Source organism: Sander lucioperca, chromosome 1 (assembly GCF_008315115.2).
Source record: "Sander lucioperca isolate FBNREF2018 chromosome 1, SLUC_FBN_1.2, whole genome shotgun sequence".
NCBI classification, from domain to species: domain Eukaryota; kingdom Metazoa; phylum Chordata; class Actinopteri; order Perciformes; family Percidae; genus Sander; species Sander lucioperca.
Window position 1 is genome coordinate 9,257,018 of NC_050173.1, and position 143,342 is coordinate 9,400,359.

Sequence of the window (143,342 nt, forward strand, 5' to 3'; positions counted from 1 at the left end):
ACATGTACTCTGTATTTAAAAAACCCATTGGATTATGTGAATTGTCACACAGCTAAACATTTAGGTTTTCTTACCTTAGAAAAGTTGACACTTTTAGAGATACATATACATGTTTCTTTACAGGACAGCATCACTATCTTATTTAAATACTCAAATTTGTGGTCAAATCTAATTTAAAATGCCTTACTGAATATTTGTTCAAAATAAATATTTCCAAATGTAATACATTATGATAAACAAAGGAAAATTGTAAAATGTAAGTATCCTCTAGCAGAGGAGTATTCAGAGAGTACAGGGTGTAGAGGAGACCTTGATATATAAAAGAAACACATGACAGAAGGAAGTCTGTTTTTTCTTGTTTCCCCACCATAAAGCAGGCTCTTAATATGTCAATATTGTTGACACATCTTTTAATCTCCACAGCTGTTTTTCTTTCTGGATGGACGTGGTGTTCTTCATTAAATTCTCCTTAAGGTCACAGTAACACTTATCTTCTAACAGAAGAGATCCTTCAACTGTCTTTCAAAACACGTTCATTAAAAGAGATATTGAGAAATGACCTAACACATGCAGTTCAGCTATTTCTGTTATATTGTTGGATACTCGTTTTCACCACCATGAACTGTGAGCTGCAGGTGTAATTGGCAATTAGACATTTGCGTACAACATGGCCTGTGATGCACAGTGATTCATGAATATTTGATAATAAAATGCTTTATCGCAATTTACATTCACCATGAGCACCTGCTCTGCACATGCTTCAGTCAACTTCACTGACACTAATTTGTCCTTGGTCCGGTCAGACTGTACCACACTCCAGTTTATATACGTTAACCAAGGGTTTAATGCACTGGCCTGTTTGAGGAGGGTTATGATGTCATTGTGGTGTAAAACATGTGGAATTCAAAATGTGAGGAGAAAATTCAGTTCTTGAACTTATTATTTATTGCATTTAATACTTTTTCACCCAGTAGAGATGGAAGACCTCAGGCCAGACTGCAACACACTGAGTTCAGAAAGTAAACGTATTTCTTGTTTTTAGAAAACAGACAACCAGACATTCGGGTATTGTCTGCAGCCTGTTTGCAATGTTACTGTATCATTCTCTGTTCATGTCTGTGACAACAGATTATGATGAATTCCTTAAATTACCTGTTGCTGTGGCAGATGGCATGCTTTGTCATTAACGGCAACAGTGAGAATTCCCTGGCATCCCGATGAAATATTAATCGTGAATCTTCATGACCAATAGTGGTGTAATTAATTTCTTCTTGCACACTGTGAGTGCCAATTGAGCACCTAAAAGTACGTATTTACATTTTACATCAACACATATTCAAGTGATGTATTAAAATATAATGAGGACATCATTATTGCTGTACCCCTCTGAATATCTCTGACTGCATGGGGCATGTCTGGGGACTGACCAAGGGTGGTATAGAAATCTAATTGGCCATTCTTGGTGCGGACTCCTAAATCCTGAGTTATGATTGGCTGATGGCTATGTTGGAGGCAGGAAACATGCCTTCCAACAGCCCTGCAAAGAGAGGACTAAAACTAGGCATCCCCTGAGAAAACAAAAACAAAAAGTCTCACCAAACCTGTCTGTGTTGCACCTCAGTCCTTCGGTCAAAATGTTTTAGAGACATGACGATTCAAGTGGACATTGATAGCTGCGTTTTACTATACTAGATATGATATAAAATGTTGCATCCATGAATATTTTTAACTTTAAAGAAAATCTAAACAATTATAATCAACAATGTTGATCCACAGCAGATGTGTATATAATAGATCACCAGCTAGTCTCTAACTGTATCTGTCTGCCATTTGGTGCTGAGCAGGTAGTGTACGGTGGGCTTTGAAAACTTTTCCACTGAAAACAGCTGCCTGCAGCGGCCGATAACATGGCTATTAGAGCGTGAAAGTGAGAGTGAACCAAAACAGTACAGCTGCGAGTCAGAAAACCAAAAGAAGGGATTAAAGGACACCGAAACACTCGAGCTGCAAAGTCGGGTGATCATTATCTGTGAGTTTGTCACTATGAGCGACCCCTTCCACATTAGTCATTTGATCCGTTGTCCATTGTTGTATATTATATAATAAACATTCTTTATAGCATTTTAAAGAAGCAAACATTTTACCATGTGCAACGTTTAGTTCTTTGGTTCATACTTTCCTAATAAAAAATGCCATTCTGATAATATGTTTACCATTGATGGCTTGTCTGAAAGAAGTTACAATACACTGACCAGACTGGATTCCATTTTTCTTAAAATAATAACTACAATTGGTTTATGTACTGCATGCTGAAATGCAGTTAACATTTCAAGTCTTTAAATGTTTTTATGGATGGTTCTACATTTCAACATACAAGATGTCTGTCATGGTGGATCACATTCTGACATTGTTGTTTGAATCTGCTTGTTCTGTCCAATCAACATGTTGCCTTAGATCAGTTTAGTGGCAAGTAGAAATAAATAAGTCACCAGACGTGATTAAATGAACCACACATCAACTGACACACCTGCCATCATGTTGTCTAGAGGACAGTGACGATTTTATCTCTAGCCTTCTATCTTTACCCCGTCCATTTAATCCAACAATCAGGAGAACATGATGGCTTCCACCCAAGCAGACACAAAAACATCCTGACAGGAGGAAAACAGCGTTAAGGGTATCTTCATGTTCAGTAGCAAGACCCTGGTGGAGGAAAGGGCTCTTGGGAACATGCAGGGAGAATACTTGGAGAAAGAAAATCTCTCGCTTGCTTTTTTATTATATTGATTTTATTTGTATTTTATCCTTTTCCCCAGCCATGTACAAACTGGCAATCAGCAAACAGCTATCCAGTATCAAATAAAACCAGCCATCCAGTTGTTCACCTCATTTCCCACTTGGTTGTCGTCCACACATTGAACTATTTATTTCACATTTGATGTGATGGAAATGTGAGTGCACTGCTGTACATGCCTAATGAAATAGTTTCCTTTTCTTTTTAATTACAATATCCAATTACAGTTTCTCCTCTGTAGCTCTGGGACAGATACAGGGCTTACCCAATGAGGATTAAAGATTTTAGCTAATTTTACAGATGATAGAAGACAGATTTCTCTGGTAAACCTTTCAGCACATTTTCCACTTTTAAAGTGCAACAGTCAGACTGAAACATTACTTTAGTGTGTAAACTGACTCTTCTTTTATTGTGGACTGCTACTAAAGCATAATGTCTTTGTCCCACACAGCAAATCATTGCGCAGATTATTACATCAACAACCATTTTAATACAAGGACTAAATTGTTGGACTTTGAGTGCATTTGGAGTCCACCTTCATAACCCACTGCATCTAGCAATGAAACATCAGCAGTTAATGACCTTCACCAAAAATAAGCATCACACATGCAACACATACAAAGCTTTATGGCTTTCACTTAACATAAATACATAAATAAATACATGATTCCCCCTGATAGATAATTGTGCCACAGTCTGATCCCCGTATAAAATGCCAGGATACACATTGCTGCTAGAAAAAGTTTTACTCAAACTATAAAGTGTAAATAATCATTTTCTTTGCAGTTATGGATAATAGAAAGAATGTATGCATATCTAGATAAATACCATCAGTAGCATGCACCATGTCTTGCAATAACCATATTAAGTGATTTACCCATTTCAATCAGAAAAACAAATACATTTATTCATCACGTAACACAATATTGAAATGGTGATTAGACTCCATCGCTATGTAAATATTTTTTATAAGGGGTAGAGAAGCCAAGAGTAGGCATATCCCCCGATGGAGTCTAGACACTGGTGGTGGTGAAGGAGCCTGAAGACTGGATGGAAGTACAGGAGCGGTCTTCCAGAGGAGGACCCAGGGTGCTGTGGATGACGATGACCGGAGGTGAATGGGGTGGAGGAGGGTTGCACGATTTGCCTGAAATGACAACTGACAGCAGCAGAGAGAAGAACAGATTTAAAACAGGGATGCTATGATATGATTGGCTTATGGATTTCATGGCCAATTCTGGTTGGTTTAACTGAAGAGTGAACGCCCTGAATCAGCTGATCAGTTTAGGAAAGAGAGAGGTGAATGAAAGCTTAGAAGTCTTCCTTAAAGAATTTACGCTGAGCTTCATTTGTTTGCATATACTATCTGTGAGTGTGTTCAAAGTGCATTAGTCGTGATGGTAGGCTCAGACAACTTTTGCTTTCAGTTCAGTCATGGAAGCCCTCGAGCAGGCCATTAACCACGGATAGTGACACAGTGGTTGGATGGCTTGCTGTTCGCTATACACCAGGGGGTGACCATCAATCATGGTAAGAGGCACAGCCGACTGACAGATGCTTGATGGGTGATGACACTAAATATGCTGTCATTTGGCCAGAGACTGAAGCCAGGCTCAGTCAGTGAGCCCTGTTAAATTCCAGAAGTGGCGGTTGGAATCATTGCATGGCAGGAAGGTGTATGTATGTATTCTGCATTTCACACATTGTTTCTCATGAATCTCTCAAAAAAATCGCTCAGTAGTCTTGTAAAGATTAATTGAGCTCCTTGGAATAACATATTACGATGCAGGAGAAGCTCTTGAATTGTCTTTGGAGGTCAGGATTCCATTAAATGGGATCCATAGTTGTGAGATGTAAAGAACCACACTTTTTCATACATGCAAGGTCAAGGAAAATGGATCTCTTTGTGCATTTTACTCCTTTGTTCACCTATTGTTGACACACAGCTCCTCATACTTATGTTGCGTTCTGCCCCAAACCGTGACCTTGAGGCTAAACTGCTAGTCCTTGGGAATCTTGTCTTGCACTAAAGTCAATTATGTTGCGGTAATGCATTATGTTAGGTAGCATTCCCTAGACAATCAGTCATTGTCTGCACAAGCTGGTTGCCCTGGCTTATCTCCTCGTCTCCCATTCCATTAAAGCGCAGCCCAGGTGGAGATCTGTGTAAGGACCATTCCTGTTTCCCACAAGGTCACCCTGTACTGTAAATGGGCAGTCGCATGTATATGTACCATTGCATAACTCAGGATCAATTATGGAAACCTTTCATCTTTGTAGAGAAATCTCCATCACTGACTCTTCAGTAGGGCGTTTTCCTCAAGGTTTCTATTAATAAACTACCTTAAAACTAATACATTTTTTTTAATCATATACAGAGTTTGAAGATGACTTTTACTCTTGCAAATTACACTACTAATGAAATCTCTGCCATTCAATCTAGAGTCAACTATAGCTTCTTTCTCACACTTTGTATAATTATATCACATGTATTTGGTAGATTGGGGGAAAGACGGAGCAGAAAGGGAGCATTTACAAAAGGAGCATTACGAGTCTAGTCACAACAGTGCTTTGAAAAGCCAAATCAATACCATTTCTGTGACCAATTTTACAGTTCTCTGGGTCGGTTGCCTCTGGAGTAATAAAGCTGTTTTCTCCACACATACTTCAGTCTTTGCTGTAAAGTGAGTGGTGGCAATATATTACAGCAGTACGTTTGATCATCCCCTGGGCATGTCAGTGTTTTCTGGTCTGCATTTGATCAACTTGACCGTGATGCCTTTAAGAAAACGTGCGCAGAAAATTCAACAAGAATCGCAAGTTACATTTTTGGCTCACAGATTCTGGCTTTGACTAATACTGTGGCTGAGACTTTTGTTATCCGCTGTTAGAAGAAATTAATTATCTCACAATTGCAGTTACAAGACAAATCAAATCTTAAGGAGACTTTCAAATTAGCTGATTGGGCCAGCTACCACCTCTTGATTTTAATCTTGATGAATCAGCGTCTCAAAGGTAAGGTTTCTGAACAGATGGTTAGTTTATGCAGGGGTCAGTGGTGTTCCTTCCTGTCCTCCCCTTTGCCCTCACATCATGCAGTATTCAGTTGACAGCCAATCATCAGCCTAAGAGAGCACAAAACATGCTGGAGTTTGTCCTTGGAAAGACAGAGAAGGTGAACCAGACTGTGATCCAAGATGTGACAATACTTATTGTGATTTCGTGAAATAAAACCAGGATGTAAACATTTTTGACCACTAGTTGTGCTATGGAGCAATGATTCATGAGAAGGGCCCTGTGCATGTTTGTTTTACCAGCACATGTACAGTACAAGGAAGGATGCACATGCACAGCACAAGCATGGGGAGTGATGTACTATTGTCAGTTGGAGGGGGGTGTTGTAAAAAAGGTAGCATTGCGCCAATAAAAGAAGATAAGAAAACCACAAGCTGATGTCAAAAATGAAGAGGTTTACAAAAAGGCTTTATGAGGTTTGAAAATGCATTAAAAATGTTTGTTAGGCCTTAAGGATACACAAAATGTGTTTTGTTAAGAAACACTAAATATAAAAAAAACTGTCTTTGTTTACAATTAAAGCTTCACAGTCTTCACAGTCTGTTGATTCTTCATTTTCAGAGAACAACGTCCTCTGGCTGGATTTCTTAATGAAGCAGCAGATGCTTTCATTGCGGTTCTAGCAACCCTTAAAACTGGATAACTGCCATCTTCCTGTCAGGATGTATAAAACTGACAATTGCTGGGGTGCCATTCAGTTAGAAGAGTGTGCTAAGGCTTTCCAGAATGATGAGTTTGATTGCGAAAAAAACAAACAAACAAACAAACTATTACCCAAACAGCTCCATAATGCTTTGTTCACGATTAATTAGTTTACGCCTGGGCCACATTTCAGAGAAGAAAGTGTCAGTATGAATATCACAGGAAGGATGGGGACTGATTTAAGGCAAGTAAGGACAGGAAACAAAAAGGGTCAGGTTGGAAGTTTCTTACTAAGTCGTCCCCCCCCCCCCCAACCTCCCATTTCAGTACATACCCTTACTCATCCCTTCCCCACACACAAGATGGACTAAAAGCAAAAGTTTTTTAATGTGGCATACAAGTCAGCACTACTACACTTTCCAAATGACAAATACAAGCTGTAATTGATTTTTTTCAGTGATGTAAGCACTTTGGGAAACTTCCTTCTTGCTGCACATTCTCACCAACAGGATGGTGATCTCATTTTTCTGACATTGGCAGTTTTGCAACTGTCTCATGTTCCTCTTTTCTATCTTTCCATCTATGGGACCAATATAAGCTAATGCTGTGTTTCTCAAGCACATCTACATTGCCAGGTATGAAGACTCTCAGTATGTCTTAGGTCAACAGCTTTCTTTTGATATTCTTACACCATCCTTACTAAAATCTTTCCTGCAGGAACAGTGAGGTTTGTGTTATCCCCAATGTTCAGCACAAAGAAATTACTTGGGGTGTCTGTAACATTTAGAAAGCATCCAAACTAAGGCCAACATGCAGGCAGGATAGAGAACATGGCTGGAACACCTGGGCAAAAAGGCCCAATAGACGATCCAGCAAAATTCTGCTGCTGGAGGCCAGGTACAGGATTTATTCTTGGGGAGCTAACAAAGGGGAATGAGGAGCAGGTGTGCAGATGGGTGTGACGATCAGGTGAGGATGAATGGCGGGAACGAACTGGTGGACAAGGGGTCAGACACAACTGAAAGGGTTAATGACAGTCTGTAAACAGAAAAAAGGTTGCAGAAAAACTATTAGCTGGCTGCCTTCATGACAGTAACAGTGCAGCCCAAATCTAGGGGGGTTCAGGGGCATGCTTCATTTACAACTGCTATGTGCACTATTTCTAAGCCATTTCATGATAGAATGCCTAAAAATCTGTACCACTACCAAGTACCAAGTATCACTTGGGAAAAACATGATACTTGCCAAGGAAAGGATCATCCTGTAGAATATATATCCTGTTTTGTATCTAATTGTTCTCCAACTGTCTTCATCATTCTGAAACCAGAACACAATAAATTGAGGATGACTCATTTTCACTCCTGCCACCTAGAAAGGGTCAAACATTGTCTGATGCTGCTATTTAATAATGTACAGTGGTTAGGGTAGGAATTTGTCGTAAACAGCATGACTCATCTTGAAACCCTTTTTAGTAGAGTTAAAGGTCCTATGACATGCTGCTTTTTGGATGCTTTTATATAGGCCTTAGTGGTCCCCTAATACTGTATCTGAAGTCTCTTTCCTGAAATTCAGCCTTGGTGCCCGCAATGAGCTTTACTAAGGATGTGCCATTTCTGTGTCTGTAGCTTTAAATGCTATTGAGGAGGAGAGAGGGGGGCAAGGTGGAGGATGGGGGTGTGGCCTTGACCAACTCCCACTTTGCTTGTTTTCAAGCCATGATGTCTCTCTCTTTCTCATGGGCGGGCCAAATTCTCTGGGCGGGCAAAGCAGTGAAAGGGGAGGTAACCTTCCTCCTTATAGAGCTTAGATCGGCCCAAAAAAATCAAGCCCGAACCTGCCCGAGCCCGAGCACGTTGCGTCCGAGCCCGGCCCGGCCCGACACATTAACTGTAATTATGAGCCCGAGCCCGATTTAAACCCGACAATTTTTTAATACGTGGGCCGTTATAACTGACGTTCAAAACTACAATTCAGAGTTGTTTGAACTACAGAAATCTGTTTAGAATAATACAACAAGGACGAAGCATGTAAACTGCGCTGTTTGTTTAGAATGGAACGGATCGCAAATGGATCCGAATGAAGAAACGTAAAAAAAAAAAGAAACAATGATGAACAACATATTGTTGTCACTGCCCACGACTTGTTTAAACTGCTTCCATACCTCCGACTTTCCTCCACACTTGCTCAAAGTTAATTCTCCTGTTTTTCTTTTTTTCTTTACATCTTCAAGCTCCATGTTGCACTTAAGATACACAATACAGCACAGCAGGCCCGGTGTGATGCGTGCGAGAGGAGGAGACTCCGCGCATGAAGTGCTGCATTTTGTAACTGCAGCCTAACTTTTGTACACATTTGTTACTTTTATATAGCCTATATATATATTTATTATATTTCTGATTATGGCATAGCTATCTCCCCACCCAAATAGGATAATAAAGTAATGGATAAAAAAAAAAAAAAAAATTGCTTGATCAAGGGTCCGGCCCAGGCGCGGTCCGGCCCGGGCCCGGCCCGAGGATGTGGCGGAAAATAATGGCTCGGGCTTGGGCCGAGAATCTAAACTCTACCTCCTTATGACGTCATAAAGAGGAGATTCCAGATCGGCCCATCTGAGCTTTCATTTTCTCAAATGCAGAGCAGGATACCCAGGGCTTGCTTTACATCTATCGCCATTTCTAGCCACTGGGGGACCATAGGCAGGCTGGGGGAACTCACATTCATGTTAAAAAACCTCATAAAGTGAAATTTTCATGCCATGGGATCTTTAACAGAATGAATGGTGATATTTCCCCAGTAACAGAACTTTTGCTCCATTGATTTGCCGGTTTAGTCACAGATACTGAGGGGAAATTGAATTTATTTTAAAACCCTCAAAGAGTCCCAGAAACCACCCTTCCGCTCCGCCCCTGGCCATAGCATTAAATAAATGTGGATAAATGATAAGAGTTTTAGAACTTACAAAGTCTTGATGACACCCAAACCAACTAATGTATTTAACGGCCTTCACAGCCTTGAGACATTACTGTGTTGGAGAGATGTGTTGTCTGCAGGGAGAAGAACAGCAGTGTTGGTCAACCGTACCAGACATTCCCACTCTGGAGAGGAAGGAGATGTGCAGGAAGTAGGTTGCAAATAGACATATAGTTGAGCTCATTTCTACACATAAGGTGCTGAACTGTAACAAAGCTGCTGGAAGGGGAATGAACTCAAGGTTAAAGGATTACTGTTAGAGGAGCTGGATGGACTATAACACATTTTGTTCCCTCCGATATGTTTGTGTTTTTAGTGCAAAATATTAGACAAATCACCAAACACACTGTCCTAAATTCATGCTACATACCAATTGCATCTTTATAGAATACTGTTTTTGCAGTAAGTCTATAAGAAATCAGGAAATAATACAATACATGCTCTGTCAAACGTCAATCAAACTGTGACTTTAGAATGCCACTGCTAATTTGTAATTAACCTGACAAAGAGACACAATTTCCCCCCAAAAAACATTAGTTAGCGTTTGTTTTTTTTAGAGCCGTTTCACCACCATCCAATTAGTTTTTTTTTTTTTTTTTCTAGTTCTAAGCTGCTTCTCCATTTTATTTTGTGCATTGTGGACACAGTAACTGACATGAATTAATTGTAGTAGGAAGAGCACAGGTGCAACTAATCTAATTAACAATGGCTCTGTTCTATTCAGGCCCTGTTTACACGATGACGCTCGCGGGTGAAAACGAAAAAATATTTTTTGGGGCTTAAAAACGCAAAAAAGTGAAACCACCCTCCAGAATGGAAATCTTAAAAACGCTCCACCATCACGTTCCCGTCTAAAGGGTACAAACGCAAAAGTCTGAAGACAACGGTGTGGAGAGAGACGTGAAAAAGGCGTCTAGGTAGTCTGTTGTTACGGAGTAGGCTACAGAAATTATAGGCTCCTGTTATCTAAAAGATTTTCAATGTAATGGCTCAATATTTAAGTGATTTTGACAATGTGGATAAGGTTGTTATAGTTCGATGACCATATGTAGGCTATTCATTTGAGCCACAGTAGGCTACAACGTTACAGATGAAGAGAGAGAGAGAGAGAGAGAGAGAGTGTGTGGCAACGGCCAGAGGAGGGTCTGCTTCAGCCTCCTCTGCCCTGCTGCCTCTCGCTCTCAAGCAGCGGGTGAAGGGCTGCGAGGCTCAGGATATTGGTAGTGCTCCCGTGGGTGCTGTGCTGTGGCTTATCACGGTCGACTGTGCCGGTCAGCATCAGACAAACATGCAACGCCACCTCCTCGTCTTTTCCAGACAAGCTTTTGTTGTTTTGGTTTAGCGCTACTAATGAGAGAAGTAGAAGGAAGGTTCTACGCAGGCGCGCGGCCTTGGTGGTGTTGTGTGGCAGTGCCACCTAGCCGCCTGGTGTGCATACTACATCGAATTTCACACACTTTTGCGTCACCATATGCACGCAGATCTCCCCCCCAAAACTCTCGTCTAAACGCGGAATAAAAAGTGAGAACGCAACGCCACTTTTGCGTTTTCTCTTCAGATCGTTTCCGTCTAAACATAGCCTCAGTAAGCCATGACAGTGTGACAGTGAGCCAGTATGCACAACACCAGGACCTTGAAACTGGAGCAGCTAAATGGAATTCAGCAGAGAGAAGTTAGTGGTTTGTACTTTTCTTTTTAAACTTTAAAGGCAATTTGAAATCTTGTCATGTGTATGTACTGTATGTACATAATTAGTCTCACATTGCCAGACCTTCCTCCACAGCGTTGACTCTGGCTAGTCCACACAGCATTCCGGGATGGGAGAAAAACGGATTCTGGTTTATTGGCATTTCTTTAAACCAATCACAATCGTCTTTGGCGGCACTAAGCGCTAGACGGAGCAACGGTGCCGCTGCAAAATAGCCTCGGGAAGGAACTTGTTTTGGTGAAAATATGTGTACGTTCAAAAGTTGTTTTAGTCGTGCGAGAGAAGACTCAGATTGGACAGATAGTCTAGCTAGCTGTCTGGATTTACCCTGCAGAGATCTGAGGAGCAGTTAGCCATAGTCCTCATAAATCAACCAGAGTTTAGAATGCCAACACAAAGAAAGCGGAAGGTGAGGGACATCCGGCCGAAATGAGGGACACGCGCTGGAACAATCCTGGAAATGAAACGTCGTTGATATAGACTAGTACATTACACTAGTATTCCATACTCATTTTAAGCAGGCTTTGAGTATGTGGTGTTTTTGCACAAAACAAATTATTATCCTTAAATGACAAAATTGATTATTATCAAAAAAATTAACATGCATAAAAAAAATTGTGTGTTGTTATTACATCTTTGGAAGCACATTATGGTTATAGCAGTGGCTTTCAAAGGTTGCAGTTAGACATTCAGTGGCAGACATTTTGCATTGATCTATTGTATACTAACTGCAAAAACAATAGGTTATATGAAACTACTATTATGGAGTTTGTACATTTTTACAGTTTATTTTGAATTTGAATGACACCTCCCTGGAAAAAACAATTCAAAACACTGGTGTAATTGAACAAGTGTTGGCCAGTGGCTCAAACATTGTCTCGTGTTGACATCAACTTAAAACCTTTCTGACTCAGCATATTAAATCTCCTTGCCAATATTACATCTCCTTGCCAAACAACTAAAAGAACCAAAGACAGCTGTAGGATATGTTCAATGTACATCTTTGAATTATTGCCTTTAAATGATCATCTGAAAATAATCGTCTTCTCAGAGCTGAGTCATAAAACATTATGAATGCCTTTCACATTGCAATTAGCCCTTCAGCTATTAGAACCATGGTTTGCTTGGCTGCTTTGGCCAGACACGGACAGTCCCCATATTTTAGTGTCTCTTATCATAGTCCGTAATCATGTCCACTGGATGCATATCTCATTAAAAGACAAAAGAGTGAAAATTCTCTTGAAAGACACTGACTTAAAAATTTTACCCATCTGCTGTAAAAGAAAGTGGAAGAAACCAGGCTGTGAAAATTGATATAAAGAAGTCTCTATATGGAAAGAAAAAAACACCTATACTTAATTGTGGCCTTTGGATTAAAGTGCCCATATTATGAAAAAATCTATTTTTCTGGGATTTGGGGTGTTATTTTGTGTCTCTGGTGCATACAAACTTGGGAAAAAAACATCCATGCTGTTTTGAGTGAGATACGGGTTTCTGAATGTGTCCTACCTTCAGTCTCCGGGTGAGCTGTTCAAAATCGGCAGGGCTACACAAAGTTGGAAGTGTGCCCTCATTTAGAAGAAGTCTCCCGGCTAATCCTGCCTTGTACTACTGAAGTTGTAGAAACAAACAGCTAGCTAGATTAGGTGATCTTACCTAGCTACTGAGCATGTGCGACTGCCAACAAAGATGTTACAGCAGTGAGAGGTCTCACTCTGTAGCTAAAACCGAGACCTGAACACAGGGTGAAAATAGGATCTGCAGCAATGTGCAGTACAACAAAAATATGGTGTTTTTGAAAATTAAACCATGTAAACCTATTCTGGTACAACCTCAAAATACAATTAGGAACCTGAAAATGAGCATAAAATGGCCACTTTAAGCTGCATCTCCGAACCCTCTTCCTCTTTTATTTTTCCTCTGACTGATGTTAGCAGAAACACCTGTGTCTCCTCTGTCCTGGTTTCTCTCAAATACATGTCTGAGGAAGAGAACATCTAGAGAGAGAGAGAGAGAAAGCTTTGTCATGGCGTTGGAGTTACAGATGACCTTTCAAATGAACTGTTTCCATTAATTTTCTTTAACTAGCTGTGTAATTGCTTACTTCGGGTTTCTTTTATCTCGCTTTTCTAAAGCTGTCTTTCTGTTTCAACATCCCCTGTCTTTGTCAAAGAGATTTAATTGAAAAATGAAACATTGTTTAGTTTCAAACACTAGAGATTCTCCACAATGACATTATTGTGCGCTACCATTTGATTAACCTCTTCTTTCTGTTTTAGTGGAGCTCGTTCTCCTTCAACTGTAGCTCTGTTTTCAATATCGTTCCACCATCTTCTGTACTCTCTTGCCCTTCAAGCAAGACCAATTCATCTTTCCATCCTGTTAATCTTCTGTCATCTCTTTCATCATCAGCGATTTCTGTCCCCTCCAACAGAATTTGCCCCTTTCCTTTTCTACAGCTTTAACCTCTGACTTGATCGAGCTTACTGAGAACCAGCGAAGAGTAGAGTCCAAAATGCCAACCAGATTCTTAAAGTGCCCATATTGTGAAAAAAATGACTTTTTCTGGGATTTGGGGTGTTATTTTGTGTCTCTGGTGCTTCCACACACATACAAACTTTGAAAAAAATCCATCCATGCTGTTTTGAGTGAGATACAGTTTCTGAATGTGTCCTGCCTTCAGTCTCTGGGTGAGCTGTTCAAAATCGGCACGGCTTGTGACGTCACAAGCCGAAACGAGCAGGCTAACCGCAACCATTAGCTCGTAGCGTTAGCATGCTACCTCGTTCTCAATAGCAAAGCACTGCTACAACACACACAAGTTCACCATAATCTACAAAAGAACTACTTACATGTGCGCCCTCATTTAGAAGTCTCCCAGCTAATCCTGCCTTGTAACTGACCGAAGTTGTAGAAACAGCCTTTCTTTTACTGTCTATGGAGCTAGCTAGCTGACATGATCTACATCTGAGCTACTGGGCATGTACAGTGCAATCAAAGATAGTACAGAAGAAGAAGAAGAAAAGAGGTCTCACTCTGTAGCTAAAACAGAGACCAGCTGAAAAGAGGATATGCAGCAGTGAGAGAGAGCACTGCAGTACAACACAAATATGGTGTTTTTTGAAAATTAAACCATGTAAACCTATTCTGGTACAACCTTAAAATACAATTATGAACCTGAAAATGAGCATAATATGGCTGCTTTAAAGTGCTCGTATTATGGTCATTTTCAGGTTCATAATTGTATTTAGAGGTTGTACCTGCATAGGTTTACATGGTTTAATTTTCAAAAAACACCATATTTTTGTTGTACTGCACATTGCTGCAGCTCCTCTTTTCACCCTGTGTGTTGAGCTCTCTGTTTTAGCTGCCGAGTGAGGCATTCACTTCTGTTCCATCTTTGTTAGGAGTTAAAAGTATCAGTTATTCCACACTGCTATGTCAGGAGCAGATCCTACAATTAAAATGTAGAGCATAGACATGAAGTTTTAATAATCCGTTTCAAAACGGACCAGGCAGGAAATGCCACACACTTAGTCATCTGCTCTTTTGCTTGTTTATGTTTCTTAGCATCAGCCTGTTCATTCAGCTTGCACTAGCATCTGTCAGTTTGTAACGTCTTTTTCAGTCTGAACTGACTGAACTGTTAAATTTACTACAAGACAACAAAGCCAGCTGGGCACCTGAAATGGGGAGACACATGGATTCACGACAGTCTGTAAACTATGGCAGGCGCGCCATAGTTAAATATAATGTAACTATTCCATTCACGCTGTGTAGTTTTTATGAGACAACTATAGTAACATTTTGACTAAAAGTAATCTTTTTGTGCTTGTTATAATTCGATTTTACGATGTAGACATCTTACACATCAAGCAAACACAAAAAAACTATTTAATAAATTTGATGTATCACCCAGCTCTACTTTGGACAGAGCCAGCTAAGTTGCCCTGTTTTCAGTCTTTATGCTAAGCTAAGCTAATTGTCGGCTTGCTTCATATTTAGCGTACATCAGACTTGTATCAGTTTTCAAATCTACCTCTCAGCAAGAAAGCAAATTTCCCACAAAGTCAAACTATTCCTTTAAGGCTATTGATTGATCGTATCAGTAGCAGCACATAAGGAAACCTAATACAGAGCACTGTCAAGGAACAGATGCTAAACATAGATCACAAGGGACTTTAAAGAGGAATATTTCAGTAACGTGTCATGGCAAAATGTCACAGTGAAACTTTTGTCACACTGAAATTATTTGTTTGAGTTAAGAGAAGGGCACAGACTGTATTTAGGCTAGACAAGAGGATGCTTTAAAATTGGATAGAACAGAGCCAGAGGTAAGGGAACTTTAGGATGCAATAGAGCAAACTACATTTGTGACCTCTTTGATCAGTTTTGTGGTGAGAGTATCTCAGGGAAATAAATGGGAATTCATGTACGAGGTCATTTCATGTGAGAAATGATTTCTGTGAGAATGTCTTCTCATACAGGAACACATGGGTTCATATCAGCCTCTGGATCACAGATATTACAGACACACAGTTTGGTGTGATCTGAGTATCATTAATTTTCTTTGTTTAAAATGAAAGGAATAAGTCAGTGAAATAGCAGGGAATGGATGGAGTATGAACAACAACAAAACATATATGTAGTCAGAACAAACTATCTATTTACTTCAGCACTTTGGCAGGACTGACCCATAAAGTGCTGACCTACATTCATAGATCTGTCATGTAAGCACTCAATTGTGTATTTGGAAAATTAGGTCACAAGATACTGCTGGCTCGTCCAGAAAACATCAGAGGATGATCCATCTGAGTAGAATAAGAAGTTACATCATTTTGACTCTGATCCCATATCATATTGCTGTATTAAGCATTTCAGCGACCACTAAATCTGTAAGCAAGCCACTGAGGGCGTTTGCAAAACCATTAAGATGTACAAAAAGTAAAATAAATAATAATAATGAAATAAATAATAATGATAATAAAACTCCACAAAAAGCCTGGCTATGATGCTATAAAAACAGACAATATTAAGGTATTTAAATATTTATTTCCCTGATAAGCTATTGATTTGAAAGATTATGGAAGGTAATGTCACTTAATGGTAGAAAAAAATAAGAGAGAAGGTTGACACATCAATAATTTGCATGGTTATTTCCCACGTGGGATGTCCTCCTGAGTCAGAATCCTATTGGACTGATTCGTGTATTCCATGTATCCAAGTCCCCCTCTAATATACACCCAATTTCATGGAAATTAAAAGGATTGCTGCCTTTTGAAATGTAAATTGGGTATGCAGATTTAGGATGAATCAAAATCTGCCTCCCTAGTTGACACAGAGTGAAATAAGCTTTTCATGACCCATTACGTCTGTGCCAGTTGTCAACTCCAGACTCATTAAGGATCGGACACAAACTCCAGGACAATTTTATCGGAGAGGAAGCAGCATCATAATCATTACTTACCGAAACAAGTCATAGGCTTCAAATGTAAGTCTTTGGTCACAGCTGACAGCTAATGTCTGGAAGAAAAAAAAAAATCACACATCTCTGTGTTGAACGTAGCTATAAACTCAACATTTTCCCCTAATAAGACAGAAAGTTATATAACAATGAATCATACCCTAAGCCTGCATACACCTGAAAGTTTCTGTCACATACAAAGCTCTCTCTCCCCACAAAGAGAGATAAATTGTCAAGCTCCCTCACATAAACCAAAAATCCTTAAGAACAACAAATAAAATCTTGAATGCTACAATCTCAGTGCATATTCTCTCAATAATGAGTGTCTCAGTTGTAGTTTAACACCATGTTGTGAAATTTCAACAACTTCCCTTAACTAGTGCGGACAGACAACAGTTTCATTTCAGAGATAATTTAATTAAGTTGTGACATACCAAAGACAAAATCATTATCAAGAATAAAATGTTTATAAACGTATGTATACAAACACAAGGTTGTTGTCAATTGGTTTGTTCCTCTGTGCAGGTAAACAATAACTCCTTATCTTTTTACATATTTAACAGGTTATTTACAATGAATACCCTGTTATTATTTTCATAAGGTGTATTGTACATCCGGCAATAGTAATGATGATTGCCATCTGTGCGACACTTGTTATTCAACTCATGCCTGCCTGCTTCCTTCCAGTGGTCAGTCAGCTCAAAGCGACAAGATTTCCAAACTAGACAATTCCATGCACTCGACTGCATAAATCTATCAGCAGGGAGATCTTTAAAAGATCTGCATCTGTCTGTCTCAGCTTGGCAGCTCTGAGTTTTCTAACTGCATCCTCATATGATGTTTTTGTAGCATTAACAAACAAAACTGTTTCGTGAATTAATCACGTTTGCATTATGGGAGATTTTGGAGGCTTTGGGCAAAAAGCATTAATTTGTTGTTTAAAAGAGAAATACTTAAGATTGATCACTAACCGTACTGACCTTATACTTGCAGACCTCTAAGATTCAAGGTTTCGAAAAGACCCAGAGATGCTCTCTATGGATTCATATGCCATAGCAATAAATGAATCACCCATCTTCTTTATGTCAAAACAGGAGTTGGGATGTCAAAAAAACCTCTCCTGTAGCACTCAGGGTATTCTGAAAATGGGTCAGGTAAAATCTCTCTCTTTACTAATGAAGTCCCTGTGTACTGGGCCTCACACCTGCACACTTTCAATTACCACAGTGAAACAGGACGGGAAATCCCGACAGTATACGTGAAGCAGATGCAGCAGTGTAACGTTGCTACCTACATTACGAACGGGAGAGAAATGATTACGCTTTGAATGAGCTGAGTTGAGGTTGAACATTTATTTTTATGAAGATTACTGTAGGAAGTTTCTATTTAATTCATTGCAAGACAATTTATGCATTTATGTATTTATGCATGAATAGTTTTTTGTGTTAATATCCAAGCCGAGGGTTTATTTACTGTTTTTGCTTATAAATATTTTTGTGAGGCCCACTCTGGATTGAAATGTTGCTCTTGTACATGTTGTGTCTTTTACACTCATCGCGAGTAGACATGCATTCCTCTGCAGTGCTTTATTGGTTTAACTACTAAATAAACAGTTCCTTTTTGTTTGCCAATCCTTAATGCGTACAGGACTTTTGTTAATTAAATCAATTACTTAATTAATTAATAAGATCAAAGCAGAGGCACGTGTGTTGACGTCACTGAGGAATTTCTTGCACAGAGGAGCAGTGTTGACAAGGTGTCAGTCTGAGAGACACATTTATACAGGATACTATTCAGAATGAAATATATTAAGCTCTTGTTAAGGTATTGAATGATTCGTTTATGTACAGTTTAAGATTTTTCTGCATGTGTAATAAGCTTTACTCTGAGATGCAGCGTTTGCTCAGAAAATTCAATATTATTGAGTTCAATGTTTATTCAGCTCCTCCCAGACCTTTCATCTACTTAATGTCCCTGCTCTCCAGCGGGTCTGTTATCTCTGGAAAATGCCTCTGGACAAGGACTGTTCCTGATAGGACACCAGCCATCGGTGCCTCAGGGAGGGTCAGAGGCTTTGCCAGAACTCGCAGTCAGCGAAGATTATCTGGTTGTGTTTGAGCTTTACAGACTCAGTCTTATAATTCTTCTGGATTGTACACACACAGATCTGTCCTATCAAAAGAAGCAAAATCACGTTTGATTGATACTGAGATTTATTTCTGAGAGGCAGGTTTACAGTGTAGTGAGGTAGGTGTGCAGAAATGCAGGAATACCAATCTCAAACTTCCTTTCCTACAGTGAATACAAGTCTGGCTAACATTAACTTTTTTTTTTTTTAGCACTTTTTCAATGCATGTCTGTTAATGTGCACATCAATATATATATATATATATATATATATATATATATAATTATTCAGTCTTTGCTTGTTGCTGCAGGATGCAAGTTTGCAGTGACAGTCATTTATCAAGTAGGATTGTGTATTAAAGATGCATTAAGTAAGAATTCATTATTAGAGGATTCTGGTAGAACCCGATTTGGTTCCGCCAGTGATAACAGTGTTTTTATGTCAAGGGGAACTGTGTGAAGAAAGGGATTAAGGTGTCCTGGCAGCTCACTGGCCTGAGGAACAAACCATGAAACCGGAACATGGGTTTGAACCGGGCCCAGATTTGTTGCACCAATTTCATTTTCATCCTCTTTCTCCACTTTAAGTTCTCAAATAATGCCAAAATGCAATTTAAAAAAAGAATATACAGCTTATGCAAAAAATTTAAATGTGGCAAAGTTTCAATTGAATAAAAATGTTACTTGTGTGATGTTCACTCCCCCTCTTTGTAATATAACTAAATATGTCTTTATACCATCCAGCTCCTTGCCAGGCTGTGCCAATGCTGCTTTTTTTCTTGTAATCATGCCAGTTCTCATTGCATTGTCATTGAATTAAGTGGCAATTTCAGGCCACAAGAATGTTATGCGAGTGAGAAACCTCTCCTAATCCAAGCATGCCATTCTATGAATAACAATGGCGAAACTCCATTCTGGATAAGCTATTACATCTGTCTCTCTGGCTCTAATTTTCTCTTTATTTTCCTTTTTAGTTTCCATGTCTTTTCTCCAACAGCCTCCCATCTGCTCCCATACATGTCCTTCCCTTATCTCCATGTGTATCATATCTTTAAATCTCTAAACTGTTCACTCAGTCACATCTCAGGGATGCAAACAATGTGTGGTTTTTATTATGCAACCTGCAGGTGATTATATTCTGCCTGTAGTGCCCTGCCAATTAAGACATGGCATTGTTCAATCGAAGTAGGAAGATTTATGTGCGGACAGCAGCTGTCTGATTTAGATATATCAGCGCGATTAAAACACTTCTCATGAATAGCCTGGTCTTTCAATGCATTTGCCATATTAATCTCATCCGTGCACATGAGCTCTGATCAGTTTCCAAGAGTGGACTGCTCCTGCAATCATGTAGATTGCATGTGTGTAGTGGGACTCATTTTGTATTGTGTTTCTGAAGCAGGACACCCAGATGCTACTGCTACTTGAGGTCAATTTTTTTAATTTGTGAAAGTGATATAAAACATAGATGCTGAAGGTTCAAGAGAGGCTGTCCAAAAGGAGAGCATTGTCTTTTTTTAAGCAATATAAATAAAGTCATTTTGAGCCTCCAGATACCTATCCTCCCCCCAAAGTCAAGTGCTTTAGACTCATACATAAGGCCATTGATGATAAAGCAATCTAAAATGAAATAATGAAAGGCTGTCATCTACAAATAATATTGTCAGAAAGAAATATGCATGAATTGTCTTTGAAATGTTTTATTTCCTTTTCTAGTGAGGGCTGTATAGCAGATGACATTGCTGACTTTTTCAGATATTAGAGTTCAGTTTTGAAAGAAACCACTAGAATGTTTTCCAAATAAATGGATTCATCAAAATTTGTTTAGCCAATTAAATGTGTCATCACTGGGCGTCATCAGAGTATGACAAAAACAAGGAAGATTAAAATGGAAAGTCTGTTAGGATGAGCAAAGTAGCCAGTGTGTCTATACCTCCACCCTGTCCACTAATTTAATTTGAATTCTGTGTGTCAAAATTTCTGTTTTCTGTCACATCTGTGTCGTTTCCCTCCAAACAATCAAGGGGGTCACTGCCTTCTCCTCTCAGTCCATCTGTCATGTTTACAGCTAGGATTTGCTGCCACCATAGCCTAGTTACACACTTTATTATTATGGAATACCCCGCTCTGGCTGGTTTACATTTGTCATCTAACAGGGGTACAAAATTGGGAGAATTTTAAGAAGCTGAAAAAGAAGGACATTTAAAAGGAGAATTCCGGCCAATTTTTACGTTAATCTTGATCACTATAAATATGCGTGTATTTTCGATTGAAAAAACCCCGACCTGAATCGGTGCAGGCAACACGGAGTAGCTGCAGCTAAGTGTATGAACTTCCACTGAACTAAATCGGCAGTTGTCGGGGCAAGTTTTAGAGTGCCTTTGTGCCTCTTAACAGCCATAAAATGCAATTAAAATGTCTGTGCAACATGAACAAGGCCCTTAGAGAGAAGACACACCAGCCCGATAATCGGCCGTCGGACAGTCTGGCGAGGTCAGTGACTCGAGTCTGTTCAGTGTGTCCCGTGCCGTCGGCCGTCCGAGGAGCTGTCGGCCTTCATTTGGGCCGACCCGACATGTTCAGTCGAGGACAGGGCAGTCGGGACTCACCCGGAAATGGCGAGCGGATGAGCCTCTCAAAATCTGACGAAAATCTTTTAAACTGACCTTTGTCGATCTGAAATGAAGACAGATTCAGAAACTGCATGGCCTATTTCTCGCTTAAAATGTTTTCAGAAACACTTTTCGGTGAACTATTTTAGTACAATATGAGATCGTATTCTGAACAAGCCGCCATGACAGTCTGGCTGTGAATTTCCGGAGAAAAAAGAACCACGTGACGCGTTCGTCCAATCAGCTGCCGGTTTTCATTTTCTGGTAAATAATCAGACTGTTAATGGAAACAATACAGAGCAGCGGCGCCTGCTGCTATGGAGACGTATTACGTTTCGCACACGCGCAGAGCGTACGCTCAAGTCGGCGTCGCCTCAGTGTGTTCTGAGGCATTTTTTGGACCTCGGTCAGTCAGCCAGTCAGACTGATCAGTCCGACTGGCTTTTCTGCCGACGGTCGGCCCGTCTGGTTGGTGTGTCAGGGCCCTTACATGACAACAAGATGCGTTTTCAACTCAGACATCGTTTAAATTCACCTACCCTGGTCCCTGTCTCGATCCTGCCGGTAGATGGTAGCTGGTAGCTGTTAGCTGCCGTCCGGTGAGTGTGTTCAGCCAGGCTTCTGTGATAATCATCCCGACAACAATCCACGGAGCGGCGGTGATGTGGCTATGTCCTCCAGAGGACAGGTCATGTCACGTCTTGAAGTTTATTCCCCCCTAGGCTGGCTGAACACACTCACCGGACTGCAGCTAGCAGCAAGCAGCTAGCAGCTACTACCGCACTACTGTTTTTTGGGGGGGGAATAAACTTCAAGACGTGACATGACCCTTGAATTCTCCTTTAAGTCCTTGTGGTTGGGATGGTTAAAATCACTGTAGGCAAGAAGGCAGATTATTTGTCAACCTGCACATTGTTTCAGTCTGTCTGTCTGCCTAGCCGCAGACAGACACTTTTCACATAAATCATACTTTTCAGTAATTATTTTGTGAGTGTATATTGCAGCTCCACATAGAAAGGGTTGTGCCACAATCACATATTGATTGACTACTTTATTCTACATGGGATCCCATCAAGTTCCTATTGCTTTTAGAAAATGGCATGCTGTGATGGTGCTCAAGATTTAAAGGCAAGACCAGTCTCATCTTTGTGGAGCTATGGTCCAGAAAATACCACTAGGTCCAAAATCCCAAATGCATGTCTCTTTACTTTTTATTGTACTAAACAAAGATACATAAAAATGACCAATACTAGCATTAGAAATTGATACAGTAATAAAATATGTGCAGACAAAACTAGTTTTATAACCATAAATAATATATCAAAAAGGTGTTTCCCTACAGCTTTCTGTATTTACAACACACACGTTTTGGCATGTTGACAAAACCGTTTGACATAATAAGATCAAGTTTACACTTGCTATTAGGAACTTGAATGCAGGCTTTTATATTATAACTATTTTTTTCATTTGACTAAATACACGCCCACAAATGTCTCAGACAAACATGTATTCTGTTCCAAGCCCTCATTCTTTGCTTTTCACTAATTGGGGAAAACAAGAACTTGACCTTGTTCTTGGCATCAGCTGTTGGCTATTTAGTTAATTAACCAACAGGAATGAGGTAAACAGGGAGGAACTATCTGCATTGGCTGAATGAAACTTTCAGCTTTTCTCACAGGGTTTGTCAATGTATAATTCTGGTTGATATAGACTTCAACGATGTTTCACTATAAACCATATTCTACATTTAAATGCAGTATGCAAACAGTGACATAACCAATCCTTAGTTGTGTGTGTGTCCTTATTGTGAAAAATGTTATCCTAACTGATTTCATGATAAGGAAATCTAAAAACTAAATTTGGCCAACAAAGCATTTCTAATTCTCATGACTAGGAAGTTTCTTATTTTTCCCCCTCACACATAGTTAACTGAAATAATTCTTCACCTTGAGAAAAACACAAAAAGATCTATTTTATTCAGCAGGGGGTGCTAATCCAGACTGAAACCTGACGTATAAAAGCAACCTGCTGTGACTCAGCCTATGCACACATAGCAGTTTCTCTAGCTGCACACTTAAAGGGCCATTTTCTTAGCTTTTCTTGAAAAGCTAAAAATAAAGGAAACGGTTTGGAGAGCATGCCTGTCACTACGGAGAAATCCTTCTCTGTCACCTGTTTGACTGAGCAGTAAACACAGCAGAACGTGTCTACTCAATAACCCGCCAGCTGTGATTTCCCTTTATTTACTTCCTTTTGAAGTGACAGATTATCACAGAGAACTTTGAAGCTGTTGCCTACAGATAACAGACATTAGGTTGTGGTATGCACCATGCAGTTGTGTGATCTTTTGCAGCTGAATATCATATAAATTGGGCTTAAACATATCACAAAAAACTACAACTACTACTTGTTCTGTCAATACAGACATGCAGTTGTCTCGCTTATTTTACCTGATTAGACCTTCTCAGATCTATGGCTTTGTCTGCAATTATTTATTATACAGGAAATTCTATATAGAGAACTAAATAATGGTTTAGCTGGAAAGATTGAAACGATGTCAGACACTACTTAGGTCACTCCTCTCATGCGGCAGCCATCGGAAATCATTAAACATTTGGACAACATACTATCTAGAAGACTACATAATCAGTTATTTTAGTGTGTGTACAGACACTGAGTGATCCCTTTGTTCCCATGTTCACTTTCCCATTTACTTACACCTGTTTGGAAGAAAATCCTGGTTTCTAAATATGCAATCCTTTTAGATTAAAAGCGCAGTTTGTCTTTAACACTAGAAGTGCCAGAATTCCATAACTACTAGAACTGCCGTGAGCGGTCATTTTGACCGCCAGATTCCAAACTCTATAATCTCTCATGATAAATACCTACTTGAGATATTGTATTATGTATTGTGTTAGGATATCTTTAGAAAAGCGTAATTACACCGAAATGTACATTTTAACGAGTTTAATTATACATTTGAGTAGTAATATGTGTTACAATAATTCATATCATGGCATAGTAAACCATAATTATTTCATACATTCATATCCCGAAAAATATGGTGTGGAAATTCATTCAACTTAACAGCCAAATAACAATTAAAAGTATCTTATTTGAACATTTAGCTATAACCTAACCTGGCACAGCCTCCGTTTTGGCGTCTGCTGCGGTGCGCAGCGCTACTCGGACCGTGCGCCGCTGCCCTTTTTTCCTCCATAAACTCCGCTCTCAGCTCCTCTGCCGGTTACTGCATGAACTTCCTCCGGACAATTTTACTGCTGGTGCACTCCTTGGAGAGGATGTGTGCAATGATTCCAGCCAGTTCAAGGATGTATAAAGTTATATGAACATGTAAACAGCCACCGGCCATCTACGTGTTTCGCGCCTTTCACAGAGCGAGCGCCTGGTGTTTGCCTTCTGATTCAGAACTGAGTCCATCTACGCCGTAGTAGCCTACATTACCGACTCTGGCTTTGCCTTCGGCCCATCGGTGATGCCCACACTTGTTTACTCGAGACCGCTAGTTACGTTTCTCTGAGAGAGACTATGGTAGTTACTAAGCAACCGAGATGCATCTTCAACCGCGCGAAAAATTAAAAACAATACCGCGAAAATCCAAGCGGTCAATATGACCGTGTATGGCCGAAATAGGTAAAAGTGATTGTATTTTCTTTGCCTTTTGTGCAATGTATATAAAAAATATTTAAAATTAAAATACAGACCGTTTAGGAAAAGTCAGGCAGCAGCAGGAATGTATTTTTTTATTCAGCAAAGTTATTACACATATAAATTTCAAAACGGTCAAAATGACCGTCATGGCCGTTCTAGTGTTAAGACAAAACAGGCAAAACATTTTATAATTCAGTCACTTTCAATCAATGAAGCTTCCTGATATAAAATTGAAGCTTTGTAACGTATTTGCTCATGTAGGAATCAAATGGTATGGGCATGCAAACATATCAGAAAAATCTATGTTAAACCTTCCACTGTTCAGACCTTTTTGGAGAGTGAGATGGTGCATAAAAGTTGTCCTCTTGATCAGCTGAATGTTCCTGCTGCCTAAATCTGATTGAACTAATGTAATATTGTATGAAGGAGGGCTGTGATTTGGAGATCACTGCATATTTCTCCTTGAAGCTTCTTCCTGAAACTAATTTGGAAAAGCTTCAAAGCACGACAGAGCTGTGTATATGGCTGACGCGTTTTGGATTTTAGATGCCACGTGTCAAGTGTTGCTGTCGACACTGTGATTGATTACCCTACTGCTCCTCTATTATGGATCTACTGCCGGCGTCACACACTGTGACTGAATAATAATGACCCTGAAAAACAATTAAAATCTCTATTTGCAGCAAGAACACAACAGATGCCAGACAGCAATGACAGCAAAGGTTAGCCTGGGTCTATCAACACAGGTAAAGCTCTTTAAAGGGACTCAATACATTTGACCCTCTTCTTCATGTTTTTGCATCCAACAGCTTGTGTGTACATGTCCAGCCAACCAGACGAGCCCGGTAGATATGTTGTTGGTTTAGCATTACAATGTGTTTTTAATTCATACTTCCTGCCCTAACCGATCTCTACAGGCTTATGTGGTGAAGCCCAATAATGACAAGAGAAGAAGACTCATGGGAGCTCATCATCACTGCATCAACACTTCCTGTCAAGCCTAATTGACTAAGGAGAATTACTTACAGTATACCGACCACTAAATCCCTATCCATCTTAGCCTGTAGTTCAAAAAGGTGGTGGGTGAAATAGCAGACACAAGCTGGTCTGTGTCTGTAATAAACATTCAACAGCTCTTCCCTCACACAGGTCTCAATGGATGCCCATAAATTGGGCTACAGCCAATCCACTGACCTTGACTGCAATGCAGCAGGTAAATATTACAGCTGATCACCCCCGCGCCACAGAGCACAGCGTGACAGGCCGGTATCTCCACACAACAGGTCTTTTCTGAGCGCTGAGCAGGGACCTGGGGAGAGGCTGAGCTTTGGATAACATAATATAGCTGCTCAAGAGCCCATCCTTCCTGCTAAAGCACTGCACGTCAAGCCTTTCACACAGTGTGGGAAAGTGAATAAAAGGATAGAGGAGGAGACACAGGTCACAAACAATATCGCACTGATGCAGAGACCACAGCACAGAGCAGGACGGATGGGGGATTCTTCTCAACTTTTAAATAAGAGTCAGCAGCTTTTGGATGCACCAATTCCATGACTAAACCAATTCCAAGAATTTCTTCAAGGTGAGCATAAAAACAATATTTGTTCCATCCAGTACCTGCATTAACTGGACACAGATCCAGAGTGGTTCTTTCATTTTTTAGGCACCAGGAAAGAGCTATTTGTCTGTCTTTTACTAGAACCACACACACTGCCCTTTCAGAAAGCATCTGAATTTCTACAGGTTACTTTTATAGTTACTAAACCCATTCATAAGTCAGTATATTACCCATAAAAATACATTCTCTTCAGATTATTTTTTCTTAGATTTAAATATTAACCACTGTCTATTCAATCTACAAAGCTGACATCTCTGTGGAATGCTTCCTGTCCTTCCTGCTTCCTGAGCAACAGGAAGACAAGGATAAAACCGGTTGAAACTCCCTTGATGACCAAAACTCTTTTGAAGCTCCCCCTGACTGCCTATAGGAAGCTGCAAACCAGACACGGGAATTGTTCAGGATGAAGAAATACAATGATTCGTTGACATCTCTGATTCTTTGACATCAGTGTGAACCAACACTTATATCACAGTGATGATTCATAGTTTGGTACGATAATCTTTTTGTTGTTTAAAAAAAGCATTCCAGATATCAAAAAACATTTTTTTAATTCTGCATTCCTATAGTGTATATTTCCTGGCAGGTATGGCTGAGGAACTGTGTGTTTACTAACACAGCACTGACCTTGGCTCATGACAATGCATTTTTATGTCAGCTTACATGAGTGTGTTGTACTTTCTGAGGTCAAATACAAAGAATTGCTATGTACTCAGACCAGGAGGAATTGTTTTTCAAGATATGTTATTAAAATGGGATATTGCATTGCTTACACAAATACAGTCTTAACATTCAGTAGTGAAATTGAAATGCATTGAATGGAATGCTGTGTTGTATGATGTGCCTTTTTAACCAAATAGATAAAGGGTAATTTACTGTGACTTACTTTACCAACACCATTACCTTTCCATACTCCTATATAGTGGTTGACACCTATATATATATATATATATATATATTAGAAACATACAAGTACAGTAAATTTCATTAGGGCCTCATATCTGGACACTGGACAAATGCTTTGTACTTTGAATATCAAAGTTAATAACAATCTGCCAACTACATGATAACACAGCTTGGATAAAAAAGGGAATTTGACCCAGTGCAAAAGAAAGGTCGGGGGGTCTCATCAACATCATTAGATTTCATCTGCTGGGGACAGGCACCATATGTCATGGAAAACATTTTCATTATGCTACTGATCCAGCACAACAAAAAAGAGTGGACTGGAAAACGGATTTGATTAGTCGTTTTGTCAGGTTTCTCACCTTGGTATAACAGCTAACAGTAGTTCTCAGTCAGGTATCCTGACACAGTTCAGCAGTGACTAATAACAAATGACAGTACCAAACAAACAAACTTCGCCGTCACAGCTAGCCAATTACACGTGCTAATAAACGTGTCTATAAACTCTATAAACTGAGAGTTTATCAACTCAAAGAAATGTCCATCCTCACTCCTCAGTCTTAACAACATCACAAGAACATGTAATTTACTGATCAGACATTCACGCAGACAGGAAAGGCGAGAACACGTCAGGCAATCCAAGAAAAGTCTGCTATGGATGGCATAAACACACAGCGGCGAAGGCGAGCGCTCGCATCATAGTCCATCATAGCGTGGTGCGCGAGTACGCGGGTGCGCGCATGCACGCGCCACCAACGGTAAAGTCCGTGTCGCTTGAAATCTGTTCTTTATTACAGGCTATTTGATTAATTGCAAATTTGTTTCGAAGTTTTAACCACTAAGGTACAATATCAACTAAAGTGGGCCCTGCTTTATTTGACTATTTTAAGGCTCTCTGTTTTATGAGGGCCCTGTGTCAAAATGTAGTTTTAGAGCTCAATTATTTTTCTTTTTATTGTACTTATGTGATGCATATGTGGCCTGGTCAAGAATGATGAGACCGAACACAAATATAATTATTTTTGTTGTGGGTTTTTATTCCCCGACTGAGCTTAATAAAGAACAGCGTTAATACGGATTTTTTTTTTAAGTTTGAGAATTTAGGGCAATTATATTACAATCAAACAGAATAAATTTTCCCTACTTCCTTGTCTGACAAAACCGTCAGCTTTATATTGCTCAACTTCATTAAACTGAACCTCAGACGTTAGCTAACTCTAGACAACAGTAGTGGCACCTCTCTAAATAAAGAAAATAAAAAAAAAACATTTGTTAAGCACATTTGTAAAGCCACACAACTCATAGTCACTTCCAAATAAAATACTTCGATTCCATAAGAAATATAAAAATACATTCTTACAATTCAGAAACAATTTTCAGAAGAATATAATTAACTCACTTTTACTCCAGTGTGCAGCCTATGCTCCAAGACACACACACCTGGATTTCAACACACATATATCTCCCCTCTAGATTAAGCAGAAAACATACAAATGGACGTAGCTTATTTTAACAGTCAGCATACATTGTTATGAGATAATTCTGCTTATACATGTACTTTAGCATTACTCACGCTAACCCCACTGTTCAGTGTTGCCCTCAGCGTGGCGGAGATACGTACACAAAACTCATTTACAGATCTACAGAAATCGTCAGGAATACAAAATCATCATCCATCAACCTTAAATCTTCTAAATTAACCATTATCTCATCTGCTAACACTTATAACCATTTTCATATTTTACCGAACTTTATATGGATATTTACCTTACACGTAAACAGAAATCCACACCACGGCAGTCAGTCACTTACTGGTACCGCCACTTCCCTGTTTTTGGTGTTTTCGCAAAAGTAGGCGCTAACGCGAGATTTGCCTTGCCCGCTACTCATAGTATAGCTATGCCCCCTTGAGGGAAAAAGAGCGCTACTACAGTACTAACCCAACAAACAAACTACCTAACACTTCTTAAGGAGGAAACCCTTGTTCACCTGGCTACATTCTCCCCTGCTGCAAGTCAACGTCCTCGGTGACTTCTTAAATATCTATCACTCCTTTAAGTTTTGAAGTGTAGAGAACCACACCCGCTAGCACTTGGGAGAATACATCTGGGCTAAGAGAAACAGCATTGCACGCTGACGTGGGCAAGTGAAATGGGTTTTTGTTTATCCCTGCTGTTGCTCTCTGACTTCTGCGTGGAGGGGGAATAGGTACGTCTGTCCCAACTTTTCCCTCCTTTCTCTTCCTTGGAGCAGGCACAGGCCTCAGCTCTGGTTCGACAGCTGGTAGATCAACACTCTCTGATGTGGGATGTGGACCCAGCACTGGCTCTTCCTCCAGGTCATCATCGTCACTTACATCCTGTTCGAGTGCTTCCTCAGTTTTTTTCACACCCTCAACTACCAGACCAAGATGGGCCCCTGACTTGTCAGTCATCGGATCCAAACTCTCGGATTCCAGATTTACTGCAGTTTCAGCCGTTGGACCCCTGACTTCTTCCACCAACACAAATTCTGGATCGGTGAACTCATTCTCTGGTTCCAGATTCAAAGTAGGCTTGTCTGTGGCAGAGGCTGTATGGTGACGTCGCCTCAGCACTGGTACTGATCCCCCACATGGCCGCAGGTTTGATCTATGCACCCTCTTTACCGGCCCCCCCTCCCGTGGCACCACTGCATACGTAGTCCCCTGCACCTCTACAACTTGGTATACAGTAGCCGCCCAGGCGTCTTGGATCTTATTCCTTCCTGGTGGTCGATGGCAGAGGTACACCAATTGACCCACATCCACAGGCGGACAGTAAACCTTCCTCCGTTGTTGGGCTACTCTTTCTGCAGCCTTCCGCTCAGCACACTCCCTTGCTCTTGCATGTGCATGCTGGAGACGCTCCTGGTGCACAGCCAACCAGTCAGGCATGTCATCTTTCCCTTTCTCCTGACCTAACAGTGCGTCAATAGGGAGGTGGGGTTGGATTCCAAAGAGTAAGTAGTAGGGTGAATAGCCTGTGGTTGAGTGTGGCGTGACATTATACGCATACACAAGCTCTGACAGGTGTTCATCTCTGTCTCACTAGACCCAGGGTCCGCTCTATACCCTGATGCCCCATCCGGTCATGCACGCTTTTGAGCACTTGTTCTTTGAGGCAGGCTGGCAACAACAGTTGGTGACACTCCCCGAGATGAACATCCTCCATCACACGGTAAAAGAGTCCATCTTTTTCTCTAATCCGCGGCCACTGTCTCAACAAGGAGCGCACTGGTTTAGGAAGAACTGCTTTCTCCTGGTAGGTAGGTTTCTTTTGTTGGCTCCAAAACTCTATTAACACCCTAATTGCTGGGTCAGCTGCTTGAAAGCTCTGTAGTTCTGCTTTTGAATATCCAGGCAGAGTGGGTGTGTTATCCTGAACTGCCTCACTTATCACTGTCTCACCTGCCTCAGATGCACGTAGCTGCCTGATCTTACAGTGCTCCACTCCAGCAGTTACTAAGTCCAAGCCTAGATTTGCGCCTGTCCTAAGGGCATTACATATCGCTACGCACCCGTCGTACTCTGCATCCTCACTGACAGGTTCAGGTCCATCAACTGCTGGTTGCCGGGAGAGAGCATCAGCTGCAGTATTACATCGGCCAGGACGATACTTCACATTGAAATCAAACACAGCTAGCTGAGCGACCCATCGCTGTTGAATGGCTCCTAAATTGGCAGTGGAGAGGTGACAAAGGGGGTTGTTATCTGTTAAGACAGTAAACTTAGAGCCTAGTAGGTAGCTCCTAAATTTTTCTGTGACTGCCCACTTCAGTGCAAGGAGTTCCAGCTTCATGCTGCTGTAGTTTTGGTCATTTCTCTCAGCCCCTCTAAGCCTCCGACTTGCATAGGCTATAACTTTCTTCCTACCCTCCTGCTCTTGGTAGAGAACAGCACCCAAACCTAAGCTGCTAGCATCTGTCTCTAGTAAAAAAGGCTGGGTAAAGTCTGCGTAGCCTAGTGTGGGGGCGCTAGTTAGCTTTTCTTTCAGTAGCTCAAAGGCTAGTTGACTCTGTGGCGTCCAGGCCGACCTGAACTTCTGATTGACCTTAGCCTGACTACACTCTTTGATGCAAGCATTTACCACATCATGAAGGGGCCCTGCAATTTGAGAAAAACCCTCAATAAACCTCCGGTAGTAACCGCAAAAGCCCAAAAATGACCTAAGCTCTTTTACAGTGCTAGGGGTGGGCCACAACTTCACTGCACTTATTTTATCAGGATCGGTGCCTAAACCTTGGGATGAGACTTGGTGACCAAGAAACCTGACCTCCGACTGAAGGAAGTGACACTTCTCCACTTTTACTTTTAGCCCTGTCTCTCTCAGCCTCTTAAGGACAGTCTCTAGTCTAACTAGGTGATCCTGAAATGTTGGCGAGAACACCAGCAAATCATCCAAATAGATTAACACAATCTGTAACACTAGATCACTCATTGTAGCTTGCATTAGGCGCTGAAATGTAGCGGGCGCATTACACAACCCGAAGGGCATCCTCAGATACTCATAGAGGCCAAATGGTGTAGTGAACGCTGTTTTGTTCCTGTCTTTCTCATGTACTGCAACCTGGTGGTACCCGCTGGCGAGATCAATTGTTGAGAAGAATTTGGCCCCACTCAGAGCATCCAGGCTTTCATCAATGCGTGGGAGTGGAAACGCATCACGCCTGGTCTTTGCATTCAGCCGTCTGTAGTCTACGCATAGCCTTAGAGTCCCATCCGTCTTGTGCACCAAAACGATAGGTGAAGCATAAGAGCTTGAACTCTCTTGAATCACTCCCTTTCTCAGCAGTTCAGAAATGTGCTCCCTGACCTCTTGGTATTGATTAGGGGGTATGCGCCGGTAGGGTTGGGAGACAGGTGTCTCATCCACCACAGGGATTTCATGCCTCACCTGATCAGTATATCCTAGGTCCTCGTCTTGAGCTGCAAACACATCTGCATATCTCATCAAGAGCGCTCCTAGCTCTGCCTGTTGCTCTGGTGTACCCCCTAGATGTAGTCGGTCCAGTAAGCTCTGCATGCCACTGTCACGTTCTTTATTATCCTTTCGGTTGACTGTCACCTCCTCATGGTTAGAGGAAATACGTTGAAACTTCACCTCATAGGGGTCACCCTCCACACACTGACACTGGCTAAGAATACCTAGTCTAGTCTTAGGGGGCAACCAGACATCCTCCTGGGAAAAGTTGATGACTTGGACTGGAAACACATGACTGTTGGGTGAGACCACAGTAGGGACAACTATCAACCCACCAGGCAGGGGAGTGTTCCCTGGCTCAAGAAGTATGTTGGAGTCTCCATCAGACTGTCTCCTAAGTCCCCTTGTAGGGATGGTGACAACAGACAAGGCTGGTATATGCACTTTGTGTCTGCCTGCTACACGAGCTGTGGACGCCTTTTCAACAAGCTCCGCCTCCTGTACTCGCTGGAAGGCCTCTCTCCAAACAGAATTTAACCCTGCACCTAGAGCTGTGTCAAACTCTGAGAGTACTAACTGTCTGCACCGCTTGGCAATGTTCATTCCAATAATGCCAGGTGGAGAGGAATCTTGTCCTTGGGTCCCATCATCTTTGATTACTAGGAAACCACACTCGGGGATGGTGAGCCCCATTACTTGCATGTCCAGCTCAACATAGCCTAAGTAGGGTAGTGGTAACTTGTTGGCTGCTGTTATTTTAAGCCACTTAGCTGTAAAGTGCATATCTTCATCTTCTCCATGGAGATGGCCTCTGAAGAAGCTTTCCGTCAAGGTGCTTACATTACTCCCTGTGTCCAACAAACATCTAAGGTGGACACCACCTATCTGGACATCTACTTCGGGGCACTGGCCCACAGCCCGTTCCAGGAAGTGTTCTTTGGTTAGAATGTTCTTTGAGCCCTCTGACTTGCCTCGCATTGCCCGGCTCATAGCAATGGAGGGCCCCTGTTTCCCTGCACCGCAGGACTAGGCATAGCGGGACACTGACTTCCCGGCTTGCGCGATGCAGTGCACTGTCTTGCCATGTGCCCCACCCCTTCACACCGGAGACAGATTGGCTGACCGTCATTAGTGTACTTGGGCTGGATTTTAGGTCGACCACCCCTACTACCCCCTTCTGAACTGGCATTCTGTATAGTGAGTTCTTTGACAGCATCGGTTAGTTCACCAATAGCTTTTCCCTGTTGTGCAATTATCTTTACTACTTCTTGCAAAGTCACAGTCAGGTCAGTCTGTATGCTACTGGTCAAGTTAGTCTGTTCTGAAATCTCATCAGTGCGGCCGCCCACTAGGTTTCGGTTTCTTGCCACATTAGTGTTCCGTGGACGGTCTTCGAGAGTCCACATCATGGCCTCTTCCCGTACATCAAACAGATTAGAGTCGGGCTTCTCTCTAACAAGCCTACGCAGCTCGCGGCGAAGAGTGGAGTCGCGTACCCCTTCAATGAACTGATCTCTAAGTGCTAACTGTGCATCAGCTACTGCATTAGGAGACTGTTGGAGAGCAGAATTGAGCAGCTGTGAGAGAGTATGTGAATAATCGCGCACGTCTTCCCCATCTACTTGTCTGCGAGCATAGAAAGCATGTAACAGTTGTGGAGTAGTGCGCTTCTCTCTAAAGGCTCCCCTCAAGTACGAGAACAGATCACTGGGTTGCTTAGCCTGTCCTCCCATACATAGTTTCACCTCCTCTAGGGCTGAACCTTGTAGCAATGAGAGAATAAAGTCTACTTGTTCCTCTCCACGCAGATTCCTTGCTCTCATCACCCTCTCCATCTCCTCTATAAACTCGTCTACAGTGTGAACATCTTTCCCTGGTTCACCACTAAAAGGTACAATCTGTTTTTCTCTTGGAATGTAAACGATAGACCTTGTTTGAACATTACCCAAATTAGTAATACTTGACATTACTGCATCATGTTTTTTACTCAGTTCCAAAATCTGTGACTGCAGCTGCGCCAAGGGATTACCTCCATCAACATGTAAAGAAGCAGCTGGATTATCTTCATCCTGGCTGGTTCCTGGCCTAGGAGCAGCTGCCCCCTCGTCTTCCTCCGACATTCTGAAGGGTCTCTTACACTGTCTTTATTGCAGCAAAATAACAGTCACAACTGGTTCGACGGTCCTCTGTCCCACACTGTCGCAGAATGTGGCGTCGGGCAGTCCTCTCTTCCAGCCGCCTGCAGACACCTCTCGTCCTGGCCCACCAGCCACAGGTCGCAGACAGCCACTCCAGAACACCACACGGCCGACGTCACCCCCTTGGTTACCGGATCTGGACTGTCCTTCACCACTACTGTTGTCGAGATGCTCACTGTCCCTATCCAAACTAAATCCTCAAACTCTAACAGGGGATCCCACTTCTGACACCAAAATGTGTGGCCTGGTCAAGAATGATGAGACCGAACACAAATATAATTATTTTTGTTGTGGGTTTTTATTCCCCGACTGAGCTTAATAAAGAACAGCGTTAATACTGATTTTTTTTTTTAAGTTTGAGAATTTAGGGCAATTATATTACAATCAAACAGAATACATTTTCCCTACTTCCTTGTCTGACAAAACCGTCAGCTTTATATTGCTCAACTTCATTAAACTGAACCTCAGACGTTAGCTAACTCTAGACAACAGTAGTGGCACCTCTCTAAATAAAGAAAATAAAAAAAAAACATTTGTTAAGCACATTTGTAAAGCCACACAACTCATAGTCACTTCCAAATAAAATACTTCGATTCCATAAGAAATATAAAAATACATTCTTACAATTCAGAAACAATTTTCAGAAGAATATAATTAACTCACTTTTACTCCAGTGTGCAGCCTATGCTCCAAGACACACACACCTGGATTTCAACACACATATATCTCCCCTCTAGATTAAGCAGAAAACATACAAATGGACGTAGCTTATTTTAACAGTCAGCATACATTGTTATGAGATAATTCTGCTTATACATGTACTTTAGCATTACTCACGCTAACCCCACTGTTCAGTGTTGCCCTCAGCGTGGCGGAGATACGTACACAAAACTCATTTACAGATCTACAGAAATCGTCAGGAATACAAAATCATCATCCATCAACCTTAAATCTTCTAAATTAACCATTATCTCATCTGCTAACACTTATAATCATTTTCATATTTTACCGAACTTTATATGGATATTTACCTTACACGTAAACAGAAATCCACACCACGGCAGTCAGTCACTTACTGGTACCGCCACTTCCCTGTTTTTGGTGTTTTCGCAAAAGTAGGCGCTAACGCGAGATTTGCCTTGCCCGCTACTCATAGTATAGCTATGCCCCCTTGAGGGAAAAAGAGCGCTACTACAGTACTAACCCAACAAACAAACTACCTAACACTTCTTAAGGAGGAAACCCTTGTTCACCTGGCTACACATATTTCTAATAAAGTTGTTTTTTTAGTCAGACTAGCGGCGTGGCCCTATGGATAGAGAAAGTCAGTCTGTCGGTGAGCCCACCACTTCTAAATTACTGTATTATCACTGTTGGATACAGACATTGATGGTCCCAAGAGGATGAAATCTACTGAGTTTGGTGATCTAGTACCCTAGCAGGTCAAACTTTTCAATTATTCAGTGAAATATCTGACATCTATTAGATGGATTGGCACAAACTTCTAAACAGACAATCAGGGTTCCTGGACGACGAATCACAATTACACTGGTGATCCCCTGACTTTTCTTCTAGTGCCACCATGAGGTTAATATTTGTTGTTTTGAGTTAGATGTATTGACAACTGTTGGATGGATTGACCCAATATTGCCCCATATTGACTCTTAGTCTTGTTAATGAAATTACCAGACTCTAACACCATTGGTATTAATTCCAGCACAGCAGTAGTCATCATTGCACTGGTGTTAATGGGAACAGCAGTTTTTCAAAAGCTTTTTTAGGAAACTGATTTAAGGGTTTTCAAATTGGCTTGGGGGTCACTTCACATCTGACGAACATGTTGCATATAAGTATGTCTATTGAACAAATGTAAAACACAACAAAACAGGTTTCATTTAAAATCAGTAATCAAATCACGGCACTAGAGACAGAACCTGGCCCAGATGTGTCGACTGTAATTCATAATCACAGGTTTTCTTTGCTCTGTCCAATCATCACATATTCATCTGCCATATACAGTCTACCACCTCTGTGACACCCCTCATCAACTCAATATTCTCTCTCTTAAGGTTTGAACACCTGTCCTTGTTTTTGATAGAAAAACATTTGCATATCACGGACTGTATATACTGAGGGGAATTTTGAAGGTGTAATTTTCTTTAGCTGTACTTCCAATGGAAATTTTTGCATGTATTATCATCAGTTTACGCATATTTCCCTGTAATTTAGTGTAACATATTTTGCATCATTGGAATTTATATTTAGGCTCAATACACTTGCATAAAGTTCATGATTTAGATTTCAAATAATGAACCCACCAAAGGGTCTCTGAGGGAAAATAGGTTAAAGCATCACTTAATCCTAAATTAAGATCTAAGCAAGACATTACTGTAGTAAAAGTTAAAGCTGAGCATAACTTCCACACACTGGCTATAAGCTGCCTATAAGGCCAGCATGCCCTTATCCAGTAAACATTTTATTTTAGACAGTGGCCAATAAGGTAATCCATCCTAAGGGCATGCTGTAAGCACTTTTCCACAGCCGAATAGCATACTTATTTTTTAAGGATTTCCTAGGAGGGTCAGGAAAACGACAAATTGTATACAGTTGGTAGCAGAATAAAACCAGCTCAGTTTCTTCTGGCTTACTGTAACCTCAGGGAAATGTAACAAGGAGATACATACAATAGTACTTTAGCAGCCTTAAGTTAAGGTAATTTGACATGATGGCAGGTCTGTTACACTTTTAATGTCTCAGTGTGCAAGAAGCTGTAGCGAGATACTCTGCATTTTAAGAAAATGGACTGTGTCTGTTTTTTAGCCTTTCCAAAAACAAAACACAAAAACACAAAAACAAAAGTGTAAGGAATGGATTAACCAGTGTTTATCTGCTCTAATGTAAGGTACCAACGTTAGCATGCCCTGCAAACTAGCTACAGTGGGAACAGAGCATTACTTCCAAGACCATGAAGCACATAATTAATTGACGAGGGTACCTGAGTTTTTGCTGTTACAAAGAAAGCTGTGTTACAGACTAACACATCCACCATGAAGTATTTCCTCACTGAGTGAAAGCCATCAGAGTTCAGCCAAACGTTAGAGGCTCTGCCCTGCTCTTTATTAGATTTGTATAAGTTTACAGTACACTTCTTCAACCCCAGCCAACATTACCCAAGTTACATTTGCCAAACACATTAATTAGTCCTCATCAGGGGTTAAATTGGGACGGGCTGTTGCTTGATGACATCATGCAGTTAAATATCCCTGATGTTATTATAAGTAACTATTTACATTCATAAAAAAATTTAAAAATCAAAGTTTAAAAATAAAGTCAAGACAAACTTAATTGACTCTAACTAGCTTTATCATTAGCTTTTACTATTTTTAAACTGTTATCACATCTGTATGCATCTAAATCTACATCTAATGTAAAAAAAATCTAATGTAAAAAATCTAATCTTTTTTATGAAGGCTGTTGTACAGACTCTGGAACTGAAGTGTAAAATATAGAGATGATTCAGACACTGGAATAAAGTCATTGTTGTATTTTAAGAGAAAAAAGAAAGAAAACTTAAATATTCAACTTAAAGTGCCCATATAATGACTATGTTTCAACAAGTTAAAATAGGTCTTTGAGTTCGAGAAAACATGTTTCTGAAGTTGTTTGCTGGAAATAGCTTGTAGGAAAAGATTCTTACCTACCTCTATTACCCTCTGTTTCAGTCCCTTTCAGAGTGTGCTGTTTCTGCTGCTCATTACATATTTATGAGCTGCTGCTCATTTGCCCATGTCCCACTCATTAACTGTTACAATGGTATCGGGGAGAGTGTAGACTGTCGGTACCCAATTTGTGCTGCCTGCACGATCCATCATGCGCATGCGCAAGATGTTTGCGCATGCGCAAGATGTTCGCGCATGCGCAGATGATAACACCGGGAAGCTAATGTTATTTTAGCTAACAGCTAATTCGGCTAACCGCTAGCTGAGACAGCATGTAATAACTTTAAAAGACCCTCAAAATAAAACCTGAAAAAAACCGTTAAAATATATAACAGCTGTTACGTCAGTTCTACTTTACTTGTGCTCATTTAAAATACAATCAATCAATACTTGTCTTTATTGTTATTACTGTAAAGTCTTAATTTAGCTGTAGCCTGCTTGTCCCAGTATTTAGTTTGAGTTAACGTTATTTTTAGACTGAATTTGAATGAAACTGTTTAATATATACACACCCAAAAACTTAGACACAGACAAACGTTAGTTAATTTAATGCATTTATTTTTTGAATGCCAATCTCTAATATAGCAAATAATCTATTCAACATCTCTCTTTGTTGCTGCTGTGGCTTTTGCATCCTCAGTGACCGCCTCCGTTTGTTCCTTAGTCCCTGTTAAAACATAGCAAACACAAGAAAAAGATGTTTACCGTTATGAATGCTATAACGTGACGTTACGAAATGTTATACTTTTTACATGGGAAACTACTCATACATTTTAGCTTTCATTTAACGTTGCTAGTGAAGTTAACAAGGTGCAGCTTTACCTCCCATCCTGCAGCTACAACTGATAAACACACCAATTTCTAAATCTCTGCTAACGTTACACATATACAGTAACGGCATATAAAAAGAGATGAAAATGCCACCGGACATTAAACTTTACAAACACAAATGGCACAAAAGACAGCCTAATGTTAAATGATAGGTTCAGTTAGCCTAACGTTAGCTCGGGGTGTATCTACCTAATTATTATAGCAATTTGTACCAGCATTAAAGCGTTAAGCTTTACATTGATGTAACACATTAACGGTGATAACAAATGTACGGCAAAGATTAAAGATACTTACATTTAAATGATTATTGCGCCGTCAGCGATCCCGCTCCAACTCCTGCTTAGGTCCGCCATTGTTTTTTTTTTTAACGAGCCGGCAAAGCCGCGCGCATAGGATTGTGGGTGATTTGAAAGCGTGCAGGATACGTATGTTCTGATGGGAGGGGGTGGGTGAAATATTCAAATGTTTCGGCCAATGACATAGACAGCCCTGCCAATTTTGAACAGCTCACCCGGAGACTGAAGGCAGGTTACATTCAGAAACCCGTATCTCACTCAAAACAGCATGGATGGGTTTTTTTCTAAGTTTGTATGCGTGTGGAAGCACCAGAGACACAAAATAACACCCCAAATCCCGGAAAAAAGTGATTTTTTCATAATATGGGCACTTTAATCATTTAGAATAAAAACAAAGGAGAATGAATTCCTCAGACAAACAATTGGAATCAGTGATTGGTATCAGGTACACACATTCACAGCTCATTCATGTTTCTGTCTGGCTGATGAGGTCGACTGAATGTGCTGCTGGTCAAAAAGTTGCTATTGTATATCTGCCCCTGTGATTCAGATCCATTCCAAAATGTAATGGGTTTTTCTCTGGCCCATGCTTCACCATTTCACCAAGTTTCATGAAAACATAGGCCAGTAGTTTTTTCGAAATCCTGCTGACAAACAAACAAACCGAACGGAAAACATAACCTCGTTGGCGGAGGTAATAATAATGTTGAGAACAAGTAGAATTGAATGCAAATGCAAATATGGGACACTTGACATTTGGTGACACCCTGGTGGCATTTCTGCTTTTGGCGGATGATTCTCTCCTTATGGCTTTAAAGGATTGTGACCTTTGATGTTCAGTGGAGAGTTTTAAAGCTGAATGTGATGCAGAAAATGGTGGATTAGTCAATCTGGGTGAGGGAGCAGCTGCCACAAGTGGAGGAGTTCAGTTGTGATGTTTTGTGAGATTGATCATCAGTTAGGGGCATTGGCTGGCAGGCCTAGTATGAGCATGTGGCAGTGAAGTGAGAGTAAAGTCTCAATTGATCAGTCAGTCCTCATTCAAATCCTCAAACACTGACAGAAATAATGAGATTGCAGATACAATGAGGATTCTCCGCTGGGTGGCTTGTCTCCCTCTATGTTAAAGAGAGCGCAATGATTTTGGAAAGCATCGACATTGAACAACTGCTTCTTTGTGCTGTGAGGACGCAGCCAGCTTAAGTGGATCGGGCATCTCATCAAAATGCCAGGCTCTGTTTGGAGGTGTCCTCGGGCATGACCAACTGGGAAGACACCCCAGAACAGACCTAGGACACACTTGAAGGATTAAATCTCCCATCAGGCCTGAGAGATAAGGAGTTGTTGGGGAAAAGGCCATTTAGTCATCACTTGAAACTGGACAGTATAGTTTGTATGAATTTTTAAAAATCTTAATTTAGTCTTCTTGATCACGATATAACTACTTTTACATTTCTAAAACTTCACTGACCTTTCTACAACCTTACTGTTTTACACTGTAACTTAACTTCGTCTTTGGCTGTCTCGAAACTGCTTGTACTCAGAAATTGATTTCTTTCTGTCTGGAGATCAGAGCATGCCCTGTTCACGCCTCTGCAATCCCTTCTCCATTTTTATATTGACAAACCAAGGGCAAAAAGAAACACCTTTCTGTCCTTTTATGTGCTATCAATTCAAAAGCAAACTGAAAAAGCTGTGAAATCACTTTCCTGATTTATTGCAGTAGAATGAGTATAAAAAGATTAAGATGACATTGTCATTCCTACTTACAGTTGGACACAAAATCTTGGTTTGTAATATATTACATTTTCTTTTAAGCCACATAGACAGAAGGTTGTTTTTCTGCTAGTATCCTTCTCATGAGGTACAGTAATTATTTCATACTAAATTCTTAGCATCCTGTCTGGATGTTTTGATTTTAGAACTGGGTCACCTCTAAAGTTGTGAAAGTAATAATAACAGTACCCAAACAAACGCTGGCTTCTGATTTTATTTTAAATCCATTTATATTAATGTATAACATGCATATAAATGAGGGGTGACCATTAATACATTTGGCATGCACTTATTTTGTTTTAATTAATTTGTATTAAATGTGAAATTAAAGGTTCTCTGATGTTTTGCTATGAGACCTACAGTATTTTGCATTAATAAGCAGTATACAAACATTTAATGAATGGTTTATAACACACTATATTGTAGTTGTATGCAGCTGTAAGGATGTATTTTATTGCTTATTAATGTTTTGCCAGCAATTATAACTTCTCCTATGAGGACATATTTTATATTATACTGTGTTTTACTGTGTTGCAATACATTATATGTTTATACACCAGCCTCTTCTTATGGGTGTTGACAAATACATCAATTCATATCTGCTTACAATTACATTGTAGTGTGATATAAACCATTTAAACCATTTAATAAATGTTTATATACTGCTAATGCATGCTAAATATGGGGATAGTTGCTAAAGATTCTTTATTTAATGAGCTTTTGTGTTGAAAAAGAAAAGATTTCATCGTTCTTAAATTATGTGATGGTATTGTGTGATATAAAGGCATCACTCTCACACAAGACGTGGTGACAATAGAAATACAAATGTTGCAGTAACCAAAGTAACCAAATTACACTGATGCAAATATAAATAAAAAAAATGTTTTTGATGTTAATACAGTATATTGGCTCATCTACTTGAATTTCTGTCATCAGCGGCTCGGAAAACAGTAGAGTAAGAATATTTCATTTCCATGTAACTGCTGATAATTATTCGTCATAAACATCTTTCCAAGTAAGTAGAACAAATAACAGATCCCATCAAATATCCAGCTTTACCTGGTTTATTTTGGGTGTTTTGTTTGAGCACAGGCAGCCTGCCAATTTCTTATGAATCCCATGCCTCGGTGTCTCTGTGTGTGTGTGTGTGTGTGTGTGTGTGTGTGTGTGTGTGTTTCATTGAGAAAGAGATGTGTGTGAATGTGGAGAAGGCAGTGTATTGCACATGTGTCTAGCATGTCTGTTCGGTGAAAATAAGAGGCAGACAGGTGAAAAGAAAGATGGAGAAAGAGCGAGACATGTCGCAGCACCCTCAGGACGTCTCCTCTTTCTGAGCAGCTGTTGTCTGAGAGCTGGAGGCAGCACTGCGGCGCCCTGTCAACTCCTTCTCCCACAGAAGCCCCTGTGCATGCAAAACAGGCTCAAGCTGCCCTCTCTCCTTGGCCACACTTTTCCGCCCCTTTTTGTCTCTGTGTCAGACACCTCCTCATTTCTCCCCCTCTCTCTGAAGCGGAGTCTTTATTCAAATCAATTTCAAGCCATCAAATGTAGTACGCTCAGTAATAGTTACAAAGCACACAAACATAACATGCTGCAAGTGAGACAATTTTATGGGAAAGAACATTTCAAGGGCAGAGACAGATAAAGAAAAGAAAATGTATTGGGGTTTTTTTCAGGCCCAATTGATTGTGTACTACTAGGTGCATCAATTACTCTGCACAGAGAAAATATTTGAACATGTTGTGATTTGGTCGACCTCTTTCTACCATGAACATCTTCCTTTACTCTCAGATATCAGAGCCCAATGGCTTACAGATATGTAAAGCATTTTAAAACTGAAATGAAAAGCATCACTACTTTTCATTTACAGGTTGCTCATATTCTAAATAGCATTGTGCAAAACATACCCAATCTAAATCTACAATATATATGTCATAAAGAACGTGGACTTTGACCTTGTGCATTCCCCTGTTTTTGAACTGTATTCAAAGATACAATCTACGGTATAGTTATTTGTTTTACTGCACTGCACAAAGCAGACAAATGTTATGACACAGTTTGCATTTGATCACAGACACACAATACTGGCACAGAGAGCATAAAGAGCTCTCACACGCAGATGATTAAATCTTTAGGGCGGACTCTAATTAATGAAGTTGTATCGCAACAAGTATAAAGAGCACTAGTAACCTCCCGATATAGTGCTCTTCTATTACTGCACCTTCATTTACTTGATAATTGATGGGGACTTCAGATTTCCTAATAGAGGTGACAAAACCTGTTGAGCTCTTAAGTTTAAAAAGTGACAATTTCTTGACAATCCTCAGGTGTGAACACAGTATTGTGCAGGAATGTTATACAGTACATACATCTGACATTAAGAGACATGTAAAGAAATGGAGATTAGTAAGATAAAATAGTATGAATTGTGTTGCTATTATTCTTACAAGGCCCTGTTGATTCACTATTAGCAATGACAGCTAATTGCTCATGACTGAAGGATGCAACGGTTATAGACGGTGGGGCTCGACAGCTTTGGAAACAGCTGTGAATTTTGAAAATTTATGGTATATATTGTTTTGATACTGAAGACTGAAAATTGGTATTTAACAATACCTTTAATTCAATTAATGTAAACACAATGACATAATATGGAAACACAAATGCTACCCTCAAGTGACTGGGATGAAACACTACGAAATAATGGCACTTTAATGCCGACAGACAGACAGACAGACACTACTGTATATTTTACCCCTGCTCTGATAAAAACAAATTGGATTCAGGGATAACTATTCTCTACTGCTGGTACATACATTACATAGTTGACAAAACGCTACCACCATGTGGTGTATTTTAGTACTAATAACAACAAAAATAAAAAATACATTTGAAAAACATTGGAGCTCATCTAAAATTCCTAATGCAGGGCATGTGGTTAATTAGACTCCCTACATGGTTTGAAGAAGCATTCAAACTTGTCAATCTTCCTGTCGATTTCTATGACAAGTGTCAAATTCCACCTGTTGATGAAGATCATGGGATATCATCTAAAGTTCCAGTGACTTTATATCTATTAAAATACATGTTTTTATTATCTACCGATCAAAATAGAAATATTGTATTTCTCAGTAATTCAGCTTGACATGTTTGATAATTTTGGAAGAAACCTTGAAACAGAATTGTACGAAGAACAATTGTCCAGAATTTAAAATACGTTTTTATGAGTGAAAAAAAAAAAGGTGGGTGCACCTGTGGAACTGGCAGAGTTAAATGAATTGTAGCCTGGTCATAATTCATGATGAGACGAATAAAAATTATCAAAAGAGTTCCGTTTGAAATATTACATAGACTATATAATATTTCAGTCGTGTATGAGAACTACCTTCTTACTCTCCATCTTCCCTGGCTGGTAGCCTACAGTATAAACAAACACAGTCAATGGTCGCAGCCTCTGAATAAATGAAAAAAGTCTAGATGAATAATTCAAACTGCAGCCTGTGGTTCCTAAATGTGTGTCGTCACCAGCACGGTAGTCGCGGAAGTAGCCTGCGTAGTTTGCTGAGAGATGAGACCTGCCTGGCGACAGCAAACGGAAAACAAGTCTGGCGTACAAACACTCAGGTGGCGATGGATGATTCTGAGACATGACCCTCTGAGATCCGTTTCAGTTCCAACAGTTTTGGCTAATTTCTGACCTGTCTCTGGTCCCGTTAAAACCGGACTGGTGGAAGATCTTTTCCGAGGTATGGGTGCGCTACAGTCCTTACCGGGTAAACCAGAATACGTTGATCTGGCGGAGAAGACGGGCTGTGAGTAGTCATCATTATTATTGTTTGCTTTGGCGTTAAGCACCTCCTTTTTAAACACAGCAGTCAGACATGTAGGATGTGTGAAAAACAAAACCTGAGCTCACTACACCGGAACTATTATTTGAATTCAGTCTCATTTTAATCCAGTCGTGTGTTAAAGGGGAATCTGACCATTTCAACGCCATAAGTAAAGATATGATCATTATTTGCCTTTAATTACTCATGTCCAGCATCTCTAAGGAAAACCAGTAGTGTGGTGCAGTAATAATGAATAATTTACATTTACAATTACATTTACATTAAGTGTAACTTTACCCAGTCTACAGAGGGAAGTACAGTTAATAATAGATCAGACACTGTATTGAAAGCTTTGACAAAACAATTTAACCCTTTAACACCTAGTGCTCATTCAGGCCGCCTGGACTTTTTTGCTTTTTTGACTGTAAAATTGTCAAACAATGTGCAATCAGTGAGTGCTCTTGCCCCCTTTTCCAGGACTACCTAAACTTTCAATATCTGGCATTTATTTTATATTAGGCTACTACTATGTCGTATGACTGTGTTACAACCATTTAAGAGGATAGGCTATATCTATCGGATACGTGCCTGCAAGTTATGACTTTTTACATGCATCAATAGCTACTTTAATTCATCTGTAGCCTCTTATGATAGAGGTGAGTTTGGTAGCTGCAGGTGACAGACAACCACAAACCAAAGTGTTTACATTAAATATGAATATTCAAATCTGCATGCCTTGAAAGCCTCTAGTAAAACTTCTGAAGGAATAAAGAGCTGTTACCATCAGATTCTCAACAAAGTTACTTATTTAAATGTAAAAATGATTAATGTTTAATAGCTTTAAAGAGTTTTATGTTTACTTTGTGTCTCACTGTTTTGGCCGCATTTAGGCTATTTATGCATGCACACTTAAAGGTGCAATATGTAATACTAACAGCTAGTGTTTAAAATAGTTACTGCAGTACAAATTCAAAATACTGCAGAGAGTCGTTTCCCCCACCCCCTCCTACCCAGACTCAAAGTTCATGGAGGTTGCCAGGCTGAGACCGCAGCATCCACAACAATGTTGCTAGACGCTTGTTTCACATAGCCAGACATTACTCCACAGCACAGCGGAGTAGCTAACGTTAGATGCTAGCTATATTTACAGTCATAAAAGGCCATGCTCACGCGGAGCTCTGTACCCAACTGACAGACACACTTTTTCGGCTTAGAATTACAGTAGGAACCGCTAAAAATCCCACAACCTCGCTGTCCTGTTCATCACATCCCCAACCGGCACCGTCAGACACCGCCTACCAAGACCCTGGGTCTGCCGAGGTTTCTTCCGAAAAGGGAGTTTTTCCTCGCCACTGTCGCATTAGCCACTGCTAATGCTTGCTCTTGGGGGAATTACTGGAATTGTTGGGGCTTTGTAAATTATAGTGTGTGGTCTAGACCTACTCTATCTGTAAAGTGTCTTGAGATAACTCTTGTTAGGGCCCGAGCGCCGACAGCGGCAAAGGCCCTATTGAAACTGAAGGAATTATTATTACGGCAAATGAATTGGCTTTTTGAGGGGCTTAACATATTCAAAAACTCACCAAAATTGGTAGTCGCATCAAGGCTGGTGAAAATCTACGTATTTGAAGGGTTTCGGGAAGAGGCGCACAAAAATGGCTCGCCCCCTACAAAGTTAAATAAATTGAGCCCCTGCAGTGCGTTTAACGTAGACTCACGAAACTTGGTGCACATATGTAGCATGTCAAGATGTACAAAGAATGTCATTGGAGCCATACCCTAAACCCAACAGGAAGTCCGCCATTTTGATTTCAAAGTTAGTCAAAATTAGTGCGATTTTGGCCATTTCCACATGTCGTACTTTAACGAACTCCTCCTAGAGATTTCATCCGATCAACTTCAACTTCGGTCTGTACCATCTTAAGACATTATAGATGAAAAGTTGTTAAAAGAAAAACTTTTCGTCATAGGGCGTGGCGGGGCGGCCATTTTGTGCGTTTCGCCATCAAAACAGGAAGTGGGTGTAACTTGAGTGTACATTGTCCAATTAGCTCGAAACTTTTCAGGATTCATAAGAGTCCAACCCTGAGGACAAATAAAGGCTGATATTTATTTAAAGTCCTAGCGCCCCCTAGTGGCAACAGGAATTAGGCCTAAAAGTCAAGGTGCTATACTTTAACGAACTCCTCCTAGAGATTTCATCCGGCGGACTTCAAATTTGGTCTGTACCATCTCAACACCTTAAAGATGAAAAGTTATTAAAAGAAAAACTTTTCGTCAAATCATGTGGACGTGGCAGCCATTTTGAGTGTTTAGCGATGACCAAAGAAATTGTTGTAACTTGAGTGTACGTTGTCTTATCTGCCCAAAATTTCTCACGATTGACAAGGGTCCAGGTCTGAGGACATCTACAGGCCAATATTTACTTTTGGTCATAGCGCCCCCCGCTGGCAACAGGAAATGCGCCTTATATGACAAACATCTGATTTACATGAAACTTATGTGTGGTCGACATGTGATACTGAGCCGCCCCTTATACTTTAACCACACCCACTTACTCAGGCCACACCCCCTTTCATAACATTTGAACCGTTTGAGGTAGAGTCTTGTGTGAGGTGTCATTGAACTCAGCAGAGTTCCTTCTTCATTGGTGATGGTTTGGCCCGCCCCCTATGCTTAAGCCACACCCCCTTTGAAAACTGAATTGAATTGTCCTCTCCACACGCCAGACAGACACACTTCCTCGGTTTAGAATTACGATAGGAACCACTAGAACTACCACTAACTTGCCGTCCTTTTCCACCCGACTGAAATACATACTTTATTGGCTTAGAATTACGGCAACAATCTCTAAACACACTGCAAACTCAAGGTCCTCTCTTCCCGATTTACAGCCCCCCCCCTCTCTTGGCTTCAAATAACTCACCGTTGTCGGCTACGGCCGCTGAACAGGCTACACGTTGTAAAACAGCCGTGGCCTGCTTGCCTGGTCCTCCGGTAACGTTAGCAGTTAGCAGGGTTAGCATGGCGGCGTTAGCCAGGACCAGTCAGGATCACTTTACTGGCTGTGTCTCAATTGTTTTTGTGAGTAACCAACTTGGGTACTCTAGCTATATAATTCAATGTGAGTAGCTACACGAATGTTGAAATGACAAAATGTCCCGTGTAGCCGGGATAAATTAGCCTGAAGCTAATGCACCTGTTCAGGAGGAAATTACCCAACTCTGCATCCTTTTGGGCTCTAAGCCGTCTCCATCTTTCAAATACATCTCCAATATTTACCCGGGGTTTGTAACATCTCTGGTCACACAACTGTTAGAAACATGCCGTTTTTTAATGTCGCGTAGAATCTATCTCCGTTGATCCCATTCGTTTGTTTGCTGCTTACATGGCTATACTAACGTTACAGCTGTAGCGCACTGGGTTTACGTTTTTACAGGTATATCTGGCAACCCGACCTGGCTGTCAAACTGGGCAGTTGATAACACACAGGCCAACACAAACAGAAATTCCGTCACGAGGGGCAGCCTCTAGCTCACCCAGGAGGAGCGTTCGCCCCATGTTGGCTGAGTCCTGCAGCGGCGCGGGTTTGAATCCGACCTGCTGCCCTTTGCTGCGTATCATCCCCCATCTCTCTCTCTCCTCCTTTCATGTCTATCCACCGTCACTTCATAATAAAAGGGAAAAGCCCCCAAAAAATAATCGTTAAAAAAAGAAATTCCGTCACGGAACGGAAATTTCAAAAAGGAGAAAATACTGGCATTAGCATTGTTGTCAGAAAAGATAGTATTTCAACTTAGCAGGTTTCCTTAATATCTGATGACGCGTTGGGGTAATTTTTGGATTTATTACAGTAAATATATTACATATTGGACCTTTAACAAAATAACTTTTCTGTTTTCAGTTTCATTTGAGCAGATTGGAATCCTACATAACAGGTTCAAGCAGTTGAGCCACAATGAAGAAACCCTGCTGTAAGTTAAGATTTTTAAGTATTGTGTGTACAAGTGCAATATGAATTTTTCAGTGACACCTACAGGTTTGTTATCATTTTAATTTAATTATTTAACCCAATCGGCATGGCAGCTCACCAATCTTCTTCGCAAGTTGAAACCCGCCTAACAGGCTTTATGTTTGCACATACAGCTTGCAACCTGTGGCCACAATTACATATTACAGTGTGTGACACCATATGCCACACCTCAAAATCCTCTTTACACCCACAGGAGAGATCACTTCAATGACATCCCAGATCTAGCATGCAATCCTATCCGTTTGCAGATCATAGAGGCCTTCTTTGACAGAAGGTACAGTGACAATGGTTAAAAAGTTGCCTGAACTTGTAATGTGGAGCAAGATAAGATTCAAGAATTTGCTTCATGTTATTGTCAGAACTGCACGATCTGTACACTCATTTCTATATTTCTTTAGAAACTTTCGGCAGAATGGTGAGGGTACAGTTGAGGAGATCGGCTTTAAGGAGTTTCTGGTGGTTATGTCCCATTTCAAGCCCCCGTCACTGCACATGACACAGGAACAGCGTGAGAGCATCAGGAGGGACAAACTGAGATGTGTGTCTTCAAATCACATGATCACATGCCTGACATTATCTGTGGCTGACACACAGCTGTTGAACTGATAGCTATGTTTATTATATGTATTTGTATTATTATTCTCTGCAGTTTTATTCAACATGCATGATGCAGACAACGACGGGACGATAACCCTTGAGGAATACAGACATGTAAGCCTCTGCTTACTTCTGTTGATAAAAACTCATGAAGTTTTAAACCTTTTAAATGAACTTAGGTCATCCTATAACCAGTGAAGATTACAACAATCTCTACTCAGTCTGAAGAAATCATCTAGGTTTATTATGTGGGCTTTACTGTTATCCGTGTCTGTTTTATGAGCATCATTGAAACATTTTAAGCGGTTAAGCTGAATTTTAAAAAGGTAGGGCTGGGTGATATGATGAACTATATTGTCAAAGCAATATAAAAATGTCTATCATATATACTTTTCTATATTGTTTCCATCGCAATGTTAAACATCATGGCAATATTTAGCCATCTGGGACGACTGATCCTTGTGTGTTATGTTCATTTTACACTAAAGTTCTTAATAAAATGAGAAAATACTCAGTTCTTTTCATTTGTCAAGTATTTAATTCACACAGGAGTATACAAAAATAGGCTTTACCATATGGTTGTTTTATATTTAGTTATTGAATTACCAGAAAAAAATGCTCTACGGCGATATACATCTTTATTGAGATATGAAATGACCTATATCTTGTTGTTCACATCTGTCCAGGTGGTGGAGGAGCTGTTATCTTTCAGCGAGGCACTGGAGAAGGACACAGCCAAAAGCATTGCTGATGCAGCCATGTTGGAGGTGGCCAGCATTTCAATGGGCCACATGGTACGTGAGCTGTACTATAGCTCAAGATAACTTTAAGTTTGATTCAATGTTTGTCTGTAACTTCACTTTTCTCATGCAGGAACCTGATGAATTCTATGAGGGAATCACATTTGAACATTTCCTTAAGGTTGGTACACAGAATACATACTATAATAAATATGTTTGTTACTTTCTTAGTTATTTACGATACTTTTAAAAGTGCATTGAAAGGTGTGAATATATTTGAAATTGATCATATTAAATGACATGGTTTAGAATTTTTGGTTTTTCCAATTAAAATCAGCTACGAGGAACTTTCAGTTTGTTTTGATTCTTGCGGCCCCTTTGGACTAAAGCTGTAGTGTTTTTCACACCTGCTGTCGTAAAGTTTTTTTTCTAGCTGTCACAAGCCAAAGCATTAGCAAGAGTTTGTTGTAGCATCTAAGGTAATTACAAGAACTGCTAGCAGTTATCAGTCCCTCCAGGATTTTGCTGCCTTTTTTTAGATTATTGCGGCCCAAAATGCCTGATTTTGCTTGAGCTTTTGTATTTTTGTTGCAATGAAGTTGCAAGAGACAGTGAAAATTGCAAAAAAAAGTGATTTTTTTTTGGTATAATTCTTTAAAAATAAAAAGGTAACTTATTTTGGGGAGAATAAAACTACTCTGGGCTGACTTTTCCTAGTAAACTTACCAAAAAGGCTCAGGATGCTGCAAATGTTGGCTGGTGGACAAAAAACAATTTATTGAATGAATCAAATTTGACCATATCTGTCAGTGGCTTGTTGATCTTTACATTGTTAATTTCCTATTCTGGCCTGGGACATACCTTCATACGGTTTGATAAAGTAACGTTACTTATTGGACTTTAACTTATCATTGCACTTACAATAATGAGCGTAGCTGTCCTCAATTTAGGTCATCCTGTACGACTCATCTCCGTTTTTTCGTGCATCCACCGTGTGGGTTTGTGTGTGAGCGTGCGTCAGTCGCGGGGGGGAACTGAGCAGCCGCAGATAGCCGACAGAATGAAAACAGCAGCAGCTTTCAGCAACTTTAGAGTGAAAAATCGTTGCAGCGTACATTGATGTTAAAATATACAGGTTGGCAGGATGGTCTGAAATGTTTTGCATGGTCTTTCGCTGTACGTTGTTGGTAAATGTGAGATGTTTGAGTTACACACGTCTCGTCTTCATATCAGAAACAAGGAAATTAATTTGGCGACGTGCGTGTGTTACGTCAACCCGTTCATACTCCCGCTTGGTCAGTGGCTCTCAGCGTCACATACTGACACAAAGTCTGGCATGTGGGACTGCTGTGATTGGTTGAAGTCACGGGAAACTCCAGTTATTGATCAAATTTGCTCCACACGCTGCGGAGGAGGGTCTGGCTAGTCCACATAGCATTCCAGGATGGGAGAAAAACGTGTTCTGGTTTATTGGCATTTCTTTAAACCAATTACAATCGTCATGGGCAGCGCTAATCTCCGCACGGAGCCGCTGCAAAATAGCCTCAGGAAGGAACTTGTTTTGGTGGAACGAGTATATTCAAAGTTGTTTTAGTCGTGCGAGAGAAAACTCAGATTGGACAGATAGTCTAGCTAACTGTCTGGATTTACCCTGCAGAGATCTGAGGAGCAGTTAACTATAGTCCTCATAAATACACCGGAGTTTAAAATTCCAACACAAAGAAAGCGGAAGGAAACGGACATCGTCGAAAAGACATTCATCCGCCAGAATTTTCTGCGGCCCCGGAGCAATCATGGACGTGGATATAGACTATGAAACCCGAGGACGCTTTACACAAGTACACAGGGACAAAAAGAAAATAGTAGGCTAACACAAACATGGATTAAAAAAAAAAAAAAAAAAAAAAAAAACTGGCCGCTAAATGGAAGGGGGACGTAATTTCATGTAGGCTACTAACGTACAAACATGTCTCGCATTTTAAAGTTTTTTTTAAGAATTAATTAGACATATTACATACCTGTCTAGGAGGAAGAGGGTCAATTCAGGGTCAGTTTTGTATAATTTACAATCCCTTAATTGTCTCCATCTGTTGAAAGCCCGACCAAAGTTTATACTCTCCCTTTTAACTTTTAGTTGTTCTTCGTTAATTTCTTTTCTGTGACGACCCTGCCCCAGTGTCAACCATAACTACCACAGACAACTTCTAAAAATGAAATTAAAATACAATTAGGCCTATATAAAGAAATCTCCTGCTACCTTTTACCTGGTTGACTCAAACACAGGTTTTTCTGGTGTTACACTGAAATCTGTGACCCAGAATGTTTGACTAAAGAGCTGGTCTATCTGCTGTAAATCATTTTGTGACTTTGCGGGGGGGAAAAAAAAAAAAAAAAAATCAGACCTGGGCAAAGGCATTAATAAAAACGATATATATATAAAAAAAAAAGCAATCTTTTCACCGTTAGTCTCGTTTGCTGTTACAGTTCATTTATGATCATCAGATGGAAAATTAAACAGTTTCAGAAACATTTAAAAGTTCCTCGTAGCTACTTTAAAATAAAAATCAACCTTACCACTTTCAAGGACAGTGAAATTATCAGCAATATACATTTTTAACAATGAAAAACTCTTCTTTTTTTAGTTGCTGAATGGCTTTGAGATTGAATCAAAAATGAACATTCGCTTTTTGAATATGGACACAACAACCTTGTGTAAGTGAAGTTGGTACACTAAACTCTGCAGTGACTTTGGAAAAACTCTGAAGATGCACAATTATGGTTTCACGATCTGTTGTTTCCAGTTGTGCTCTTGCATTGAATGATATACTTTACTCATGTTTGAATAACTATGCAAATTCAATGAAAACATGTTTTATGCAGATGTAGTAGAAGCAGTTTATTTGATTGTAAGCAATAATATGAAATAGTCAAATAACAACCATCCTGTTAGTAGTTGGACAAAGCAATTATCAAATATCCATGTCTGGAGTAGCAGGCATTATGTCTCTATGCATAGAAATATTAATGCATGATGCATTAAACATGTCAATGCCATAAATCAATAACTCTTAATAATCAGGGATATAAATGTGTGATGTTAAAAATCTGAATGTTTCTAATAATAGCAATACAATTATTTGAAATGCCTTTTATTCATATTGCAAATATGACACTTGGTGCATACTCTGCACAACATGTGCACAATAAAAACCCCATGAAACAGATCTGACTTCAGTTCAGGATGTGTATTTCTGATGAAAAAGGAAATGGGAGTGCTGCCATGCAAGATTAAATGCTTAAATGCATTATCTGATCAGTCCTTATTTAAGAAGGGCAGACTGATTCCCCTTAGAACGATACTTATTTTTTAAAACACTAAGTCATAGATATATTTTAATATAGTTTGTATTAAAAGTCTCTCAGGTATCATACAATCTTGAGAGACTGTCATGATTGATGGTGAAAAGTTTTGTCTAACTACCATTAAACCCTCCACTGTATTCCAACTTAATAATAATAATAATAATAATAATAATAATAATAATAATAATGTGTGCACAAAGCATTTGCAGCCTCATGTCAGGTGTTTGAATAACTATATCAGAATTTAAAATGTCAAGCTAAACTTAAGTTCTCAATGCTTATTTCAAGAGCAATTATCAGTCAACTATTACTCCAATCTTTTGGTGATGTGACTTTTGTGGTAAATATAAAAATGTATTAGCAACAACTTCGAGAACAGTAATCTCAGTTGGTATAGTGTTTACAATGTATACCATAATGCAATGACCACAACAACCCCAGTTTGATTCTGGCTAGGGACCTTTGTTGTCATCTCCCCTCTTTGTTCCCATGCTTCCCGTCAAGCTCATATGGTCACTATCAATAAAAAGGCTTTTTATCAATACCATGTCATCAGCTTTTGTTGTTACTGTACTGAGAGGTATTGAGTATTTGTGTTGGATGCATACTAACTGTATACTAATGCTACATTTTTTAATATTTGCTTGTGCTTCAATGTATTCAGTCATGGGTGTATACTGCCCTCCACAGGTCAAAATATGGAAAGCATGTTAAATGATAATGAACCGGCACCTGATTATATTTTATATTAAGTAATTTCTACATTTTTCAACATACTATACTATGACTTTTTTTAAACATACTATAGTCTCTTTTTTTAAAATCACTTTTGACATACTATGTATTTTTTTTTTTTTTTTTTTTAAAAATCACAAAAGGAACGTTATGATATAATGCTGATCCAGAATGCCGTGTACGTGTACTGACAAGAACTAAGAAAAGAGACATTTCTCCTGTATTATCTTTTCTGCATTGGCTTCCTGTAAAAGCCAGAATCCTTCTCCTGACCTACAAAGCTCTTAATGGTCAGGCACCATCATATCTTAAAGAGCTCATAGTACCTTATTGTCCCACTAGAGCACTGCGCTCCCAGAATGCACTTGTGGTTCCTAGAGTCTCTAAAAGTATAGTGGGAGCCTTTAGCTATCAGGCTCCTCTCCTGTGGAACCAGCCCCTAGTCTGGGTTCGGGAGGCAGACACCGTCCCCACATATAAGAGTTAACTTAAAACTCTCCTCTTTGATAAAGCTTATAGTTAGGGAGTGAGGAGATGCAGTGTTCGCCTAGATTGGCGGGGGAGGGTGTATGCAGACATGGCATACCTTCTCCCGCCTTGCAGTTTTCCTTGGATTAGGGTGGCACCTAGTAGGGTAGGGCCTCACCTAAATAGAATTATTAGAATCAGCATTAAGTAAGTTATACAGTATACTGTATTTTTCACTGCTAAAAAAAATGCACTAACACAACTGAACACTCTAGTGCAGCCAGTTCGTTACCTTTCTTCCTGCTTTGGTCCTGTCATAACTACTCTACCACTAGAGGGAGCCACCACTATAAACGTAAATATATCTTGTAATTGCTGCTTAAACGACCTCTGGGAGTTTCTCTGGGAACAACAACAGTCTCTTTAATATTAAGTATCTCTCTTTCTGTGTTGAAGGTCACAATTTTTTTTCCCATGAAAATTGTAAATTCGCAAGTTCAGTTCATTGTAAATTCGCAAGTTCAAATCGTAAATTCGCAAGTTCAAATCTTTGGAAATTCGCAATTTGAAATCGTAAATCCGCACGCTGAAATCGTAAATTCGCAAGTTGAAATTATACAAATGAAACCACATCCATCCATCCATCTTCTTCCGCTTATCCGGTAACGGGTCGCGGGGGTAGCAGCTCCAGCAGGGGACCCCAAACTTCCCTTTCCCGAGCCACATTAACCAGCTCCGACTGGGGGATCCCGAGGCGTTCCCAGGCCAGGCGTTCCCAGGCCAGGTTGGAGATATAACCCCTCCACCTAGTCCTGGATCTTCCCCGAGGCCTCCTCCCAGCTGGACGTGCCTGGAAAACCTCCCTAGGGAGGCGCCCAGGGGGCATCCTTACCAGATGCCCGAACCACCTCAACTGGCTCCTTTCGACGCGAAGGAGCAGCGGCTCTACTCCGAGCTCCTCACGGATGACTGAGCTTCTCACCCTATCTCTAAGGGAGACGCCAGCCACCCTCCTGAGGAAACCCATTTCGGCTTGTACCGGCTTGTACCCTGGAAACCACATCCATTCTTCACAAACACTCCTGTGTGTTATACCTGAGGCGGGGTTTGAACCCGCGTCTCCTGGTTGTCGGTCAGCGTTGTTCCCCACTGGACCATATCCGGGGATAATACGCACAAGATCCAAAGAGAAAAAAGAAACTTCACCTTCATCAACCTTGTCTTTTTCTTTTGTTGCCTTTTAAAAATTCTTTGACATGCAGATAATCCATTAAAACATCTTAAATGTGCAGATAATTCTTGACAACCCTTTAACACTTTCCAAGACATAAGTGATAACCAATAAAATCCTTTAATATAGTGTAAGTGTATAGTGACATATTATACCATTACTTTTTTCAACATACTATGACTGTGGCTCAGGGGTTTGCATTGCTCCAGCAAGTACTGAGCCAGGTTCAATTCCCAGTCTGTGCTGGCCCTTTTGTTGTGGAGTTTGCATGTTCTTCCAGACTTTCTTTGACATACTATACTATTACCTTTTTTGACATACTATGACTATTACCTTTTTTGACATACTATGACTATTTGAGATAGTATACTAATCACTTTATTTTTACCCCTTTTTGGACAAACTATACTGAATTTTTTTTTTTTTTTTTTTTAAATCTCTTTTTGACATACTATACCATGACTTTTTTGACATACTATGCTATGACTGTTTTCAACACGAGTTATTTGGTGGCACAGTGGCTCAAGGATTTACATCCCTCCAACAAGCACCAGCAGAGTAGACACTGCAGGCTCTGACCAAGGTTTGATTCCCAGTCTGGGCAGGCACGTTTTTTTGTGGAGTTTGCATGTTCTTCCAGACTTTCTTTGACATACTATACTATTACTTTTTTCTAAATACTATGACTATTTTTAAGATACTATACTTTCCCTCCCTCCCCCCCCTTTTTTTTTTTAGACATACTATACTGACTTTTTTCTATATTGCTTTTTATCACTTTTTTTCGACATACTATGCCATCACTGTTTAACATGAGCTATTTTGTGGCATGGTGGCTCAGTGCATAACAATGCTCCAACTAGCAGCAGAAAGAAGGCACTGCAGACTCTCACCCTTGGTTTGATCCCCAGTCTGGGCTTAGCCTTTTTTTGTAGAGTTTGCATGTTCTTCCAGACTTTCTTTGACATACTATAACTTTTTTGACATACTATGACTATTTTTGGCATACTATACAATGACTTTTTTATAACTTTTTTCAACATACTATGCTATGACATGAACCATGTGGTGGCACAGTGGCTCGGGGGTTTGCATCACTCCAGCAAGTAAACACTGCAGATTCTGAGCAAAGTTCAACTCAGTCTGAGCTGGCCCTTTTTCTGTGGAATTTGCATGTTCTTCCAGACTTTCTTTGACATACTATGACTTTTTTAGAGATACTATACAATCACTTTTTTTATCCGTTTGGACTAACTATACTGAATTTTTTTGATATCTTTTTGACATACTATACCATGACTTTTTTTTATAACATTTTTGACATACTATGCTAGGACTGTTTTCAACACGAGTTATTTGGTGGCACAGTGGCTCAAGGATTTGCATCCCTCCAACAAGCACCAGCAAAGTAGACACTGCAGGCTTAGACCAAGGTTTGATTCCCAGTCCGGACAGTCCCTTTTTTTTGTGGAGTTTGCATGTTCTTCCAGACTTTAGACATACTATACTGACTTTTTTCGATTTTTTTTTAACTTTTATCACTTTCTTTTCGACATACTATGCTATGAGTGTTTTCAACATGAGCTATTTTGTGGCATGGTGACTCAGTGCATAACAATGCTCCAACTAGCAGCAGAAAGAAGGCACTGCAGACTCTCACCCTTGGTTTGATCCCCAGTCTGGGCTTAGCCTTTTTTTGTGGAGTTTGCATGTTCTTCCAGACTCTTTGACATACTATACTATTACTTTTGACATACTATCACTATTTTTGGCATACTATGCAATTACTTTTTTATAACTTTTTGACATACTATGCTATGAATTATGTGGTGGTACAGTGGCTCAGGGGATTGCATTGCACCAGCAAGTAGACTGCAGATTCTTTGACTTTATGACTTTTTTCAACATACTATGCTATGACTTTGTCCCTCTTTTCGACATACTATACTATGACTTTTTTCCACTTTTTTTCAACATACTATACTATTACTTTATCACTTTTTCGACATACTATATGGAGGAAATATTTATTCATAATTCAAATTGAAAGTCCAAAGAGAAATTGAAAGTCCAAAGAGAAAACGAAGCGATAAATTAAAAATATTTTTTTTTAAATTTTCCATTGATCAAATTAAAAATATTATTTTTTTTTAATTTTCCATTTGGCTTTTTCATTTGGATTTAATATTTGGCTTTTGAATTTCAATTTAACATTGGCTTTTAATTTGGATTTAATATTTGGCTTTTGAATTTACATTTAACATTGGCTTTTCATTTGGACTTGACACATGTCAATGTAAATGAGGAGGCGTGGCCCAAAGGCTGGTGGGAGGGTCTGAAACGAAAGGGGTGCAGAGGCACCTTATGAACAACAGGGGGAGCTGACTGCTGGGGAGTACACTGTTGAGGAGCATCTGTCTGCAGCTTGGCCACCAGGCTGGCTTATCCTCTTATTTCACATGATAGAAACTGATGATGTAGGCTAAACACAAACCACATTTCATGAAACAACAGTGAAGTTTTCATGTAGATACTATAATTGGGCCCGTGTTAGTGAGGACTAGATTAGGACTGTATTTAAAGCTGATTCTGGTTTCCAACTTCGCCCCAGGGGTGTCTGTTTAAAACACGGATGGAGACAACTTCTCTCTTGTGATGTTTAATTAAGCAACAGTACAAACATGGGTGTGGGTAGCTCTGCTACGTGTGTTTGTGTGTTGTCAGATCTCGAGGACACACGCACACAATCTCAACCGGGTAGTCATCGTCCGAACTGCGACCTCTCCTTTTTCTCTCACTTTTTTCTCCGGGTGGTGCGCGCAGTGTGAGGTGCGTGTCCGCGCTATTCTCCGACGCGTACTCACAACAATCACTCCTGATTGACGGCCTTTTGTACAGCCTGTGTAGGCTACTTTTTCGTTCATTTGATTTCCGATTTTGAAACGATATCCAAATTTGAAAAATGGGTCATTTTAAACCTTGTTAATATTGATGACAATGTGTTCAAACAGAAAACGTGTGTGAAACAGCAGATGGAAATTATAAAAAAGAAATCAATTCTATAATCTAGATCGGGAGTTTGCCGTAGCAGCAACAGCAGCAAACAACTGGAAACTTCTTACAATTTTTGTCTGCTATTTCACCACTAAATTCACTATTGAGACTTTTTTTATGCGAGCAATTAACTGTGTAGAGTTTCAATATGGGCAGTTTTACAAACATTGATGGCCAACTGCACATTTTCTCCGATGTTGTCAGAAGCTCCAGTCTGACGGGACAGCCAGCTGGTGGCGGCCGGGATCGCCTCTCTGCCGGCCGGCCAGTGATGCTCACAGACACCGCTGTCAGCTGGAAGTCTCAATAGAATCATGTTTATTTCCTGAAATATGGCTCGTTTTCCGTTTGAACACATTGTCATCAATATTAACAAGGTTTAAAATTACCCATTTTTCAAATTTAGAAGTGATTGTTGGGAGTACATGTCGGAGAATAGCGCAGACACGCACCTCACACGTGTGTGTGTGTGTGTGTGTGTGTGTGTGTGTGTGTGTGTGTGTGTTCGAGATCTGACAACACACAAACACACGTAGCAGAGCTACCCACACCCATGTTTGTACTGTTGCTTAATTAAATAAAACATCAGAAGAGAGAAGTTGTCTGTTGCATGAAATGTGGTTTGTGTTTAGCCTACATCATCAGTTTCTATCATGTGAAATAAGAGGATAAGCCAGCCTGGTGGCCAAGCTGCAGACAGATGCTCCTCAATAGTGTGCTCCCCAGCAGTCAGCTCCCCCTGCTGTTCATAAGGTGCCTCTGCACCCCTTTCGTTTCAGACCCTCCCACCAGCCTTTGGGCCACGCTTCCTCATTTACATTGACATGTGTCAAGTCCAAATGAAAAGCCAATGTTAAATTTAAATTCAAAAGCCAAATATTAAATCCAAATGGAAAAGCCAAATGGAAAATTAAAAAAATATTTTTAATTTGATCAATGGAAAATTTAAAAAAATAATATTTTTAATTTGATCTTTCAATTTCTCTTTGGACTTTCAATTTGAATTATGAATAAATATTTCCTCCATATCCACAGCATCTTTCTTTATTACACTTTTACTGACATGGACCTTTTAAAGTAACTCTCTAACACTCACCACCCTCATTATGTACCTGTCTGATTTGTGCGTGATGCTCTGCATGCTGTCCCGTACTCGCTGGTCTAAAGCGTTGTTGTAGGACCTCACCTAAATAGAATTGTTAGAATTAGCTTACTGTATACAGTATACTGTTTTTTTCACATCTCCAATATTTACTCAGGGTTTGTTACGTCTTTGATCATGCAACTCTTAGAAACATGCCAGGGTTTTTTTGGGTTGGGGAGAATTTCTCTGTTGATCCCATTTCTTTGTTTGCTGCTTTCATGGCTGTACTAATGTTACAGCTGTAGCGTGCTGGGTTTACGTTTTTACTGGTATATCTGGCAACTCGGCCTGGCTGTCAAACTGGGAAGTTGATAACACACAGGCCAAAACACAAAACAGAAATTCCGTCATGCAATGGAAATTTCAAAAGGAGAAAATACTGACATTAGCATTATGGTCAGAAAAGATAGTAAGTAGGCCAAGGCCGTTTACAACGTGTAGCCTGTTCAGCGGCCGTAGCCGACAACGGTGAGTTATTTTAAGCCAAGAGAGGAGGGCTGTACATAGGAAAGAGAGGACCATGAGTTTGCAGTGTGTTTAGCGATTGTTGCCGGAATTTTAAGCCAATAAAGTGTGTTCAGTCGGGTGGCGAGGACGGCAAGGTTGTGTTATTTTTAGCGGTTCCTACCATAATGCTAAGCCGAGGAAGTGTATCTGTCCGTCGGATGGAGAGGACCGCGAGGTTGTTGTGTTTTTAGCATTTCCTACCGTAATTCTAAGCTGAAAAAGTGTGCCTGTCAGTTGGGTATAGAGCTCCGCGTGAGCACGGGCTTTTATGACAATATGTATTTATGTCATCTAATATTAGCTACTTCGCTGTGCTGTGAAGTAATGTCTGGCTATGTGAGACAAGCTTCTAGCAACATTGTTGTGGATGCTGCAGTCTCAGCCTGGCAACCAACATGAACTTCGAGTCGGGAGGGAGGGGGCGGGGGAGACAACTCCAGTATTTTGAATTTGTACTGCAGTAACTATTTTAAACACTAGCTGTCAGTATTATATATTGCACCTTTAACATAAACTATGACTTTTTACCTTTTTTCAAACATATTATGCCATGACTGTTTTCAACAACAGTTATTTGGTGGCACAGAGGCTCAGGGGTTTGCACTGCTCCAATTAGCACCAAGTAGGCACTGCAGACTCTGACCCAGTTTCGATTCCCAGTATGGGCATGCCCTTTTTTATTGAGTTTGCATGTTCTTTCAGACTTTGACATACTATGCTGTTACTTTTTTCGACTGACTATTTTTGACATACTATACGATGACTATCACTTTTTTTTTTTACCACTTTTTAGACATACTATACTGACTTTAATATTTTTTCCCACATACTATTTTCAAAATGAGTTATTTGGTGGCATGCTGGCTCAGTGGATAACAATGCTCGAACTAGCAGCAGAAAGTAGGCACTACAGACTCTCACCCCTGGTTTGATCCCCAGTCTGGACTTTTTTTGCAGTTTTTTATTTTGAGTTCTTCCAGACTTTCTCTGGCATGCTATACTTTGACTTAATGACTTTTGGACTTTCTATACTAGGTTTGTTTTTTTGTTTTGTTTTTTAAATCACAAAAGAAACGTTAATATCATTCTGAATACGTTCTATAACCTTCAAAGCTTCATCTGAGCAGCCTGCAGACTTAAAAAAAAAAAAAAAAAAAAAAAAGTGTTAATTCATTTTTTTTCCCGTGGAAATTTGTAAATGTTTGCAAATTCCACCCTGGACCATCTCCGGGGGGTGATAACCACAAGATTCATTGAGAAAGAAGAAACTTCACCTTCATCAACCTTGTCTTTTTCTTTTGTTGCCTTTTAAAAACTTTTTAACATGCAGATAATCCATTAAAACATCTTAAATGTGCAGATAATCCTTGAAAACCCCTTAACAGTTTCTAAGACATAAGTGATAACCAATAAAACCCTTTAATATAGTGCAAGTATTTATCTATTCATGAAATAACCTAAAACCTGCTTCACAGAAGTGAAGCGACTGTGTGGTTGAAATATTGAGATGACTTTTCAGAGTGCTGAGAGCTCAACTGGAGAAGGAACTGTTCTGCAGTCTGAAGGTCTCACTCTGTGAGTTCAAATCCCACATTTGCCAATCATGTATTATTTTTTTTTAAAAGGAGTCTCTTATGTGTGTCGCCTGTGCCTAAACTCATTAAAACGCCTCAGAGGAAGAAATCATTCCCAACATGTTTGTCTTCTTTTAGGACGAAGAGTAAAAACATTTTATCAACTCTCCAAACAGGAAGTGACTCATAACTCAGCTTAAACATCTCAGAGGAGATGGAACCCACTGATGGAGGACACACTGATGTTTTTTTAATCTGGTCTCAAAAGATATACGTACCTCTGGCCACTTTTTTTTCAGCACCACAAATACATATAGTATACCGTCAGGTACATTCTTCCACAGTTTTAAGAAACAACTGTCCACTTGGGATTCTAAAGAGAAGAACTTGTTGCATGCTATCCAAACATGATGGAATTATCCAGTAGAGTAGCAGAGTGAAGACCAGGCTTATATGAAGAGAGTGATGAGGTGAATGGATACAGGTGTGCCTTGTTAGCTGCCTGGAGAAGCCAGCCACGCCCCCTGCCACACATATGCAGAGAGGAGAGGAGAAAAAGCACAAACACAAAAAAAGCCACCGACAAAACCAGAACCAAACACAGGATCATAACACAACTGTAATGTGAAATGTAATGTGTCCTGAAATAGGTTGCAGTGGACTCCATTATTTTAAGTTATTACCTTTGAAATCGACATTATCTTAAAGCTGGGGGGGGTTTTTTGTGACGCTCAGCACGAATTTCAAACACATGTACAGTATATCAATTAGAAGTAGCCTATCCTTCATTCCTGCACCATGTATTTTTTTCTGTCAGTCAGGACTGTCCTTTACCTTGGAAACAGTAGTTTGACAAAATGTATACATTGTTTTGCTGTTGCAGAAGTCAAGACATTTTCATAGTGATGTGCTGATGACAGGTGGATCAATGGTTACAGCAACTACAATAGGTGCTGGGTTCAGTCTCCAGGCCTGTCCAGTTCTGTTGCATGTTTTCCCTGTGTTGGCGTTGAAATTGTGCAGGTTATTTTGTGTTTCTCCAAGTCAGGTGGATTAGAGAGTGTTTTACAGGGAAGACTTGTGACTAGTCCAAGGTGTCTTCATTTTCACAAATACTGTATCTGCTAGGGTGGTAAACTTTATACCTCTCTGTGGTCTTGTAAAGCATAAGCATAAGTGGTTAGTGAAAATGAATACCTACTGAAGAATGACTGTTGTCCTGAGGTGCCCTCTGTTTTTGTGCTATAAATAAAGCAGAGTTATAACAGGGAACTTGATTCATGACCCAGAGTGAATCCTCCATCTACTTCCAGTTTCCTGAGAGCTTGTGATCTGAGGAAAGTTTAGTTAAGCATTACTTCATTCAAACAAATATATTTGGTATTTTATTTTATAAATATATAGGCTATATATGACAAGTGTGTGTGCAGTGTCTGTTATTCATCTATTTAAAAAAGGGGTTTTCTGCAGAATTTCAACTTTTCTGGTTTCCCCATCCCACCCTTCACACACTTGCGTCTCCATCTATATGAGGATGCAAGAGTGCAAACAACACGTACAGTTCTCTGACCCACACACACCTTGTGACTGGCCAGACAGCCCGCCAGTTTCATGAAATCTTTCCTATCCAATACTGCCTTGTGTTGAACACATGCGTCATTCTGAGCTGATATCACACAGTCAGCGTCTCAGTAGCTTCCTGATTTTCTTTTAACCCCTCTGGATGGACTTATTCTGTGCACAACACAGCATATGATGCTTCCAGCAGAAATTATACTCTTTTGTTTTGCACAGACAATCTTTGTTTAAAGTAGAGAAACAAATATATTGTTACTCAGATTGAGTTTGGCGAATAAGAAGACACATGTAGTGCATGGAAATATGTGATTAAGATTGTCCTTTTTCTAGTCACTTCCATGTTGCTAAAATTGATGCAACCCCACTCAGAAATGAAGATCATCTGCAAGTATCTTTTAATAATTATACAGCAAATAAGTTTATATCAGCAAAGTAGAACATTACATATTATACAAATTAAATATACATCATTTTAATATATATATATATATATATATATATATACATTCACACTCTTGATCAGCATTCCTCTTATCATAAACAAGAAAATAAATATTAAATAACATAAATAGGCTTCATTACACTGATGTACCAGCCACCTTCATACTCACATATCCTTTAAAGTCTTTATCAACCCAGTGATGAAAGTGTTGATGAAAACTGACTGTGGCCAGTATTAGGTCATCCTCAGAAAAATGTGTTTATTTGGATCCTCCTTATGCACATTTTGCTTTTTAGAGTCCTCAGTTCTCGAGAAACATTTAACAGGAGCTCCTTGTAAGTCTTCAGGACCACACAGCCGTAGACTTTCTGCTGGAAGACGTTCTGAGGTGGAGGTAGTGTTGTCGGCCTTCCTGCTGGCTCTGGTACAGGCAGGTTAGGGAAGAGGCTCTGATAGAGGCTGTTTGTGAGTGTAGCCAGGTTAATGCTGTGAGCCCTTACACTGTTTAGCTCGGTCAGCAGCGGGCTTGTGGATGACTGCAAGTCTGTCTGCTGATCGTACACCCGGTTGAAATGTGGGAGGAAGTCTTGGAGATGTGTGTAGATGCTCACTATCCTCTCTGAGTGCTCCATGCCGGAGATGTTAGGGTCAGGGATGTTGTTAACTGACACCTTGCAGAAGAGCTCTGACATTTCTCCTTGAGAGGCTTTCTGAAAAATAAAGATCAGATACAAATTAAGCCACACATCTTAAAGAGGAACATGAATAGTCTGCATCTATGTCTAAAAAAGGTAAAAGGGTGGAGTACTGAACAAGCAGATGAGGATTTAACGCAGTTTAAGCAGTTTTATGCCTATACTCACATATGTTTTGATTAGGTCGACAGATTCCTTCTGTATAAGTCTGCTTAGCTTAAGAGTCTGCTGCAGAGGATTCCCACACTGCTGGTTTCTGCTTGCTGCCACAGTTCTTGTTGAATCAACAGCCATAACCAGCAGGAGAGAGAGTAATGCTGCGGAGAAAGGAACTGGTCAGTTTAGGTTATCCTACATCCCAGCAGTGAGGGGAACTTCGTGGTGAAGCCATAAGTGGAAGGCAGGAGTGATAAAAATAGACTTTTCACTTTATTTCAACCGGTGAAAAAAGAACACTAGAGGTCTGATATATTATTAGTTCAGACATTTTACAAAATCATATATTATAGTTAAAGTATGTTTAGATGCCAACAAACATTGTCAGTCTCTTTAAACATTGGCAAGATTCTCCAAACTGTTGAAAAACTGATCTATGTTTAAAAGAACTGTGAAGCAGTAAAGTTCAATCTGAAACTTCAGTCAGTTTCACAACAGCTGTAAGGCACCGAAAATAACCACAATAACGTGCACAATGGAAAGAAAAGATGCAACTTTTTATATATTTTAATAGAAAAGTAGATGTAATAAAACTTACTTGTTGCTTGTTCCATAAACTGTTGAAAATTCATACTCTTTACATGACCATTCATTCTCCACTCAGTATCACAGGCAAATTACACAGACTTGTCATAATCACACTCCTTTAAAACTTTTTTTTAAAGACAGAAACCACACATTTGTCAGAGGAGGAAATGACGTGCACTTTGTGAGGCAACCAAATTTCCCAGAATTTCCTCCTTTTTTTTAGATGTGCATTTTTTTTCTTTTTCCTCTATATCTAATAAGTGGCTCATGCCCCAACATGCCTCGTCACAGAGCAGGCATTTAGGGATGTTGTCTAATTAGGCCTTTTATTAAACATGTGACCATCCAGTGTAGCACTGAGTATTGTTAATAGCACTTCCTTTTTATTCAGGCACAGAAAAATATACTAGAAATGTGATACATGAATATCGCTTGAGGAAGATGAATCTGCTGAATTTTGAAAATCATGTCAGCCATGCATGAAAATAATTTAACCCTAACCCTAAGGACTGAGGTCAGCCTATACCCTTTGACACAGTTTACCGCCCTCTAGAGAGTGTGGGTGAGAAGGTGAGAACTCTGTGCACTGTGGGAAGCTCACTTTTACTTTTTCACACCTGCTAAATTGCACAATGATTATGTTTTGTATGCACTTTCTACATAATAAGAGCAAATGTACCTTGAGGAATTCAAGTGAAAGCATACAAATGTTCTTTAAGAAAACCTGTACTGTAATAATCTAATACCAAAATAGATTAATGTGGTTCTTCCCATGTCTTTACTGGCTTAAATATGACTTAAATCATTCAACAACAAACACACACATATGCATTTATTGGTGCCCACATGTAGTGTATAGAGTGTATAAAGTAGAATTGGGTCTGAAATAATGAGAGGTGTCATGTAAACAATCCCTGAGAAGTAGTCTAAGATCAACTTCTCATATTTACTTCTTCATCTTCTCTTGACTTTGATCGGGTTCTGCTTAATTTTGTCAGTATATAACTGCATTTGTGCAGGAAGCTGGCAAAGTCAGGAAATGCATTTCTCAATCAGAAACTTTTACAAGTGCGTAAAGGGGAGGGTCTGCTTAGCTAAATTAAGCAATTTGTTAATGTCATCACACTGGTTGTCACACCAAAAAGCTTCTGACAGGCTGTGCTCATGTTATCAGAGGATGAATTCATCATGACATAAGATAGTATTGCATCCTCCAGTGATTTGTTTGGGAAGTATGTAAGGAGGGAACTAGAAGGATTATGTAAAATATTAAAATAACACAAACTGGGGTTTTCATATCTTGTCTAATCTCATCTTCGTCACCACTGACTTCTAGAAATGATGGTCACTTCCGCTTGGAGACACCCTATGATGTGTTACAACTGCTGTCTGCATCACAGGGTTAATGAGGTCAGACTGCAGACAGAAACAGCTCACTGAGAGGCGATCTGATGTTATTTGGTAATGTCTTTGTTTCATGGGTCCACACTCGATGCTACATTGCTGTCAAACTACTGACTACTTGAGAAAAGTCGGGGAACTCGACCCACCACAACACTGTCAGCACTACTGCAGGTAAAGGCTAACCACTCTACTGCCATCCTCGGGGCTTTCCAGTTGCCCCAGGGGATAATAGAGGGCTGTGGTGAGGCGGGCAATGGCTGCAGATGGTGCCGCAAACGTCGACAATTCAAGGAAACTACAGTCGGATTCCTGCCAGCATATACAGTACAGGTATGCAAAAAAAGCCCCAAATCAACACCCTAAATCAAGTTTACCCTGAAGTGTAAGGAAGCCTAGATAACACGCTCCACAGTGTAACTTCCCTCTCACCTCATGTTCCCATCTCAGGGTTGTGGTTTTCACAAGTTATCTTTAACCTACATGTATGTTTGTAGATTTACAGTCAATTACAATAAACAGCATTTTATATACTGTAGGTCACAGCGGTCACATCACACCAAAGAAAAGCAAAAGTGAGAAGTCTTCAACCACATAAGCAATCATTACAAGGAAATTCAACCACAAAGGATAAGAAATGCACTGTCATAAGATGCAGGATGTCGATTGAGACAGTTTTTTTTTCAACAGAATCTCTTTTATTTTGTCTTTGAACTGCACAGGAAATGGTGAATAAGGTTGTTTAGGAAAGTCCCCTTTATTCTAACTAAATACATATTTCTAGTAACATAAAATTCACACAAATTGTAAGGTTCATAACCATTCTGAAGCTCTCAGGCAAACCTTACTCAAGCACCCCAATAGCACTTTTTTATGGAACCATTTGTTCACAAGGCTTCAGTTATATGTGACCAGACAAAAGGCCTTACTGCATATGAGAAACTTTTTCATCAAATTTCAGAAAGTTTGTGAAAATGTAAAAGGCTGAAAAATCTAGTGAAGCCACTCAACTTCGGAACACACTCTGGTCAAACATAACCAATTCAGAATTTTAGGTTTCTACATGTAAAACAAGAGCGTTTAAGTTATATTGCCATCAGAAATTGAATGTCATTATATTCCTCCATTTAAAATACTTTGTGAATTCAGGGGACATCTTCCACCTTTCAGCCCTGTGAGGAACATGACCGAACATTAATACAAGTTATGGCTCTGAAATGAAAAGAAAAAAACAAAACAGTTAAATAAATACCTGTCAAACAAAACAGGGTTGCATTCAAGACCACCACATTAAACAGTGTTTAAAAAACCGACCCGTGATGAAATAGTATTTATTTTTTCATACATATACTTCATTTTTAGAGGGTTTCACTGCATGGGGTACTCTAAATATGTCATGAGTGTTTGAAAAACTTAGTAGTGTTTTGACTCAGAGGGGGTTTCAAAATGCTTCATGTTTACATTTTGTAAAAATCAATCGTCTCTCCAAGACAAAAAACTACAAGGCTAAAAGTGGTATTAGAAATTAAGCACCAAACAATTATCTTTCCATTCAGTATAAATGGAAACATTGTGCAACCTGTTCAACGACCATAATGAACATGGCAAAAAATATGTAAATCTGATCATTAGACACTAATTACTCAAATGCAATCTGGACCCACATGTTGTGTTTGCTTTTGTTGAACCGTCAATCCATAAAAGATCACCATACTGATATTATAAGAAGTCTGTGGTTCCATCCACCAGCATTTATACAATCTGAGTCTAGTGATTTGACTTAGCAATATATTGAGTTATTGTATGACCATATCTCTATATTATAAAACAAAAACGAAGCAAAATCTTTATCGTTAAGCTCTGTTATCAGTAATAGACCAGTGTCTCTGTATGTTCTAGCTATATTCTCATGTACAAATATTCATATCAAAAGTTATACAGCACAAGTCTCACCATTTTCCTTTACAAGAACTTTGATTAGTGAACAATAAATGATTCACAAGTTTAGATGAAACCAAAACAAAATGGTGCCGGCCTCAGTAAATAAAATATAGATATAACAAACACTAAACTTAAATCTGCTTCAGGCACAACTTAAATAAAGGCATTTGTGAAATTATCATATCAAATATGGCGCTTATGTCCAGTATCCATAGGCTTAAAACAAAAAACAAAAAATGCTTTTATTTACAAACAGCTAAAATCTCTGACAGATTCATGCTTCACTTCACAACCTGAATTTGTCCTTAAAGTGCATGCAATAATAAGCAGTTTTACCAAGTGGGATCTTGAATTGTGATAAGATAAACGGGTTGATCAAACGAATTCCAATTGATCCTATATATCAAATAAAAGAAAAGGTAAGAACTGTTGCCTAGAAATGTGAGACCACAGTATACTGTATGCATAAGCACTATATGGAAGTATGACCAAAATAATAAATTAATAAACTCTGACTCTATCCAGTGACCCCATACAGTAATATTCACATTCAGAGCATAACATAAAATAAAATAAAACCAATAGAAAAGACAAAGCAGCTTAACACCACGGGGGAGTCCGCAGCTCACATTCCACAATGTCCTCTATGTAACACACACATTAAGCATCATACAAACATGATGGGTTTCTACTTAACATATCAAAGTGCCAATTTTACTAAAATTTCCTGATTTATTCAATTCATACCAAAAGGAGTGAATGGCATGGAGGAAAGAGTCTATTTTTAACACATAAGTTTTGAGTTACACTGACTAGGTTTGATTTTTATTGACATGTTGTAGATTTTTTTTGTTTTCCTTTCACCCTTCAAGTTTCACAAAAGAAGTTCTCATTGCACATAACACCTCGAATCAAAGATGCAATATCTAAGAGAGAAGAAAAGCAATAGAGAAAGTTATCCAGCTTTGTCACCATGGACGTGACAAACGGTTAAGTGGACGCAAAAAAGGGCACGGATTTGTTGTCCTCTAAAGATAAATCCACTTTCATCTGTTGTCTTCTTTGGGGAAGTCCAGAGATTCCAGGCTTCTGAAGCCAAGGCTTCTACTTTCTGTGTCAAAAGCGTTAATTTCTCTGTCCTGACGTTCCAACAAGTGTTTGATCCTTTCGGTGCGCTCCTTCTGAAGTGCTGCCAGTTCCTCTTCAATCTGTAATCAAAAAACATGACGATAGTTATTTTATTATATGGACTCTAACTTTAAGCTGGTGTTTTGTCCTGCTAGAGATGGGGCTTTGTTGTCAGTAACCCCAACATTTTCAAAGTAAGATGACACAAAGCTACTCGCCAGATTGATAGGAAATTTAGTGTAAATATTCATGGTTTGGTTCCTAAAGGATAAATCGTACTGTCAGTGGTGGCTCTCCTTACCTTTAGCACTACCTCGAAATCTGAAACAATTATTTGATAAGTCAATCAGAATGAAATTATTCTGCAACTATTTTAATTATTGATTAATCATTACGTCATTTTTTCAGTAAAATTAATCAAGAAAATAATCGTCACATGAATTGATAATAAAATGCAATCTCATGGACCAAAATGTCAGCTTTGCACATAAGATATTTCTAGGATAAGATACATTTCCTTTTACTCTCTGTCAGTGTCACTGTAAACATGCTGAATCTAAGCAGGTTTACCATGCTCAACATCTTTAGTTTCGCTTGTTATCATGCTAACATTTGCTAATTAGCACTAAACACAAAGTACAGCTGATTGGACAAATTCAGATGTTTGACCTGATGATGACATCAGTCTTGAGGGAGACAGATATACGTACCACCTTTCGTGACAATCCGTCTAATAGTTGTTGAGATTTTTCAGTCCAAAGTAGTGGACCAACCCACCGACCAACATTGCCATCCCAAGAGCCATGGCTAAAGATATTTGAATAAAAAACTTGAGTTTTAAATTATTATTATATTTTGTGCATACAGCACTGGGGTCTGTGGGACTCCTAACAATGAGGAAGTAAAGTCAATGTCAACCACAAATAAAGGCCTTTGAATAATAACTAGCTTCCTCAAGCACCACTCCATGAACAGAAGTTTTACATTGAAGAATTTATTTATTTTTTGCCAGTTTTCTGCCAGTTTGAAATCCCCAATTTCTTGTGCACTGCAGCCATTTTTACTAACTCTACTGTTAACCTGAAAAAGGTTGCAGAGTCACCAGCCACTTCTTTTCACCTGCCAGCGATGAGCTTCAACAGTAGGGCGAGTGACACATCACCCCCAACTGTGCAATTCCAACCAATCAGGAATTTGTGTAATCCACACTGCCTTCCCAACTGCAAACTTGCATGTCCAGGAAAACCAGAGGTAACTGAACCCAACGTCTCCCCCCATATTTGTGATCACTAGCAGTGCACTAAATTGTGGGAAAAAAAATCCCAACACCACTGCTGTCATCATATAAGGTGCATCTCTGGACATTTATCCATCCTGAGGTCATTTCTTTATACAGTAAGGTATCAAGCTGCATTCATTTGAAGTATTTTAGAATGGCTTCGATCTCAAACCTACCTTCTGTTCAAGGTGTGCCCTGCGTATGGAGACCTTCTGCTCAAGTTTCTGCTGCTCTCGCTCGTGTTGGGTCTCCATCTGTGACTTGGTTTTTCTCTGGTAGGCGTCCAGGAGCTCCATCTCTTGCTTCAGCTGCTGCTTCAGAGCTTGGCACTCTATTTCCTGCTCTGCGTCTAGTCGCATCTAGAGACCCAGCGAGACAGAGGTAGTTACAAACACATTAACAACAAGCATAGGTTGGGCCTCATTTATCGAACTACAGGCCAACAATTTTTGAGAAAGATGTACGAAAGAACATTAAACAGAACTCAAAAAATTCACGTTTGATAAAGTTGGTGGTTGATGCACATATAGTTGTGACTGTTTGTAAGTCTGAGGTGAAGAGCAAATGTGTTGTACAAAAATATATATATATATATATATATATATATAAATAAAACATACAAATGATGAATGAGGCCCACTTTTGCTATTCATGACAAGATGCTTCAGGATCCTCGTACCGCTTGTGAAGCCATCATCTCGTTGATGCTCTGCTCATACTGCTCAGCCAGTATGGCCAGCTTGCGTGTCTGTTCCTCTTTTAGGCTCTTAAGGATGTTCTTATGGTCGCCTTTAGGAGAGACCTCCAGCTGATGGTTTCTAAGGGCTTTGTACTGCTTGTTCTGCACCTTGCAAGTATCCTGGAACTGTTTCTTGATCTGCATCTCCAGCGCCTACAGAGGGTAAAAAGAGAAATAAATGTTAGTGTCCTGTTCTTTCATGTTACATTCAGATGAACACAATCAAAAGTAATTCAATTATGGCAAAACATGGTTTTAGTAACTGGTTTAGTTTGATTTTAACATGGATGCAAAATAATTCTACTAAACAAAAAAAAAACTATTAAAAAAGTGAACAGTTAGCTATATGACTTGCAGTATCTCTCTTTATTTAACTGACAACCAAACAACTATGGTATAAATAAATAAAAAAATGTTTCGCAGTAACCCTCAACATTTCAGTTTGCATACAGAAAGTGAGCTTTCACCTCAACATTGTAGGTGAAGCGAACTAAACCTCCAATAGATAAAGGGAGGAGAAAAGACATTTGTGAAAGATATAGAAATATTTTGGAGCAGTTGTCATGGCAACATTATTAATGTTTGTTTTCTACAGATTTTTAAAGGGCAATTTAGAATAACAGGTCCATTTTTAGGCAAACTGAATGTCAGAAGTGCAGAATAGTGGAGGTGACAGATGTACAGTACCTGCAGAGCCTTCATATCAAACCAATTATGTAATCCTCCTGTCATGAAACATGACATGTCCCTTTAAATAAACTAACTTTTAAAACTTCTTGAAATAAAGTTTTCTGGATATCAACTCAGTAAATAACCACATAGCGGCAAAGAGAAAGTTCCAGCCACCTTGAGGTTTCTGGGCTGCTGCCGCTGCTCCAGAGTGTGTTTCCTGTGTAGTTCTCTCTGCCGCCGGCCGTTGTACTCCTCCTGGTTTTCGAGCTCTGTCTGGTGCTGCAGTCGCATGAGTTCAATACGCAGCTTCTGCAACATCTGCAGCTGTCTACGCTCCATGTCTTGGGTGGACTCGTCCTGCCGGATCATCAGAGCATGTTCCATCTCCTTCTGGGTCCTCTTCTTGTTCAGCTCCTGCGACAACATGTTTGATGTAATGTCGTATTTAATGACAAACATACACAGATTCAGCTTTCCAAACATTCTGTAAGGTTTATTGATTTAATTGTGAACACTAAAAGAAAAACAAATCACCAGAGCTGTGTATCTTAGCACTATGTTTCTACATGTGAGCACTGCATTGCACATAGTTTCTTATTAAAGCAAAGCACTTGACTGCTTCCACTGGATAATTTTGGTGCCTCTCAATATTCAGTGTTAGGTCCAATTCTTTTGTTTCTTTTTGCTGATATATTTCATAAATGCAGTGTCACTTCAATACACTTATGTAGATGATGACAATTTAACATAATCAACACAGGGTTTCCCAAAGAGGTGGTAAGTCACCCAGATTGTAACTCGTCTCGTGATCAATTCAATTAGAAAATGACGGCCTAAACAATAGCAACACTAAATATAATAATTTTAGCATGTCATTGTTAGTGATGTTGGCCCACCTCTGCTATAAAATACAGTGTGAAAATGCAAAATTATGCATTCTAGTTGTCAATGGGCAAACCCTTCGTTCAAGCTCACCGTTTGAAGTGTCAGAAAAAGTCAAAATTGAAAATGTTTTATAGGGTCAGAATAAGCTATTTTGTTAAGCATAACGTGGCTTGCTCTGAAGGCCACCATGTTTACTGCCTTGTTAAAACCCACTGTGGAAATGTAGATTTGCAAAGTAAAAATCCCACATCTTTGTTGATTCCAGATTCCCAATTTCTGTCTCATGTCATAAAAATGTATTATATATATAAAATATATATATAGAGTAGCACTTTGAAGAAATCCCTTCAGGGTGCATAAGTAATTATTATATTAATCATTGATTTATTAAACAATAATCAACAAATGATTCCTAATGAAAACTATTCACTGTAGCCTTATCCCTGACATTTATAATGTCTTATCCCTGACATTTGGTTTAACTGGCAATGATCATTTCACAAAATAGTCTTGTGTCCAAACATCTTCTGAAAAAAGTTGTATCCAAAATTGGGATATTTCATTTTGATATTGTCTGCACATTTCACATTATGTTATGTAATGTCAGGAAATCACATTACCTCTCTCAGTTGCTCCTGTTCAAACTCATGCTTCCTGACCAGACTCCGGCGTTTGAGGGCCCTGCAGCTCCTGTCGTAGACTAGCCTCTGCTGGGCTAGCAGATGAGCTTCCTCCTCAGCCTGAGAGCGCTGTATTGTTTCTTTGTGCCTGGACAGACGCTCCTGCTTCTCCTCCTTGGGTGTACAAGGGTCTTCATCCATCTCCTAGACAGACACACATAAAAAACACATTGGAAGGAGTGTGAATTATCTGAAGACAATCTCAAAGATAACAAGTTTCATATTGAACAGATATATAATATATGAGATCATAAATTTTGCATTGTTCATGATATTTACTTCTTTGATCTTGTCTTTGCAAAGCCTGTACTCCTTTTTCTGATTCTCTAAGAAATTAGTTAGCTCTTTCTTTTGCTGAGCAACAATCTGTTGCTGGATCCTCCTCTCTTCAGCTGCAACTGACTTCATCTGTGAAGAGACATTCAACATTTTAAATTAACACCCTTTATTGATCTCTTAACTGCCATACATGCCTATGACCCAAGTTTAGCATGAAGTGAATTAAATTGCTCTATAGTTTCCACTTAATTTATAAATAGCACCTATTGAGGCTGTACCTCTTTATCTGTTTGTGCAGCGTGGCGTTTGGCCAGTCTTTCCAGCTCAATGTAAGTGTTGTTCGCATGTGTCTCTAATTCCTTCTGCAACCGGAGCCTATGCTCATCCATCTCGGCCTTTAGCCTGTTCTCCAGGGCGATCAGCTGTTTCTGGTGCTGCCGCCGCATGCGCTTATACCCAGACATCTGCTCCCGCAGCTCAAAGTCCTGCTCATGCTCCTGGATCTACCTGATGACCTAGACAGAGGGACACAGGAAGCAGGAAGTAAAAGAAACAGAGCAGGCTGAATGAACAACTGCCATGGTGGAGACAGAAGGAAAAAGATGACAGACAACTGGTAAGTAAGAGGCTATGGCCTAAAAACAGAACAAACTGGAAAGTAATCAGTTTGCAGATTACCCCACATCCAATAACCCAAGAACTTGATAAGGGTTGATACAGAAGACGGACAATCCTTTATGGTTTATGGTATCAATGCCTTCCAGCATCAGACAGTGTCACACAAAAAAAAGGTGAAGTTCATCAATATACAGATGCTCTGCTATTTAATCCCATCCATACTTTGAATTACAATTGACTCTGATTACTAGAAAGCAACATGAATTAATCCATCAATCACTTCAGCACCAAACGTGACATCCATATGATACCAGGCTCAAGATCAATCTGTAAAATGCCTATTAAGACAGGCATGAGAGAAGATATGGAAATGCACCATTTACAATCTAACAAAAACTAAATCTCACTGGTAGTAGACATCAGGCAGAGATTTGTATGGAATACATATACATGCAATGCACAGACATAAAAGCAGAGGCAGAGAGGGAAGCTGAGGATGGAAAAAAATGACATCCATTAACAGGATCTGGTTGCCATGACTACAGATGTACAGCTGAGAACACAGACACCCCTACCCTCCCCTCCTCCCCCCACCGCCAGCACGCATACACGTACATACACACACGCGCGAGCACACGCGTTTTTTTATGCAAACGAAGAGAGAGAGAGAGAGAGAGAGAGAGAGAGAGAGAGAGAGAGAGAGAGAGAGAGAGAGAGAGAGAGAGAGAGAGAGAAAGCTGCGTACCAAAGATGCTGATTTGATGGTGGCAATGTGTTCACAGATCTTGCAGTCGAGAGACCGGCTCTTGTGAGAAGTAGGCCGCAGCTCTGGCCTGGTGTCCCTGTGCACAGCCTCATCCCTCACGCAAGCATGGTCCTGCAGGGGGGGAGGAAAAGGAGGAGATAGTGGGGCTGGGGGCTTCCCAGGCCCTCCGCACTCGCTGTTTCTGCTAGAGCTGCTATTATTGCCGAATCTCCCTGAATGCAGCACACATCCAGCTTTAAATGCATCCTTCCCCTGCTTGTTTCCCCGCTAGTGTCTGCAAGTTCTTCCTAAGAGAGAAAAGGGCATTGCCAAACAATTGCAGGCACCACCGAGAAGGCAGCTACTGGATGTAGTCGTTTTTTTCTGGCGTCCCCCTCTTCTCAAAGAGGAGAGGAACCAAATGGCTCCGGTGGATAAGGGTGAATTATGCAATGCCTACCATTGATAATCGGAGATAGATAGCACAGGGGTGTATTTTACTGCCACTCTTCTTTTCCGTTTCAAAATGCAAGAAATGTTTGGGAGGAAAAATACTTTTCCTGTGTTCCAATGATCGCATGTGGTACCATATTGAAAAATATATGAATCAGATAAGGCACGTCCAAACATGGTTTTCCCTCGAATATTTCGCTTGATGATCCGTTTGTATTCCACTCGAATTTCTGTCCTACATTTACAGCGCACTTGGTCATGGTAGGTGGTTCTGGTGCCTTCTATTCATCTCTTTCCTCAGTCCCTCTTTCTACACTCCCCCTTCCTTTAAAGAGACACCGCAATACTACAGGCACTTCTCAACCAGCCTAAAATGATTTCACATTAGGCTCTATTACAGGATTATCTTTTAGAATTGAAAACTAATATGGTAGGAAAAATGCCCACTTATATGGATAGCATAGTAAGTCAGTATTTAAAACAAAATGAAAATTGCATATAATTATACATTTTCACCAAATCCACTCCTATTTGATTATAGTATCATATTTTTAAAAATAGAACAGCATTATGATACCTTTTATAAAAAAAGTTTTTTATTTAAAGTTTTTTTTCAACAAAGAATATGGGGGGGGAGACCCATATTGACGTAACACTGAGATTAAAAAAATGTTTTCCTCTGTGAACATAAGGCTACTTGTATTTTGGAAAAATAATACTTTTGCTACTTTTGTTATTCATTACTTCATGTGACTGTTGGAGGACAACAGAGACAAACGTTTGAATGCAATCTGTGTGGCTCTCTCCATGGTGCTAAATATATTACATGCATCGTCATCACACGCATGTTAAGAGTCTGTTAAGCAACGCTTACCTTATTGTCTGGGACGATTTCAAGATGTGTTAAACCCTTTATTTATCCAAACACTAGACACACTATCAGTTTAGGATATGATTTAAGATGTGGACCAGGAAGGAAAGAAGGAAAAGTAACTTTTGTTTGCCAAAACTTTAACCCCAAATTAATCTAAAGTGGGGTTTTCACACCCTGCTTACTTGAATCTTGATCAACAACAAACCAAAGTAAGAGCATGGCCATTTCACCACTGTAGGCTTGAATTCATCAAAAGGACAAATTCCAATGTAATATGATAATTAATACAATAAGCTACAAAAGATTACTGTGAAAAACATAACATCACTTAAAGGACCATACATTTTTCTAGTGTCAGTTTGAAGATGCATTTATCTTTGGTCATAGATGCGTCTCTTCTAGATCTACAGTAACCTCCATCTCTTACCATTTTTCTTTTTGAAATACTCGAAGAAGCGAGTGGACTGCCTTTTTGTTTTCTATTGGCACTTAATTTTTCATCCTTTACTGTATACTAAAATTAAGTTAAACCACTATTTGCTACTTCATCAAATTGGTTGGATAATCAACACACCAAGACAAAACAATCACCAGAATCAGTTATATTTGTAATGTGTATATATTTCAAACTAAATGCTTTCTTTTTCACCCTATCTTCTGTATTCTCAGCAATTATTACCAACATTGCATTAATACATGTGTTGACATACAGAACAAATACAGGAACTCAGTTACATTACTATGTAATACCTCATTCAAGCAGTAGATGTCCCTGTTTACTTTTGAGTGGCCATCACATCAGCTGAGCACCTGGCTTTTACTCTTGGGCCTTTTAGCCTTTACAATAAATTAAGTATATTGCACTTGCATGAAACTCAGACATTAGTGTGTAATTTCCTAGTTGCCAAACATTAATTTCATCCAGCTTTAGGCTGCTGAACATTTGTTTTAAAGTTTGGCTTTGCATGTCTTGTGGAAGATCACATTTGACCACACTGAATTGAAATCACAAATAAACATTTTGGTGCAATATAGAGTATGGTGTTTGAGAAAATGTGTTCATAGCAGATCTTTTAGGAAATTAATTTGGTGTGATAAACCTAAAACTAATTAGGAAGATCTAGATAAGCTTCTCTCTGTCAAGGTCTTTGAGAGAAACTGTTGATGAAGGTCTACATGAATGAATAAAATGAGTTTAAATACTAAAGACAAACTCTCTCTCACAGAGGACATAAGACAATGTCCAAATATTACACTAAATAGGACTTTGGTGCCCTCTTGTGGGCCATTTGACATTGATTTTAGGAATACCATGAGAAATAGAGCAATGGATGAATAGTCAATACAGATTAAGCTGGTTCCTATTAATCCTATAATCTGATAACAAATGCATCAGTAATGAAGGACACTAAAGGAGAAAATGACATTGTTTTGTTTTTTTTTATTTATATAGCAGAAGCTGTTTAATACATTTGTTAAATATTATATATCAGGACATGCTCATTAGGCTGGTACAATACAATATTCAATACAGCAATGTACACCATTAGGACAAACACACAGCAGTACACAGTTGCAGTGTTTCTCTTCATCAAAAGCATAATAATAAATTTCAACCAAATTATTTATTAATCATCTTGCCATGTTACACAGAAGCACAATTTAATATACGTACCTGTTTGTCATTAAAGAAATAAACAGTTAAGATATAAATAATCCAGTCCACTGTCCATTCTTGGCCAGTATTGTCAGCCATAATCTCCACAGTCCCTTAGGTCATGTGAGGTCACAACTACAGTATGTTGTTAGGAATACAAGGTACTGCTAATCCTTTTATAAGTGCTGACAAGCTAAATGAATAACTTATTTTCAGTTATGTGTTCAGTTATATATTTGGTTATATTGATGAGTCTGCATTTGAAGTACTTGTGACATGGTATTGTGGTGTATTGACTGGTGACAATGCATTACAGTATTAGTATCTCATAGCAGGAACACAAGCTGGTTGTTACAGGAAATAACAAACTTGTTCATGCCCGTACCACAAAGGTTGCTACAGACAACTTGCATCTGATTGTAGTTTTAAAGTCTTGCTTACTGGTCTCACTTTTCACCATCCTGCGTCTGTCTGATCTGTACAGGTATGACAATCTCATTCGCTGGGATGCTGACGGATGTCCTGGGGGCGGGGGCCTCTACGGACAGAACTCCATCACCAGACAGAGAAGAACTGATGTGCTGCAAGTCCACCCCCTGCGGAAGCCTTAAAGAAATAAAGAGTACGTTTATGTTGACCTCTTGCCTTTTAAATGTTTCACCATTTGTTTGCATTACTAAGACTGTTACTACACATTCAATTATACTGATTCGCAGCAAGATCATTTTTCAAAATTCCTCCCATTCTCAGAGACAACTTACTTGTATTTCCGGGTGAAGCACCTTGACACCGATCCATGCTCATCCTGCTTTTCTTCATGATTTCCTTGTAATGAAAATCAGACATAATAAAAACAAGCAGTGGCTAGAAAACAATGGTAAAGCTAAGGCACAAATTGATTAGATCTAGGTCTGTCTATGTAGTACCTTTACAACTTATTACAATGCTTTTACTTAAGTTTTTTCACGTCTCACTAATAGCTTGTGCAGAGTACCTGATATTTGCAAATAACCCTCCTTGGTGGTGATTGTAATTTCCTCAGGCGAGAAGTGATTGACATCCAGGTTAATCTTCCAGCTGTCCTGCCCTGTTCGGATCTCTGACACTCCACTTGTCAGTTGTCTCAGACCCTTTTGGTTCAACGCCGCAGGGTGCTGACCAGTAAATGGAGGCAGAAGGGGAGTTTGTGTGTACCCTGGCCAGGAGAAAGATGCTAGTCTCCTCTTTGACCAGTCTATCCAGTCCAGATCACTAGGTTCCAGGAAGGGAGGGAGGCCAAAATCCTGCGCAAAGATTCGGCTCGGCTGCGTCCAGTTTGGGAAAGGATCCCAGCTTACATCTCGGCGGAAAATGGGACGGGATAATATTTTATTTTGTTCCCCCATATCCTAGAAAATAAGCTCAGAATGAAGGGAAAGGATGTTCAAACTGCAAAAGACTGTAGCTCCACCCTAACAAACAAAGTCTAGATTGATGACCTGGACACTAAGCAATGGTCAGCTGTATTTTTATTCTCAACAGAAAGTGAGCAGGAGGTCTGAGGTAAAGGCTGCTTTGGCATCTGTAATGCTCTACTCACACACTTTATATACCCAGCTGATTCATTCTGTCCAGCATTAAGTGTGATCTAAGGGATGAGAATGACTTGGTGTGTCATGAGCTGGGGTGTTACTCTTCCGTTGCCCTGGGACCTGGAGAGGATAATGCTAACAATTTTGTATTTATATCTCTTGAGTGTCTGTGGCAAGTTGTTGCTGAATAACTCTGGAAGCAGCAAGCAGACAATTTATTCAGCAGTGGCCTCTGCAGTCTTGTCACATACTGGTGCTCTTTGTCCATAGAAATCACAGCCTTGTGTTATGTGAGGGAACAGCACGTATATTTAGAGTCACACGGTAAACAACAGACTTTTTTCCAGTTTCTCAACACAGGATTGAAGAAAGAAAACTCAAGACCAAACAAATATTACCATATGATAAGTATGTAGGGTGAATTGCAACGTTAAAGACGTGTTTACATCCAGGATAATGTGATGGACTGAGGCATTGACGCAATCGACTGGTGGTGAGGAATTTTGCATCTAGAGCTACGTCTTTATGGGTGTTATGTCGTACAAATAATGAACCGAGCTTTAGAGAAATAAATCAAGCCATTTGCCATCAGAGAGGAATGGTATTTATTAATGAGGCAATATCTATGTCCTTTCCATCTGCACTCATCCAAAGCATTAGCCCAAGGTATTAACTAGATCAATATTGAGCAGACATGGTAGAAATACTGTCACCAAGAAGCTGAAGTCAAACATAATGCCTGGACTGATTCCATTGCCAGATAACTATTGTTAGAAACACCATCTTGAATTATGTCATTCTCAAATGACCTGCTTTCCATACCGAGTTCCATAGTAGCCTACATTATAAGTATTACTGTGACCTTGCAAGGCCTTCAAGCTAACTTTTGCTGTATATGTGTCTTGGTAGTACATTTTGAGAAGTCTTGTAATGCTTTGCATATAAAAAGATTAGCAGTTAAATTTTCTTTTATGTTTTTGTATTGTCAAACGCATTGCATTGTATTTTTGTTGTTTGGGTTATAGTTGAACTGATAAATGGTGGGAAAAGATAACTATAAACATTTACACACACATTGTAGTTTTGAGACAAAAGGCTGGTTGTGTTGTTATGAGTAGATTGGCAGAATACACAGTGAAAGAAGAAAATCATCATTCATATTGAGTCTGAATTGAAGCTACAGAATACTGTATTTGAAAAACTTTATTGTCCACCAAATTTGAAAATAGTAAACTGTATAACAATATTCATCAATTTGATGAAAGTACACAGTGACATAGTCTGTATACAGGTGATCTGAAGAGCTGACCAAAGATCTCCTGTAGCCCAATCACTTGATGACATTAGCATTAATGGAGTGTTCAGACAGTTGCAGGTTGGATCATTAATGTTTCACTTTTGACAAGACTTTTATCAATTATTGTTAGCTTAATAAATAGACTTACGGTAAGTTATTGATTGATCATTTTTACATAGATACATTTGACATCATCCAACTTAATGACTGACTGTGAAGTAGATGAACCCACAAGCCTTCCATAACAAAGTGTTTTCACTTTACAATAAACCTAAACCTGTAGTTTTTAGCCCAGGATGCTTTGTGGTTATGGTGGGTGCGGTCAAAAGTGCAACACAGGTTCAAATTTCCTCCTATAGAAGTCAGCGGCACAATACTTTTCTGCCATGGAAGATGTAGTGTGTAAAATATGGAGTGTGTAGTTAATCTTTGACTGTGACCTTTGCTCAACCTTATAATACATTTTAGTCTGGATCATGGCTGTGGTTTAAAAGGTTTACGACCAAAGTAAGATGTCTCATTTATATTCTGTGTGTCTTTATCTTCCGTAAGCATGTATTGATGCATGCATTCATTTTTAAGTTTTTCATTTTTCAGTAGATGAAAAGTTGTGGTTAGAGGGCCTCACATGTCACAGCTTCTTCTGAACGTGCATCTTTTCTGAAATAATAAAAAAAAGAATAAAAACAGTGAAAAGAGTAAATGGACTTTCTCTGTCAAACGTTTTCCATACCAAGTAAGTTAATTGATACATCAACTGAAGATACTGTACCACACCTTTTCTGTTTCCTGGAGTGGAGTATGATTGTTGTTATAATCACAATCAGGGCTACAGCTCCAATGACTGAACCGGCCACTATTCCTGCAAAATTACCTGAAAAATGACACAGTTGTTTTTAAGCCCGATGCTCCAAAACAATGAGTATTATCATTAGTTTGTTTGATTCTTTTTTTTTTTCTTTTTTTTTTAACCTTAACTTGATAGTTAACTGCTGTTGATTTAAACATATGTTTAGTATAGCCTTTGAGTGCATGTATTTGTTTCCATAGAAAGGAACCAGGCAAGGGAAAGTTCATCCTTGTCATATGTGATTATGCTACAAAATTCTTCCCAGCTATGCAGGCAGCTTAAACTATACTTATTTTACACTTGAGGCATGTCTCAAGGTGTGGCAATGTCTGTTGGTCGGTCGGTTGGTTCACCACTTTGGTCCAGACTGATCTACTGAAAGGAGAAATTCATGGGGCTCAGAGGATGAATCCTAATGACTTTGGTGATTCTCTGATTTTCTAGCTACACGTGAAGTTAAAGGCAGGGTTGGTAACTATTTCCAGTATACACTTTTTATATATTGTCACAGCAATAAATTACTTATGGGCTCTAAAAAAAAGGAGCGAAAAAGATCTGTAATTTGTAGCTGCTGTAATCCTGTAAAAAAACATTCCAATCACCACCTTGCAGTCCACTTAGAACAAATCAATGAAATCTTCCTTGTCCCACAGCATGTACCTCTAACCCTCTCATGTACAAAGAGTGTGCGCGTAGACAATCATTGTCACATACATTACACGTCATTTAGCTTTTATCCAAAGCGACTTACAATTGCTATATATCAGGTGTCTTGCCTAGGGACACATTGGTTGATGTATCACAGCGGGATTGAACCCTGATCTCCCGCACCAAAGGCATGTGTCATATCCACTACGCCATCACCAGCTGAATTGTAAACTCTGATGATCCCTTAACTTTTCTTCTAGCACCATTAAGGGCTCAGCTTTTTCATGGAGGTGTTGCATTACTAAATTCTTTGTATTTCCAATTTGATGTAAAGTAATTCTTACTTACATAAAATATTTGTGTAAAAATGTCATGAGAATGATTAGATGTTTTGTGCATTTCAACACTTCAGACAAAGCTGATTTGATGGGCCAAATGATGCACACAAGCACACACACATGTATGCTCAAATACAGACACACACAATTGCCACTGCTGATTTGTAAGGATCAAAATCATTGGACAAGACTGATTCATTATTTAGTCATACTGGAAACCACGCAGTTTGAGTCATCTCCAGACCACTGGCCGTTCTCCTGGCATATGCGCTCTGCTGATCCTTTGAGTGTGTAGCCGTCATCGCAGGAAAGCTGCACCTTAGCTCCTTGTACATATGTGGTCCCCTTCTTCTTTCCGTTTTTTGGTGGTGAAAGCCATCCACAGGATATCACTGCACAGTATAACAATAACTAACACTGTAAAACCAATTCAATGTAGATCATAATCACATTTTTATACACTAACCTCGCTTTAGATCCTCCACAAGAGAAATGTGACTTTGGAAAGACACTTTGGTAGCATTTCCCATGCTTGGACTACGACCTACCAGGATATCATACCTACAGGGCAGAGGTACTGATCAGAAAATGAGCTGCTGTTGTTAAGAAAGTTATTTCACTGTAATGGATACCACTTTCATTTACATAAAGAATCATCAGAAGTTGAGATGTCAATAATTTTAGGCCCTGCATGGGTAAAACTCTAAAAGCACTGCATCCTACATTTCCCATAATGCAACTGGTCTTTCGTGAAATCTCCTTGCCTGGTTGATGCTCATGTCTTTCCAACCCATAACTACAGTTTGCAATGCAGGCTTTTTGTACTTTATAAGCCCAAGCCGAGATAACCTTGGTGACATCAGTAGGGGTTATTTTGTCAGATTTTACAAAAGCTCCCTTCAGAGCCACAGAAGACATTGTACAACTGTTTTTACAGACTTAGTGGTAGTCCGCATGATAAGTAAACTGAACTTCATGTGTAAAATTGGTGGAGTTAAAGCAGCCATATTATGCTCATTTTCAGGTTCATAATTGTATTTTAAGGTTGTACCAGAATAGGTTTACATGGTTTAATTTTCAAAAAACACCACATTTGTGTTGTACTGCACCGCTCTCTCTCACTGCTGCAGATCCTCTTTTCAGCTGGTCTCTGTTTTAGCTACAGAGTGAGACCTCTTTTCTTCTTCTTCTTCTTCTGTACTATCTTTGATTGCACTGCACATGTGCAGTAGCTCAGATGTAGATCATGTCAGCTAGCTAGCTCCATAGACAGTAAAAGAAAGGCTGTTTCTACAACTTCGGTCAGTTACAAGGCAGGATTAGCTGGGACACTTCTAAATGAGGGCGCACATGTAAGTAGTTCTTTTGGAGATTATGGTGACCTTGTGTGTGTTGTAGCAGTGCTGTGCTATTGAGAACGAGGTAGCATGCTAGCATTAGCATGCTAGCGTTAGCATGCTAACGCTACGAGCTAATGGTTGCGGTTAGCCTGCTCGTTTCGGCTTGTGACGTCACAAGCCGTGCCGATTTTGAACAGCTCACCCAGAGACTGAAGGCAGGACACATTCAGAAACCGTATCTCACTCTAAACAGCATGGATGGATTTTTTTCAAAGTTTGTATGTGTGTGGAAGCACCAGAGACACAACATAACACCCCAAATCCCAGAAAAAGTGATTTTTTCATCATTCTGATTGAGATGGCCAACATTTTCATAAAATGATAAAAATGATTGTGTTTCATAAAACACAATCATTTTTAGTTCAGTAATTATTATAAGTTTTATTCTCATACCTACAAAACTGAGAACCCTCTCCAGAGCATATCTCGGATGCCTGATTGGCTAATGGATCATCTGGACTTTCAGGGACAGAAAACACTGGAACAAAAGTATGGTCATGTCTGGGAACATAGTAATATGTGTCCAAAAGATAGTTTGAATCATATGTGAACAAGGCAGAGTTGTTGGAGATGGCCCCTGTAAGACAAAAAGAAACACACTCACCATTAAAAGTAATTACATTTAAGTGGGAATTTTGCAACATTATCTGCTGATGTTTCATGAAATGAGAGTGATTTCCTAAAATGCTTGATTATCAACCAAATTAATCATTAGCCACTCTACAGTTTCACATAATAAAATGATAAATGTGTTGTTTCTCATTATTTGGGTCTAGTGTTTTCATTACATAATACAAGATTTGTTGAAAGAACACAGTTGTAGTCTATGTCCCAAACATCATACCTATTTAACAACATTTTATGAGGTTTTGTTGGGTATACAACATATACAGCTCTTACATAAAAGTAGGTTCAAAACAGGACCACATGCATTCTGAACAACAGCACGTCACCAGCATTGTGAATCTTTTCTTACAGCTTGCCCCAAAGCTGAACACCTCCTCTGGATTGGTGAGGTTAAGCACAAGTTGGCCGTTGCTGAGGGTGAGGTCGTCTTTGGCGTCACCGTTCATCTTTCCTAAAAGTCCGAGAGTGGAGTCTTTGAACTCCTCTGGCAGGAGTACGGTGGTTGTCATAGTTCCCTCTCTCAGTCGCACTTCCACCCCGGCTCCACTGGGGAACATCACGGTCACATTTGTAGAGGCAGGGGAAAACACAAACACACCTAGAAGGGAGATTTGGTCAGAATAAAGGCAGTTCTTGTAGTGCAGCTGTCAAATGAAATGAACACAGGGAATACATTTTATAGGATCTCATCAAGGGTAGTAAAATCAATGACTTCATGATAAGCAGAAAGGTGATTGAGGGTCTCACCATGTAGGTCCATCCAGCTCTGCTCAGAAAAGGAGAGGGTTTTTTGATTCTGCAGTACTTCAAGGCCGTTGTGACCGCTGACCAGCCGCACCTCAATAACATCAGAGGGGGTTTCTTTCATGGCTACAGCCGTCAACTTTGTTGCTTTTATTGTGGTTCCTAATACTGAGAGAATCAGATCAATGACCCAGGGAAAAATAATTGTTGTAATGGCCTAGTTTATGTGCAGTGTGTATTTTATATATACAAATATGTCTTATCATTATTTAGTGGTAAAATTCACTGATCACTGTTGAGAAAGACGGAAACTTTTAAAAGCACAGCATCCTCAGTTACTCACTGTTCACTGGCTCTGTTCTGCCCTGGATTGTCAGCCGTTTCTTTGCCGAGGTCACCAAGGTATATTCCCCGTTGCCATTGAAGGAGTAGCTGACACCATCAAATGTTATGAAGTGGGGATCTCCAAATACCACAGCTGTCATTACAAACCAAAAAGTAAGACTTCACATTAAACAATAATCATGTAAAAACACATACACCGTAATACCCTGAATCACTAACCTGAGCTGGGTGACTGGTAACTCCTGCAGTCACTGGAGGGCCGGTGTTTGAAGTAGTAGTTGCAGTTGTCAGACCACAGGCAGCAGTAGTAGAAACTGAGGACGTCGTAGACCCAGTGGGACTCTCCAGGAATTCGAGGGGGTTTCTTGTATGGAGGTGAGCCCCAGTCGTGTGCTCGGTCTGGGGTACTTCCCCCAATCGAGTCTGCTGTCAGCACCTGAGCACCAGTGCTGTCATAGCAACACTGTTGTCCTGCTGCATACCTTGGACTGTTGATACATTTACAAAAACATTGTCAAGAGTCTATTGCCACATTATAGGCTCTGTGAGACTGTATAGTGCTTCGAGCTAAATGCAAATTTGAGCTCACAATGACTGCTAACATGCTGATTTTAAGCATGTGTAATGCCATCTTTGCCATCTTAATTTAGTATGTTAGCATGCTAACATCAATAAACATAAAGTACAGCTAAGACTAATGGGAATGGCATTAGTTTTTTTAGGATTTAGACATAAACCAAAGTATTGGACAACGTGAATAAATGTGTATACCAAATGTCATAGTAATCCATCATATAGTTTTGCGAAACAGACCGACATATAGCCTGCATAGCTAAAATATGGTTATTTAGTCATTTTTAAGTATTAGTGGCTAGTAAATATTGTATTATTGCTTGAGTAATAATGACATAGATTACAGCAGGGCAGCTTTGTCAGTTGCACACATCAGTTCTTTGTATTAAATGCATTGCACTATAGTTATATCAAAATTTAAAAGTGGCGAAACTTATAGTATTGTCACGACAGTTCCTCAGTTGTGTTTGTTTTTGCTCATTGTGCCTCTTTGAGCCTCCTACCAGCCACATTGTATAAGAGTATAGATAATACCAAAGACAGCCAAACTGCTACAAAGTGCTGTATATGTATAAAGTATTTGACAAAAGTATTCACAATTTTCTCAGATGGAATTCCTAAAATGCTAACCTACAGTATCTGCCAACAATGAGGTTTGTTAACATCATAGCAGTTCAACAAAAATACATTTAAATCATAAAGTTGCTATGGAAATATGTTTGACATATGCCACATAAATTAGGTTATCACAAGAAAACCGCTTAAGAAAATACAGATAATACATTTTTTTGACATTTTAATCTGTCTATGTATTAGAGGGCACTGTAGGTTGGCCCCTCTAGCCAACTATCACATACAGCTTCAAATGTTACCACCAATACTACATATTATATAAAGTTACAAAATAAAAATGCCTACCCAGATGCATTGCTAATGACGCAAATGCATTTTTAATATTTATAATGTTGACACCCGACCATGAGGGCAAGTTAACAGTCTGAGTGAAGGACTCACCTGGCTTGTATAGCCCTCACACAGTGAACACTTCCAGGGTGGTAGGTGCACACGCTCCCCTTCTCTATATCACAGCCATAGTCAGTCTGAGGAGAGAGAGACAGCGTCTGTAACCAAGCAGCCAAATGTGCATTTCACTGTGTTCATGTACTGTATATACTGCAGTCCAGAAGAATAACAATAATATGACAAAGGCATCAGTTTTTCAATTTGCTTGTCCACAATTTGAAAGCAGTTAATAAGCAAATGTTGCACACACAGTTAGTGGCTGCCCTCATGCAGTTTTAACTTTATATTTGTCACCCACCAGCCATTGAAAAACACTATTTGCTTTGCCTAACTCTACCTGTAAGTTTGTAAGATAAAAGGCATAAGATCGATGCAGAAACGTGTTCAGCGTCAAGAGAATGCTTGTAAATACTACAATTAGGGGAGACCTCTCCTTGACTTTGAACTGATAGGCAGTGAGCATTAGTAAAAGGCTACGGCCCCTGACAATCACCATAAACACATAAAGTAATTACATATGTTTATCTAACATGTGCTTGTTCATGCCTATGTCCAAGTCATTAATCTGTGAAGTAATGTTTTTTTTTTTGTGAATAAGTTTATGCGTCCACATGCTACTTGATTGCATCTTCATACGTATGTGCATGAGGTAATTTCATTCATCTTACAATGATTTTGCACCTGTTTTTAATCACTAATCCTTTGAAGCCAAATCTTAACTTGCTACCCTTTTATACTTACATGAAACCTCCCTGTGTCTGCTCTCGCTTGAGCCAGAGTGCAGGGGCAGTCTATGATCTCACTGAGGAAGTTGGGCAGCTGATTTTCCAGCTGGTCCCATGCTAAACATTTCTCCAGGGCCCAAACTGTTGAGTTTTGCCTGAACTTCTCCTCCAGATGCCAGGCCAGAGCGTGATCCTCTGTCCATACGGCTTGTACATTCCTAAATGAACATGGCAGATACTGTACAGCTGAAAACTAGAATAACATGTTTTATTACATATGTTTGTACATACCACATGCCATCAGGGTAGTTGCTGGGGCTGATGCGTAGAGAGCCAAGCTCCCAACTCGAAAAGCCGTTCTCTGCTGGTTTGGGCAAAAAACTAAAGGAACCACTGTTGGGCTGATCCTTTGCAAGTGAGTACAGATATTCCCACTCACCCTGCCAATTGTCTGAATAGGGTTTTCCTACAGAGAACATTTAACAGAATTCAGTGTTTTTACCCAATTAATAGTCATGTGATTTACAAAGTGTAAATGTGGTGTATACAGTAAAAGGCATACTCACCTGTCTCGCTGTATCCCCAGAGCTCTATATTGACCCTCTCTGCGCTAACCAAAGAGGTATTCCATGTCATCTTAAGAGTGCCTCCAACATCAGCTGTACCATAGTACTGCCATTTTGTTGAGTTGACCATAGTTGCTTTAAACTGAGCAGCTAACTTGCCAGTATGTACTGTAGCAAAACATTTGAATCAAATAAATCACATTAATGTAATTTTAACACTAAATGGAAAACTGTGGATTAATGAAGTTTATGCAAGAGTATTGAGGGCATCCACAGACAGTTATTGTACCTGAGAGCCAGGCTCCAACTCTACTAAATGTAGTGCCATTATCTGAGGAGATGTGCAGGGGAACCCATCCGGTTTCATACAATAGTGGGGAGATACAATGGCCTCTACTGTTTTCATCCACATACCCCACAGTATTGATATTGTGGTTGAACCTGCCATTATAAATTTATGATCAGCAGGTTTCTATAATGTAATTCATCTGAATAATAATTTATATTAACCATAATCAATTAATCAAAGGTAAAATCAGATCAGGTTTAGCAATATGTTTACACTGAGGTGTAAAAAAGGTCTTACCTGCATATGATCTCAGAACTCTTATTGAAACTCGCTTTAAGTACAATAAAATCCGTCCCACCCAAAATGGACCCGGAATATGGAAAGACTTCCACGCAGTATTCTTTATAGTCTGTACAGCAGTACTCCAGAGACATGCATGTCGAGTGGCATGAACATAAGTCAAATTTTACCCCACAGTTTCCTTCACATGTCTGTCCTGTCCAAAATAAGGAGAAATAAGTATTTTACGGAATCTGGAGTGGGCCACCAGTTTCAATCGATATATCTAAAACCAATTTGAAATTATAGGTAGATATTTTTTTTTCCAAATGTCAGAGATGAATGTACAATATATGTAGCAATTTAGAAGTGTGTGGGTACTTACCTAATGTCCTGCAGATGCATAAAATCAGAAGGACAAATATTACTGCTGTGGATCTTTCCATCATGACAGTGAGTGAAACTGTTATCCAAGGTTTGTTTCTGCTGCTCTCTTAGCTGCTTCTATAATTTCGTCACAGGTATATATACTCAGCATGTTTCTAGACCTTGGCCCTTTTCATCACAGGCATTTACAAACATCTGTTTAATCATCAACCAGAGGTCATTATGATAACAATTCTGACTGTATTTATTTTCACATGACTACCTTTGACCATCTCTCCCTTAAGTGCCAATCCATTTGTAAGATTTATAATAGTCTTATTGGCTCTTACATACTCAATATCATATTTAGATAAAGATACAGCACACACACTGATATGAGTGTGTGGGATGAGGTTGTTTATTCCACATCAGCATTTCCCTTCTTTTTCTAAGGAGGATAATGTGTGCAGAAACAGTGATTCATAGGATTAAGAATAAAAAGATTGCATTTGAGTCATGACTCATGAGTGTGAAAAGTTCAGCCTGAATGTTAACATGCCTCTTTATTTTTAAACTTCATAAGAAAAAAGAAAATAGCATTTAGAGATTTTTTTCTGAATGCAGCCTACTAACAGTGCTATTTTTTTTTTTTTTTCATGTTGGTATTTGTGTTGTCCAGCAGAGTGTGCTGCAGATTTAAGATACTGCCCAATCCAATGCTGCCTTCACTGAGACACAAATAATAAAGTTACACTTTTATGCCTCATGTCATTGTTTTTTCTGCCCACCAAATCGGCATCACGTTAAAGTTGAAGTACAGTTTACATGACCTCATTACAAGTGTGTTTATTACCCAACCTGAAAACAATCAGAGCTGGGAACCTGTAGGGCCAGCAGTCATTAGGGGGAGCTGCTACCTCAGGAACCATCTCAGTGACACACTGTAGCGTGTCAAGCATGCATTTGAAATGTGCTGATGTAATTTGCTCTGTATTAAAGTAATTTTCCTCCCAAAAATACATGTGCTTTTTTTACATGCAGTGTCCATTGGGGTAAAACATGTTTTAATGTTAAAGTACAACATGGATGAGGCATTGTAAACATTCAACATGGCTGCACACATTCCTAATATTGTTCTCTACTGTTATCGTCTAGACAGCATTTCAGATACATTTAATACAAAAAAGATTACAAGTGCTTCTATTCATTAAGGATGGCTGATTTTAATGAATGTGAGCTGGGATATGTTTGTTCACTTAGAGATGATTTAAACTTCAGACACATTAGGATCAACAGACATAATGATATTCTAGCTAGCCTCTACTATTAGCTTGTTGTCTGCTCTTTACAACTAAGTAATTGGCAGTGTAATATTTGTATACACATGATTGAATAACATTGTCATAAATATGCAAAACTGAAAAACCAGCTGACATGAAACACAATTGGCAAAGACCATGAAGCAGGATTACAGAACAAACACTGCTGTTACTCAAATTTTGCAGCAACATCATCCCAAATCACTGGTCGCATCATCTGGACTTGGTTCTTGTAGATTCCTAAAGAAGAAAGTAAAGAACTTGGTCAATTGTTTATACTAATAGTAATTTGGCATTGTCTTATCATGATGCTTTGATGAACTCACCACCATCAAATGGCCATTTTTTGCCCTATAGACCATGGACTCCTGACCACTCTTGAAGTCCACGAAGCCCTCTCTGCCGGGCTGGATGTCAAATCGCACACTAAAAGTGACAATAACAATTTCACATTGATTTTGGCACATCATAATTTTTACCATTTAGATTTCTAGCTTTCTTATTACTACACACAGTCCAGATTATGTACCTGCCCTGGACCACTTTGATGGAGTTCTGCTGGTTGCCAATAAGACTCAACTTAGTCAGGGCCTCAAACAGGTAGTCACACTGAAGGACCAGATCCCCCTAAAAGAACAAATGGCACCAGTTAGATGTGATGATTTTACAATCCAGAAGCTTTGAATGAACCAATTCATAAAGTAATGTTTTTTGATCTGATCTTGCTCTCCATAGTGTCTCTAAACTTCTTCTGAACAATAAATTGAAAGCCAACTGAGTTGTTTTGAGTCTGAGGAATGTCTTTATTGCCATTGCAGACTTAATTAACTGTATAGAGAACCACGATACACACATACGTGTATACATGACCTATAGATTGACATTTAAAAAGACAATTAAAACATTGCCTTACATATAGACACCAATCTGTTGATAGATCTACCTTTTGCTTGATGTCATCACATGTAACATGAAGGATCAGGAAGTTGTCACTCAGGTTGCTGACCGACACCCCTATAAAAAATGTGTACGTAACAGCAAGTTTAAAACGTGTGTGTTGCTCTCCCTATAGATAACAATGCTTATTTTGTCTCACTCGTTACCTTTCAGAGAGATGTAATCTATCCGCTGCTTGATCTTGGCATCCTCGACCAGGTAGGCGGCTTCCTGGGTAAAGATGAGCTGCCGGAGACGAGGCCTGAACCCGTTTCTGTCATACTTCACCACTGGCACACTGTACTGTGGGGGGGGGAGTCACAAGGTTAGTGTGGATTGAGTATAAAGATGCAAAGTAAATTCCAATGTTAATTTACCTTGATGTGCTCATGCCGGATCATCTGAAGCACTTTGATGCTTATGTCTCCTGCACCTTAATAAAATAAGAGAATCCATGAGAGAGGATCTCACACAGATCAAATAAAATAAAACTATAGTGTCTCAGTAATTCCATTATAACTTTATTATCAATGTACAAAATAGTCCATTAACAGGCTCACAAAGTATTTCAGCAGTATGTCCATGCATGAGTCACCTCCACCCACTATCCCCCTCTGAATCACAAAGTACTCATAACTGCTGCTGATGCAAGGTTTGCACCATGGAGGTAAAGAGAGAACGTGGCAAGGCCAACTAAAATAAATACTGGGAAGATAACAGGTTTAGGTTCATGTCTGACTAAATTATGGAAAGAATCCCTGCAGAGATAGACTTTTTTGTTAAATAGTAAAATCCTTGTTTAACCAGGCAGCTGTCCCCGCATGCTTTAAAACCACATCCATTGTGCCGGTGCCAAAACACTCCACTGCAACAAACCTTAATGACTTCCTTCCAGTTGCACTCACCCCCATCATTATGAAGTGCTTCGAGAGGCTGGTCCTGGCCCATCTCAAGACCTGCTTACCACCGTCACTGGACCCCTTCCAATTTGCCTACCATCAGAACAGGAGCACAGAGGATACCATATCTACGGCACTTCACTCTGCCCTGTCCCACCTTGACAATAGCAACACCCATGTGAGGATGCTGTTCATTGACTTTAGTTCAGCATTCAACACCATCATCCCCTCCAAACTGATCACCAAACTCAGTGAACTGGGCATCAATACCTCCCTCTGTGACTGGATTCTGGACTTCCTAACTAACAGACCTCAGTCTGTTAGGTTAGATAATCACACCTCCTCAACCATCACCCTGAACACCGGCGTACCACAGGGATGTGTGCTTTACTCCCTCTTCACCTACATCTGCACACCTGTACATGGCTCTAACACCATTGTCAAGTTTGCAGATGACACTACGGTGATTGGTCTCATCAGCAACAACGATGAGACGGCCTACAGGGAGGAGGTCCAGCACCTAACATCGTGGTGCAGTGACAACAACCTGGCTCTCAACACCAAGAAGACCAAAGAGCTCATTATGGACTTCAGGAAGTCTAAAGCTAGCACACACATCCCTATTCTCATCAACAGGACTGAGGTGGAGCGTGTCACTAGCTTCAAGTTTCTGGGTGTCCACATCTCTGAGGACCTCTCTTGGACCCTCAACACCTCTACCCTGATCAAGAAGGCTCACCAGCGTCTCTTCTTTCTGAGGAGACTCAAGAAGGTCCACCTGTCTCCTCAGATCCTGGTGAACTTCTACCACTGCACCATCGAGAGCATCCTCACCAAGTGTGCCACAGTTTGGTATGGCAACTGCTCTGCCTACGACCGAAAAGCACTGCAGAGGGTGGTGAAAACTGCCCAACGCATCACCGGTTCCTCACTCCCCTCCATCGAGGCCATCCAGGGCAAGCGAGGCTTGCATAAGGCGCGTAGCATCATCAAAGACTGTTCTCACCCCAACCACAGACTGTTCACCCATCTCGCCTCCAGAAGGCGCTACAGGTCTCTCCACACCTGAACCAGCAGGTTCAGAGGAAGCTTCTTTCCTACAGCTGTCACCCTACTGAACTCTAGCTCTGCATCCCGGTGACAACCAACCAACTAAGCCCCCAACCCTCCTATCCCACCCATAGTGTCCTATTTATTTACAAATGTACATACTGTAACTACACTTATACATAGCCATATTCTACTGCTCTTCATACTATTCATCCTGCACATACACTTATTCTCACTACTCTTATAATGCTACTGTTTCTGCACTACAATGGTACTGTTAACACACTGCACATAGCTGTACATACTGTACATATCTGTCTATATGGTTCATACTGAATATCCATATTTATTCTGTTTTTCTTATAATAATACACTGCATATATCTATATTATTTTTACTACTATTATAATGTTACTGCTGCTACATTGCACATATCTGTACATGTTGTTCATACATTGTTCATATTACATAACCATATTTATTCTGCTCTTATAAGGTAAATGCTAATACACTGCACACATTTATATTTAATTTATATTACTCTAAACCACCTTCTGTTAACCAACTGTACACTACTGTCTACACTGCACTATATTTCTTGTCCTGTCTATACTGTCTGGTTGGACACAAACTGCATTTTGTTGTCTTCATACTTGTACTCTGCACAATGACAATACAGTTGAATCTAATCTAATCTAAAAAAAAAAAAAAAAACTGCCCCGAAATCGCAATCGCCAAACTCACCAGACTAATCAAAATAAACAAATAATTTTAGTGTGTATAAAGCTAGCATATTTTCACATGTAAATGGGTAAATTAGGGGTTTATTTCAACCAAACCAGAGTGGTGATTGCGGGAACAATGGAAAGACAAATCAAGTCAGACTGGAGGGAGTCTGGTAGATAGTTTGGTGATAGCGATTTCTGAAAAGGTCTGCAGTGGCAAGACACCAGGAGGGAAAAGCCTTGCCCTGAGATACTGAAGGCAATGGATAATGTTGGGCAATCTTGGTTGGCATACCTATCGTCAACCAAGACTGCCTTGAAGCAATGCTTAAACACTGGTAAATTTAAAAGCACCTCCCAGGGTGCTGGAAAAATTGGACAATTGCCAACCTTAAGATTCAGAAGGAGAACTGAGGATTCTCTGAGGATCATAGGAGTTCGTCCATCTGGTCTACATGTCCTTTGTGGACTTGGAAAAAGCTTGGTTATTCTTGAGGAGAGTATTTTGAGAAGCTTGGGATGCTGAGGCTTTAATTACACTAAGCCATTCGATTAGAGCGTCTTTTATTCTGGGCAGGAAGTCGAGCACATTCTTGGTGGATGTTACTCTTTGCCAGGGTCCCATTGACAGATTCTCTTGATTATCATGGACGGTTGGTATGCTACCTGTGTGGATGGATGGCTTGTATTCTCTGTTTTATTTTTAATCAAGCGGCAACTTTCAGACCTGAAAGTGAGGCCAGTGCTGAAGTGCCTTAAAGCTGCATTCTATCTAATTTCCAGCAGGGGGCGACTCCCCTGGCTCCTAGAAGAAGCCAGTTTCTATAGAAGCACTGCCTCCAACAACACATACTGCATCCCATCTGGCCTGAGATGACCTAGATGTCCATGCTTCTTCCAATACATGACTCACCTCCACCCACTATATCAGCTTCTGAATCACAAAGTACTCTACATAACTGCTGCTAATGCAAGGTTTGCACCATGGACTAGAGGCAAAGAGCGAACGTGGCGAGGCCTAGTAAAATAAATACTGGGAGGATAGGACATGTTTAGCTTCATGTCTGAAAACATTATGGAAAGGATCCCTACAGAGATAGACATTTTTGTTAAATAGTAAAATTTGTGTTTTTTAACCAGAAACCGCTCCGAAATCGCCACCGCCAAACTCACCAGACTAAATAAAATCAATAAAGAATACTTTTAGAGTGTATAGAGCCAGCATATTTTCACATGTAAATTAGTGAATTAAAGAATTAAAGTGAATGGGTATCCCTATTGTACACATTAGTCCTGTCTTTGTTTAAGTTGAGCACCTCTCTGTAGTTTATTGTTGTATTTTGGCATGTAACATTTAAAAAATGTCAGATAAACAAGTTCAGACAAAGTTGCTCAAATAAATGTTTACTCAGCTGTACTTTATGCATGGTGATCTGTGGAACCAATTTAAGTAAACTATGGTACTAAGAAGGCATGCTATTGAGTGGATTAGACATCATTTTTATCCAGATATTTAGTAAATCTAAATCAATTACCACCAGATAATTAGTAAATCTAAATAATTTTTGCTCAGATACTTCATAATCCAACATATTTTAACTGTTACTGTCATCAATATTTACATAACTTTATTGTCTAAATTTAGTTAATTTATTTAAATTATTTTTAATCAAAGTAGTAGTAATTAAAATCTATTAAATTATATTACGTGTCACTTTGTTGCCATCATTTTTTTAAGTAACTGTTGGTCACAGTTTTTGCAGTGTACAATTAGGTTTGTTATTTAATTTGTAAATGAAAACTTACTGTTGCTGATTTTTTACAATCTGGAAAGGCTTTTTTCAAATTCAAAATGCAAACTTGTACTTTGAATACATCTAATCTAATGTAGTGCAGGCATTTGCAGTCTCCACAGACTAATATAACTATTATTTTTATCATGTTGTATGTACAGTATAGTGTACTTAAAAGTAATAATGCTAAATTATATATTCTTGTAAGTACACTCAATGAAAGTAACTCAGCAGTCTTACCTATCCTGGTGTCCATGAACGGTCTGCATACACTGAAGGGGTAGTTTTCTTTTTTTCCTTTGAACATGGAGCTCGTCTGTGCTTTTAACAGAAGCTGGAAACAAGGAAACAGAAAGAAAGCAGAATGTAAGTTAAGACATTTTATTTCCTGAAGAGAATTTGTCTGGGAATCAATAGTTGACCACAAACCTTTTTTATTTTTAGTGCATGTATTGCATTTCCTTCACTGACTTCATTTTTACCATTGTGTGTGACAGAGGGTGGATTGTACCTGTGCTTTCCTCTGTGGAGTGATTCCCTGAACGTACTTCCGTACCATGTGGCGAATGTAGAGCTTCTTCAACAGCTGAGAAGCCTAGAAAAAATAGTTTCAAACTTTTAAAGGGTGTAGCCATTAACAAAACCACCAACCACTGCTCTCATGCATGCAGCCTAATACCTAGAAACAGTTGGTGTAAAAAAGAAGAAAAAAAAATTATATCACCCACCTCCTGCATTATAGGCGGAGGGGTGAGCCAAGAGTCTTTTTCCATGACTGTTTTAGGAAGGTTGTCCCTCAGCCGTGTGAGGTAGTTCTGCCTTACATACGCCAGGTACTCACTGTTGTCAACACAGACTGGCTGATTTCGAGTCATGAAACCTTTAATGAACCTATAACAAATCAAAACACAGATAGCCTCACAACATAGTCTTGATTATACTTTAAGGCCATCTCATCTCATTGAACCTTCAAATAGATTTCATTGTGTGAACTTACTTTTGGATTACCTTGACAGCCCATGCCCTCTTTTCACGCTCCTTTCTGGCCAGCAGACCTCTCCAGCAGGTCTCAATCTTAGTGGCTATTTACATAAGACAATGTAATAAAAAGTAATATCTTCAAATGTTTGTCATGTTCACCTGCATTCAGTATAGGAAAAGCTTTTAGTTTGTGCTCATAAACACATCTGTGGGCATTTTAACACTCACCAGCCTCTCTCTGTTTAAGGTAGTCTCCTTTCGCTCTGTAGCCTTTGTACTTGGCCTGAATGCTTGTTGCTGCAGCAATGACAGTTACAGTTCACCCTCAGGAGTGTTATGATGCTTAATGTGGTATTACAACTAAATGTACAGAACAACAGACATCTCACCTAGCTTATGTTTGCAGACCTGAAAGGCGTCTTCTGTTGCAAACAGAGTGCTAGGGTGCCGGATGAAAATCTTTGTCCTTGTGGAAAAGAGACAAACTGAGAAGTTATTGCATCTCTTCCAGGTGAACCCATCGTAGACAGTGTACGACATGTCACCCTTGCATTAACATCTGCCTACCTGCCCATCTTGTACTCATTAGGTTTGTAGCCCAGGTGCTTGATCAGGCACTGCACACCTTCTGCTGCCGTACCTTTCCAGTTGGGCCAGGTTTCTGGACACAGAGGCTTGTACCTGAGCACAGTAGAATAATGCACAGTCACACACAGCTTTATAGTCAGCAGCAAAAATGAATACATGCCAAATGTCTACTGCAAGAACAAGAAAAACTCAATGTGCATTTTGGATGAAAGCAAAGAGAAAAGGTGTGCTTAGCTACCTCTGGAGAAAGATCTCATATTTGCGTCGGTAAGCAAACCCAGCACGCCTGACCCGCAGGTGCTCCATCAGCCCCAGGTACTTCATCTGATGTCTCACCAACACATCATCAAAGCGTCCTGCAGTGGACACAAAAGGTCATCTAAGTTCAAAACTGTCTGGTCTCACTTCATGGACTAGCTGACTGTAGGCTGAACACAGCCAAAAGTATTGCTAGGGCTCTAAGGTCTATTCAAAAGTAAAGGGTTTTCAGGACACACCTGGCTGCTTGGCTTCATTGGGTTTAATGCAGCGGACATACCAGGGCTCTTTGGACATTAGGATCTCAGTCAAGCTCACCAGGCTGCTCTTAAACTGAGTCACCACCTGGGGAGTCACAGATATGTATGTGTCAGTGGTTTGTTTATAGTAGTTGTGTAAATTATTAAATGATGTTCTGATTAGTTTCTTACAGTTTCAGGTCTCCTCTTGCTGTCCGGTTCAGTAGAAGGAAAACAGTGTTTGATTATAGCATTCTTGGACTGTCGCATGACCTTAAGGAGAATAGGAAAACTGTATAAGCCCCAAACATATCAGACAAAAAGTATACCTTAAATAATAATGTAGGTGGTTATTATGCTCCTTTGCTTATATATATTGGTTTTTTTTTGTTTTTTTTGTTTTTTGGTAGCAGTGAAGGATATCAGAAGTCATACAGTAGATTCAGAACACGTATTGTATTTGTGTAATACAATGATCCAATACTTTTGCGTATCACCAGGTTTTTATACTAAAGAAATTAAATGAAATTACCTCTTTCCCATTTCTATACAAGAGATCATTGTTTTTGTCCAAGAATCCTAAAAGGTTAAAGAACAAAGAAAAACTTTAAAATAGTAAGTATTTTGTGGCAATAACACATAATTCTTCTTACAAATAATTAAAGGTTGAATTCATAAGACCTAGTCGGACACTACTGTGTAGTTTAACTTGCCCTTAAAGGGTATCTTTATCGAGTACAGCACTTTGTTATAACATGCTAGCCTACTGATCTTAAGCTAGGCTACTAGAGCTTGTGGGTGGTTTCGTTTTTTTTGTTAAACCTTCATTGAAAAACCATTTTAATACACAACATTTCAGACATGAGCCCAACATCATGACACATAGAAACAATACTGTTTAATATATATATATATAAATAATAAAAAAATAGAAATGGGATAAATTTACACAAAATTCTAAGAGAAAAAAATGTATGTGGGCTCCCACATGATTTCTTTTGTTAAAGGTGCCCTGCCACACAAAACCATTTTTACTTGTATTTTTTGAAATATGTTCCATATGTGTTTGTGTTATGTCATGAATGTGAAAAAGAACTGCTACGTCCTCTATCAGCTCTATACGGTGGCCGACAGGGGCAGACGCCCTGCAACTTAAGAAAACACACGCAAATAGACAAAACACAAGCAAATTAAGAAAACAACTTCATTAATTTGACAACACATGTGCAGCATTCAGCAAACGCACTGCAAATACCACAACACAACCAAATACATAAACGCATTGCAAATAAAAAAACGATGCAAAAAGAAAAGCATGCAAACCCCGAAAAAAGAAGAGATGCAAAAACAAAAACAACTTCATTAATTTGACAACACATGCGCGGCATTCAGCAAACGCACTGCAAATACACACAACACAACCAAATACATAAACGCGTTGCAAATATGAAACGATGCAAAAAGAAAAGCACACAAACCCAGAAAACAAATGCAATAAAAAAAACGCTGCATCCAGATTACACAACGGAAGTTCTCCAGACCTCTAGAGCAACAGCTTGATTTTCGACCGTTATTAACCGATATTAAATTCATATTATTATTATTATTATTATTATTATTATTATTAATAACATAATATATTATTAATATACAGTCTATGCTCCCGTCTCATGCCATCCAGGCTGGTGCTGTCCCCGAGCTTCGGTTTTTCAAAATAAAAACTCGCGTCTGGTCCGCTATGTGTTTGTACTTTGGTGTGTTGGATGTTTGTGAACTAAACAGTACGGCAATCATGCTGATGAATACAATAACTTTTTTAGCAGATGTCTAACTAAGGAGGAATATACTTCAGTAATTTCGGACTTCGAAATTAAACCCTCTCATGTAATATGGCTTAAACAAACGTCAACGTTAAACGCTGATGCAGTTTTAAATGTTTTATCACCACGAGTTTACAGACGTCTCTGCTGATTGAGTATCAGCTGGGACCTGAGCCGAGACACACCCACCAAACGAGAGAAAACAGATCTCAAACATAGACTTAATATTTACAGTCTATGCAGTTTCTCTCTCTCTCTCTCTCTCTCTCTCTCTCTCTCTCTCTCTCTCTCTCTCTCTCTCTCTCTCTCTCTCTCTCTCCCTCCCTCCCCGTGGGGTCGAAAATCCAGCTGTTCCACTTAGCTGCTCCCTCTAGAGGTCTGGAGAACTTCCGTTGTGTAATCTGGATGCAGCGTTTTTTTGTTGCATTTGTTTTCTGGGTTTGTGTGCTTTTCTTTTTGCATCGTTTCATATTTGCAGCGCGTTTATCTATTTTGTTGTGTTGTGTGTCTTTGCAGCGCGTTTATGTATTTGGTTGTGTTGTGTGTCTTTGCAGCGCGTTTATGTATTTGGTTGTGTTGTGATATTTGCAGTGCGTTTGCTGAATGCCGCGCATGTGTTGTCAAATTAATGAAGTTGTTTTCTTAATTTGCTTGTGTTTTGTCTATTTGCGTGTGTTTTCTTAAGCTGCAGGGCGTTTGCCCCTGTTTTCTTTTCTTTTTGCATCGTTTTTTATTTGCAGTGCGTTTATGTATTTGGTTGTGTTGTGGTATTTGCAGTGCGTCTGCTGAATGCTGCACATATAATGTTGTCAAATTAATGAAGTTGTTTTCTTAATTTGCTTGTGTTTTGTCTATTTGCGTGTGTTTTCTTAAGCTGCAGGGCGTTTGCCCCTGTCGGCCACCGTAGCTCTAGCCACTGAAAAGAAATAAGCGAAGAAATCAGGCCAATTACAAAAGCTGGTCAGTCTGACGTGGTGTTGCCTGAGCTCATTACTATTCATGAGCTCGCCCAGTTGCGCTGGGTAAAGGATGCTGAGCCAGGCTCTCATTGGATAGCTGTTAGCCAATCAGAGTCAAGCAGCTTAGCTCATTGAATATTAATGAGAACTGGCACAAATCGAGCTGAGTCTTTCTGCAGGCTTTCTATACCACGCTAGAATGGCTTGCAACAAGGTAACCAAGGCATTTTTTTCACAAAAAATGATACAGAGTCCATGGTAGAACTTCAGACATTACCACAAAGTAATGAAATACGTGTGGCAGGGCACCTTTAATATTTATTTTGTGTTAATAATTTAGCCACTTTTAAGGCATACTTTTGTCAAAATTAGTTAACATTGACAACAATACTATTTGAAAGTGATGTATTTAGTGTATGCATATATTGAGAACTGAGAATGTGACCTATGGAATGGTACACAGAAATAACAGTCAGTTGACGGCCATTTTATTTTATCTAGAAGTGAGAGCAGTTTGCTAATGTTACACTACATTTTAGCAATAGGCTGATGTTACATATGCTCATTAAATGGTATTGTAATAGAGAGAGACATTATTTAACATACAGAGCTATCTCATCTCTTACCAACAACACAGTATGTAACCTCGCCAGCGTAGTGCAAGAGGCGGAAGTCTCCCCTTTCCAGTGTTTTCCTCGTCTTTTGGTCTGCAAGTTTATGTCTGCAGGAAAGAGAAAGGGCATTATGCTGTTTATGGTTATGCAATGTGCTGGCCTGAGCATGTGTAGATAACCTGCAATTTCTGATAAATGTAAATGAACTGTATTTATATAGCGCTTTTCTAGTCTTAACGACTACTCAAAGCGCTTTTATATAGTACAGGACCCATTCACCATTCACAAACATTCATACGCTGTGGCCGAAGCTGCCATACAAGGTGCCACCTGCTCATCAGATAAACATTCACACTCAGATGGCGCAGCATCAGGAGCAATTCGGGGTTCAGTGGCTTGCCCAAGGACACTTTGACATAGGACTGCAGGGCCAGGGATCAAACCACTAACCTTTCGATTGTTAGGCGACCGCGCTACCTCCTGAGCCACAGCCGCCACTATTTTGATAAACAAAAGTGTAGAGCTCACGTGACGAAATGAGGATGACCACTGATCTTTTCCTCCATCTTCTCCAGGAAGGTGAGATCTGTGGCCTCTCCAGGACGTAAACATTCCTCGTCCTGTATGAGAGCATAAGCATCAATAATTCAGCCCTGTTTTAGTTTGTGGGCAAGTGTCGTTTGTCTTTCTGTAGGACCATAACTCAATCATATCTTTACCAATAAAGAGATGATTCCTCTATGTTTCTCTTCTACAAGATCACAGATGATCTTGTTGTTGAAAAATGGCACTGGTTCCCACTGTGCATAAACAAATGAGAAAAGCATTACGGGTTGAAAAGTAGTTTTTATTGTAGTTGAGTTTATTTTTACCATATACAGTCTATGATTTTCAGACATAAGTAGCACTTTGAGACACATGACAACAAAATATAAGGATTAAAAGCGTTATTACTTCAATCCCCTCCATCTCGTACTCCTCCTGCTCTGACTTGAGGGTCAGCTGGATGAAAAGCTGCTGCAGCTTCTCGTTGCAGTAGTTGATGCAAAACTGCTCAAAGCTAAAATAAATCATAGGCGCTGTCAATTTTGGATTGTTCATTTCACACTGAATCAGCTCATATGTGCATGATCTCACCTGTTCACGTTGAAAACCTCGAAACCATAGATGTCCAACAGACCAATTACTGTTTTCCTGGAGGAATCCTACAGTTGATTTACACAGATATGATTTCTGCACATTGAAAATCTGCTATGGATGGTATTGTAAAGCAGGACCTCTGTGGGGAAACCTCATATGTTGGTGTTACTTTAAACCAATTAAATTATATTCTGGAAGAAAAAAAAATTTGCCCAAAGAAAAATTTGCCAGATGTGCTTTTTCCGGAATTAGGTGTTTTCAGACTCACAACCAATCAAATGGCTGCCTCAGGCTGGCTGAAATCTCATTACCCCAATTTTCTCCCAATTTTCGTGATCTTTATAAGACAGGTCTGGCTCGGCAAGATTAAAAATAAGGTAGATTGCTTTTTTTATTCTCACCTTGTTAACTAAAGATTCATTGATCTTGTTGACCAGCCAGTTGAAAGTGCGGCCATAGATAGCTTTGGCGAGGGCATCCCTGGCATATACTGCATGGTCCACAGAGAAAGGACTGAACACCTTTAACATCAGAATAATGTAGATAAAATAAAATGAACATGACAAAAAAGGTTAAACAAATTTTAAACTTTGAATTTAAGTTAGTCACCTCTTCTGTTTTGGCTTCAATCTTCCTGTGGGTTAAGCCCTGTTGTAATACCTGAGTAGGAATCCCCAGCAACTGCACAACAAATGCAAAGCAAAAAAAAAAAAAACATATAGCACCAAATCTCTTCCTGGTCTCAATCAGAACGCTGCATGGAGATAGGCAAATAGATTAAACTATCTGCAGTTTGTTTGGGACTCACCTTTGACACCCAGTGCATCTCCTGGTTGTTGTTGAGAGAGGCGTATCCTCGAACATCTGCTTCAAACTTGATATTCCCCAGATGGAGAACACTAGCGATTATTCCAAACAGGTGCTACACCCAGAAAGAAATACTTCATAAATCACCGGTAAAATGTATCATGCATAATTTAAATAGAGTTTAACATAAAGTTTTACTGTACTACCTCACCTCAATATCACTCTCACCGAACTCTATGACAGAGAGGGCTTTCTGCACTGTGTTCCAGTCACTTTTATCATTGATAGACCTAACTTTGGCACAATCACCCTGAAAGACATAAATAATAAAAAAGTCTCAGTCAAGAGGTTTTTGTCACACCATATAAATTAAGTTTATGTTGATGTTTGTTTTTCCACTGACCTGCACCAGGTACCTGTAGCGCTGGCAGTTTCTCTCCAGGCCGAGCCAGCGGAGCAGATCTTCCTCTCCTCCCTCCACCAGCTGATAGAAGATATGGAAATTTCTTTCTCCGTGGTTCTGGTGGACCACACGGGACTTCTCCAACAGGTAACTGAGGATGTGACCCCCAACAGCTCCACCCTGTAAGAGAGAGAGACAGTGTGTGTGTGTGTGTGTGTGTGTGTGTGTGTGTGTGTGTGTGTGTGTGTGTGTGTGTGTGTGTGTGTGTGTGTGTGTGTGTGTGTGAACTTTGAGGCCATTATATTGCTTGTTGTATTATCCTAACATTGTAATTTGCACTGTAATGTAATGAAAATATTTCAGTCCACCTGGTGATCGAACTGGATGTCCATGTATTTCCCAAAGCGGCTAGAGTTGTCATTCTTCAGGGTTTTGGCATTTCCGAAAGCCTGGGTGATATAAAAAATAAAAACGGCGATAAATGGCAGATTTTAGGATCATGTTTTTCTAAAAAAAAAATGGTCTTACACAGCAGAAGCATTGGCACACATATCCATCCAACTGACCTCAAGCACTGGGTTGGAGAGAAGCAGTCTGTCCCGGACGTTGTTCAGGAGTTTAGTACTCGGACAGCTGACAGCGTAGAATTGCAGGATTTTCTTGGAGGCCTCTGTCTTGCCGGCTCCGCTCTCCCCTGAGATCAGGATGAAGTGGTTGTTGAACTCAGACTGCATGCTGCGGAAGACGTTGTCTGCTAGCGCATAACTGAAAGTAGAGTAATAGGTCAAAGTCAGTCCCCTTTTAAAAATTCAGACTCTGCAGATTTTTTTTCCATCAGAAAATTTGTTTGTAAAGTATAGTCCTGTATAAGTAGCATTTTTCTTTCCCTTTATAACAAGACTTAAAAATAAAAACTTAACTTCATATCATTGTTATGCCTTTATCAGATAGTTAGCTGACAGTAAGAAGGTGAAAGGAAATGAGGGGAGAGAGAGACGGTAGTTGCGGTTAATGGTTGGCACTTAACCCCTTGGCAACTATGACTCCCTACATTTATAATTTATAAACTCTGATGTCACATTGACATCCCGTCTTTTTTTCTTCTTATGTGATAATGTTTCATTCAATTGAAAGTTTAACGTACATACTGTATTTATAACAAGAGTAAGAGCCTACAGCCACACTACTGGCTCTGTGAGGCTGTACTAAGGTACAGCGGTACCTTTAGCTGAATGCTAATCTCAGCATGCTAATAAACTCACAGTGACTACGCTGAATTTTTAGCAGGTAAAATGTTTATCAAGTTCACATGTTGGGTGGCTTATTAGCACTAAACACAACGTACAGCTGAGGATGATCGTAATAGAAAAGTATTTAGCTGTGCAGGTTTTGCTCTTAAACCAAAGTTTTGGATACATTATTATTTTGACCTGATGGTGGCGCTAGAGGAAAAGTCCGGGGATAACCAAAGTCAGCGGGAATATATCCTCTGGGGAACATGAATGTCTACAAAGTTTCATGACAATCCGTCCACCCCACTGTATGCAAGTACACACAGTACAGTATAAATAAATGCAGAACATCTTACATATGAGGTGGCAGCTCAAAGAAATTCACACCCATGTAGGTATCCATTTGCTTCTTGCTGTAGATATCTAACTCCTTATATGGGTTGACCGACACCAAGAGAGTTCCAATGTAGGTCTGCAGAGAAAGGAAAGGAAGTCATGTTCTGCAACTCTTTCACATTTCAAAGTACAGGAGATTGTTTTCTCAAACATTACATAACATTAAAAAAGCTTCCAGCAGTGTGGCGTCCATGTATCACTCTGCTGATAAGTAATTTTGTTCTTCTTGTCTAAAGCAATAAGTTTGGTTAATCACTTGTCATGACCTCACCGACAGCGGTGAACTTTAGATTGCTCACTCCGCAAATGAAGAGAACAGGAGCTGCTGCTTCAGCAACACAAGGTGCCAGATTCAGCAATAGGTAACACAGCATTAGGACCTCGTTAGGTTGAAGGTCGAGTGTGTGACGTTTAGAGTAAAAGAAAGAGCAGGGTTATCTAACATTACACCATACAGGAAGACTCACGTAAATGAGATTCTCATGGAAACGTTTCCTCAGGTTGTCCAGGAAGGCACTCTCACTCGTGTAGGTGTCCAGGAGAACGAAATCTTGAATGCCCACGCGATCCCGGGCTGTCAGGGAGGCCTCCATGTTCCTCAGGATCTGGTTACAGCGTTCCTCCAGGCTCTGTGCCCGAGCAGGAACACATCAGTGACATGACAAGGAAACAAGGTATCACAACAGAACTAAATTAAATGTCAGAACTGTATTATGCACTTTGATGACCTTGATGATACAATGTATTGCTCTCTTTAACAAATCACACAGATATGAGGTTATTGTTGGCCCAGTTCTCATTCATTATTTTCCTTTCTTTTTATATATATTTTTTTATTTATTGAACTATCAAGTCAACATGTACAGAGTATCATAGATTTTTCACTTTTTGTATATATTTATATAACCTACCCTAACCCTAACACAATACAGTTTAAGTTAGTCATACAAAGAAGAAAAAAAAAAAGCAAAAGAAAAGGTGTGTGGCAAAGAAACAGTGTGGGTAATGTTACAAGTTCTCATTCATTCTGTCAAGATTAGGGTGACAGTATACAGTATGTCCCGTCCTTTTCCTTTGTATCCTGTTTTCCTCAAAAGTTATCTGTTTTTGTTGAGGTTGTCATCACTCATTAACACATACACACACATGCTCCCAATCATGGACAATGTAGGATATATATATATATATTTATTTCCCAGTGGATGACTTATTTCCTGCCTGTTTGTCCCTATATCTGTGACTTCCAGTCAGAGCCATTATTGGCCTTGGCTACATCCTCCATGCTCATGACAAATCATATTTCAACCACCACTATCTAATCTGCTTCCATGCTCTCTAATGAGCCATCAGTCTTGTTCATGGCAAGGACAGAACAAACATGAAATACTCCACCTACACTAGAAACGTCACTTATTCCACAGTTTTAATACACGGTTAAACAATAACTGAGACAAATAACTTAAGAAGTCTAGAAATAATAGAATATTAATAGAAATATTATGCATTATAATATGTTTAAACACATGATATGGTCTGCCATTTAAAGATGCACAACTGAAGAAGAGGCAGATAAATAATCAGCAAAGGCAATGCACTTTAATTAAGGTGCTATGAAAGAGCCACCCAGTATTATGCTTCAGTAGTTTGGCTCTCATCACTGCCAAGTTGACCTGTCAAGTTAGAGTAACTGACACTCGCAGATCATTCTCCAGTAAAACAAATGAATGCTTTACTGACCCAGCAAAATTTATCTAAATTATTTAAATCTCACAAAAAAATCATAAACTGAAAACCAGCGGTGATCGTTAAAATGTTCAACAATGTTTTGCAGGAAAAAGTGCAAAAAGTTACCTACCCTGAAGGTCCCTGATGTGTGAGTCTCTGTACCTTTTCTGAACTGAACATCAGGTTTTATTTAAGGGAAAAGACAGTAGTATGACAGGAAACACTGATTGATTACAGTTTCTACTTCCTACAAAAGGAAACCATCAATAATGTAGCGTGTATGCAACAAAGGAAGCACATCTCATTCGAAATATGTATTTGTGAGTGTTTGTGTTTGCTTTTGGGTTTGTAGGGTGTTGCCAGATTCACAATTTTAAATCTAACAGAGAGTTGGATAATGGAAGATTTAGAAAAGCTTCAACATGTATTGTTATCCATCAGCAAAAACAAGAACTTGTCGATCTTGCTAATCAAATAATGCTGAAGGCAAAACTGTGAGGCAGTGGTGGCCTAAAGGTTAGAGAAGCGAGCTTGTGAGGGAGGCCGTTGTTCAGTACCCAGAACGACAGGATAAATCTGAGTGGGGAAGTGATAGTGCAGCGCTTGTCGCTCCCTCATTACCACCGCTGAGGTGCCCTTGAGCAAGGCCCTTACCCCAACAAAAAGAATGCTCCAGTGGAGCTGCTCAGTGGCCAGCAGATCAGACTGTGGATGCACTGGGCAGTACTGGAATGTGTTACTGTGTGAATGTGACAGGTCGTTTGTCATTTGTTCTCAATCGACTTGCCTGAATAAATAAAGGTTAAATAAAAAAATTTAAAAAATAAAATAAACGTCCACAATCAACAAAATATTACGATCAGGCTTTATAACTAGAAGCCAGAAAAAAATAGACTGTATACCAAACCTTAACCAAATTATTTTATGTGAAACTACTCCATTTAAATACTTTAAAGTGTATATACTGCATTTTGACATGTGAATGTTGCAACTCTGTGTATGTATATACTTTACATATATAATATAATCTTTTAGCACTTGTTTTTAAAGCATCTTTTTTATTGTGTTTTACAAAGACAATTATTAAATGCTGTATGTACAGTTTTGGCAAAGTCAGTTTTTCCCTCAGTACCCTGAACAAAATGTAGATCTGCCAGTTTGACAGAGCCTTTTATTATAAATATACACAACAAAAAAGAGAAGTCCAACAGCTGGTAGCAGAACTATATTGTGAGAAATTAAAAGCTTTTCAAAACATGCTTCTAACTGCCTAACATACCTTAAATACTGGCTGAAGGTAGTGACCTAATAAAAGAATAATAGCTGTATCAATAAAACTAGATAACAAATCCTTTTTCTAATTTCATCACACAGGTGGTCTCTTCCAAACTCCTAACATTTCTTAAAAGGAATTTCATCATGTGTCTGTCAAAAAACGAAGAAAAAAAGTTTTGTTGTCGAGGCTCTATATGTCTCGTATCAAATGCAAAAGTAAACAAAGAGATAAAGTGGGTGGCCACTAGTTCTGTCTCAGACACTCTGTGGGCGTCTGTGTGAGCAGGCTTGTGGTCAGGCACAGAGTGCAGGCCAGAGATTTTCTGCCTTTCAGAGGAAATGTGACCTCTGCTGAACACATAGATGTTAAAACAACACTATGCTGTAAGAGGATGGACAATTTTGCTAAAGAAAAGGGCAAAAAGATAAGATGTGGCTTTTCTTAGCAACATTATATGTAAACAGGACTGCGCTTGTGAGGTTTAAGATTTTGAGGATCATAGAAATATAGATGAACAAAACACAGTCACGTGTATAAGGTAAGACACAGAAAATACAAAATAAACAACTAGAGTTAACTTTAAATTTTCAGGCTACAGCGGAACAGGAAAGTCTATCTGACCTAGAGACCATCACCTGAGAGGGTGCTCCATTGTCCCTGTCTATCCAGTATGGTGCAGGATCCTGTTACGCAGCCACAAAGTGGCGGTTAGGCTCCTGAAAGAGATAGCGCTCCTCGTGGGTCATTGACTGACACCAGACATCACCCAGGGCAACACACATTTGGGGGGCTCCAGGTGTCTAAAGAAACCTGACCATCACAGGCCTCAATCACACCAGTCAGGTACAGTACCTTCTCTCTTGCTACTGTTTCACACAAGCATACAATAAGATACTTTAAACAGTTTGCTCTGTTTGGCTACATTTTAGCATCGCTGAATTGACCAACCATTTGTTACTTCTGGACAGTAAAATGTAGTTAGCTTTTATTTAAAGGAGCATTAATTCTTTTTTTGGCCACTTGGGTTCAGTAAAACAAGCTATATACACAACATTCACATATCACTTTAGAAAGTCGCTGTTGTGAACCTATTAGCTAACAGTTGCCTATTTCTATTTTGCCACCTTACATACAATATTCACTCTCTTTTAGCTCTGTTTTTGGTCTTGACCCACTGCTGGGGAATATATCTCTTTAATGGCTAAATGCTCCACTATGTTGATAAGCAAGTCGCTAACTTTGTCTGTAATTTTATGCTGAACAGGTAGTGTACAGTGGGTTTCTCAGAGGTTTTTCATTAAAAACTGCTTCTGCGGCAGAGTGAACTGAAACAGTTGTGGGCTGTAAAACAAAAAAAAAAATGCTAAAACGCTTTGATAGCTGAACTGCAGTTGGGTGATAGTTCTTTGTGGATTCTTCACCATGATTGACCCCTTTTACATTACAGAGTCATTTGATTAATTGAGGATTTAAAAATATTGATTAGTGCAGCTTTAAAAGCTTTAAAGCCATTACTTCATTTGAATTTGAACTGACTGCGGCACCCCTCAGAGGTAGTCATCCAGTATCAGAAAACACTGAGGCAGACAGCAATGCAAAAAGATATCTGGATCTGACGGATGAATGGGCTGAAAGACAGAAACCACTTTTTACCTGTATTGTCTTTTTTTCTACAAATAACAAAATATGCACATGAGATGCTACAATTACTTTAAAAAATCTACTAACAGTGGCTTTAAGTACAGTAACACAACCGCAGCCAAGATACACAAGCCGTGTTCACGTTATTACCTCCTTAACTCCCAAAGCCATATGCGTCATGGTTGAATCAGTCTTGTGTGATGAACCTGATAAATCCAAATAACTTTGAACTTCAATCCTCCAGGTACACAACTCAGGCAGTCCCAGCCTATGATGGCTGTTTTAGTAGCCGATGAGTTCTCCCATAGTGGAGCCTCTTTAAGTCAGCACAGATATCTTTCACCAAGAATCTACTGTTTCCTCTACTGCACAGGTTTGCACTGGTCCGTGATTCAAATACTGGCTCGAAGCGGGCCTGGTACCACAGCCTGGGACAGAGAGGCTGACAGGGAGGAGGAGGAGGAGTGCGGCACTGCTGCTTCCTGCTGGGCTGGTGTCCCTGCATTGTAGGTAATGAGGCAGTAATGAGCTACCTGGCTCTGGAAGCACCATGCTGGTTAAACATTCATGGAGCCCAGGCAGCAAACATTCATTCAGCACTTCACCTGAGTGTTGAACAGCTACACTATGTGTTTAAGGAAGTGTGTGTGTGTGTGTGTGTGTGTGTGTGTGTGTGTGTGTGTGTGTGTGTGTGTGTGTGTGTGTGTGTGTGTGTGTGTGCGTGTGCGTGTGCGTGTGCGTGTGGTATGTAATACAAGGATGTAGTAATTCTATCCTCTCGGAGACCCGTCCTCACCCTCCTCCCCATAAAATTACAGCACAGGTATTCAATTACTGATCTTTGATTAGGCAGATGCATTTCAAACTAATTACTAACCGCTCATCAGAGCCACAACGATCTGACGAGTTTGGGATTAAACTATTGCAGAGTAATTTCAAACTGACAGTAAAGTGCTACTATCATTGTTATACATTCTGTTGGTGCCATCTTCAACGTAGAGAAGCTTTTAAATGAATGTCTTTTCAAATGATTTTTCTGTAGGATGGTGGAACTGATTTTATATATGATATATATACATAACTACCACAAAATGTTACATTTTATGTGAAAAAGTGCAATGGAGAGCCAACAGGAAGTGTGGGAAGAGAGAACAGATGAAGATGAAAAAAAAGATGACATTTCTGGTTCATTTACGACAGGCCCGCAGGCAGCGTAACATTGCCCTCTCATTTCGTCGCTTTAAAATGTAACACTGTGCTTCCTGTAAGCATCCACAAAGGCATCTTACGTTACTGACTGAAGATTGGCCAAAACACACGGTGACACAAGAGAGCATCCTGGAAAAATCCTCATTAACATATAATGTAATCCATTATGCAAATCCTAAGGGTTTTCTAGGATCTACTCAATCTTTTAAGAACACCACTGTTCTCCTAATAAGCACCAACGATGAGCTGTAGTGGCCACCCTCTATTGATTTGCACTGCACTCATTGAAAAACATAATTTTATGCAAACACCACATATCTCAACAATCCAGTATGGCACATGTTTGTTTAATTCATTGTATTAAAACATAAATGCAGTGGCAACTTCTGCTTGTTTTTGCCATCCATCTATAAAGAACTAAAAATATTTATAACTGAAAGTTTTGCTTTAAAGTAGATACCTACTATTTGGATGTTTTACAGTATGACAAGTATCCCAACTCAAAACTAAATAAAAACAAGCACTAAACAGCTCTGATAATAAGGGACACATTAGTAATATTAGTTTTTTGTTTATACCTTCCTATTGTCTGCATATACACACCCTTTGTCACTGAACAAATTAGCCAAAGTTCTGATAAAATGACTGCCCTAAATAAAGTGCAGTATAATATGATACAACACATGACACGTATAATAAAACAATATTTTAAATGTATTACTTTTTTAAAAGAGTATTGAATGTAAAGAAGACTAACAATCTCATTTTAGCTGTAAATTTGCAATACTTTAAGTATTCAGCACTAAGGAAACAATTTGGTCAATCCTCAAAAACTACTGAGGTTAGATAGCCAGCCCAATAAGATCACAATAAAACTGGTTCCTAGAGTGTCTCCTTTACTTTTTTATTATTTCATGCATAGCCTCACTCCCCGTCACTTGGGGTTCAAAGTGATAATGTACCTGAGTAATTAAAACTGCTTGATAGTCTTCAAAACGCACATTGTACAGTATTAACTCTCACACACACAAGAACACACTTAAAAATCGATGAATAATACGGAATACGGGCTATTGCAATCTTGTTTCTAAAGAGTGAAGGACCAGTGTCCTTGATCCACCACTTGTCCAAATAAATATTCACAGGCCCAATTAGTCCCAAACAACTAAACTTTCATCTAATCCTTTATTTATGTGAGCAAACAGATTGCTGTCGACAGGGCAGGACTCTGAAGGCCAAAACGAGCTGTTAGGCTATTGGTTTCAGAAGTGGTACAGCATCACAAAACCAGCTGTTTTAGTGATTTGTGCATGCAAAAGGAATTTTAAGAGATTAAATATCTGTTAGCAAGATAGGTCATTCACATGTGAAAATAAAAAAAAAATATGTATATATATTTTTTATTTTAAGCATGTACAGTAGATTAATTAAATCTTACCTTTGGATCCATGTCTTAGTTCTTTCTGCAAATCAGAAAAGCTCTCTGCCAAGGTTCTGTGTTTTGTGTGAGTCTGGCCGAGCAGCTGATGCGACCAGAGGATGTGGGGACAGAGGGCTGTATTGGATATTCTACCTGTATTTATGACCGTCCCATAATGCAGCAGCCTCAGCATGTCCTCGCAGTGTCCTACTTTTCTATAGCTTTCATTTTCAGGTTGGCCTTATTCACTTGCAGAGGTACAGCATAGGACTGAAAGCTTCAACAACAGTCACAGCCAAGATGCCACTCTCAATTGGGAAATGTAAGTGTTATAAGTTTAATTTAAAACCAAAATTGTGGCATATGCTTAACAGCACATCACACTGCTGAGTTTTTTGAAAATAGGCCATGTCCATGCAACATGCTGCATTGGCAAGTACATTTACTCTGTACTAGTACTGCCTAGTACTGAGTATTTCCTTACTTTATACTTCTACTCCACTAAGTTTTAAAGGGATACATTGTACTTTTTACTCAACAATTTTATGGCTACTTTTCAGAAACATAAAAAAACACATGATAATTATAAAATAAATGTATAATATTTACTTAAACCAGTGGCTTCCAATGTTTTTTTGGCTTGTGGCGCCTTAGTGTATACTTTGAGCTCCTTGTCATAGTTGTATATGAGTTAAAAAGGGGGATTTCCATTCTAAACGTTTTAGATTGTTTCATTTAGATGAATGCTAGAGCCCCAAAAAAGTAAGATTATGAAATATTAAAAAAAAGTAACAAAGATAAAAGAAATTCATGACTTTTACTTGTCTTTTACTAAAGGATCTCTGTACTTCTTTCATCTCTTTACCATGGGGATAATACCAGTGTTTCTGAATGTTACTAATTTACAGGAAGTCTCATATACTTTTCACTTTATGCTGACCATTTTCCTAAGCATAGCATCATGTTTTGTATGTTTTAGGTATGTTTTAAGTTCTATGTAGCCATTGGGTTTCCGTTCATTTTAGTTTGCAGTTACTAGAAACTTGTTTGAGATACTGTAGGTAGCCCAGAGTCCAGTGTCAGAGGAGCAGCAGGCCTGAACTGCACACTGAAGTCAAAACCTGTGTGTGGTGTTCTCAGACATGCTACAGGAAGTAATACTGCTATTAGACAATAGTACCACATCTTAAATAAATCCATTCCTCTTATGGGGCTTCTGGGAAGAGATCCAAATAGGCTTTGGTAAGTGTAATTACCACTATGATTGTTGTGTATGTGAATATAAACACACACACAACTATGAAGTAAAGACAACAGCAACCTTGATAGCCTTGTGGCTATTTGACAACACCAGAAGGGTGAGAGCACAACCTGCTGTCGGCTGCAGGCTATAACAGTTAATCAGTTATAGTGAACCACAGGGCTAATAGTTGTAAGCTGTACCTTACATCATCCTCCCTTTGGTCATATCAAATATTTGTTTCATTTCATAATTACAGCTGTTAATCTCTACTATATAACCTTAGTGTGATCACAGGATTAGTGTAAGGGCTCTGAAACACACCCTCTCTGTTTGCTTTACCTTTTGGTCATCAATAAATTAAGCTTAAACTTACTGTTGTACTTATTGTAAGGACGTCTGGATTAGAACATAAACAGAGAGCCTTTATTAAAGGGGCAATGGGAGATTAATACAGTTCATCTCTACTGGATAGATTTTTATTTGTAATTTAATTAATGACACTAATTTAAAAAAAAGAATATTCAAAAACTGGCTTTGTAGTATATTGTGTCTTGTTTTAGATTTGTTTTCTTTATTTTTATTGTTTCAGTAAATATGGCTGGCCCATTTTGCCAAAGTCAGAAATTAGCCTACAAAACTCTTGTCTATTTTCTTCTGCACAATAGCACTGTTTGGTTTCCTGGTGTAACCCCTCCCCTATCTTTTCCCAAGGTATTGTTCCCTGATTGGTGCACCGGCAGGTTTGTTCAAACACTGGTGTGTTGTGTGGTGGATGTCTCAGCTCTCTAACACTAACACTAAAATGTACAACTGGAGCAGAACAGCACAGATTGCTTAGAGGCACAGAGGTAAAACAACCACTTGATTTTATTTTTGTTTGTAATGCTAATGCTAATAGGGAGTGCACTATGATACAAACCTGTCCTGCTGTGTTGCCACAGGGCTATGTATGTCCAGACTTACATTTTATAATAAAAGGTGATTTATTGAACTTGAAACTCAACTTTTTGTGCTTATTAATGCCTGAATTTAGGGGTGAGGTAAATTTAGTGGGTCACAGTGATGAGGACCAGGGCACAGACAATGAGATCGCCTTAGGAAGAGTCAACTCACAAGGAGGAAATACTGCATCCAGATCTGGATTTGATCAAACTGAGGGTTTGTAGAAATTAGTTGTAGTTACACACATTTTGATCTTGTCTGTCTGCCATGTTTGGAAATGTTAAAGATACACATCATTTGGTGGCCTTTCAATATAAATGTGTCTAATTTCTGCAAATTGAAAGTCAGTCTATCCTGCCTATGCCTGTTAAAGTGGGACACAATTTGGATATAAGCTGGCCCCCTTAGGATTATATTGTTATATTGTTGGATCATTATTGTTGACACATTGACATGTGAGCAGTACTATAATTTTGTAGTTGGTCAGTGTAGAGATCATTTTAATTGCTTTATATACTTTTTGGTCGTTTAATCATTAACAATGCATCATATTTGTTTGTTTAATTTGAATTTGAAAAGTAACTACTAACTATTGCTATGAAAAACAAATGTGGGGTAAAAAGTAAAGTATTTCCTTTTTAAAATGTTGTAGAATAGAAGTTCAAAGTAAAGTACACATTTTTCATACTGATCTGAAGCCTGTTTGCAACACATTCACATGATTAAATCTAATTAGCTTCTGTTGCTCTGAATAGTTATCAGCTTCTAGCCTAAGTATTATTTTAACATCATTTAACATAATAATTATGCATTATGTTGCTGCTTACATTTCAGTGTTCCCCCATAGGTTTCCTTCTCTAATTTTACACTTTAAAGTTTTAAATCCACATTAACCACTCTTCCCATCAGCATGAATTTGAGCTAACGCACAGCACGAGCCTGGCGGGAACCACTGCCTGTACAATTATAGGGGAAACACTGCATTTCTTTACAGGGGACATTGAACTTGCAGTGACTCTCTTGTCCCTTTTGCAGAAACCATTACAGTAGACGATGACCATCGGCTTTGGAAAGTTCCAGTTGAAAATGTCTGCCCTCACTGGACTAGCATGGGTAAGAATCATATAGCATGCAGAAAGGTCCTCACTTTGACTTCCAGATACAGTACTTTCTGTCATGTAGCGCTCTGCCTCTCTGAGAACAGATTGGAGACGCCATGGAGCTGATGATCCTCAGTATCTTGGGCGCCCAGCTGCACTGTGAGTGGAGGCTGTCCGGCTATCAGGTGGCTCTCATGACATTGGTAAAGTCCCTTTTAGGTTCTCAGAAAAGAGTTATTACAGCATGTTGATTTTGAAATGTGTGAAAGTTTGCTTTCAAGAGCTTTTTTTGTCTCAGGTGGTGGTTATCGGAACGATGATCGGTTCACCTTTATGTGGACACGTGTCCGACAAGTATGGCAGAAAAGCAGTAAGTCTCATATCTGGGTTTTTCATATATGATTTACTGTTTTTTGTACATGATTTGATATTTAACGTGTGTGTTTTCTGTATATGTCTCTGTGTGAATAGGGTATGATGATGTGTTTGTGCTGGGCTTAGTTCTACAGCCTGTTGAGTGCCTTCTCTCTACAGTACGGCTGGCTCTTGGTCCTGCAGGGCCTTGTAGGCATAGGCCTGGGAGGAACTCCTCAGTCGTCAGTTGGACTGCTTGTTCTGCTCATGACGAGATAAAGCCTACACTGAACAGACCAGCACATTTTAATAATGAAATGATTTGCAACAAACATTTGGTCTCTTTTTAGAGTGACACTGTACTCCGAATTCCTCCCAGGGAACTTTCTGTGTTACACAGTGGCTGCCTGAAAGCATTCATTTTAATATGCTGGTGGGAAAAACAGAGAAGGCCATGGCAACTTTAACACGCATCGCCAAAGAGAATGGCAAGGCCATGCCTCAAGGGAAGCTTACTGCCAATAAACAGGTGACATTAAAGATGTATAGGATCTTGCATTTGTTCAGATAAAGGAGATGTGTCCAATACAATACAAAATTGTTGAAATTAATAAATACGCCTTCTATTTTTGTCATTTAATTTCACAGAGTGGCCGTGGACAGATTTTTTTATTGCATCTTAAACAAAAGTGTCCTTCTATATAGTGACGCAAGGGGCTAATATTGAACCAAGATGTAATCTGGAATGCACAAATTTGACATCCGCTGACTACAAAGACCTTTTATGGACGTCCTTTGCTGAAATGCCAGGTAAAATGCTCCCTATTAGCATTTTCTCAGAGCTATGTTAAGCCCATATAAAGGGGGTTCCTCCACATGTTTTCATTACTACATCCATAAAAAAAATCTGAAACAACACAGATATGATTTCTGTTCAAATTCAAGAGCTGATGGAGTTTGTAAATGCATTATTATTTTCTCTAAATTCCTCACTGAGGAACCATAGGTTCAGGTCAAACATGAAATGTTTCAACAAACAAATCAATGCCATGAAAGTTGGTGCACATACTGAGCTTACATTTGTCTTCACATACATTTACATTGCGACTTTCTTAAAAAAACGGTTTAAAGTCTTTTAGGCATGTTGACATGTGCTTACCTTTGTCATCCCTCAGGCCTGCAGTACTTAGCCTTAAACCAGCTAGATACACAAAGGTGTTATTTAAGGGAGTGGCTTAGGCTGTTCAATTGTAAATAATTTGTGTCTTTACAACTCTTAACTGCCACATTTAAAAGATGTTTGCTGTTTGTTTCAGGTCTTTTAGTTGGCCTTCTGGTAATTGACTGTATTGGCAGGAAGAAGAGCATGGCTTTGTCCTTCTTGTTTTCTTTGTGCATTCTGTATTGGGAGGTAAGTTTGTGTCTGTGTGCTATTTTGTCATACTGGCACAACAGCAAACCTCAGGGCTGACCTCTTAACGCTTTGTCTGTCTTTCTGTCCATGCAGGACAGCTACTACAATCTGCATCTTTATTGCCAGAGCCTTCATCTTTGCAGGATTCCAAGTTGCTTATGTGTATACAACAGAGGTAGGTCTACATACCATTTTAGAACTTTAACATTTGTTTTTGAAATGTCATTTGAACTTGATAATAATGCTCTCTCCTCTCATTAGGTGTTCCCTACAGAAAACAGAGCCTCAGCAATGGGGATTTCAAGTGCAATATCCAGGATGGGTGTCCTGATTACCACCTTGGTAGCACAGGTATGCAGAAGTGACCATCTCTGTTGGTACTTTCCAAAGAAACTCGTTCAAAATTAGTTCCAGCACCAGTTTGATATCAGAGACTCCTTCAGGCTGTATGTTTCTCCACCTGGCTTCTCACATTTTGTTTTGGCTCTAGGTGTTGCTCAGGACGTCAATGTTTGGAGCCCTGTCGTTTTACTGTGGCCTTAGTCTGCTGGGAGGTGTTGCATCCTTGATCCTGCCCTTTGAGACGTTAGGCAGAGTTATGCAGGAGTCCAGTCTTGGATCAGGAGGCCTGAGGGCAGACCACCACCACAACCAGCCAGTCAAATGATACAACACATTCCTCTGACCAGATATAAATCAACTGGAAACAATTAAAAAATTGGAAAAGAAAGGATATTTTGTCAACTCCCAGGATGCTGCAGATGCCACAGTTGCCTGTTTTACTGTGGATTGAATCCTGCGAGCGATGATGGGTCAAGAATAACCAGGGACAATGTCATACAGGCAAGGAGTGATAATTGAGGGTAGGCCTACTTCCCATAGGCATTTTCCACTGGCTGCGTCCCTGTAATGAGAGCGGAAGCACATTTGTGCTTGGACTGGTTTGTTTACCCTCTCTTCCATCTAGGGCCTAGCGGTGTCAAACTCAATTTCACTAAGGGCCACACTGGAAAATGAAAATACCATCAAGGGCCAGACAATGTATAGTTTGACATTCTTTTATTTAATTGAAAAAGTCAAATATCTTTGACTGTTTTATTGCGTGTCTCATATAGTCTTCTCATTTACAGTTTGGTCCACATAGAGCCCTAAAAAAAAAAAAAAAATAAAAAGTTCCTTAGCCATCATAGAGTTTAGCAAATCAAGCAAAACAATGATTCAAATTTTAAAAGCAGGCTACACACAGCTACCTCACAGCAACCTGTTTCACAGCCTGGATATGAAAACCCTCTGCTTCCGTGGGAATTTCTGAGTCTCAAAGTTGGAAAATCTGCCAAATTCTGCTCTGAGCGTTGTATAGTTGCAGTTTGAAAAACAGTTTCCCGTCTTTTTTGTTTGGCGCACAACTAGACGGATCAAAATTTATTGTGAACCTAAATTGATTTGTGGGCCGGATAAAAAATTGTGAGGGGCCGGGTTCGGCCCGCGGGCCTTGAGTTTGACACGTGATCTAGGTCATGAGAAGCAACAGAGGGGCATTATGGACATTGATGATTCACTGTACAAGCGCTGCTTAGAGCTACTGTACACATTTTAAGCCTTGTCCTCAAGACACAGAGACATTTATAATATACATTTTGGATTAAGATGGCCTCTTGTATTTATTTATTTATGAGGTGCCTTTTGCTAATTTAAGTTGTTCAATGTGCTTTAGGCTCTGTTTTATTTTGTCAGTGAATCTCAGTGTTGTTATTTGCACAATAAAAGATGGTTCTATTATTATGGTAGGAGCTGCAACGATTACTTGATTAATCGATAAGTGGATTATCAGAAAACTAATCTGCAATTATAAAATCCAGACATTCTTCTCAAATGTGAAAATGAAGCTGTTTTTTGTTTAAATATTATAGTAAATGTAATATGTTGGGGATAATAGTTTGGGGGGTTTGGTTGAACAAAAGGCATTTGGTGATAGGATTTAAGAAGATTGTGAGGAGCATGTTTAATTGTTTTCTAATGTTGTAGACCAATAATTAATCACGAATGTAATGAGAATATGAATCGATTATGAAAATGAACGTGAGTTGGTGCCCTCCTCAACATTATGTCAACCTCACTGCGTTTCATAACATGAGCAGAATATTATTTCATCATTTGTATTTGGGAGTTCCTAGTCTGACCAGTCACCTTGACAACATTGGCCCAATGACAGCGCACACGCGAACTAGGCCAGCCAATCACAGGCATCCGGCGAAGCTGCATGTCATTTCTGCCCGCTTGCAACCTGCACCGTGTTTTGTTTGTCTGTCTGCGCAGCAGTGATGAAATCGCGGGGTCTGCTGCTAGATCGGTACAAACGGAGGAAATCTCTCATGACTTCCCGCTCATGAGAACTCCGGTAACCGCAGAGGACGCACGGAGCAGGACTGAACGGGAGCACCGCCGGGGCTCTGGAGTCAGGTGCTGCTGGGTGAGAGTCTGACTAGGCATTTTCTCCCCGGTGACAGAGACAATCTCAGCGGCGCATCTTCCCACATCCTCCTCCCCTCCCTTCTCCTCTCCTCCGCTGCCCTCCAAGGCTGCAGCCCACCGACCATGGCCCTGGTGACTCTGCAGCGTTCTCCCACCCCAAGTGCAGCATCCTCGGCCAGCACGACCAACAGCAGTGCTGGGGAGGTGAGTGGAAAAGCCGGGGCTCGGTCTTTGTGTGCGCCGAGAATGCGCCTGCAGGAGCCCGTATCAATCCAGGCTGTGTGGCGTTTAATATCCTGCAGGAAGGGTTAACCTTACTTCCGTCATTGCTGCGTGTGTTATAAACTTGATATATTGTTGCATTGTGACCAGCTAGAGAGTTGTTTGTGGCTACTGTGGCAGCGGATCTGTAAAGAAAATCCTGCAGGGGGGAGGGGGAGGCTGCTGGGTTTAGCTGTCAGAACAAAGTGGTCATTTTGCTACTGCACAAACATTTACTGCGTTGCACTCAGGTTGTTCACCCTCCTTGTTATTGGCCTTTCATGTAGTAATGCAGCCTCAATGTTGGGAAGGAGACTTTAAAGGGGAATGACATCATTTTTAGAGTCATGCTCAGTGTGTGCCCCAGGACACTTCAGTCAAGTGTTCATGAACTTGGTGAGTGATGCCACTGAGGTATATAACCAAGTTATATGAGATGTAGGCAACACCTCACAGAAATATCTTATCAGCCAGTATTCAATATTTCACATCACACTGGGGAAAAAAATCTTTGAAATATATGTCTAGCTTTACAAAAGTGCAGTCAGGAGAAGTAACGTTGACTTTGAGAAGTTTGAGGTTGTGAATCAGACATTAACAAAGTCAACATTCAAAACTGGTGCCAGATTTGACATCCCACTAAAATCCTAAACTTTAGTGTTCCAGTTTCTAATTTTAGGAGATTGGGTTACATGCTCTGAAGTGGGCTGACCGAACTGAGGCACAACATTAGCAGTGACATTCTTCCTCTGGTGAGAAGTTGGGTTTCTAATATCACTTTTTGTATCACAGCTCACTATTTTACAAAAGTCAGCCAGCAGGAAGGAAAAGTGGATGGGTTTGATCTTTGTTTTTGTTTTTTTGCTAAACTTATTCTGTTTGAAGGCCTGATGAGATCACAACACTGACGGGGCAGGACCAGCAGTTGGCGCTAGCGCACTTTATTCCAATTGCATGGTCCTCGTCATCCATTGGCGCTACTATACCATCTCGCATCTTAAAAATCAACAAATATTTTTGTCCATGTAATGATGTATAATGCTCACAATGAATGTCAGCCTCCAGATGACCCAAACAACCGTAACATGTGCAGTGGCCTCTGTTCACCAATCCAGTCTGGGACTCGACAAGAACAGCTCTGTGGTTCTGTTGGACTGCAGCTACAAACATTAGATTCACGAAGAAGGTTGTTTTTTTAAGAACAAGAAGAAAATGTAAAGTCCTCTTCTCAGTTTTTCCTCGACATTCATTTGACACTGCCGTTAGAAAACGTCATACTTTTGCAGTCTTTAATGTTCTCTGCCTTGTTTTTGTCTTTCAGGATTTTGGAAGTGATGATGAGCGGAAAAATAATCAGAGGTAAGATCTTGGTTTAATAAGCTTCGTATTTGACGTTCTTGCAGAGATGTAAACTAATTTACAAAGAATACAAAAACGTCTTGTATTTCTGATTTGTTGAATATATTTTTTGTTCTGTCTTTGTGGTCAGTGGGCCTTCTGAGTTTTTTGCCTGAGGAAGACCCAGCAGGGTCGAAACGTTGCAGCACAATAAACGTATGGGAGAATTAACAGAGTGCGGGCACCTCATTCTTTTCAGTGGGCCTTCTGACCCTGAATGAGCCTGCTCGGTAAGAGCAACAAGGGAAGATACCAGCAGACAGTAATGTCTCAAGCTGTAATTTTCAAGCTCTGGTTGTATTTGAGATTGGTGGTACCACTACAAGTATGAGTGAAAACAACTGTAACATTTTAACCAGTCTTCAGTTTCTCTTATTGAACATTTCAGGCTGTAACAGTTTAAGCTGAAACCCCCCAAAACAAGGTTTAAAGGTCCTATGACATGCTGCTTTTTGGATGCTTTTATATAGGCCTTAGTGGTCCCCTAATACTGTATCTGAAGTCTCTTTCCCAAAATTGAGTCTTGGTGCAGAATTACAGCCACTAGAGCCAGTCCCACAATGAGCTTTACTAAGGATGTGCCATTTCTGTGTCTGCAGCTTTAAATGCTATTGAGGAGGAGAGAGGGGGGGAAAGGTGGATGGTGGGGGTGTGGCCTTGACCAACTGCCATGCTTCGCTTGTTTTCAAGCCATGATGTCTCTCTCTTTCTCATGGGTGGGCCAAATTCTCTGGGCGGGCAAAGCAGAGAAAGGGGAGGTTACCTTTCTCCTTATGACCTCAGGAGGAGATTCCAGATCGGCCCATCTGAGCTTTCATTTTCTCAAAGGCAGAGCAGGATACCCAGGGCTCGGTTTACACCTATCACCATTTCTAGCCACTGGGGGACCGTAGGGCAGGCTGGGGGAACTCACATTAATGTTAAAAAACCTCCATAAAGTGAAATTTTCATGCCATGGACCTTTTATGGAGCTAGTGACAGTAAGTTTTGGAATCGGAAATAAAATTTGGCATTGAAAAAAGTTTCACTGAAAAAAAAAAAAAAGGCATATTTTGATATTTTTTTGCATTCTGATTTGATTTTTATTTACAATCTTCCGCTTTTTTTATTCATGTCACTTTTTTCAAAGTTTCAACTGAAAAAAAGATTAAAATAGTCAGTGTAAAAAAAAAAGCACTGTGACGAAAAAAATTTGATTGTCATTGAAAAACCCATCAGAATGCAAAAATGTCCAAATAAAATCATTTAAATGCCTTGTTTCATTTTTCAGTGGAACTTCTTCCAGTGCTATGTTTTCTTTTTCAATGCCAAATTTTTTTTTCCATGCCAAAACTTACTGTAACTGTTCAGGTTCCATAAACATTCAGTTACTTTTTTTCCTTTCTTTTTTAGTACATTTACATATTAATCTGGCTTTTAATTATAGGTAAAAGACATTGTAAGTGTTACACAATATAAAATGGTATTGCTTTGTAAAACTGGAAGTATACAGTCCAGATGGAAACCTTTGCTTAGTTAATAAAAGGATGACATTATGAAATACAGTATTTTAAATTAGTTTCTAGATTAGATTTTCAGCTGCTGAATTATTTGGTCGTGTTTCTGCCAAATGCTTGTTGCATTGATTCTATAATGGCTGAAATGGTTCTACAACTGGTACAAGGGTTTAAACAAAACACAAGTTTGGCAAGGACAGTTACACTGTCAACAAATTATGCTGCCTTGATTATAGAGAACTACTTTGGCAGGTGATGATGAGCTACTTGTCTTGTCCTCCATCCTGAAGATTCAGAAGTATTAGTTAGGCAGTTTATTTTCTGTAAGGGCCCTCAGTTTCTCACTGTTAAGAAGAACAACCTGCTGGAAGTACAGTTCATTTAACATGACCGTTTTATTTGTATTTTGTATGTTTCCTCTACTTAGTTACACAACAGTACTTATGTACTCATAAACTGGTCACTCACAAAGCTTTTCTTTGATCGTGTGTGTGTGTGTGTGTGTGTGTGTGTGTGTGTGTGTCAGTTGAAACAGTCATGCCTTGTCTGTAGTGTCTTCATGAGTAAAATGTTTCTGCGGCTCAGTTATTCATCAGGGTCGAGTCTTCATTTAGGATTCTGCATGTCAGACTTGAGATTGACGCCAAGTAACATTTCCACCGCCTCCCAGCGCTTGCATGAATGATGGTATTGTGGCAGAGTGTTGCGTAGGGAGAGCCGATCGCCGAAGCACGTGCTGTAAAGAGGAGATGGTGAGCAGAGACGGAGAGGACAGGGCAGCACAGACGAGGTGACTTTAGGACCGAGAAAGCTGTGGGAGGAAAAGAGGAAGGACTTGCTGAGAGAAGTTAAACTGCTAGGAGAGGCTGCAGTCCCCTGACCATGGAGCGGAATATGCAGGTGTAGAAGATGGATGGAAGAATGTTAATAAGAGGAGACTAAATTGGACTTTTTACTGAGGATACTGTAAACGGTCCACTAACTACTAGCAGGATGCATCTGGTTGTGAAGCCTTCACATAAAGCCATGCTCACCGTGCTGCCTCACTTTGTGGAGAAAGCTGCTCTGACTCGGAGGGAGATCTGTCGCATGTAAGTTCTCACAGCAATCCAAACAAAAAGTCGATATTTGACTTGATAGTAGACAATTTTGAGAGTAACTCAACACTTAGTGGTCAGTGTCACTGTGTGATTAGTTTTATTTAGCAGCGAGTCATCCATATTTTAAAGCTTTTATTCGGAGAGGTTTTATTATTTTGAACTCCATCAATGCTTCAAGAGTAATGATTTATTTTTATATTTTTACTATTTTTTTAAAAAATTTTTTAAATAATATACTTTTGATGGAGCTTTGTCAAGAGTTTGAAGTTGTTACTTTGAAATCAACAAACCTTTCTCAAGTGTAGCTTACATTTGTTATTAAGGTTATTAGTTCACATAATGCCTCATGATTAATTTACTGTGGTCTCCAAATCATACGTCTTCTAAATACATTATTTATTTTTTTATTTTTTTAAACTAGTGATACCACCACGTAGCAGGGGAGATGAAAACAAAAGGCCTTGTGATGGTCCTCCTCAGTAATACCAGGCTTTGTGTGTGTGTGTTGGTTGAGCAGGGGATGAGAGTTAAACAAAGCTGCACTCTGTTCTGTGTGAGAAAAGACTCTAAAGCTCTCCTCCTGCTTCACTGCAGCCCTCATAACAAAGTCATGGCCCAGAAGGTGCGGCAACACAGGTCGGACAGGTTTTAAAGCCCAATCACATATGGATAGTCGTGGTGTAACGCTGGATTCACTTTAGGTCAGCAAGCCCAATCAAGTAAAGTCCGTTAATCATGCTGTAAAAACACAGGGCTGTAAAAGTCACTGCATCAGGACTCTGCTGACCTTCAGCTGCTGATGAGCCCTCCGTCCTGCTCGCTAAACCAATGAGGACTTATTAAGTATGCAGCCTACACCTGGCTGCTCACTGTACGAACACTACAGTATCCTGACAGAAGACATTTCATGTCCCCGTGTCAACTTAGTTTATTGCAATTCTTGAAAACACCACATGATTTAAAGCAGGATTTCAACTCCAATTTTTCCCTGATGACAACAGAAAATGAATCCGAAAAGTTTGATGATTGATTCATCGTTAAAGTCCTAACATGTATTGGTTTTAGCTTCTTACTGTAGCTCTTCTTTGTCTTATGTGATAGTAAATTGAATATATTTTGGTTTGGGGCTGATAGTCGAACAATACAAGCAATTGACAGCCATTTTTCACTAGTTTCTGACAACATATAGACTAAATGATAAATCAATTAATCAAGAAAATAATCGGCAGATTTCTTTCCAAACTTTTTTTTATTTAGCAGTTTAAGACACAAGATTCAATTGTTGTAAAATTTAACTATTCTAAAGCCAAAGGATGCATTATACAAGTATTCACTTTACGTTCAGCCAGTAAGTAAAAAAAAACTAAACAAAATAAACTCTGGAGGAAAAGAAATAATCACAGCATGTCAACCTAACCTACCCAAAGTCCCTGTATATCTTTAACTCATATTTTTATGATGATGTGAAATATTGCAAAATGTAGAATGGATTTTCATTTTAAGCTGCAAAGTACTTAATAAGGGCCCAGGGTTGTCAAAAATGTTAGGGTTTTTTCACAGCATGTCAAATCTTCTCTTAATGTAGGGTGTTAATTAAGTTGTCCAGCCACATTTTAATGGTTAGGATTGGACAGTAGTTTTCTTCTAATGTGTGAGAATAAATTGTTTTGCCAGTGAGGGAATAGGAAAGAAAGAGGTTGATTTACATGAGTTTAGGATGATTAGTAAATGATCTGGGTCTAGATTAGAGGTAATGACCGTAGTTGCTTCTTAAGACATCGGTCTTCGGTCACGTATGGAAGAAATGCTCAGATCGCTTTTGTGTAGTTTTATTTAGGTGAAGTGGAGTCTGTGAAGCATTTAGAAATTAATTAAACTGTGTCTGTCATTGTTTCCGTTGGTCTTCTTCCCATTTCAATCTAAAGCAAAAGTAAGATGGGTTGTGGAGATATGGGGTCATTGGTGTAAGGCATGTGAATAAGTGAAAGTACGTGTTTGAGTGTTAAAAAAATAAAAACAATAGATTAATCACTAACTTGGTGGAAATTGGGGCTCAACATTTCAAGCTTAAGTTCAGGATGTCCTCACCTCGCTTGTGTTTGAATCGTAGGGTTAGAATGAAGCACAAGGAAGAGTGGTTAAACTGGTAAAACATTATCATTGAGTACACTGTACTGTAAAAAATACAGTTCAATAGCCCTGAGTGTATTTTCCACATCTGCTTTTTTCAGCCTCAGTGAGAGCTTCTTCATGGTCAAAGGAGCCGCCCTCTTCCTCCAACAAGGCGGCAGCGCACAAGGACCAAAGACGCCGACCCACCACAAACTTGCAGGTAGGAACAAACATGCACAGATTAAGCTTAGTTTCCTGTTCTTTTGCCCATACTCTCTACACAAATGAGCTCCAGACAAAAAGGAGAATTGTATTTGCTGAGGTGGCTTTTCTCTCTGTGGGTTTGTCTGTGTTTATTCTAAAATGTGTGAGGAGCCGTTACCTAGCTGAGTCTGACCTGCAGTTAAACACAAGGGATGCTCACAAATCAGTTCAAACAAGATCAAGTCTCAAGCTTAAAGCTATTTCAAAGTACAGTACAGTATCTGTTCTTTAACTTTAATACTGGGCACTTTACATTATTTATTACATGCTGCTGCTGATGTTTGTCTGCACATCAAAGTGATGTTAAAATGCAGCATAATCATGCACAATCTAAAAATATTAGCGCCCATCAATGGGGTTCTTTAATAGATGCTCACTGTTTTATAAGTTTCTAATCTGATGTCCTTGTTGAGCCTTTAGTCATTTGAGGACAAATGTGGGACAAGTCGAAAGAAGAGACTCTTTGCACATGACTCAGGTGTTACTCGCTAAAACTTTAGCTTTGCACAGCTCGAAGTTTGCAGGGCTTAGATTTGTATTCATTGAGAGAAATTCACAAGCATATTTCCTCCCACTGGAGATGAAAACCAACAATGAATGTACAATAGAAGAAGCTGAATGATCAGTTTGTAGTTGACCTTAAGTTTTATTTATTTTTAGAAATTCCAGAAAGCGTGTCTCTGCGGTGAAGCCTGTCAGTGATTAAAGTGTGCATTGTTTTCTCTGTATGGTTAAGTCTGAACTTGGTAATATTTGTCAGCTTGTTAAAGGGAGTTTCACTTACTTACAGCAGTGGTGGGAAATCAGTTCTCTATCAGGATCGTTTGTGAGCAGAGTCCAGTTTAGACATCCAGACTGTGATGATGACCTTAATTGGTCTCATCAAAAAGTCACAAAAAGACTGAACTAAACTAATCTTCTTATTGAATTGCTGTACATTCATTCCGTTTCCTAATAAAAGTCAAAGCGTGTTTTACTTTCAGGTGATTTACCTCAACACCTGCAGGTCATGTTTAAGATCCTTCGGTCTGAAGATCGCATTAAGCTGGTCAGTAAACCCCCACTTCATCACTCACATTTTTTGATTTAAAAGTATTTGATTCAATATATAAGTGTTGATCCTCTTACTCATTTTCAAGTTAAAACCATTTTAGAAATGTGTTATTTACTGAGAGTCAGTCTGTTTGATCTCAGGTTTGTTGGTTATCACATATGTTTTTGTACAATTGTAACATGACAACACCAGTAAATACTGTATCTTTCTTGCATGCTCTCCTTTTGTTCCACAGGCTGTACGGTTGGAGAGCGGATGGTCGGACCGGGTGCGCTACATGGTCGTCATCTACACCAACGGCCATCAAGACACAGAGGAAAATATCGTTGTGGGAATGGACTTCACAGACAAGGACAGGTAGTTCATTTCCCAGCAGCCTTACATTTAGTGCAGTTTAATCTGATTATCAGATCAGTTAAAACATTATTCTTAAATCTTTGTGATCTACAGTAAAAATTGCTCTATTGGGATGGTGCTGCCACTGTGGAGTGATACCAACATACATTTAGATGGAGATGGGTAAGTGTAAGTTTGTCCTTTCCTAAAAGATGAAATACTTAAATTAGCTGGGTGATATAATGCACAAAACTGTCATCTCTTTCTTTTAAAATGCACACTTTCTAATGTATATTTCTGCTCATATTCAGGTGGTCTTCCAGCTGCATGTTTTGGTTGTTCTCTGCCTTTTGTGTTTTACTGCCTACCAGTGGCAGAGGAGTGAATTACATGCATTTTTCTCTGTATGTGGGAACAGTTCTTGCTGACCTGTTAACATTGTCTCTGTATGCTGGAGGAATGTTCCACTGGTTGGTGTCCTGAATAGTCCCCAGCCGTGTCCAGTCTGTGTTTACATCCCCTAATCACTCTTCATCTCCACCCAGACTCGAATTGATCTTCCTTCTCCTCCTCTTCCTCATCAGAGGCTTCAGTGTGAACACGGCAGGGCGGTCACATGTCTTCAAGCCTGTATCTGTGCAGGCCATGTGGTGAGTGAAGTGTGTGTCTGTGTGTGTCTGTGTGTGTCTGTGTGTGTGTGTGTGTGTGTGTGTGTGTGTGTGTGTGTGTGTGTGTGTGTCTACTCTTAACATTAGGTAGATCCAAACATGCGTGACAGACCTCAAGGCATGTTGTCCAAGTTAATTTTGAGTTTTCAGATTTTGAATACCCATTTTTATGCCTGTTTGCAGTGTGAAGGTACAGAATGCAGTAGAGGCGAGATTAGCCTAGTTAGCTCAATAATGGGATTAAGTAGCAGCTCCACAAAAAGGTAATAAATAACTGTTACTTTGTCCAACACTGAGGCTTTGTACTCGTTAACCCAGTGTTAACGTTTTTTTACAGACATATACGTACAAAATGCCACCAATTGTTTGTCATGTAAAAAAGATACATGCATGGATCTGCTTTTTCTGTCATCCCTGTACGTGCATATAAATAAGAGGATTTCTTTGTTGCTGGAATTTGGGCCTTTATAAATATGTAAATGACAACATGTAAACTTGGCTATTTTATCCAGCATTAAGTAAAAGTACCATTACCCATAGAAGCATTCAACCTCGCACAGCAACCAAAATAAAATCTATTTAGAATTTTTGAAAAATGGTAAATCTTATTGGTTTGGTAAACCAACACTTATAGAGCATTTGATCATAATTTTCCACTATGGTGGTCATCACTGTGATGATTATTTGGGCCGACACCACACTTCTAACTTCCTCTAAGTCTTGCTCTATCCACATGCCACCTACTGGTCACTTATCAGAATGACCAATAAACAAGTCTTATTTGCTCTGATTTTTGATGGCAAATCCTTTGCTCTGTCTCTGCAGGTCTGCCCTGCAGGTCCTCCACAAGGCATGCGAGGTGTCACGCCGGTTCAACTACTTCCAAGGGGGCATTGCTCTCACTTGGATGGCCTTCTATGAGAGCTGCATCACCTCAGAGCAAAGCTGTGTCAATGAGTGGAATGCTATGAGTGACCTGGAGACCACCCGGCCCGACTCACCCACCATGTTCGTCGACCGGTGAGGTTACAGGTTGCTTCATGTGACGTGACAGTTTAAGTTATGAGGAGGGTGGTGATGGCGCAGTGGATATGACACATGCCTTTGGTGTGGGAGACCCAGGTTCGAATCCCACTGCGATACATCAACCAATGTGTCCCTGAGCAAGACACTTAACCCCTAGTTGCTGCAGAGGAGTGTGACCTCTGACATATATAGCAATTGTAAGTCGCTTTGGATAAAAGCGTCAGCTAAATGACATGTAATGAAATTGAATTCACAATACTTGCACCTGATGTAATTATCTCTCTTGCTGGAAGAGGATTTCAAACAGTATCGGTGTCACGTGGCCAAACAAATGTGCTGTTGATTCCTAACATACCTGTTGTGTGTACATCCTTAGTCATGGAATGGATTTCAATGCTTTGGGTAACAGCTGTTGTCCCTTTGTCTTCAGCTGTGGGAACATGTTACATTGTTATGCTAATTTTCATTCAGACAGCAGCACTGATGTATTGACTCATTATGTGCAGGCCAACTGAGCGAGAGAGAACAGAGTGTCTCATTAAAGCCAAGCTACGCAGCATCATGACGTTTCAAGACCTGGAGAACATCACCTCGAAGGAGGTATGTGCCAAATCAACACCTCAGCAATGTGTGTGATTGGTCCAGATCTTTCTATAATACTATACTTTTAGAAAAAGATGCATCTGATTTTTATGTTTTATTAATTTTACATTCCAATCCTGTAAGTTTAAAACAAAAGTACCACCATATAGAGTCATTGTTGGAAATACTTGTGCTGTGAAACAGGTAAGTAGAACCAGGTAGTCAAGCTTTATTCTGCAAAAAAAGATCCAGTGTGTTTTTTAGTGCTTCTCTGTGTATTGCTGTTGTCTTAGGAAAGTCAAGTGTTTGATCCTCGTCCACAGATCCGTAACGACCTGGAGCAGCATATGAGTTGTAACCTCAAAGAGTACAAAGAGTTCATCGACAATGAGATGCTTTTGATCCTGGGTCAGATGGACAAGCCCACACTTATCTTTGACCATGTGTACTTGGTGAGATATTTTATGCTACCTATACTTGTTTTTATATCATACTTTAACATTACTTAAAAAAAACCCTACATGGTACATTGGTTAACATACATGAAAGAAACAATTATTTCCCACAATTTGCCACCGTAGCTAACCGAAAAAGGCCAAGGCTTAGTTTTGCCTATCCTATAATATCACCCAGAAATCCAACAAAACTAAATGAAACTAAATACTTGAGTACAAACCTAGTATTTTTACATTTTAATCAAATTACTTCACAATCCTTAATTATTTTAGATTATTTAAAGTTTTTTTTTGAAACTCAGCATAGACATACACATTTTCAACTCATCATTAAGTTAACTCCATAATTTAACCCCCAAAACTGAAACACATCTATATTTTACATTAATAAGTGTCTGTCTTTTTGCCCCTGTAGGGCTCTGAGTGGAACGCTTCTAACCTGGAAGAACTACGTGACTGCGGGTGAGCTTTACACCAACATACCATGTTATCCTGATTTAATCTTAAATGTTTTATTCTTATACAAAATGAAATAAAAGCTATACATGTATAATTTGACCAAAGTTTCTATTATCTGTACATTTTTGGGAAGCGAATAGTAAAATGACAGTAACATGTTATTATTTTGGTTGCAGGGTGGGTTACATCCTGAATGTTACCAGAGAGATTGACAACTTCTTCCCGGGGATGTTTTCTTATCACAACATCCGGGTATTCGATGAGGATGCCACCGACCTGCTGGCCCACTGGAACGACACCTACAACTTTATTGTCAAAGCCAAGTAAGACCTTACATGCAAAAAGAAACCAGTGGGCTGGGAAACATTCTACAGATTATAAACTGAAACGCCAGACTACAAGAAGTATAGAAACAACAGTCAACAGCACTTTGCTAAAAATAGATGTGGTTTTTAGTCATCATTTTAAAGTCATTTTTGACTGGCTTACATCATGTATGCTCCCCGAATAGTGGTGCCGTGACTACACAGGACACATTTCTCTCCCGCCCAAATGCACGGCACAGCTGTGAGTAACATGGAGAGAGAGAACTAAAATGGTGCAATCAGTCTGGTTGCTATGCAATTTTCTAAGCATGTTAACCTGAAGTACAAAAAGTGTTTGTTAAAAATAAAAAATGGAGAAGCTAAAGTGTAAACGTGTGGAGTGCTCATCTTGAAAACCATCAAATCCAAACATAAACAGGTTTAACAGAATCTTTAAACTACTACTACACTGTCCTAACTATCACCAACTAGATCCATATAATGGGATGTAACTAAATTATTTCTCTCCAATAGGAAGAACAATTCCAAGTGCCTGGTGCACTGTAAGATGGGGGTGAGCCGGTCTGCCTCTACAGTTATTGCCTATGCAATGAAGGAGCATGGCTGGTCTCTGGAGAAAGCCTACAACTTTGTCAAGCAGAAACGGAGTATCGCTCAGCCAAACGCTGGTTTCATGAGACAGCTGGCAGAGTACGAGGGAATCCTGGACGCAAGGTAAGCAGGTCTACAGTTTTACTCAAGTTTGCACTTTGCTGCGGTCACCTGGGTTTTTTTTACTTCAGTGCAGTCATGAGGTTTCATCTCCAAGGGCTGATACTAAATTACACATAGCTCATTTTTTTTTTCTTATTAAGCTAATAGCCATTACACACATGCTGCTGGCATTAAAAATGCAATGGTGCTTTGTAAAGCTTTCTGTGTGTCTGTCAGTTATTTTCTTCAAGTATAAACAACAGTATATTTTGCCTTTACAGTAAACAGCGCCACAACAAGCTATGGAGACCTGAAACAGATGAGGAGGGATCAGATGATTTGCAAGCATCTGGCCACTGTGCTGGTGGGAAGGAGACACCAGTGCTCAGAGGGGAAGAAGCCTGGGGAGGCTGCAAGGCCTCTCCATGCAGGGGTATGGGTCTGGAGATGGAGCCCCTTGACTCTCTTAACTATAATTATTACTTCAGACGTTTGTCAGACTCTGCACTAGACAGTGAGCCCTCCACTCCAGTGCGGGGTCCCCCTCTGCTGGGTATGGAAAGAGTTTTCATTGAGATTGAAGACGTGGAGAGGGATGCCCTATTGGAGGACGAGGGTTTCCCCATGGCCCATTTAGCCCTGCCTGGCGAGGGCACGGCAGCTCAGACGTGTGGCCGCCTCGACCCCCTGGAGGACATGAGACTAAGGCTCGAGATCAGTACTTTAGAGGAAGAGGATGAGGAAGAGGCCAAGAAAGAGGAAGCTGAGATGGCGGCCTTGGCTCAAACACCTGGAAATTCGGATGGGAAGAGGGCAGGGGAGGAGGCCGAGAGGACGGAGGAAAGCCGGTTAGGCCTCGCCAACCTGAACACCAACAACAGCAACCGCCTAGCCGCCAAGCGCAGCTGCCCTGCGGCTTTTGACGTGAGTTAAGAAAATAAAGCTTTTAACTGTGGTAAAGTCATGTTTGTGCTTACCAACCGTTTTTAGAACTGCTTTTATGTCAGAAGCATTATATAACTTAGCATTTGAAACATTCTGCATGCCACTCCCACTGACCATATACTTTGTGTGTTACTCCATTTAGGACAGTGCTAGCACAGGAAACCCTTTAAAAGTGAAGCCCTCCTATCAGTCCTGTAAAGACTGCCTGCGTCTACCACAAGGGCGGCGCTGTGACCGTCCAGCAGGAGGCCGTTCTCACCGCCTTAACCCCTCCCGCCACTGCACTGTCCCCACCATATGCATAGATCCGCCTGGGACTCATTTTGCCTCCACCCCAATTCTGCAGTCTCTGCAAGCCCCTGCAGCTGTCCCACCTAACTTGGTCCAGTCCTGTAGTCATCTGTACCGCTGTGCCACCTGCACCCCCGGTGTCCCACTAACCAACCGCCAGAAACTGGTCTCACCCATGAGCTGTGAGGAGACGCCACCTGACCGCAGCTCGGTGGAGACAGAGGACATGGATGAACCACAGGGGGACAACGCGGGAGAAGAAATATCAAGGGAGAGTACAGGGGCCATCAGTGCGACTCCTGGTGAAGGTTTAGAGTTACAACCTGGTGGTGCAGTGGAGCTCCAGCAGCAGGCCCTGGCACAGTTGCAAATGCCAGGACTGGGGATAGAATTTGGTCTGGAACTGATGCGACAGAGGGCGGAGCAGCTTGAGAAGCTGCCAAGCTTGGCCATGGAGGGCCAGCTCCCAGTGGGGCCCCTCCCTTAATACAGTGGCCCGGACATGGATGACATGGAGGAGGAGGCTTACCTCCAGCAGGTACACTATGATGGCTGTTGGCCTTTTTAAATGACTGATGGTGTCGTACAAGAAACAAAGCTCTGCTTTGACCTGTACTGTCATGTCCTGGCCTCATAGCTGCACTGTCACAAGCTGCAACAGCCCTCTCCTTTCCAGGGAGTGTCCTGTCATTGCCTACTGGCATTAAGATCCAGATGAGGCTGGTTGTTTTGACCATACGCTTAAGGCTTGAATGCTTCTGGCCAGGTAAGGACTGAAGACTTTCCCGTATCCTTCCACTTGTCCCTCAGACTGGATTGAGCCCCTTCTGGCCTCTTCGGAGCCTGCTGGCCCCACACCACATACAGGATCATCACACTTCCCCACAGCCCTGTGGAGATGAGTGTTATGCTGCCATTTTACCCTCAATAGACAGGTTTGGCATATTCCCAAGACAGCAGACAATGGTGGTTGTTGTACCTTTCTGACTCCTGAGAAAGCTATAGCTAGCACTTTGATGTTGATGGAAAGAAAAATACCTGAAGTAACATGCTTCTGTCAGTGTACTGTATTTTTTTCAATCCAGCTCATCAACTGTATTCATGAAGGAAACTCAATGAATGTTTGCAGTTGAGCCATTTTGATTGCATTGCAGCATCTCCTCATGTTACCACTGATAGCTGAATCCTCACTAACCTTCACTTATATTTTTCCCTGCTGCAGCTGCTTTTGCATTACGAAAGGGCATTCCACGTGGAAGCATAATTATTTTTAAAAAGGATGTGAGCCTTTTTATGCCTCTTTGTAAAGCGTTGTACCTCGGACCACAAGCATCTCGGAACTGTTTTGGTCAAAGACTCTTTTGTTGTCTCTGCTCAGTGGCTGGTTCACCCTGACCATCTCTATTAAAGTTAACATAATCATGTACTTAGAGCACTCACTTTATCACCATGCATGACTTATGTGCAGTATTACAAAACATATCGTCAACATGCTTCGAAAGAAAACGTATTTAAGTTGTCTTTTTTGAAATACTGAAAGTTTTGGCATTGAAATGTGTCGTTATTCAGTTTAAATGACGACAATCATTCGCAAGATGGATGGTCAATTGGTTTTATGCCTAAAAGAATGACAAAAAAAAAAGACTGAAGTTGTTGTTCAGACTTTACATCCATTCATTCAGATGTCAGGAAACATTCAGAAGCTCAAATGTAATCTTATTTTCCACTCTTGGTCTGATCACTTCCTGATGAACCAAAGCCATATCATGTTGCCAGGTCCAGTTAATCCCCATCGTGATTTAAATGCTTCTCTTACTTTCTTACCCAGTCTGCATCTGGGTAGTCATTAATCTAAGAGGCTCCCATGGCAAACATGACTTAAGCGGTTACATTTTTGGTCACATGTTGAAAAACCACAGGCTACCTTCCCTTGAACCCGCAGACATTTGCAAAGGCACACTAATCATGTATAAATTTAGCACTTGAGCACAACTCTAGTATCCATTCACACGTTTCAGATCTATAGCTATGTTTAATCAAAATAATTTGAGAACACTAAAGCAGAAATAGACATGAGAAGTAGTTCCATTCTTTGCTTGCAGTGTAGAGTCCATCATTGTGAGTGTAGTTTATTTGATTATTATATTATTATAATATTGAGTTCCACATTACCAAATTAAATATTTCTAGTTACAGTGTGAACATTGGATATATATTCTTAATTTACAATACTAGATGTCCTTTATTTTAAATACAGAAAAAATAACTTATCAAGAAGACTGCAAAGCCCGGCACTCACAGGTTTTTCAACTCTTTTCCTCATGTTATTTAGTCCATTTTGTACATGTTCAGACAGCCTGAGGCATGTTTTGTTCAAATTATGCCACCAATCCAAAGTTGCTGTGCCACAGTGTGTTGCTCTACTAGTTATTCTGTTATTAATGTTGTGTTCCTACTGTTTTTGGCACGCTGGGTGTGCTAGAATGGTACTGAATGATGCCTGTTTGTATGCAGGAAAAGCACATGCAAGTGTTATTACTGTTTAAAGATCTGAGTGAATCAGAAGAAATGAAAACTGTGCAAAGAATGAATGCAAATTATTTAATCATCTTTAACCATGAGGTTATTGTATTTTGTTTGTTTGTTTGTTTGTAGATTTAGCTTTTCTTTAGTTAAGCAGAAACGTCAATGCATCCTTCTCCCCCAGGGAGCTGCAGGTTTGCACCGCTAATTAGATTTAAATAATTTGGCTTTGCCTTTAACCTGTTCTTTTCCTCATGTGAGCATGATGTAACGTAAGGCACTTACAAAGTTGTTGACAGCAGCTGATACCGCAAACATTTGAAATGGAGCCGTTTTTAAAGAAAAACGTTACATAAAATATTGCAGCTGTAAGAATTAAGTAATGTTATAAAGTGGCAACCTAAAGACATGAGTGTGATATCTTTTTCATCTAACTCCCAGCAAGAAATCAAAGAAGTGTATCTCCCAAAATGTTAAACTCTTCCTTTTAATATATTGTTATTATGATTCTAATTTAAACCAGTTGTTTTCAGTATGTTGACAGGTGGGCCTGACATAAATCCTTCTGTTTGCATTCCCAGACCACAGCACTATGTTTGGTTATTTGCTTCATGTTTTGAATTTGTGTTTGTATTTAAGTGCCTTAACCTTGGCCTTAGCTCTATCATAAAGCATCACAGGCGTTGCAAATGTTTCTGTGAGTGTGTTGATGGTCTGGCTTTTTGTACATTACTTATCCTCCCTCCCAATAATAACCATGCTCCTTGCAGTGTATAACTCGGCACAAAATAATAATGTATGCAAACACACAAGCTCATGCACAGCAGCCTTTCGCGCCCCAATACACTCATAATTGATGGACTTCCATTTATTAATAGCCTATAATAATATTGTATTTGTTTGATATTGTTGACTTGTGGTACACTGTATTGGTTCAATAGCTGGCTGAAGAACCTTACTTGCTGGAATGAGAACTATCATTTACATTCAAACATTAGATAGGATGGATTTAAGTCTGACATTTACCAGTCTGTATATATTTTTCTCTACAATTTGCTATTGAGTACATTAGCTTGCAAATGTGGTCAATATTAAGAAAAGCACTGATAATGCTACTGTGTATTGAGAAGTACTCATAATTAAGTTCTCGTGTTTGTACCACAGCAAAAAAAAAAAAGACTGGGCCATCTCTAATTTAGGCAAGTGTCTTCAGGCTCTATTAAAAATGGCAATGATTGAAATTTTTTATTGCATTATTCCCAGGCAGCAGGCATCAAACTGACAATCCTACTTACGAGCCAGACATTGAGGACTTTGTGTGGAAGGATATTAAGACATATTGTAATTTAAAAATGGGGGTCCAGGCATTTCTAGAGTGTATTTATAGAGCACAAGTCTGCCCCAAAGCATGTGAGGTTGAGACGAGTGGAAAATGTAGAACATGTAAAACCTACCTGGGAGTAAGATTTTGTTACGTTAATTGTTTTTTTGTTAACTTTGTGTACTGTGGTGTACATTGCCAATGTTCATGTGTAATGCACTTTTTTTTACATTTTGTTAAAATGATGTCCAGTCTAATGTTTATCATGGAAATAAACCATTTCCTCTGCATAATCTGTTTATTTACTTAAGTTGATTTGCTGTGCTTGCAGCTCAGCAATTATCACCACACTGTTTTCATTGTATTTACACATTTTGGTGGAAAAAAAAAAAAAATCTATATTTAGATTCCCTATAGAATCGTAAAAGGCCCATATCATGCTCATTTTCAGGTTCATACTTGTATTTAGGGCTTCTACTAGAACATGTTGACAAGCTTTAATGTTACTTACTTTCTATCTGAATATACCTGTATTCACCCTCTGTCTTAAACGATTAGTTTTAAACGCCTTTAGCCCCTCTCCCAAAAAAGATCCAGTCTGCTCTGATTGGTCAGCATTTCTAGGTCTTCCTCATCTTTGCTCCTGGCGTCTCTGCACTGTCATTGCAGCCGGGGAATGACTGTGGCGGCACTTTATATATATATATATATATACACACACACACACACACACACACACACACACACACACACACACACACACACACACACACACACACACACACACACACACACACACACTCTAATAGTATTAGTTGTTACATCACAATCGTACGGAAGTCCTGAGGGCTTGTTTAAAGGCACCGTTTCTGAATACGGGCTGTGGGCATTTCTCTGTGGATTTATATAGCGCCTAAACTTTTACAACTTCAGGATACCTTTAATTAAATATACTGTACATCTTTGATTATATGAATTGTCTCTGTCTGCCTCAGGCCTTCATTTTGCTTTTATTTAAATGGTAAGGGAAGCGAGAGGCCTATTATTGAATTAGTCAAATGAAGTCAGTCTGACATCATGGGGCAGGTGACGGCTGAAGGAGGAGATCTCCCAGAAAGACCAAAGTCCTACAGGACGACGGGCACATCAGCCTCAGTAAGTACCTACCTATAATCTGTGATGATTTTGTCTGTGTAAATATGCAGTTTATTACATAACTTCAAAAACTGCAGACAGTTAAGTTGTTTGAATGTAAGTATCAATCAGAATAATCAGTATTGGTTGTCATGGTAAATGCTACAGTAACAGGCCAGGAGGAGAACTTAAATGTTAAAAGGCCAGTCAAAGGTTAACATTTTCTACTTTAAAAGTGCCATGCCTGCACTGTATATGGTGATAGTGAATGCTTCTGTAGTTGAACAGAAATAGCTTATTATGAGCTGTTACATTGCATGAATCCATCGTGCCACCTTAACGTAACAGCACATCTATCGTTTTATGACCCCACGTTCTGCCATACAGAATGCTGTGAACATTTTACTGTCAAACTAGATTATGTATCTGAGTATCATCCTGTCGTACTGCCTATTTGAATTTGAGCTACATTACATCATGTGATACTCTCAATGTTTTAAAGGGAAAGGCACAGTATTCTGTTGGGAAAAAACAAAACCTATCCTGAGACCAGGCTAATAGTTTGTGTACTCAAAGTCACAAGTCTCTTATAAACTGTGTGCATGAGAGACACAGGAATGGGAGATGGAAAGAGAGGTGATATGAGGGAGGGAGTTTCACAAGCCGATGTCACAGATGCCTCCTACTGCTTCCATTATAACATATCCATCCCAAAATAACACTTCAGATACACTAAAGCTGCAAGCACACACATTTGTCGTGGATTTTTGTGAGCCACAACATACCGGAAAACCAGTTTAACAATGTCAGCTGGTTAAAGATGAAAGCTCTAATACAACTATAGGAAGCAGGTGAAGGACAGTATGTGCCATGACGCACCAAATCACCACATCAGTATAATTCTGGTCAAATGCAGGCAATGTAAAAGACTCAAAGGGGCTTTCAAAACTCCGCTCTGGACCAAGATAAACAGAAGTCGAGCTTCATGGGGGATAGTTTCATTTACGTTCTGTGGACAAGCGCGTTAGTTAAATAGACAGGCTTGAAAGAAATGTGAAAGTGTCACTCAACGCCTCTCAGGCTTGAAATAGGGTGAGCAGCAGAGCGCATGATTGCAGATGCAGGGTGAAGCAGTTCAGTCTCCTCTCTTTCCTCACTAGCCGACAAATATAAAGGACATTAGCTTAGCATTTCGTCTGATTCTAGATTAACTTAAGTGTTTGCTCCTGGAAAACCAACCTGATGCAACAACGCTTGTGCACATTCAGTTGTTTGTTTGTAAGCTAAAAATACTCCACATGCCACTCTAAAGTCTGTTGAGCTCTTTTCCCTGTGCAATAATCTCCGTTCCACCATCCATCATGTCGGTGGTTAAACTGTGTTCTCATCGAGCCTGGGAAAAACATTTTGGTTCAGAAGTCGAAGCACTTGTGACTTGAATCACATATTCCAGGTGACCTTTCCATCAACCGCCGTAACCAAAACAACCATAAACATTCAGATAGTTTGAAGAGAAGCTCAAGCACGCCTTGTCTCCAAACCAGTAATTGACAGCGCATGATGTCTCACACTGTGCTGGCTCTGAGGGGACAGAATTAGTTATAATCATATAAAAACAAGGCGTTGGTGTTATTCAAGACTTAATAAAAATAGATTTGAAATGATTTATAATTCATGTCTTTGGCAGCATTTATTAGATGACATTTTCTCTGAACGTTTTGTTTGACCTTGCACCTGGCGCTGACCTCTTATCTCACTTGTCTTGTTTCCTTTTTGGCCTCCTGACTCACTGGCAGCAGTCAGACCAGCTTTAATTATAGCCACCCCAGCATTCCTTCCTGACAGAATAGGGGGAGATAGATAGAGGCCATGGGAGGGCAAGTGTGAGCGGTATAGAAGAATATACAAAAATAGAGAAAGGTTCAAGATGGTTAAAATAGACCGCAATGCCTGTTGTATGATTCCATTTCATTGGGATGGGGAGGCAAGCCATCCTCAATACGCCATCATGGCGTAGTTATAAATCTGCTGCTGAAATGTATCTCTCTCTTTTCTTAATGCAAGGACAGAACAACAACCATGGGCCAGAAGTTGGAGAAGCTGTCGGAAAAGGACGAAGAGTCACTTGATAATTCAGATTGGTCGGGGCAAACTGCAGAGACAGAACAGTCGGACACGGCACAACAAGATGAGAGCAGAGATCAGGACGATGGCAGTTTTGCGACCCCTCAGGCTATTGGTTGGATTAGTGGGATCAGTGTCAGCGGACCGGCCACTAGGCACACAGGGGAGCTCCCAGTCCCTTCTCCACGTACAGACCCCCAAACTGGGCAGCCAATCAGGCCTCTAGGTCAGCAGGAGCACCCTCTGAAAACCAGGGGAGAGAGGGTGGGTGGAGACAGGGATAGCCGAAGTGTTACTCGGACTGCAGAGGAGTCAAAAACTGTCCTGAACCCTAAGGAGAAAAGACAAACTTCAAACAAAAGAGGAGGCTCTGAGAGTACCACTGTGGCCTACACTGGGACTACAGCTATGGAGGTGCAAGGAAATGGGAAGAAATCAGAACTCGGTCAGAGCAAGTTGAGTTCTGACACTCAAACCAGGAATCAAACGACCTCACGCGATCCCACTAATGAGGAGGACTTTGTGGTGCTCGACAAGGATGAGACTTGGATGTCATCTGATGGGGACATCACTTTTGGCAAAAGGACTTCCAGGAATGCCCGTCAAGAAAATGGTAATGAGAAGAAAAGCAGAAGAAGATCTGACACACTTTCAGTCACGACTGACAGTGTGGAAGCACATGCTGAAAGTTCACCCGAAGCCTGTTTTGAGAGGGAAATGGGTCAACATTTGGCTGAAGTGACA

The 143,342-nt window shown here is 39.8% G+C and overlaps 8 protein-coding genes, 1 long non-coding RNA gene and 1 pseudogene across 15 annotated transcripts in view; 5 read left to right on the forward strand and 5 right to left on the reverse strand.

The window, feature by feature from the left end:
• The first annotated feature begins 44,878 nt into the window (after window positions 1-44,878).
• Window positions 44,879-53,769, forward strand: tescb (tescalcin b). 2 transcript variants are annotated; one of them, XM_036007979.1, is made up of 9 exons: window positions 44,885-44,972; window positions 45,056-45,160; window positions 49,083-49,152; window positions 49,405-49,485; window positions 49,610-49,749; window positions 49,861-49,922; window positions 50,495-50,602; window positions 50,682-50,729; window positions 53,191-53,769. In XM_036007979.1, the coding sequence occupies exons 2-9, from the start codon at window positions 45,097-45,099 to the stop codon at window positions 53,266-53,268; spliced, it is 651 nt and encodes a 216-aa protein (XP_035863872.1). In that variant the 5' UTR covers window positions 44,885-44,972; window positions 45,056-45,096; the 3' UTR covers window positions 53,269-53,769. The 2 variants fall into 2 exon arrangements, with proteins under 2 accessions (XP_031133943.1, XP_035863872.1); XM_031278083.2 differs by having other exon boundaries at window positions 44,879-45,160.
• Window positions 53,770-64,574: 10,805 nt separating this feature from the next.
• m17 (IL-6 subfamily cytokine M17) lies at window positions 64,575-66,263 on the reverse strand. Its single transcript, XM_031277949.2, has 3 exons — window positions 66,094-66,263; window positions 65,508-65,656; window positions 64,575-65,354 (listed from the first exon to the last, which is right to left on the reverse strand). The coding sequence occupies exons 1-3, from the start codon at window positions 66,146-66,148 to the stop codon at window positions 64,890-64,892; spliced, it is 669 nt and encodes a 222-aa protein (XP_031133809.1). The 5' UTR covers window positions 66,149-66,263; the 3' UTR covers window positions 64,575-64,889.
• Window positions 66,264-68,799: 2,536 nt separating this feature from the next.
• On the reverse strand, window positions 68,800-77,224 carry taok3b (TAO kinase 3b). The gene is made up of 8 exons (XM_031278088.2): window positions 76,451-77,224; window positions 75,366-75,602; window positions 75,088-75,216; window positions 74,749-74,952; window positions 73,418-73,657; window positions 72,512-72,724; window positions 72,009-72,191; window positions 68,800-70,633 (listed from the first exon to the last, which is right to left on the reverse strand). Exons 2-8 carry the CDS (start codon window positions 75,549-75,551, stop codon window positions 70,472-70,474), a joined length of 1,317 nt encoding a protein of 438 aa, XP_031133948.1. The 5' UTR covers window positions 75,552-75,602; window positions 76,451-77,224; the 3' UTR covers window positions 68,800-70,471.
• Window positions 77,225-79,191: 1,967 nt separating this feature from the next.
• On the reverse strand, window positions 79,192-81,076 carry LOC116035088 (heat shock protein beta-1-like). The gene is made up of 3 exons (XM_031278031.2): window positions 80,429-81,076; window positions 80,196-80,259; window positions 79,192-80,040 (listed from the first exon to the last, which is right to left on the reverse strand). The coding sequence occupies exons 1-3, from the start codon at window positions 80,817-80,819 to the stop codon at window positions 79,881-79,883; spliced, it is 615 nt and encodes a 204-aa protein (XP_031133891.1). The 5' UTR covers window positions 80,820-81,076; the 3' UTR covers window positions 79,192-79,880.
• Window positions 81,077-82,192: 1,116 nt separating this feature from the next.
• LOC116035087 (sushi domain-containing protein 2-like) lies at window positions 82,193-91,255 on the reverse strand. 3 transcript variants are annotated; one of them, XM_031278029.2, is made up of 16 exons: window positions 91,095-91,255; window positions 90,728-90,926; window positions 90,431-90,582; window positions 90,142-90,309; window positions 89,867-90,041; window positions 89,592-89,793; window positions 88,842-88,927; window positions 87,474-87,742; window positions 87,253-87,387; window positions 86,913-87,071; window positions 86,515-86,763; window positions 85,932-86,115; window positions 84,605-84,699; window positions 84,351-84,530; window positions 83,080-83,176; window positions 82,193-82,962 (listed from the first exon to the last, which is right to left on the reverse strand). In XM_031278029.2, the coding sequence occupies exons 1-16, from the start codon at window positions 91,156-91,158 to the stop codon at window positions 82,917-82,919; spliced, it is 2,460 nt and encodes an 819-aa protein (XP_031133889.1). In that variant the 5' UTR covers window positions 91,159-91,255; the 3' UTR covers window positions 82,193-82,916. The 3 variants fall into 3 exon arrangements, with proteins under 3 accessions (XP_031133889.1, XP_031133888.1, XP_031133890.1); XM_031278028.2 differs by having other exon boundaries at window positions 86,913-87,077; XM_031278030.2 differs by having other exon boundaries at window positions 86,913-87,077; window positions 90,728-90,921; window positions 91,095-91,223.
• Window positions 91,256-92,118: 863 nt separating this feature from the next.
• myo1hb (myosin IHb) lies at window positions 92,119-109,157 on the reverse strand. 2 transcript variants are annotated; one of them, XM_031278091.2, is made up of 32 exons: window positions 109,090-109,157; window positions 107,702-107,863; window positions 107,195-107,310; window positions 106,173-106,371; window positions 105,975-106,055; window positions 105,607-105,786; window positions 105,415-105,513; window positions 105,205-105,318; window positions 105,006-105,077; window positions 104,798-104,917; window positions 104,394-104,461; window positions 104,211-104,316; window positions 103,976-104,056; window positions 103,785-103,876; window positions 103,269-103,363; window positions 100,396-100,442; window positions 100,056-100,136; window positions 99,864-99,969; window positions 99,605-99,722; window positions 99,346-99,459; window positions 99,168-99,244; window positions 99,007-99,075; window positions 98,795-98,879; window positions 98,526-98,688; window positions 98,309-98,392; window positions 98,038-98,131; window positions 93,708-93,757; window positions 93,498-93,633; window positions 93,338-93,408; window positions 92,924-93,021; window positions 92,721-92,820; window positions 92,119-92,634 (listed from the first exon to the last, which is right to left on the reverse strand). In XM_031278091.2, the coding sequence occupies exons 2-32, from the start codon at window positions 107,825-107,827 to the stop codon at window positions 92,608-92,610; spliced, it is 3,069 nt and encodes a 1,022-aa protein (XP_031133951.1). In that variant the 5' UTR covers window positions 107,828-107,863; window positions 109,090-109,157; the 3' UTR covers window positions 92,119-92,607. The 2 variants fall into 2 exon arrangements, with proteins under 2 accessions (XP_031133951.1, XP_031133949.1); XM_031278089.2 differs by having other exon boundaries at window positions 93,708-93,763.
• LOC118496450 lies at window positions 93,773-105,395 on the forward strand. The gene is made up of 3 exons (XR_004899019.1): window positions 93,773-94,127; window positions 100,016-100,017; window positions 105,382-105,395. It is a non-coding gene; the product is annotated as an uncharacterized LOC118496450 (long non-coding RNA).
• An 8,586-nt stretch (window positions 109,158-117,743) lies between the features above and the next one.
• Window positions 117,744-120,593, forward strand: LOC116034926 (annotated as a pseudogene).
• Window positions 120,594-121,802: 1,209 nt separating this feature from the next.
• On the forward strand, window positions 121,803-139,628 carry ssh1b (slingshot protein phosphatase 1b). 3 transcript variants are annotated; one of them, XM_031278008.2, is made up of 16 exons: window positions 121,804-122,234; window positions 123,613-123,650; window positions 128,517-128,617; window positions 129,645-129,709; window positions 129,951-130,072; window positions 130,166-130,234; window positions 130,636-130,701; window positions 131,545-131,739; window positions 132,252-132,345; window positions 132,651-132,779; window positions 133,198-133,244; window positions 133,418-133,564; window positions 134,081-134,281; window positions 134,542-135,184; window positions 135,348-135,779; window positions 135,849-139,628. In XM_031278008.2, the coding sequence occupies exons 1-16, from the start codon at window positions 122,154-122,156 to the stop codon at window positions 135,981-135,983; spliced, it is 2,565 nt and encodes an 854-aa protein (XP_031133868.1). In that variant the 5' UTR covers window positions 121,804-122,153; the 3' UTR covers window positions 135,984-139,628. The 3 variants fall into 3 exon arrangements, with proteins under 3 accessions (XP_031133866.1, XP_031133868.1, XP_035864182.1); XM_031278006.2 differs by having other exon boundaries at window positions 121,803-122,234; window positions 135,348-139,628; XM_036008289.1 differs by lacking the exons at window positions 121,804-122,234; window positions 123,613-123,650 and adding an exon at window positions 125,723-126,276.
• A 756-nt stretch (window positions 139,629-140,384) lies between these two features.
• coro1cb (coronin, actin binding protein, 1Cb) overlaps window positions 140,385-143,342 on the forward strand; it is a 16,459-nt gene continuing 13,501 nt past the window's right edge. The window contains exons 1-2 of the mRNA XM_031277994.2: window positions 140,385-140,495; window positions 142,539-143,342. The exon at window positions 142,539-143,342 is cut by the window's right edge and continues 1,693 nt beyond it. Of these exons, the coding sequence (XP_031133854.2) occupies window positions 140,418-140,495; window positions 142,539-143,342 (882 nt within the window). The 5' untranslated portion in view covers window positions 140,385-140,417. The remainder of the gene's footprint in view (window positions 140,496-142,538) is intronic.

What these genes read in the sequence shown, in the direction of transcription:
- myo1hb (XM_031278089.2), bottom strand. Translation starts at nt 107,827, where the DNA reads ATGGAGGCCTCCCTGACAGCCCGGGATCGCGTGGGCATTCAAGATTTC. An exon ending in CTCCACAGAGGAAAGCACAG is followed by an intron (nt 98,132 to 98,308) that starts GTACAATCCACC and finishes CCTTGTTTCCAG; the next exon opens with CTTCTGTTAAAAGCACAGAC. An exon ending in GTGATGACATCAAGCAAAAG is followed by an intron (nt 93,022 to 93,337) that starts GTAGATCTATCA and finishes TTGTTCTTTTAG; the next exon opens with GGGGATCTGGTCCTTCAGTG.
- ssh1b (XM_031278006.2), top strand. Translation starts at nt 122,154, where the DNA reads ATGGCCCTGGTGACTCTGCAGCGTTCTCCCACCCCAAGTGCAGCATCC. An exon ending in CTGAAGATCGCATTAAGCTG is followed by an intron (nt 129,710 to 129,950) that starts GTCAGTAAACCC and finishes TTTGTTCCACAG; the next exon opens with GCTGTACGGTTGGAGAGCGG. An exon ending in GAGGGAATCCTGGACGCAAG is followed by an intron (nt 134,282 to 134,541) that starts GTAAGCAGGTCT and finishes TTGCCTTTACAG; the next exon opens with TAAACAGCGCCACAACAAGC.
- m17 (XM_031277949.2), bottom strand. Translation starts at nt 66,148, where the DNA reads ATGAATGGTCATGTAAAGAGTATGAATTTTCAACAGTTTATGGAACAA. An exon ending in GTTTATGGAACAAGCAACAA is followed by an intron (nt 65,657 to 66,093) that starts GTAAGTTTTATT and finishes CTTTCTCCGCAG; the next exon opens with CATTACTCTCTCTCCTGCTG. An exon ending in TCGACCTAATCAAAACATAT is followed by an intron (nt 65,355 to 65,507) that starts GTGAGTATAGGC and finishes TTTATTTTTCAG; the next exon opens with AAAGCCTCTCAAGGAGAAAT.
- LOC116035088 (XM_031278031.2), bottom strand. Translation starts at nt 80,819, where the DNA reads ATGGGGGAACAAAATAAAATATTATCCCGTCCCATTTTCCGCCGAGAT. An exon ending in GGGTTATTTGCAAATATCAG is followed by an intron (nt 80,260 to 80,428) that starts GTACTCTGCACA and finishes TTTCATTACAAG; the next exon opens with GAAATCATGAAGAAAAGCAG. An exon ending in TGCTTCACCCGGAAATACAA is followed by an intron (nt 80,041 to 80,195) that starts GTAAGTTGTCTC and finishes TATTTCTTTAAG; the next exon opens with GCTTCCGCAGGGGGTGGACT.
- LOC116035087 (XM_031278028.2), bottom strand. Translation starts at nt 91,158, where the DNA reads ATGATGGAAAGATCCACAGCAGTAATATTTGTCCTTCTGATTTTATGC. An exon ending in CAGAACAGAGCCAGTGAACA is followed by an intron (nt 87,078 to 87,252) that starts GTGAGTAACTGA and finishes TGATTCTCTCAG; the next exon opens with TATTAGGAACCACAATAAAA. An exon ending in GTTCAGCTTTGGGGCAAGCT is followed by an intron (nt 86,116 to 86,514) that starts GTAAGAAAAGAT and finishes TTTGTCTTACAG; the next exon opens with GGGCCATCTCCAACAACTCT.
- tescb (XM_031278083.2), top strand. Translation starts at nt 45,097, where the DNA reads ATGGGTGCGCTACAGTCCTTACCGGGTAAACCAGAATACGTTGATCTG. An exon ending in TCTGGCGGAGAAGACGGGCT is followed by an intron (nt 45,161 to 49,082) that starts GTGAGTAGTCAT and finishes TTCTGTTTTCAG; the next exon opens with TTTCATTTGAGCAGATTGGA. An exon ending in GAGGCCTTCTTTGACAGAAG is followed by an intron (nt 49,486 to 49,609) that starts GTACAGTGACAA and finishes ATATTTCTTTAG; the next exon opens with AAACTTTCGGCAGAATGGTG.
- taok3b (XM_031278088.2), bottom strand. Translation starts at nt 75,551, where the DNA reads ATGTCTGGGTATAAGCGCATGCGGCGGCAGCACCAGAAACAGCTGATC. An exon ending in GCAAAGACAAGATCAAAGAA is followed by an intron (nt 74,953 to 75,087) that starts GTAAATATCATG and finishes GTGTCTGTCTAG; the next exon opens with GAGATGGATGAAGACCCTTG. An exon ending in AGATGATGGCTTCACAAGCG is followed by an intron (nt 72,192 to 72,511) that starts GTACGAGGATCC and finishes CTGGGTCTCTAG; the next exon opens with ATGCGACTAGACGCAGAGCA.